The sequence below is a fragment of the Tetrao urogallus genome, assembly GCF_951394365.1.
Source record: "Tetrao urogallus genome assembly, chromosome: 1".
In the NCBI taxonomy this organism is placed as follows: domain Eukaryota; kingdom Metazoa; phylum Chordata; class Aves; order Galliformes; family Phasianidae; genus Tetrao; species Tetrao urogallus.
The window spans coordinates 151525304-151669482 of record NC_136813.1 but is presented as its reverse complement, the minus strand read 5'-3'; the positions used below and the strand labels follow the sequence as shown (position 1 = coordinate 151669482).

At 35.8% G+C, this 144179-nt stretch overlaps 4 protein-coding genes across 5 annotated transcripts in view; 2 read left to right on the top strand and 2 right to left on the bottom strand.

Moving 5' to 3' along the window:
• Positions 1 to 42617: 42617 nt before the first annotated feature.
• On the bottom strand, positions 42618 to 55072 carry LOC306949289 (uncharacterized protein C12orf50 homolog; the record flags this gene model as incomplete). Its single annotated transcript, XM_079539143.1, has 11 exons — positions 42618 to 42656; positions 43896 to 43987; positions 45906 to 46109; positions 46340 to 46447; positions 46845 to 46949; positions 48636 to 48755; positions 49048 to 49167; positions 49325 to 49402; positions 50722 to 50898; positions 52781 to 52904; positions 55025 to 55072. 11 exons carry the CDS (start codon positions 55070 to 55072, stop codon positions 42618 to 42620), a joined length of 1215 nt encoding a protein of 404 aa, XP_079395269.1.
• Positions 55073 to 56422: 1350 nt separating this feature from the next.
• On the top strand, positions 56423 to 61835 carry RLIG1 (RNA 5'-phosphate and 3'-OH ligase 1; the record flags this gene model as incomplete). Its single annotated transcript, XM_079540782.1, has 7 exons — positions 56423 to 56512; positions 57701 to 57818; positions 58355 to 58450; positions 58810 to 58926; positions 59297 to 59491; positions 60928 to 61097; positions 61647 to 61835. The coding sequence occupies 7 exons, from the start codon at positions 56423 to 56425 to the stop codon at positions 61833 to 61835; spliced, it is 975 nt and encodes a 324-aa protein (XP_079396908.1).
• Positions 61836 to 63167: 1332 nt separating this feature from the next.
• CEP290 (centrosomal protein 290) lies at positions 63168 to 112064 on the bottom strand (the record flags this gene model as incomplete). Its single annotated transcript, XM_079549308.1, has 53 exons — positions 63168 to 63356; positions 63616 to 63722; positions 64582 to 64685; positions 64821 to 64894; positions 66430 to 66571; positions 69944 to 70116; positions 70476 to 70598; positions 70916 to 71080; positions 72701 to 72787; positions 73043 to 73177; positions 74292 to 74936; positions 75451 to 75574; positions 76452 to 76607; positions 77526 to 77671; positions 79020 to 79136; positions 79699 to 79920; positions 80019 to 80156; positions 80362 to 80575; positions 81401 to 81600; positions 82138 to 82245; positions 83324 to 83590; positions 84139 to 84273; positions 84359 to 84466; positions 84696 to 84860; positions 85673 to 86128; positions 86870 to 86981; positions 87688 to 87839; positions 89774 to 89979; positions 91019 to 91130; positions 91787 to 91960; positions 92458 to 92688; positions 93648 to 93750; positions 95625 to 95740; positions 96489 to 96638; positions 97521 to 97685; positions 98188 to 98330; positions 99661 to 99745; positions 100854 to 100966; positions 101438 to 101525; positions 101610 to 101710; positions 102325 to 102487; positions 103617 to 103789; positions 104974 to 105097; positions 107646 to 107768; positions 107844 to 107933; positions 108280 to 108462; positions 108861 to 109013; positions 109891 to 109944; positions 110169 to 110312; positions 110692 to 110738; positions 110939 to 111008; positions 111744 to 111821; positions 111963 to 112064. 53 exons carry the CDS (start codon positions 112062 to 112064, stop codon positions 63168 to 63170), a joined length of 8055 nt encoding a protein of 2684 aa, XP_079405434.1.
• A 14646-nt stretch (positions 112065 to 126710) lies between these two features.
• TMTC3 (transmembrane O-mannosyltransferase targeting cadherins 3) overlaps positions 126711 to 144179 on the top strand; it is a gene marked incomplete at both ends in the record, with an annotated part of 24094 nt that continues 6625 nt past the window's right edge. The window contains 7 exons of one of the 2 annotated variants that reach the window (XM_079549625.1): positions 126711 to 126902; positions 128218 to 128436; positions 132412 to 132511; positions 133204 to 133319; positions 134926 to 135098; positions 136415 to 136667; positions 141373 to 141521. In XM_079549625.1, the coding sequence (XP_079405751.1) occupies positions 126714 to 126902; positions 128218 to 128436; positions 132412 to 132511; positions 133204 to 133319; positions 134926 to 135098; positions 136415 to 136667; positions 141373 to 141521 (1199 nt within the window). The remainder of the gene's footprint in view (positions 126903 to 128217; positions 128437 to 132411; positions 132512 to 133203; positions 133320 to 134925; positions 135099 to 136414; positions 136668 to 141372; positions 141522 to 144179) is intronic. The other variant, XM_079549624.1, reaches the window with a different exon arrangement.

Sequence of the window (144179 nt, the reverse complement as noted above, 5' to 3'; positions counted from 1 at the left end):
AACTGGTGCATCTCTTGAAACCTCTTCATTTTTCCTTCTTAAAGAATGGCACTTCCCATTTTGTTTACTTTTCCAAAACTTTTTCCAAGTTTAGTATTCCAGTCACTGCAGCTCTCTCAACCTCTAAATGTTAGAATGAATTGCAGAAAAAAGAAATTCACAAAACCCTGAAAACTAAGTTAATTTATATAAACTAATTTACATAATTCATAGGGGAAAATGTTCTTTATTAGCTTCTTTATTGAGAGAAGAAATGCCTCATTAATTTTAAACATCAATCTGAAAATGCTATCCTTGTCAGATAGAATAATGACTGACATTACAGAGAGTACAGCAAACTGCGCAGAAAATGGTCATTCATTATTCACTATCATGTGAATTTACATTCCTGTGTGTAAAAATACATGCTTATTGGTATTATTAAAGCTTTGAAAACCTTATATTAACCATTGTGTACATAAGGAGAGAAATGAGGGAGAACTGGGATTCAGAAACTCTTACAAGTATGCATAAAATACGGATTTTCATATATCTTTAAAGTAATTGGTACTGTCATGTCATTGCTCTCCTTTGGTCCACACACTCTAGTCATAGAGTACTAAGTCTCAACAATTGCTTTTAGAGTAGATATTACTAATCTAATGGCAAGACTCTAGACCCACTTATTTCCTCTTAAATACGGACACAGACTTCATAATATTATCTGATGTATGTTGTTCTGGTAGAATGGCAATTCATTCTTTTTTCATTATCATTTTGCCACGTTCTGATTACCCCATGAATATGATTAAATGTTTGCTCTTGCCCAATCAGCTTAACTCAAAACCAGTTCAGTGGTTTTAGTAAACTTGCAATGTAGGATTTTAGTAGATACACTAATCAATATTGAACAAGCAGTGATTTTTTTTTTCTATTTAACAGCAAGTTACTATCATTGGGCTAGTACCTACCCATAGGTACTAGCATATAGCCCATACCATTGGGCTAGGTAAAATCAAAGTCAATCAAAATATGAAGTTCTCACTGGCACCATTTATAACAATACAGGACTCTTTCCTATCAGCTAGCATTTATTTCAGAAATAAACCAGATCATTACTTTACAGAGAGCAATCTGGTTGGTCAGGTTTGATTTACCCTTGGGCAAGTGGGAATGATTTTAAACTGAAGGAAAAGAGATTCAGAGTAGATGTCAGGAAGAAGTTGTTCACTAAGAGGGTGGTGAAGTGCCAGAACAGGCTGCTCAGAGAGGACTCTTCATCCCTGGAGGTGTCCAATGCCAGGCTAGGTGGGGTCCCAGGCACCCTGATCTGATGCCTGATCCTGCAGCTGGAAACCCTGCCCAGTGAAGGGGGATTGGATCATGGTGACGCGTAAAGTCTCTGCTAACCCAAGATACTATGATTTTTGACATCTTTTTCTTGTCTGTGAAAATTACTCATATGTGACTGCAATGCTACTTGATATTACTTTTACCAACCTGTTATCTACCTTTCCCATGTAATTTCTAAAATCTGGTCACTTCAGTGGTACATACTTCCCCCAACATACACAGCATAGGAATATCAGGAAGATCCTGACTGCACTTCTGATAAACAGTTTAAATAGCTAACAGATTGAAGGGAAGGTGCGAAATCAAAAATATTTTCATAATATATACAGATGTCAGCTAGGCAAGCTGTTTTGCAGATATCATCTATGCAAATGGATATATTAAAAAAGAAAGAAAAAGAAAGGCTTTCACCATATCTGTAAAAGTACACCCCCACAACACCTTCTTGTAGTCCCTTTGGAGACTTGCTTAGCTTGTCTAACATTAGAAGTCACACCGTGTTACTTGATTTATTACAAGTTAAGTAGAAGGCAAAAAATATCAGAGGATTAAAAAAAACAATTGGAATCTTGTATATGTGAAAACAGTAATTCTCAGAGAACAAAAAAATAACAAAAAGTAAAATAAGGTTTAAGGGAAAAAAAAATGAAATAATGTTTTGAGAGTTATTTTGAAGCCTCTCCAATAGCCATGTTAAATTTACTATTCATACAGTATGACTCCTTTTTTTGTCTTGACTCAAAAGCTATTCATTTATAAATTTATACATAAAAATAATAAAGATGTCAGCCAACAATTCAATTTATATGAAGAAAGATCACACATGAAAAGATTTCTAACTACTGTTAACTTGTAAATTGTTAGCAGCTCAGTACTCCTTCTCTGTTGTTGTATCAAGGCTCATTATCACTTTTTGATAAATACAGCCTTTAATATCTAACAGCTAAAGTCTATTCAAATAAACTTTTACTCTTGCTACTGATCTCTCATGCAAGTAAAACCTGCTACCAGGCTACGTAACGTACATAAGTTTGAGGAAAAAAATAAAAAGAAATCTATCTGGACATACAATAAGAGAAGGGGAACAAAAAGGATTCAGAGGAAACTTTATATTTAAACATTCACATTCATCCATCTCATAATAGGCAGGAACATTCCTCAGTTCATCAGTATTTTCCCTGTATTGGAAGGCTCAAAACCAGGTGCATTATTCTATAAGTGTGACCCAACAACTCCAATTACATGCAATGGCATTTCCCATAATGAAGAAGAGTGTAGCATGTTTCATAGTATCACAGAAATTTTAGAAGTCAAGCAAACATCTGGTATTCAGAAACAAACCTCTTCTTTCTCACTCCTAAAGGACTCACAACTTATAAGAATGTATTCTATATTAATTATTTCTTTCAATATCACAATGCTGACACCACAAGCATTCCTCTAGTGCCCAAATTCACAACAACAGACAGCAATAGTTGTTGCAATAATTGTGTATGGAATACACATCAGCAACTCTAAATGGATATAAAGCACTGCATTTCACAATTCACAATTTAGTATGTACTTTGAACTCATTTCACAGGAATTGGAGCATCTCTTAAGTAATGAAATTAGTAGGTTACACAAATTCTGTTAAAATACGTTCACTACCCAGTAAACATAAGTGACAAAAGTGAAAGCAATTCTTGCTCAACTTTCTTTTCTCATGTTTCAACTTTCTCAGATACATTAAAGTAAAAATAACATATGGCATATTCTACAAATATCTTGATATTCAGCTTATGATGAAGCAAGTACAGAAATCTCCAAGCTGAAAAGAACTTTTTAAATAAGTGAAATGCTTTTTATCAAAACTAAAACTTACAAGAAAATGAACCTTGGCAACTATATTTAACTACTGGAGTCTAAACATGTTAAAGCAAATCATCCAAATTTCTGATGACATCAGCACTTAAAAAAAGATAAATAACCACAAATCAACTTTTCAATAACTTATGAGAAAGAAAATAGATCTCAGATCGAGATACGATATAGATCGAGATGTGGTTTAGTAATAGGAATGGGAGGGTGGTTGGACTAGATGATCTTGCAGGTTGTTTCCAACCTTGTGATTCTGTGATTCAACTACACTAAAGTAAAAAAAGTTAAAAACTTTGAAACTAAAAATTACCTCAGCTCTCCTTTGAAATCAAATCCCCCCAGGGAAGACTATATAAGTGATCGGCTCACATACAGAAGTTTATTGTGGAGAAAAAAAAAAATTTCCCAGATCAAATCTACTTCACATTAGTAGTGAACTACTTCACATAAATCTCTTGTTCAAATTTGATGAAATGTTTTAAGAAGCATTAGAAAAGAGAGAATAACAGAAAGAGATAAAAGAATGAAATGCAAGCAGAGAGGCAATGGAGAGTAAGGGAGGCAGCTTGAGAGACTGATGACGAAGAGACAGCTGAGAGAAAACTAGCTAAGCTGTGGTGATGGACACACATGGGTCATGGCTGGGACTGTATCCATGCATACACACTCATGTCCCATGTCCCCAGTTAATTATACATGCCAAGGGAATTGTTGAAAAACAGAAGCCTAGAGAAACTGCGCAATCTTTAAACTACACAACAAGAAAACTACTTCCTATTTGTGATAAACAATCATCCCTGCTAAAAGTAATGAGGCAGTTAATTAAGTTGGATTCAAACACTAGAATAAACTGATAGCAAATGATTTATTGGGCTTTTGTGTGGCAAAATAAATCTTCTACCAGAAAATACCAGAAAAAGGACTTAAGGGATGATCTCTGAGTGCAGCAGCCACCCTATGATAGATCAGAGCCAGCTCCAGCTCCTGCAAAGGGTTCTACCACTGTCAGAGCTGAGCCATGAGTGATGCTGGATATGCTCTGGGAGAGCAGATTTAAGAGAAGGAATAACTGCTGCACTTCAACAGCTGGGAGAGAGGAGGTAAAAAAACAAATGTGAGAGAAACAGCTCTGCAGCCACCAAGGTCAGTGCTGGAAGAGGGCAAGAAGCGCTCCAGGCACAGAGCAAGGGCTCCCTGAAGCCCAGGAGAGGCCCCTGGCGGAGCAGGATGTCCCCCTGCAGCCCATGGGCACCACACAGAGCAGATCTCCACGTGCAGCCATGGAGGAGACCATGATGCAGCAGTGGATTGAGACCTGAAAGAGCTGCAGCTGATTAAGAGCTCCCACAGGGGTACCCTGGGCCCAAACTGCAACTTGAGGGGAGGACACTGCAGTGGGGCAGGAGAGCAGTGGGAGCTGCTACCAATGGGCACTGGTGCAGAGCGCTGCCTGAAGGGTGGGCCCTTGTAAGAGATTATTCTTTTACATCATTGTCTCAAAGCTTGCTGGGAACACAGATGGACAAGTCCAAGCAAGTCCTGGGCAAGGGCTGCAAAATCGTTTGAGGGACACAGATGGACAAGGCCAGAGGCAATGAGGGAGAGAGAGAAGCTGCAGATTAATGGCTAGGAAGCAGTTTTTTGTGTGGGCTTATCTCAAGGAAGATGGCCAACTCAGGAGGTGCTGCACATGACTCTTACCCAAGCGCCCAGGAATCCCATGCTGGCAGAAGAAAGATAAAAAGGGGACCTACAATAACATCATGAGGTTAGGTTTTCTGGCAACAGATTCCTCATGAAGAAGAGGAAGTTTCTGGCATAAGAAGCCTCATGACCTGCCTCTCCCCCTCCTAGACTTGCTGTGCGCTCTACCAGCATACTGAAGAAGAACAAAGGTGTCCGCCATCAGATTCCTTACTATGGAATTCCTGCATACTGATGGATTCTCCTAGGTCTGCTACCTGAGTCCTGCTGCTTCCTCCCAGATTGGCTCTGTGACTTCTTCCTGCTACCTGTGTGTTGCCCAAGGCTGGCTACACTGCTGCTGCTCTCCCCCTCCTGCTTTTGCCTCAGACCTTCAAAACGGCACGCAACAGGAGCTCTGCTGGATCCTGGTGGTGACTGCTTTACGCAATTCTTGCTTATTTCCTATCTTTTCTATCGCCATCCTTCCCTTCCCCAGCACGCTAATTCATAATAGTAACCATCCTTTCCTTTCCCATCTCCCTTAAAAGGATTTATAATAAACTGGTCAGAGCAATTTGAACTGTTGTTTCTTAATCTCACACCGGGTATACAGATACTAAAAAGAACCTCCTCTCCCTCCTATAAATTGAAAACATCTGTGTGCTACAGACCTGTGATGGGGCTATGCATAGAGAGCTTCATCCTGTGGGAAGCCCACACAGGGGTCACTTCATGAAGGACAGCATCCCATGGGAGGGACCCCACACTGGGTAGAGAGTAACCATGAAGGAGCAGCAGAGGTGGACAGAGTTGGGGACTGACTGCAATCACCATTCCCTTGAACCACTCAGTGGATCTGGAAAAAGGTGACTGAAAGAAATGTGGTTTTAGTTTGCTTAATTTCTCACTGCTCTGCTTTATGAATAGGCAATAAATTATATTGATTGCCTTGTGCTGAGTCCATTTTGCCTATAAAGGTAATTAGTGGACATGGTTTTATAATTTTTGGTTGTTGGTATTCTACATCATAACATCATGTAGTGCACTGGGACTTAAAGTGTTAATGCTCAAGTTCCAGGTACCTGTCCGGAAGAGAACTAAATGCCCCAGGGGGCTTCACGGTCAGAGAGGAGATGTAACCCCTGGCAAAGTCACCTGATGCTTCCATCTCCCTGCTGCTCAACTGGACCGCACATCTCACCTTAGCATTATGGCGAGGCCTTTTCACCTATCCACCAGCCCGTAAACCATTGACAGGAGATCCCTCAGATCTCAATCCACATAACTCTCCTTTAGACTTGTATTTTCTCCCAGTACCTTTCTGAGACAGATGTGTGAGAGAGCTGCATGGTGATGCTGAGTTATCTCTCAGTGTTAATTCACCATACGTACAGTACGAGTGGCTTCTGAAACTGGCAATTTTCGCTTTCTATAATGCTCAAATGGATTAAGAGAGTCCAATTGGACACCCCTGCTTAGTGTCAGCACAAATACTCTCTAAGCTAGCAAAAGAAACAGTTAATTTGGTGAGCACTTCAGAGAAATAACATATACAGTGTCCAACAACGCATCCAATATTTAAGGACAAACAAAACTATCATAAATGCTCAGAAAACAAAGATTAGAGAATAATACAATGGTTTGGGTTGGAAGGAACCTTTAAGATCGCGTAGTTCTAGCCCTTGCTATAGGCAGGGATGCTTCCTTCTAGAATAGATTACTCAAAGCCCCATACAGCCTGACCTGAATTCTTCCAGGGAAGGAGCATTCACAAAGAAATCACAAATATATTCTTTGTAAAGGATATAAATCTTTTCAGGGTTTGGTTTCTAAAATATACTGTAGAAAGGTTATGCTTTCAGGTAGACAAAACTACTGTGCTTCTTAATCAAACTGTTAGCACAGCTGAGTATGAACTTTGCTAAATAAATATGACAAACTCCTTGCTAAAAAAGTATATATAATCTTAAAAAAAAAAAAAGTAATTAAGGCAGCATGAAGAGAGGCTTTTTCACATAGTCATACTTGTCTGTTGCTTAAAATACACTAATTTGTAGCTCCCTTAAAACGCAAGAACTAATTTGGTGAATTATGTTACTGCAAGTACTAGACAGAACAGATAATCACTCCATGGTGATGTGTTTGTTATGAGATAATTCTAATTCCTCTCTTGTGGAATATGATTAACCATGTTTCAAGTTCTCCCTGAAGACAGCAACCTAAGATATGTCCTCCGTTGCTGCAAACTTGAGCCAGGTCATTACTCACTAAATACCTTAAATAATACCAGTCATCCTCGAGGAGGAAACATACACCACTAACACAAATAAATACTTATAAATCTTGTGCAGGATTTGTTGTACCGTGCAAAGTAAGAATTGCCAGAATTTAAAAAGAAGTGCCAGCATAACGATTATATTAGCTACTGTTTGACATTCCTTCAGAATATCCTAGCAATTGTAAGGTTTAACAAAGATGGAGAATCAAAACATTTTCAGGAAAATCAGTTTATCACCAATTTTTTTACTGCTTCCCTTCCATCTGAGTGTTATCTCACTGTTACCTTGTAGACCCTATTTACAAGATTTTTCTTTCCAAAGATAGTTCCCTGCTTTTGAAGTCCAAAAATCAGTGTTGTCAAAACTCGCGATGGGACTTCTTCAGCTCCTCAAGTCTTTCTGTTTACGTAAGACATGTAATAGCTTTAGCCTAGTTAGGAGCCCCACAGAGTGGTCAAAGAGTTTCAAAATACTCCTAGCCGTTCTGAAGTCCAGAAGCAGAAAGCGCTGAGTAATCCCACCAAAACCGCTTCAGAGATTTCTCAGTTGGTCCACATTCCTTCCAGGCTATCTAATTAAGTTGATCCTGAGAGTTTCACCCTCCAGTCCAACTGGCTCCATAGCCAAGCTGATTTATAAGCTTTTATCTTGGACCTTTCAGGATGTTTTTGATCCAACATTACTTCTCCCCTGAAATGCTTAACTGCATGTCAGTAGCCATGTAATAAAGCCCAGAACTTTTTCCAGATGTTTTCAAACAAATTGGAAAAGAAATCCTTCATTAACCTTTACCTCCTCATTTTCAGAAAGTAGATTTCGATTTTGGATTTATTTTTCTCTCCCTTTCTAAATGGATGTTTATTTTCCAGATTGTTTGCCCTTACTCCACATCTACCATTAGTTTCCATAGCTTCTTCAGAAGCGACAGTTCCCAGAAAGTTTTACTTAAATCAGAAATGCTCTTTTATAGGTTATATTATAGGTTAAACTGCCTCTGAAGGAGCAATTACAAGATTAAATCTTACAAATATATAAAGATATAAACATAAAAATTAAATATTTCATGGACTTCCAAAGTAACTGTAAGAATTCAATCACCAAATCTGACATTTCATCCAAAAATTATAATATTACAAAGAGCACTGTTGAGAATTAAAAAACACAACTGTATAATAAAATTAGAAGTTACAATTTCTTTCATCAATTTTATAGGATTCACTGTTGACAGACATATTCTAAGGTTTCTAGTATATTTCCCTTACCAGCTCTCTTGTAGCTTCCATAAAAATCTATCTGGATATATATATAGATATATATAATTACATGCTTATGAAAGGCTTAGAAGCAATTACAAAGTTATCACATCAACAGATTTTTATATAGAAAAATCTCATATCGCAACACAGTGAACATGAAGTGAAAAAGTGAAAAGAAATACAGCATGCAAAGTATAGTACAGTAATAACAGATGTTAAAAAAGTTACAAAATGTAATCAAAGCTACGCAAGCAAATGTAACTCTAACCTGTGTCTACAACAATATATTTATGCAACTCATATTGAGCAAATGCATGTTTTCACAGTAACTTTGTAGACAGCTTGATTTTGGCACTGACTTGTAGAATTCTGAAATTTAGTAGTACTTCAGAAAAAAGATAAAATGATACCATCAGGCATAATTGGACCAGAAATAAACTTACCTACTCAGCTGGCAAAGTCATGAATAGCTGAGTTCAACAGCAATTTTTTTTGTTTTTTTTTTTAAATACTTATACTTCATTCTTGACTCCAGAGAGGATTCATTAAATCGAACATGAAGCAGTGTCTAACAGCTGGTTATAACTAATGGAAAGTGGAGGAAAAAGGAGGGAAATGGAATGAAGTTTTTAAAAAAGGGTTTCATTAGTTGTAAAGTACAGAACCTCACACATGGCTGAGTTGCAAATGAGCAACCAAGAAATGAGGGCTGACAAATTTTACAGTTCTGCCCACTTTTTGTTAGGAAAAATGTGGAGTTCTATTAATGGATCTTTAGGAGCTGAGAACTTGGTTTACTCTTTAAACTTGTCTTTGCATACAAGGGTTGGAGTTTGAGAAAGTACAGACAAGATAGTTGAACTCTTCCTTCTCCAACAGAAGTTTTCTTTCATTACCATCATAGATAACTTTTTTTTTTAACCTAGAAGTAATAGTTCAATCTTGCATTTGGATCACTGTTTTCATTATTAGACAGATTCAAAACCGAACAATAATAGTTATGCACAGAATAAGAAGCAATCTGTTAGCTGACTGAAGGTGCTTTAGGTGCTAATAAATATTTTCCTATGATAAAATGCAATGGTATATTGATTAAGAGATGTTCTGAATAAAATAGAAATATTTTTTAAGAAGTTAGGAAACTCAGGTAGTTTCCTGCAAGCCTGCTTTTTGCAAATATTTCTATCCCCCCTTCTGTGGTGGATTTCCACTTCTCATTTTCCAGAATCCTTTGGAACATTGTACAAATATCAGGACAAGGAGAGATTTATTAGCTACTAAAGCAATATGCCTGCCATACATTGAAAAGAAAAGAAAGCTATAACACACCATGTGTTTAGGCTTTATCATTGACTATCTCTTATGAACAACAGCATATCCCTAGATCAAGAAAACAACAAAGAGCCTTGCCACTTTTAAAAACTGAAATGTTTCTGCTCAGATATCAAAGTTGCATTTCTTTTTATTTCAGGTTCCAGCTCCACAGAAGCCAAAGTTATTTGCTTATCTTTACTTAATGCATGATCCAGTAAAACAGCCCTTGCATGGAATTCAAATCAGGCTGGCAGGAATACTCAGAAGTCAGACAAAAGTAATATAAAATACTAACAGAGTAAAACTCTAAAGTGAAACTAAGACCAGAGATAATCAAGGACCAGAATTGAAAACAGTGATTTCTTCTGTTCCCCTTACAGTACAGATATTACATCCTTAGGATGCTAAATGCTTGTTTTACTGTTGGATTGTTTTGGCACTGCTGACAAATTTGTTACATAATTTTCTCTGTTGGAAGGATTGTCTCAGGACAGCTACTGAGATCCGAAGGTGAGTTGTATGAAGGCAAGTGAACCAGCAAAAAGGCAGAGTCAGAAGAAGTAACTGTTTACAAGGTCTCATGATAGCCTGAGAAGTTGTAGTGGAAGGGCTGCATGAGCATTGTTCCCCTGAGCTGCCCTCACTCCACATTATAATTAAGCTGCAAGAGCTGCGGCAATACTACCATGTGCTGCTTATCCCTTCCTTTCTCATTTTCTCATTCTTAAAGATGCAAGATCTTATAGTAGAACAGTCCAGTACTAATTTGACGAAAATAGAGAAATTCACTTTGTAGATAAGTTGCCACTCTGTGCAACGAGAAAAAAAAAAAAAAAAAATTGTAAGGAAAGTTAGTCTTAGCTCTTCACAAATTACAGAATGTAGGGTAGAGAATGAAGAACAGCCTTATTGGAGACTGCAGTCAAGCTTTCAACATATATACAGTCTAAGGCAATATTTAGTAGAATATGCTTGGATGTAATCTGACTCCTATTTTTATCTCAGTCAGATCCATTACACAAGAAATCACATTCATGAATTCCCTGTTATGCTTCAAGAGGATCAGAGCAACAGGGAATACCAACTAAAAGGTAGCAGTGAAGTAATAATAAAGTAAAAGTCATACTTCAGCATCAGGAGGGAAATTAGCTCACTTGTATTCCCAAGATAAGATGCAGTTTCCTTTAAGGACTTAACATGCAGGTCAGTGGTCACCCAAAGAACAAAGTCTACAAAAAATGAAATGAGATGTAATAAAGGTTTTCACTTCTAAAATATTCGACTATAAGATATACTCAGGGAGATGGGTTATAGCCTGAAACCCAACGCACTCTTCAGGAGAAGACACTTGTCTAGAAAGAGTTCATGTAAGATAAGAAATTTTTCTCTCAAAATTTTCTATATTATATGGGGAAACAGAACAGATTTTAAACAAATAGTTTTAGCTGCTAACACTAGAATTTTGTCACATTTACCACATGCTGACATTTCCATAGAACAGAAACGTGCAGCCTGGGGGGCGCATGCAGCCCAGCTCAGTTTGCACTGCATCCCATGCCTCCTGCTGCTGTATCATCATGGGGAGGGAGACAACATGGGGCAGTGCTAACAAATAATATGGCACTGTGCCTAATTTTCAAGAAAATATGTCAGCTTCCAAAGATAACAATTTGAAAAGACATTATATGCAGAAATGTGCTGCCAAACTCAATGCCTTTCAAGGAATGCTTTGTAAAGGCAAAATAGCAGAACTGTAAAAAAATATTTTCTTGAGGTGAGATTTCTTGAGATTTTTTTCTTGAGTTTTTTTTAAAAGTTAAATCTCAAACTACTTATAAAAGCCAGTTATTTGATACCAAATCTGATTGCAAAAAAAAAAAATCATCATCATTTCCTGATGGTAAGTTTGTTAAGCAGTATATGGAAAGCAAACCAGATATAATGTGTTGCGATTTAAAATAAAACATTTTCCCAAAACCAGTTTGACTCAAATTACAGCCAGATGAACTGAAAAAATAGCAGAAGTGATCGGGGAAAAAAAAATAAAGAGGAGATTAATACTGCTGATTTCAAATTTTATGATGCCACAGATATGGCTCAACTTGCCACTTTCATTAGAAGTACTGATAATGAATGCTATATCACTGGTGCCCCTGAAAGACAAATTTCTTGAGTTGTATTAAGCAGTTAAAAAAAAAAAAACAACAAAAAAAACCACATCATATTATAAAACAAGTACTTACAATACAAAAATTGTTTTACATCACAAAAATACAAGCAATTTTCTTTAATGTTTGTCAGCAAATCTGGCGCAGCTACTGATGGTGCCCTGGTGGTGGTTGGTAAAAAAGAGGAACTTAAAATTAGCAGAAAATGATGCAATTACCACCAGTAACTTACATTTGACAAAATATTTCCACATCAGACATCAAGAAGTTTGTTGAATCAAGTTCAACAAGACTAAGTGCCAAAACCCTCACTTTAGTCACAACCACCCCAGGCAATGCTACAGGCTTGAGGCAGAGCGGCTGCAAGACCTACAAGTACTGATCGATGCTCGGCTGAATGTGAGCCAGCAGCGTATCCAGGTCAAGATATCTAGCACATCCTGGCTCGTATCGGAAATAGTACAGCCAGCAGGAGCAGGGAAGTGATCTTCCTCTGTACTCAGTCCTGGCGAGGCCACACCTCAAGTACTGTGTTTGGGTCCCTCACTACAAGGACACTCAAGCCCTGGAACATGTTCAAAGAAGGGCACCAAAGCTGGTGGGGGATCTGGAGCACAAGTCTTGCAAGGAGTGGCTGAGGGAACTGAGATTGTTGAATCTGGAGAAGAGGAAGTTCAGGGAAGGGAGATTGTGGTGAGGTGGGAGTCTGCTTCTTTTCCCATGTAAAAATGAAAATTTTCCCACTAAAAATGAAAAATTTGTGCCAGAATGTGAAGATTAAAAATGGCTCACAGACTTAGCATTTTTGGTCAATTTGACTGCTCATTTAAATGTATTAAACATGTGTATTCAAGGTGAAAATCACTTTATCTGTGCTTAATTTCAGACAGAAACAGTGTTTGAAATGAAACTTAAATGATGGCAAGTTAAAGCAAATAATTTCATGCATTTTGATACACTTGCTGAACACAGTCTGTGAAGAGTGAAAAACATGCAACCATGCTTTACATTTTGATACAGGAATTCAAGAATAATTCAACTCAAAAATTTGGCCATGTTTTTATATCAGACTTTCATACACCCTATCTTATCAGAGAAAAATATCCCTCACTTCACACCTTATACCTATTATCACTTTTAGGTGGTATATACACTTGTGAAAAATTGTGAAGGATGAAGCACATGAAGAGCACTGTTTCACCAAACAAATCTGACAAACACCTCAAGAACTCCCTAGGAACAGTAACTGCTGCCATCAAACCAGCCTGATGCATTTGTCTCACAAAAATAAGGCCAAATATCCAACTAGTTTTATGGCTTTCTTAAAAAAATTAATACAGGAAAAAACCTACATTAAAAATAAGTTATTTTACTTCTATTAAGTTTATTATATATTTTATATGGGGGCCTGAGGCAGTTCTCGTTCACTCAGTGAGGTCCAGGCAAGACAAAAGGCTGGACAACCACACCATAGCACAAAATATCATGATACACAATATCTACTAATGTAGATATTGGCACATGCAAGTTTGATGAGTATGTATGAGTGTGCCACTTAGTTTGTTACCCCTCACTGAAGTGGTTAAGTAATCTTATGGATATCGAATACTTTACAAGAAATGTTAATGCACCATTAAATAACAGAGTTGTTGATCTGTTATTTTTTCCTCATGATTATTCCAATTTTATTTTCCTCTCTCCTGGCCACAGGCAGACAGTGGAATGCATGATTGTAGAATAATCTTAAAGAACTTTATTAAGTTTTTAGTGCAAATATTTAGAAAGCTATGTTCCATGATTTTAATGATTTGTATTTTAAGCAAACGCAGTGGAAAAAATACAAGTACAGATGCAGGAGTCATTTTTTTCTTCTTATAAGGCTAGCTGCAGGATGGAGTGGGAGATTAAGTGTAAGCAATAAATACGTTTTAAAAGTCTCTTGTATTGGGGATTCTCATTCTACAAAGCTTCACACCAGTCTATCTGGAGGGGGTAATTTTAGAAGTCAGAGAAAGTAAACAAGCTATCTTTGCCCTTGAGATAAGAAAAACTCTTCTAGAGATTTCTCTGCATTGGGCCACAGTTGCGCTACAGTTGGATTAAGAATTTCAAGCCATGTTTGAGTGCACTCAGTCTACTTCCAAACAAAATGAAAAATTGAAATAGTAATACTTAGTTCATTCATTCTTTATAAATACCTAAGAGATGTGATTTTTGGACATGAATGTAAACAATTCACAAGAAGGTGAGAGGTCTTATCAATTTTCCTATCAAATTCTTCTGTTTCTTTCACAGCAGTAAAATATGTCAGAGAAACAACCCCAAACCACAAAATTGCATTATCATAGAATGGCTTGAGTTGGAAGGGACCTCAGGGATCATCAAGCTCCAACTCCCGTGCCCTAAGCAGGGCAACCAAACTCCAGATCTGGTACTAGATCAGGTTGCCCAGGGCTCCGTCCAAGCTGGCCTCAAACACCTCCAGGGACAGGACATCCAGGGCAGACTGTTCCAATACCACACTGCTGTTGGCAAAGAACTTCCCCATAGCTTCTAATCCATACCTTCCCTCATTGAGCTTAAAACCATTCCCCATTACAGGAAATATTACATGCAGCATTCACTATAATGATCATCTGTCTTTTCCAGTTATGCAATTGATTACTTTATTTTTCTCTCTAAGAATGGCTAATAACAGTTAGTTTGCATAAATGATTGAAACTCAGGTAATTATTTCTACTGCTCACTATTATTTTCTGAACTATCTGGCTGTTAAGTATTTTGCACAGTTCAGAAGGAAATGCAAAGTAAAAAAAAAAAGATATATTCTGCCTCTTCATTCCACATGCGTCAAGGCTACATACAGGTGTGACAAGGCATGCTTTGCATTTCCCCCTCCTGACATTTTCATTTCTCTCACACACTGTGAGTTAGAGGATAAAAGTCACTAAATTGATATATCAAGATCTCCTGCATTTCTGAATCTTTTCAGAAAGAAATAATTTCCTGAAAGATAATCTCTAAGCTGCCTGTCACAGTCCTAGCACAAAGCAAGTATTTTTTCCTTGAATGAAAATCTTTAAAACATCTTTTAAAAAAATGCACAGGCAGGTTCAGGAAAATTATATTAACTTTCACACTTAGTCCCAGATAAATTTATAGTCTACAAGAACAATATTCAAGCTAAACAACCATTATGTTCAGGTTTACTTCTCTATAGTTCTGTCCAATTTTCCAGTATTTATGGAAGGAGAAAAGCCATTGACCTTTAACAATATGGGCTAACAATGTTTCTTGAAGTAGGAAAAGAGCATTCCGTGTACCTGGAATTAATTATTTTTAATTTTCTTCTCTGTAATGCACCTTTTTTTTTTGTTTGTTTGTTTAAGGTAGAATAGAGGAAGAGGTGAAAAGTCAAAAGTAAGGTAAGTTTCAAACACAACTAGCAGTCTATTCTGCATCTGGAAATCTGATTGGTTTCACAGTGATTATGGGTACTAGCATTTACATACAATGACGTTTACCCCCAAATAAAATGTGCCCATTTCTTTCTCTCAAATTTCTCATCTTATGGTTCAGTAGGACTTCTTCATTCCCTTTCTAGCTCTAACTTACAAAAGTCATGTTATAACGTGGTATCAAGTATGGGTTATAACATAAATAAGGCTTCTTGGAAAGATTTCTGACTACCTATATATTTTTTTTTCTAAATTATTTGATTGTATTAGTCTTTTAAAAGTAAAATTCCTGTGGTTGCAGGGGCACCTAGTGGTGAGCTTCACTTACATGTAAAAAGTAACTGATCATTTGCCATCAGAAATTTGTGTTCTTTTACAGATAACTCTATTGATTCCATAGCAAACATTCAACTGTGTAAGATGAAAATTTTAACTAAACAACATAAAGAAACAGCAATTGAATACAGTAATTGAACATAATGCACTAGCAATTCCACTGCCACAGACCCACTCCAACTCAAACCTCACCTTTACAGGAGCTGAAAAGCAGACTCTGGCAGTGAAACTTTTTATCCTGTTTGCCCTGTCAGAGCCCAATACTCTCTCAACAAGTTGTAACTCAAAGCATTCTACATTTAGACCTTAGAAACAATTCCCTCACTTAAAAGTGTAAGCTTCTCTTGTCAACAGAGAATACTGCAGGTTTTATGGATTTCTTCTGTTCAAACTATATCTGCAGTTTTCCACTAAACCATCTTGCTGAAGTCTTACCTTCTGATCTTATTGCCCAGATCCTTCTGCCAATTTTCGCTTTCCTTATTTGTGCCTAGGGCACTTATAAAGAAATACATCCAGGTCTTCATCAAGAACGCAGTCTGGCTAAGCACTAGCTCTACTGAGCAAAATTCCAGAGAGGCAGCATATATGAGTTCTTTACTTGCTGTTCCCAGAGTGCCTAACGCTAATTTCTGCAGATTATCTGATGGAACACTGAGTTTCAAAAACACTCACACTCTGATTACCAATATTCTACCAACATCTCGACAGCTGATCAGACACTTCTTGATCCACTCACACCATCAGAGCGCTGCTTAATCAATCAATACCAGATTGACTAATTTTTGTGGGCTTTTGTTTAAGTGGTTTGTTTTGTTGGCTTATTTTTCCTGTTTTGTTGCTGTTTTTTTTGTTGTTGTTTTTCTTAGTTTACCTAAATACATCCAGCAGCAAGTAGTATGCCTATTCCAGCTCCACTGAGCCATACAGATCCTAAGTGCAGTCTTGAAGTCTGGTAGTATGCACATCAGTTGTTCTCTAAGGAACCAGAGAAATAAAAGAAACGCAGATTTCTCTATAGCAGTACAGCACAGTTTCATCATGTTTTGGACCATTAAAGACAAGATCAAGCTCAAAATTTAAATTCTGACAGATCCCAATCATTTGATGCTGCACTACCACCTCCTGGGTCCACTTGTAAAAGCCAGAGTCTTCCCCAGGATTCGGTAATTCACACCAAGCAGACGTGAAGCTCTGGAAAATCAACTTGCTCCTTATAGACAGGAAGAAACACCCAATAGGAGCACTCATCTGAGCAGACTAATTGTACTATCCTCAATTACTTCATGTGGCTCAGCACTAACATCACTTCGCCTAACTCTTATCAGCTGGATCTCATCAACAGCTATATAGAAAGTTCCCTGAATTCATTGCAGAAAACAGACAGGAATCCCTTGTTCATATGCATGAGAAACTCTGTTCAACTATGTTGTTCCTTCACAAATTTCTCTCCACATGAAATTGCATGTTGTCACGTCTTCCTTAAGCCTGTTTTTTCAAACAAATGTTTGCATCAAAGAGCTAGTACCTTTTATCTCTTAATGGGAATAGTTGACTCTTTTGTTCAAGTAATTCTATCCAAACTGCCTCTCACCATTTTAATGAAGCATTATGTAGTGGCTATAAAACAAGAACTGAACTGCCATTTGAATCTCTCACATTGAATTGCAGCTTCATCTAGGATCCTTGTGGAAAAACTAACTGCGTTCAAGACTACTTACAATCACTAAGTCTACATTAGGATCTCTTAATTGAATAAATTTATTAATGTAAAAACCGCAGGAAAATATTGGTCAATGGGACAACTTGATTTTTTCTGCTCATACAGCTCTAAGGTAATATTTCCCATGCATGGATGAAATAACTAAGATATGCTCAAGCAGAAAGCGATATCTATAAGTGTACATAATCAAATATTCATGTGAACAGTTTTGTTCCCTTTCTAATATAGACCTTTCACAACCTTATTTCTGGTAATTAAACATGTTTTATTGTATTGCTATTGTACTAGTGAAGAGATAAAATTTTTGTCAAAAGTGACCTGAAAAGTATTTACAATACAATTTATGCATTAGAATTACGTCTTCCATGGATTATTTGTATCAAAGGTGGTGTCTTTTCCCTCACAAAAGGATTATTTCTATCTACAATGGTGCAAGAAATGTGAACATTTGCATTTAACAGCTAGGCAATTTGTTGAGAAAGATACTGTGAGGAACAGTAACAAAAATCTTGTAAAAGCCTGGAAATACGTCCACCACATTCCCTTTGTTCACCAAGCAAGTTCACCATCAAAGAAGATCACAATTGCTAAAGTAGGACTTCTCCTTGATAAACCCGTACTGACTGGCACCAGAATAGGTTGCCCAAGGAAGCTGTGGATGCCTCATTTCTGGAGGCACTCAAGGTCAGGTTGGATTGGGCCCTGGACAAACTGCTCTAGTGGGTGGCAATCCTGTCCAACAGCAGGGGATTGGAACAAGATGACCTTAAGGACTCCTTCTAAACTAAGCCATTCTGATTTTATTATATGCTGACTAAGCAGTTGCCACTGTCTTTCATCATATTTAATGTTTTCACATCACGATTGTCATCTTACGCATCCTCTTTGTACCACCCTATTATAGCATTTCCATTATTACAGTGGAAGATACCTACACAAGACTTCTCCTGCACATCTCCCCACTCCCCCTTCCTGCCCTCCCCGTCATATTTTTAGATTGGTTTACTTAACACAATTTTCAAAATGTCATGATGTTAACCCCTCTTCCACCATACACCATACCCATGAGAAAGGTGGCATCCTGGCACCCCCGGCACCTTTGTTTACCATCCTTGCAGCAAGCCTATGAAATGTTTAATGTATCAAGGCTGTCATGAGAGGTGAGGGATTCAACCTCTTCCACCTTGTTTTTTATGCTTCTAGTTGGCCCAGCTGCGTATACTCACAAGTTTTGCTTTTGCTCCCTCACTTAGTATCAAGCAAGCCAGCCAACTGGTACCAGACAATCTAATTCACGTTCCTTATATACTTTAATTGCATTTTGTGAAAAACATATGGTTGTCTTCATTCTGCTAGTGGGCTTCTTCCTGCAGATTATATATATACTTTTTCTAGTTCTGAAAAAGTGCTTAGGATTGCCATTTTCTTGCCCAGATCTAATCTTATTAGCTTTCTGTCAATATGTGATAAATACCTAAAACAACAGGAATAGGCTGACCTGAGGTGTTACACACATTCACCAATATCCCAGTGCAGACTGTCTAGTTGCCTGCTAGTCATTAAATTACTGCCTTTATCCTCACCTGGGCATAGTGAGGCTTCATGTCTTTACAAGGGTATTGCTAGACCTATTCACTTCCCTTTCGTGCAGACTCAAGAGGCAGGCACAAAGCAACCCTTTAGCTGTTACCTTTATCAAGCTTCCCAACCACTCTTCCAAGTGCAGGACTGCTACAAAAAAAAAAAAAAAAAAAAAAAAATCAAAAACTTTCTCTATTCTCAGGATCAAAAACCTCCCTACACTTTCATGTGGTCCAAAATAAGATTTTCTTTCTGCCCTTTCTGAGCAGAATAGCTGTGCAGACTGCCCTATTAGCTATATTCTCACCATCATTCAGCTATTGCTTTTTACCATTGCCAGACCAAGCTTTGTGTTTCCCCTTAGAGGGTTGATTAACTCAGAGGCAGGGCGCCTAGTTCCAGCTATCAATCATCTTACCAAAACTTCTGCCAAAAAATCATCATGCTTTTGCCATTTAAATTAATTATAATTTAACTGTTAGCATAATTAACAGTGCAAGAAACCAATACATAGAAGGAATGACATTTCAGATTTCATACTTTCCCTTCTAGACTGTGGTAAACATTGCTCACAAATAGCCTAACCCATGAAAAAATTGATTTCAGACCAACATAGGCAACTCTTGAGGAGTGAACTATGGGATCTTAAATGTTGACAGTTTCCTCAGGATTCAGAGGCCAGCCTCCAGATTCTCGTTTCCCCTTTCCCACCAGCACATACCTTTTCTCTTAAGCAAATATGCAAAGTCCTTCAGCTTATAAATCTGTCTGCCTGTCTTCTTTCTGCAGTTTTCTTTCTGCTACTGTGCATGCATGGAAAAATAAATCTTGGATTTAAAATATAGAGAGCAGTTACGCAAAAATTGAAAATTATTTCAGAGAAGTAGGAAATGAGAACTAAGATGCCTCATTTAAGCATTTTCTGGTGGGATAGGAAGAAACATCACAGAAAACTGTACAGTCAACAGTATAGCATAGGTGGGGAAAATGAAAACTAAAAATAACACTGCTGCAAGCAAGTTTTTAGTGAAGGCAGACCAATAAAGAATCGTGAAACTGGCACTGGCCTGTTTTATTGAAAGAAAATTGGAAATACTGGGTTGTGCAAAAAGCATGCTCAGATTTAGCAGAACCTACAGTCAGTCATGAAAAGGGAATGTATGTATTTGACAGAAGTTGATGCTTCTAATTTCTTTTATTTCCTTTTTTTTTTTTCCCCTTACCTCTTTGTGTGAAACTTAGACTGCCAGAGGGATAGTTACTGGGTTGCAAATGAACACAACTGAACAGGAGTTGCCTAAAGAATATTAACAGTTTAAGACTCTTCCTTACTGAAGTTCCATTTGAAGACTGTTCGCTACTTCAGTATTGAGAAGTATGTCCTTAGAAAAGGTTTTTTAATTGGTCAATACAAAAGCACAAATGATTGAAAAGGTACGTTTTGTATCCTTTACTAATCAAGTTATCAGTCTGTTGCATATATTCTCAGTAGAGTGAACAGGGCTTCCCTAAAGATACACAGAAATGTTTGGATTTGTTGTCTTCTTAGGTAAAAACACTTGTGCTAGCAAAAGCTTTTTCAGAAGATAAGGTTAGATCACTAGCCATTTATTTTATTAAAGACTTTATGAATTATTTACAACACAAGCAGTTATCAGTTAAGATAATGGACCTTACTGCTGTCAGCCACTGCAAGGGATCTCAGCAGCATCAGTTTAGTATTTCTAGATATTTACAGGGCTAGCATGAGTCAGTTGAGCTGACCCACATAAATTCTGCGGAGTCTGAGCACAAAAACACAGTTGACTGAGGACAGAAATTTCACCACTCTAACTCCACTAAATAAGCAGTCATTCTTACAGTTACCAGTAGTTCTCAGGAGCTTTGATTTACAGGTGCCTAATATTTTTCAGTGGAGATGAAAGCATCAGGTTATCAAAGATGGCAAATTGAAACTAACAGGCAGTTGTCTTCCTTTATATGTTGCCTGTGATATGCTTTGAACCTAGTCTGTGACCTCAGTTAGTAAGCGCTCCTGGTACCTGAACAAAAAGCCATGGATTCTTTCTCAGTACAATAGTTTGTATAGCTAAGATATGCTAAATATCTTAATAGTAGATTGAATCTCTTAACTGGTGCGACTATAGCTAACATCTATAGGGAATAAACAAAGTTCTTCATTTGTTAGATGTAAAGATGAAATGGGGCAAGCACTCTTCAAAATAGTCAATATGACTGATGATTTTTTTTTCCCCCCAAGATTTATTGAAATAATACTTGGAGATTAAAAAAAGTCTTTTTGCTTCTGCATTCAGTCTTACAGCTGTTTTATAAGTAGTCATATATTCACACAAATTTTAAAGGGAAAAGGCAGAGGGAGCAGAGGCAGTTTGTTTTCTTATTTCAGTAGCATCTAGCAATTCACTGAGCTATTTTTTATGCACCGGACTACTCAGACCATGTCAAAAAAGACTGTAGACAACTCATTTTTTATTTAGAAAATGTACACTTAATGCCCTTAGCATCTGAAGTTTATGTCTGAATCAAATTTTCTATAGTGCCAGCTTCGGTTTCATTTCATTTTGAATCTGGCAGAAAAGAAGTCACAGAGGGGAAAACAACAGAACTCCACGTTCTTTGTTTATGTCCTTTCCCCTCACTGCAGTTGAAGCAGACTATGAATTAATTATGAGTCCATATGAAGCCGATACCTTGGTGACTGAGGTTTTTATATGTTTTGATGTTTTATTACAATATTATATTCAGTGATTGTATTTTCCTTGTTTCTGCTCACATTTAAAGTTACAAAGATCTATATGCATATGTTTTTCATTTTTTTCTAAGCAGATAAGTTATCTGAATGTAGTTAATTTTAGTGCTAAATATGTTCTTTTGGTACATATTCAAGTAGTTGCTCAGGGGAAAAAAAATAAAGATTTAATACCAAAGGGGAATACTGAATAGCTTATTTAGTTCTAAGAATCGCTATTCCCCTGCAGCTCCAAATGAGCTATGGGAATTAATATTTTCTTTATCTCTGGAAATAAATACAGACCTGTGACATTAATTATGGATGTGTCTTTATGGAAAGTATGGATCAAAAGGATTTATACACAAATAATTATACAGCAAATGTATTCAGCACTTGTCCCAGAAAGAGATGAAAATCACATTATAACCTCACAAAAAGCAGTAAATAATTAGAAGGTCATTCTTATGAAGGAACATGAATCATTGAATAAACGATCATGGTACCAAAACATTTGTTGCAACACAGTCAAATACCAGAGGACTTTGTCCAAGAAATATCCTAAGGATGTAACCTGTAAAAGTCTACTAAAAAAAAAAAAAAAAAGATGCCGAAAAGTTTTGACAGCCTCATAAGTAACTGTCTCACAATGTTCTCCAAAGCACCTTCTAGACTGGAGTCCTAAAAGACCTTTAAAAATGAATACTGAGTGTATGTGGGAAGTTGAGTCATGTTCCTGCAACAACACCAAGCAAGTGTTTGAATTGTCTATCATGTCTAATATAAGCAGTTCCTCATATGTGGACACTGATACTGCAACTCTGCACAACAGCTCAGCTGATACAGCACAGCTATTGCAGCTAAGCTGAAAGAAAGTCTGTAAGCTAAAACCACTCCAGATAATGAAAGGAAAAAACCTATTTTTTGAGATAGCGAGTGGCTCAAGGATTCAAGAGGAAAAATTCTGACATCAAAAGGCATAAAGCTCTTAAGCTGTGTATATCCTCTTTTCATTGTGCTTGGTAAAAGACCTCAAACAAAACTGACCTAGGGAGCTGGGTTATTGACAGCCTCCCACTGCATACAGTTCAGGACTTCAAGGCTTAAGAAGTCTTTGGACTTGATAAAAATTAAGTGCAAAATTTGATAGCCTGTCATAGTGAGGAGCTAAGACCACATGATTTAGTCTCCCCTTTTGAGCTTAGCTTCATGAATGTAAGGCTCTCTCAAGGAAAGCATGGCTCTGATTTTTAAAGAAAGGCACTATTATCAATAGAATGCCTTGATGAAAACAGCTGCATCTTGCCCAGGCTGGCAAGGACCTTGTAAACAGAGGGCCTGGAATAGCTTCATGAATAGCTGGCAAATCAGTACAGGACTGTGCTTCAGGTGTAAAAAAACACTACACTGCAGAGTGCCCTAAATGTCTGAAATGAGGGAGGTTTTTAAACCATACTTAAAGTATTCTTGCACATCATTTTACAAAAGCAGAAAGAGTGCGTCAGAAGATTTAGCTCAAATAAGACATAGACTAGCAAAAGTTTACGTGGCCTCCGTATGGTGGTAGATCAAAGAGGTCAAAATGCTTAATATTCTGTAAATAAATTAAAAAAAAAAAAACTTCCTCATTAAGGTACTTAATTTCTTCAAGAAGGAGCTCTGAAGGTACAAATAAGCCATCTATAAATCTCAAACTTGTTTGAATTCAAGAAGAGTCTTAGGAATAGGCTAGATAAACTCTCACATGAAAGCATTTACAGAACTGCCAATATTGTTGGGATTGAAGAGTAATGAGCACAGTGACTCAAGAGTAAAAATATTAATATGGAGGGGGAAAAAAAAAAGCAGAGATTAAGATAACACCGAAAAGAGTTAGTCTGATTAACCTGATTCCTCCTCACCTGATGGTGAGCTGCTGGAGAGGCAGACACTGCTCTCACTGGACCTGGCAGTTATATTAGTGCCTAGCCCCCAGCTCATTAGTCTTATATGTCTGCTGTGCACAGTCAACAATAAGCAATTGATGCATCCTACTAATTGTCCATTTCCTGCTTTCAGAGACTGCGAAATGTGAAAGATTCCAAGACAGCTGTAAATAGAACCACCAGAGCCCTACCCTCTTGACTGTAACTTATTTTCTCTCTCGAGTTAATCCTTAAATTATCTTAAAAGCAAATAGGAAATAGGAAATAATAGGAAGTGGCAAATACAGCTTTATTTCAACTGCAAGCTAAGATGAAGGCAGCATCATGTTGGTAATACTTTCTCCTTCTTCAGACATACTTCAAGTGATTAGCTCATATCTGTCTTTTTCAAGGCTATTGGAAAGAGTTAAGCCACCAGGATAAGATTCTGCTTTCTGAATTTCAAGCAGAAAGAGCAGAATATTTTGTCAGAAGTCAGTCTGACTTCAGCCCCAAAGCATCATGGAGGAAACACATTAGATGCTATACCTACTGTATTCCACTAGCTCTAGGTAGCTTCCAGATAAACTTGTTTTGATTAATTCTCTCAAGCTGTAGTTCTCCCAGTATACCAGAAAGAACTTAATCAACCTCTGTGATCTCTGGAGATAATCCCCCTAGAGTTTAGGATCTGTAGCAAGTAGAATTATGGACGCATGCAGGATTGGATCTAAGATATCTTCTGAGGTAGAACAACTGATTTGTTTTGCTAATTTCAAAACAAGCCATCAACTCCAGGAGAAATGTACACAGCATATTTTAAAAATCCATGTAAATTAAAAATATGTTGAGCCTAATTAAAAATCCTCTTGCTTCAAACTTCAAAACCATGAAAGCAAAATGAAAAAGTAGTCAAATTCTTTATTCCATGGAAATTTTAAATATTTATCGCAAATTGGTAGGGCTGAGTCACTTGGGAAGTCATTAATTAATTAGCAGAAATGCATGATCTCTTTTGAATATCAAAGGCTTTTAATAATTACAAATCCAGATCAGTACAAGTCATAAAGGCTTTAAACATTATGGGAGGTGAAAACAAGCTAAGAAGTTGAGAACTATAGATTTATAACAATTGAATCAGATGTATTTTGATCTAGTATTGCTTGATAAGGAGAGTAATACCATAAACATGATACCATCGATTATCTGGTGCTCTCTGCAGTTAACAGACCAGCTTTCACAGCTTTATTATCTATAACCAGGCCTACAGGATGGTTACACTATCAGTGGTATACACTTCAGATATTACTAATAGGACTTCAAAGCAAGTGAGCTAACAGATAGCATCAGAAAGTAAACTTACTTTTTAATTGTATACAAAAATATTAAGATTTCTGTAGTACTATTTTACACAAGTAAATGAATAAAAAACAAAGAACCAAGGACAAACGCTCAAGAAAACCCCTTTCTCTTCCTCCACAATGCTCTGATGGAAGAGAAAACACAAAGCTCTCATCATGTATTCATGAGAAAATCAAATTGTTTCAATGGGAATGTCAATGCTGCCTATTTATAAGGAATTTAAATTAGATTGTATTAATTAAACCCTAAGTCTGACTGTTGTCTGCAAGGACACACGAGAACAATCTTCAAAAAAAAACATTCTATGCAAAAAGCATTTCTGCTCTTAATTCATTAGGTCACTCCATAAATGTTGCAAAATCTTTGGTTGCAGTTTATGAAGCAGGTATTTCCATAAAGAAATGCAAAAAGAAAACATTGGAGTAGAAAATATTATCCAAGGTTCAATGATTTTATTACAGATAATCGAGCATAAGTTCTATTATTCTCCCATAGGTAGCAGACAGAACAAATTGCAAGTAACTAAAGCACTGTCAAGTATGGTAATTCTTAGACAATACAGCAATTATAAATATCCTGACAAGCTGTAAAGGCAGAAATCTATAATACATAATGATGTACACCAACAGAAGGCAAACGGATGGTGAAAAATGAAGAGAATTAGCTACTCAGAGGGTGCAAAGGATTCCTTGAATATACTAGTGACAAATCTAGCATTCCCTACTTCATTCCACACGTGCACTGCCAGTACAGTAACCACAATAAGAGTCAACATAGTTTAATTAAATCTTTATGCTGGATTTTGTTTTGTTTTAGCTAGGTGATTGCCAATTCATATTTAATGAAAGTTAAGTAATCCCAATATCCTTATGTTAATAGATTGCTCAAACATAGTCACATTCCTAGTATCAATAATGCAGATAACCGGTAGGAAAAAGAAAAAGCTGTTTATGAAGAGTAGAAGATACCCCCAACCCAGCTTCTTTTGCAGTCTTACTACAGAAACTTGAGTAGCACCAGACTGCAGAATCTAGGAGCTGTTAAGAACTGGTTGCATTATTTGTTCTAAGTATATGAAATCCATTCCTTTTAAGGTTGACCTGAAGAACTTTGAGATTAAGAGTATGCTACAAGTAGTCTAATTTGAAAACTGTATTTATCACTCTCAGCCCTCCATTCTCCCAGGTTAGGAAAAAGAGTCCCAGTTCTATGACTGCATATGGAAATCACACAGAAAGATCTCTTCTCTGGTTTGACCCTCCTTCCCCTTTCCCAAAATCCATCAGTCAAGGCATCATCCCACAGAAGACATCAAAATTCCATGTTCCATGGCTTTCCTTATGTTTTTGTATTACTTTTTCCCCCCCAAGACATCCCACAGCATGAGCTATCAGACCTCTGAAATGGTATATAATGCATGTAATAAAAATCAGTGTTTTTATCTTTAATCTGCATATTCAACAAACCTGATGCATCAGATATACTCAGTCTGCAGTAAAGACTCTCCAGAAAACTTTCTACTTGCTCCCCTATCCTGTAAGCACTGCAATCAATGCTACAGTCAGAGTGCCCAAGAAGAAAAGAAATAAATGGAAAACGAGAAAGGAAATGGTAGCAGTTGCCTAATATTGCAGTTAATTAAGGAAGTGCAGAAGTCTGGGTATTTATTCTAGCCTCAATAATTGAGTCTTTGTCATTTTACTCTGGTCCAAAAAACCTCTTCACTCAAAACATACCTTGCTACAAAGTTCTGCAACAGTACCTTATTTCTTCCCTTACAAGAGTGGCAAAAGCATTTATTTCCCTTGTTCCATTAGATGTTATACTACTTAGAGGTTATACTACTAGGAATTTATCTGTATTCTTTCAAGAAAGAAATTGCAAGGAGTTAATAAATAGATATGTTGTGCCTTACTCAACCCTGATTAGCTAGGAAGTGAATGCAATTAATTGCAAAGGGGCCGCTCCAAAAGTAGTGCCTGCTATTTTATTATATTTACTTATACCAGAAACAGGTGGTGGCAGTATGGAAGTAGAGGCAGAATTTCGTGGCCAACATTCAATTAAATTTTGTTGCCATGCAAAAGATAGCTGCAAAGGGGCAGTCTGAGAGGAAAAAGTCAGTCAAAACAGCAGCCCATGGAGTGGCAACACATGAATTCTCTACCAATTAAAAATTTCAGTACACAGTCCTCAGGAAGTAACAGGACATGCACTGTCTTTTAGGATAGGAAAGGGGTGATCCTCCTGGATTTCCCAGAACCCAGACAAGCCGTCAACTCTGACTGATGCACTACAACACTAACTAATTGACAGAACAGAGAAGATAACTTTTCCCTTGCAGCACGATAATGTCAGGCTCCATATTATTTTGAAGATCATGGAGCACACTGCCACAGTGCTAAAAAAATACCCACTATATAGTCCAGATATGGCACCTTGTGACTTCCATCTGTTTGGACTAATGAAAGACTGACTGCTTGAATGACATCTGCCTAGCAACAACACCATCATAGCAGTAGTTAAGCAGCTGTTGTAGTTTCCATGGAAATAAAGAGAGGGCATAACTTTCAGAGCAACCTACACAAACTAAGCCTATGCCAGATACCATGTATTTCTTAAGAAGAATAGAGAACTAAGCAAAAGCAGATGGTGGGGGAAAAAAGAGGAAAAAAAAAATAAATCAATCTTGGACATAGCTGCAAGCAGCTGACTTTGGTTCTTGAGGAGAATCACAGTCCATGCCCCATTGTAGAACATAATTTATAGAAACGAAGTAGAAAAGGCTTCCGGCAACAATGCATTTAACAGCATTTGTCAGCAATCTCATCTCCTTCACCGGCTTCTTTCTGAAGAGAAATTCACCCTGTTGCAATTAATTCCTGTCTCACAGGAATAGGTGGACAGTACCTACCAGGTGCAATGTGACTTAAATCCTAGTCTGTATCTGTCTGTATTGTACAAAAGCAGCTGTATTGTTTTGATTACCACTTCACTAACTAGTGCTTGTTTTCTCCACTCCAACAGATTTAGACTTCTATCAATCTGCATTTCACAAAGGCAGCTCAAAGAGCCATTTTTAATTTTTCTTCTTTCCCCATAATTCACAAGTGAACAATTCCCAGTGCTTTTTTTTTTTGCCCTCAGTGTATATTACGCAATGAAAACTGAACTAATAATCTTCTTAGACTCTGAAGTTTAATAATAACATTCTGCTCATGAGTGATTCATGCTGAGAAAAAAGCTTAAACACAAAATTAATATAATTATAAAGATTGCCTATGAGACCCCAGGAGGAAGAACCATTCAAGGCCAGAGAGTTTAACCTTATAAAAGATATAACAAAAGCACAGGAGAAAAAATTAAAAAAAAAAAAAAATCAGGCAAAACCAAGGCAGACCAGCCACAGGAGAAACATCTTGATTGCAGTTGAACAGTTTCATTTTGCCAAAGGAAAAAGGATTTGTTTCATTGTTTTTTTGGAAGTACTAACACAACAGTGACAGCAGCTATTATGAAGGGTTGAGCAAAGCAGAATAGTACTCTTTTCCTCTGCTTCTGTATAGACTACTAAATATAGTGAAAGGGGAGACTTTGATCACTACTTAATAACTCAAGTGCAGTAATGATAATAGCAGTGTTTACTTTAAGGCCCAGAAGTGTAAATAAAGCTACCTTATGTTCTATTTTACAGCTGTATCCTATGATTTGCTCTAGTTTATAATCTTCTTTATGGAAGAAACCAACTCCCAGAAGAAATCTCATACAAGCCTTGCATTTTCACTTCTATTGTGTGCAAAATAATGTTTTGGCTGCCAAGAAACTTGAAGAACAGAAGTAGAACAAGAGGGGGGGGAAAAAAAAAAAAAAAAAAAAAAAAAAAAAAAAAAAAAAAAAAAAAAAAAAAAAAAAGAAGAAGAAAAGAAGTTCCTATAAATCCTATAGAAAGAATTGGTTGCCAACTATAAGGTTTGATTGTACTTTTTTATTTCTCTCCCCTAACCCCAGTCTGAGGATGCATTTCCAGAATTTAAAAAAAAAAAAAAAAACTTGAGTTTTTCCTTCTGTTCTCATTCCACCTTTTCACTTTCCCACATATAAAAGCTACTTCTAGGATACAAGTTGCCACCATAAGCTTCTAGTTGAAGGGCTGAGGCCACAAAGTAACTTGTTTACATCAATTTCTCAACACTGTGGTTTTTTTTTAGTTCATGTCTTATTTTTCCTACAATTCTTTCACCGTTGATACTAATTCCATATACCCCAGGTATTTATCAATTTATTGTTTTTATGCTTTCCCACACTTTCATTTTCCTGATTTATCTCCATAAACCTCTAGATTCATAGCTCACTTTAGCTAAGAGAGAAGGAGTATTTCATACTTGGGTAAGTAATAGTGAACTGGGGTGAATGACCACCCCATTTGTAGCCTCCATTAGAACAAGAACCTGAAGCATGTTATGTGATAACACTGTACTAATGAGATCCCCCTCAGTTCTCTCCAGGCCAAACAGTTCCACGTCTCTCAGTCTTTACTCACAGAGGAGATATTTCAGGTCTCCAACCATCCCTGTGGTCCCAGTCTGCAGGAGATTACATTGATACCTCACTTCTTTCAGCTAGGGTGAACAACACTGCATCATACATCTATGCTCCTCCCCAGCCTGTACCTGGGAGAGCAGCTGTAAGTTACCCCAGCATTATATCCTGCCTAGAGCTTCCTTGTGTAATAACTGTACACAGTCCAGAGAAAACTCTCCAAACCAAAACAGCCATCATCTCCAACGACCTCTAAAAAGGTTTAGCACTTTTAGCACATCTGCTTAGAAATGAAAGCCTTCAGAAGGGAGAAACTAAATAGCAAAAAACACTGTCTTACTCATCTGCTGCTCCTATGAAGCAATATAACTGTTATCTGACAAGTGCTTTACAATACCAATGATCATGCATAAGAAAAAGTTGACTTACTCAGCTAGCGATGAAGCTCTCTAACTGTAAGATGCTCCTTCTCAGGGAATAGCCTTCATCCAGAAAACATTCCTTTTCTGGAAGCTAGCTCTTAAATGGTCCTAGAGAAGGTTGGACCCAGGATCAGCTGGGAAGCACAGGTAAATTATTTGCACATGTGCTTCCTGGGTCAGCGATCCCCTTCACCAGGTGCTCACTTATCAGTTCAGACTGTGATAACAGTTCCCCTACACCATCTATAACAGAACTGTGGCTTTGCAGGGGAGATTTACACTTAAAACTCTATTTAGCTGGATAAAAGAAAGAAAATGCAGTACTTTAACATTGCACATGTTATATCTTCCCTCCTGCATTCCCAGACAGTGGAGAGGCTGAGTACAATTCTATTGCTTCTTATGCTTCATTAACAAGGTAATTTGCTAAGCTATATCTCAGCGACCCTGATTGCGAGTCCTGTGTTTGCTAAGGTGCTGTTAATAAATTAATCAGAAGAGTGAAGTTTGCACAGGAGTCACAGAGAAGTTAATTTGATTCCTCCTCATATTTAGTATTGATCATTTCTTAGAAAAGAAAAATAAAACCAGAAATTTGATGTTCCTTCTGGAGGCCTAGCTGTGTTTTTAGTATTACTGTCTCAGAAGATCATTATTTAGTAGCTTGACCACTAATATTAGAGGATTATGCATAGGTAGCTCTCAGCTGTACATTAGCATCCCCTTCAGAGCAGCATTTAGCAGGGCGTACATTGCCTCTCCCTCAGGAGGAAACACTGCTTCTGACCCTGCCTTTAATCACACTGGCATGCTCTCTCCTGGATGGTACTCATCCAGGAAGTAGCTGAAGGACAAATGGGAAATACAGCTTTTGTTGCTATCAAGCTAAAAATATATGCAAAAGAGTCAGTCCCACTTTAATGCTCTAGTAGCTGACAATTTTTTTATGAATAAGTGCTGGCAAGACAGATCGAGTAGGGAACTCGACAGAAGACAGCTGCTTAATCTGCCAGAAAAAATGAATCTGGTTTAATCCATGTTGTGTGTTCTACAAGCAGCAAACAGCCATACTGCAGAACCTGAGGGGCTAAACTGATCTCTCAGCAATTGCCTTCTATAGAAAATATTAATACATTAAATAGAACCATAGAATTAAGGTTGGTAAAGATCTCTTAGATCACTGAGTCCAACCATCCACCTACCACCAGTGATGCCAATTAAACCATGTCCCTCAGTGCCACATCTAAATGTTTCTTGAACACCTCCAGGGATGGTTACTCCCTGGGCAGCCAATTTCAGTGCCTGACCACTCTTCTAGGAAAGGAATTTTTTCTAATATCTACATTGAGCCTCCCCTGCTGCAACTTAAGCCGATTCCCTCTCATCCTAAATCTAGGTTGTATATCCACGTAGAAATCTTTCTGTTCTGAGCACTCTAATATTAAACCCCTTTGTTTCACGATGCATTTGGATCTGAGAGACAGATGTCTCAGGAGCAGAAGCAAGCAACTACATGCTAGGGCAGCATGGATGTTTATACATTTTGTTTGACACATGCACACAGGCAGACACTTAGATAATCCTAGTAAGCAGCAAGCAGAAACTCCCTAAACAAGTGCAATATGAACCCTAGTAAGCTAAACCTGAAGCTCCCTTAAGCAAGCACAACATTACTTACCAACCCTTGGGAGATGGACAAAGCTCTGAGTAGAAGGAACACACCTTCGGATTCGGTAGGTAGTGCCAGCAGGGTGTCCCGTGCTTCGAAGTGCACTTTCCTCTCAAATCCACTACAGATTCCCTCCTACTTCTCTCCAGGATATGCAGGGGTGTTTCCACTTGCACACTGTGTCCGCATGGCCAGTATGTGATGCAGAGCCCAAGTGGAACACCTGCCTGCAAGCAAGCTCAACTATCTGCAAAACAAGATAACTGCCAAGGTCAACTCCCCACCAAAACAAGACAAACAGCTCTAGCTGCAAATACTGCTTTCGTTAAAACAGTCATGTGGCCCATGGTTCTAGTTACATAGCCATCCAATTATGTTCCCAGAATCCTTTGGTCAGAACTTTTATGTCCCTGACATATGTTTATTTTTTTTCCTTCTGTAGTAAAAAACTTTTAAAACCATTACTGCATCTTATAACGTTGGGTTTTTTTTTCCTCGCCCTTTGTGTGTGTGGGTTTTGTACTCGTGTTTAGAGTCAGCCTTTAGAAATGGAAGTTTTAAGTGAAGCTCATAGATGTGTTTATAGAAATGTAATTAGCAACTTAAATGAAGGAAGTTACCTTGCCAAGTCTCATCCTTAGCTGTACAGCTGACCAATTGCATACCAGAGAGAATTTCTTCATACGTTATACAGTCTGCAATAAAACCTCAGCTTCTGAGGCATTGGTCTTTGAGAAACAAAGGGCCTCCTCTCTTCTGCTTCCTTTCTGCTTCTCTGGTGACTCAGAACCAGACTCTAGCGTAATTACTAGAGACTCAGAGGGTCGCACTGCTGCTGAGGAAAGACATGGCTCTGTGGGGAAGGCATTATCTCTCCCTGATGGCTGCAGTGTGCTCACACAGTCCCAGACCAAATATCAAGCTGTGATCCTGTGGGGGAAGCCTGATTGAAGGACCACTGCCTGTCTGCCTGCCTTGCAGGGCTCAGAAAACAGAGATAATGATGGGCATTGGCAAGAATAATCTGACCTACTAATGGGAGTAGGTCTCCAAATTACCTGCCACCACAGAGGGAAAAAGGACCTGGATGCTTCTCTGAAAAAAATCAATAACAGCCTCTGCTCAAGGCACAGCATTGATCAAAAGAGCAAACAGAATGTTAGAATGCAAACGGGACGATGTTGAAAATGATATTGAAAGTGAACTCCATCATATCAATCAGAAAGCTTCCTCTGAACCACTGTTCTGTGCTGATCACTTCATCAAAAAAGAATGTATCACAGGGTTTACAGAGAGAAAGCAAAAAGGAAGAAATGCTTGGGAAAACATCGATTATGTGAGGAATGGAATCACTGTGACAGGTCAGCTTCAAGAGGTACTATTTAGGGTGCCATGAATAATACATTCAGTAAATTGAATTTAGGGTAGCAGGGAATTTTATAACCACCTGGTTTAGTAAAAAAAGTAAATTTGTCAAAACAGAAATATTCTGCAGATATGTACTATTTCAGAAAATGACTTCAAAGAAGTCACAGCCAAAGGCTTCTGCCTGTTAAGGACTTTTCTCCCATAGGAAACATGAGTGACTTTCTCCAAGCACACTAGGATAAAGATTTTCAGATCTGTGTCATGGATTTCAGAACAGAAAGCAAAAATTTAGTTCAAAATCCCAGAGCAAAGCCGTACTGGGGATGACCAAAAATTTGAAACCCAAGGCTCTGGGAGCTTTGGATCCAATAACACTGTACTATAAAGCTGGAAAAGCATGAGCAAAACTGGAATTTACATTGTACTGAATGACTGTCATGGGGACAATAATGTGTCCCCCATATGTGGGGCAGGTGAAAGCACACAAGTTCACATGGCCTACTGCCCTGATGGCAAAGGTCCGTGGGACAAATTTCCTTTGGGAATACTTGGGAATGTGTCTTCCCCAGAATGCTCCAATAAGTAGAATTGTGACAGCATGATTATAGCTTTCTACACCTTAATTTTAAGAACTCTCTATTTTAACCTTAAATCAAAGCAAATTTTCATTTCTTTGATAATAATCTGTGGAAAGTCCTAGAATTCAAGGAAATACAGGAAAAGTGGCATTACAAGATTCATAGGAACTGTGTTAGGAATAATAGTGTCACATACATGACAAGGGGACAAGAGGGGATGACATTACACTTTTATAAAATGAAATACTGGAACATAACCTTTTTGAAATGTCATAATTTTTAAAGGAGTAAAAATACCAATTATCTGTTTTCAGTGTAGTTACTTTTTTATAGAACATGAAAGAACTTGAAACCTGATTTTGAAATTCATTTAGTGTACAAAATAAAATGAAAAAGAAAAAAAGCTATAGAGCTCATTGTTTCAATCATACTAGGTGAGAGGAAGATATATCTAGAAAGAGCACAAAAATCAATCATTTCAAGCCATGAGATCACCACTAAATGAAGAAACTTTCCAATGCAATTACTCTTTATATCTTTGCTTTGGAAATGCCTACAGTTCCTCTAAAGCTACCTGTTCTTAACACTCGAGGAATCTGGTTATGGGGATATCTGGATTGTTAAGTTCCCTGAAGAAGGAATGTCTTCAGCCATCTTACCCTATGCATGTAGGGACTGGGAAAAATTGCAAACATTGTCACTTCCATGGAAAGGGAAGTACAGGTCACAAATTTACAGTACAAACAGCTCAATTAATCCAGTCACGTGGCATGTGGAAAAACAGTTCCTTTAGCAACAGCTAAACAACTTACATTTAATTTATATATATATGTATATGTATGAACACAAATGTACATGCAGTAGAATTTATTTTCAGGACATGAACTCTTTGTGATTGTTTGCCTGATATTTACACTAGAATGAAGAGGTTGGTTTTTTCTACAGCAGCTCTGATGAAAGTCTTATATCATAGAATCGTAGAATCACCAAGTTTGGAAATCACCTTTAAGGCCATCTAGCCCACATTTACATACCACCAGTATTTCCCCACTTAACTATGTCCCTTAGTACCACATCTAAACATTTCTTGAACATTTCCAGAGATGGTGACTCCAATACCTCTTTGGATACCTATTCCACCACCTTGCCAGTCTTTTAGAGGTTTCTCATATTATTGAACCTGAACCTCTTCTAGCACAACTTGAGGCTATTCGCAGTTATCCTATTGGTAGTTATGCAGAAGAGGCTAACTCTCACCTCATCACAACCTCTTTTTGTGTAGTTGCAGAGAGTATACTCTCCTTGAGTTACCTGTCACTTCTTCCATTGGAGGTACACATTCTTTTTCTCCTGGAGTATCAGCAAAAGTTGTCTGTTCATCCACATCAGTTTTCTTCCCCTTCTGCTCATCTTATAGCACAGGGGAACAACCCACTCCTGTGCCTTCAAGACTTCCTTCTTGAGGAATTACTAGCATTTCTGGATTATTTTATCCTTCAGGACAGAATCCCAAGGGACTCTCCTACCAGTGTCCTGAACAGTTCAAAATGTGCTCTCTGGCAGTCCAAGGTAGCAGTCTTGCTGATCCCCCTCCTGACTTCACCAAACATAGAGAACTATTCATGGTTCTATTCATGAAATTTCATGGTCACTCTGTCTAAGATGTCTCCCAACCTCTACATCTCCCACCAGTTCTTCTCTGTTTGTGAACAGAGGTCTAGCAGGGCACCTCCCCTGGTAGGATCTCTTCCCAGCTACATCAGGAAGTTGTCTTCCATCATTCTAGAAACCTAAAATCTTCAAGAGGTGAATGATATAATCTGATTTGTTAAAAACTATTTCCATTTTGCCTCCAACAGAAAGCGTTGCCAGTCTGTTAGAGTACACCTTATGCACTGCTGTTTCTTGGTTTTAAATAGTGCTAGTGTGTACTGTCCTGGGGATTATAAAATAATGGCCTTTACACCAGCTTTTTCCAAAACACCAAATGTTGGATCAGTCGTGCTTCAATCAGGGGATGAGAGTCTGCTGTGAGTCCCTGAAGTGTGTCTGTTCAAAGTAATGCAGTGCACTCAAGGGCAAATAAAACAATAGGAAATCAGAAGAGTTCAACTACTGTGGCTATTTATTCTGCAGCAACTTCAGTCCTAGCCATGGTGATAGTCTTCTAATGCTTTAAATCAAACAGCCGGTATCTGTGGCCTCGAGGTAAGAAATGTTCAACATCTGTCAGTTTCCAGACTTGAAACATTGCAGCAACCCTTCCTGTCAGTGCACCAGGAATCTCAGTGCTACTGTCATGTGCTGTTTTCACTAAGGAACACGACTGTCACTTCACAAAACACTGAACTGAGAGAAAATTTTAAGTAACTTGCAAAATAATGTGGTTATAGTATTTTAGAATTCCACAAAACAGCAGCTATAAACTTTCATTTTTTTAACAGTCTAAAACTACTCTTGACATCTGGCCATGGCATGAGAAGTTGTATCACAGTTTACTTCAGTAGGCCGCCTGTCCAAGCTGTATCTGCTTTGCGTGCCATTTGGCCAGTGAGAAAGAAATAACGATGCAAACGTAAGTGGGAATAAACTGAATATCAAACCACCCAAAGCATTTAATTTCTAAATGTTCATAGGCTGGCACTTTGGAGCACAAGCTATTCAGTGCTCCTCTCTTGTATTGCTAACCTGGTGCTCCCTGTGCCAAGAGAACAAAGTTTTTGGTTGAAAGTAGCCAAGTGAAATAGCTGGCACAAGGCACTTCTTATCTGTTTACCATTTTCATCTATTTACAAATGACTGTCACATCTCTATGATTGTTGTTGCTCCTTCAGTTCTGTATCTTATCTGTCCAGTTGGCAAATTTGATTTCAGAAAAGTCTTGCTGGATTTTACATCTTCATTCACTCCAGGGGGAATAACAGTTTGGAAGGTCACGGTGGATACTGTAATGAAAACCTTGGAAACCACTGAGTTCTCTGCTGTGCTTAGTCAAAACACACTTGAATTTTAAAATATGAATAATTTTGATGAAGTCAATGGAATTGCAGTCGGTCATGTCAGAGTATGCTTTGCCTGATGCATGCTCCTCTACAACATTCTCATCTTCAAAATCTGTTCTTCAGGATTCCCCTGCAGTGCAGGAGGAGCTGTGAAGATGAAAGAAGCACGTTCTTTCCTCACAGTGGAAATTCATTAATAAACCTTCACAATGGATGAACAGCAGCAATCTTTGAAGATACTGCTTTTGTCCAGGGGGAGCAAAATGTGTCAGAAAAAATAAATAAACAAAAAATAAAAAAGCATAGAATTATACATGTAATCTGAAAAGAAGAGTCAAAATTATTGGGAATTAACTTTCTAAATAACTGAAATATTCTGTTGCTCAGAAAATCTGCCCACTAGCAACTACAGGAGTGGAATAACCCTATGAGTCTTACCTGTGTGTATGCTCTTTGCTGATTGCTGCTACCACAGCCTGTGTCTTGATCCATTGCAAACTGACTGTGGCAGTACACTTCCATTTCAGGCTTGACATATTTCTTGATCTAATTTTTGTTTAGTGTGAGCTGAAACGTGCTCTGAGACAAGAAAACTGACTTTTTTAGTAGGAAGGAAGAGGAACTGTAGTCTTGGCCTCATTTTGGATAAAACTTGATTTGGAACCATTTGCAGCATTAATTTCACTTTGGAATGCAAATGAACACACAGGCATTCTTTTGTATGAAGTTATTTCGAGTTATATTTACCATCAGGTTATATGAACATCTATTTTATTTAATTTTTTATTGCTATTACTTTATCTTTGCCTGCACGACTGTCAGGAGAAGACGTAGGGCTAAAGAAAGCATCCATGTTTACAGGAACATTATCATCTCACAACATTTTGCAAATTCTGCTCTTTACTTTTGCCTAACTACCTTTTTCTTAAGAAACCGGAGATAGAAGAAGCAGTAGAACTTCTGTATTTTAAGCACAAGAGCTTTACACTCACTACCTCTACACCACAACAGTGTTCTTCTGTCATTATTTTCATCTCGAAAGAAAAACAGTATGTGAAAAGCAAAGGCATTTAATTTCTCCTTCTGAGATTCCTCAATTTCATATTCACTGAAGAGAGAATGAATGAATAGGTTTTGTTATCAGTTTTCCAGTCATCTGCAGCTTTACCAATCTCCATTTCTTGGAGGTGTTATAGATTAAGCTCCATTTTCCACATATTCCTTCACTGACCTCAAGGTGTGGTCCATATCACAGCTGTCTCAATACAAAAGTTAATACTACTCAGATGCAATTCTTTTCCTTCCAATGCTTTTCTCTTTTCTCTGTAGTAACAACAACAAAACTTTCTGGAGCAAGTCCAAGAGTTCAGGTTAAGATAAAGAAGCAGCACTATGAAAGTTCTGTGGCGCTGCTGTGAGATGCCAGCAGGCCATAAGGACTTCCAGGAGCACTGGCAGAAGGTGGAAGCCTGGGAAGAATCGGCAGAGGGTTTTAGATGATGAATCAGACTGAAAGTGGACACCCCAGAGTGTATAGTTCAGAAGTCTTTTGGACAGTTTTGAAGCAGCTGTTAACAATGAAACTTTCTGTCTCCTACTTTTCCTACATCCACGACTGCATTTTGTTCCTGTAGGCAAAACCTAGGCAAACTTTGCTACCCGCTCGAATTTATTTGAGCATAACTTGTCGATTAGGACAGCTCTGAGTAGTCACAGAGGGTTTGCTTATTGCTCTTTATGCCCTCAGCTGTCCCATAATAGGTGGGATAAATCTTTTAAAGACAAAAAATAAAAGTCCATATTAACAGTGGGAATCGATATTGAGCACAAAATATCTAAAAGGTTTCCAGACTAGAAAGGTTAAAGTAGATTCTCAATTTCAGAACAGAACTTTCTCCTTGGAAAGACTGTTTCCTTGAGATGGCTGTCCAGTCTGGGACGTAACAGAAATGCATCCTGGAAAGTGTGTAAGATAAGGCAACAGTACAGTAACATCATGTCACTTCAAGGTTGAAAAATATAGGTATTTAGTTGTTTTGAATATAGGCTGCTGTACCCTGAGTTGGCCACTGGGCCATAATGAACCTACAGGGCACATGAGTGGTAATTTAAAGCTGTTGCAGAACTCTGTAAAGAGACTGAGCTCTGGAAGGCTGGAATCAAACTCACTGTAATGAAGGTCCAGTCGTGTTCATAGTCTGAGCCTATTCCTGGGACTGTACTGACCCCTAGTGACTACAACTCTAATTAAACAATTTACAGAGCCTCTATATATAATTATTTTTACATAAAGTGCTGCTGTACAAAGCAGCTTTTGTTGAAAGGTGTCTCCATTAGGAAGAAATTATTAATTTTTTTCTTTTTAAGCAGTGTCTACAGGAAGGAAAATTTTACTCTGTTCTTATTTTACAATAACCCATTTTTATTCTCACGTGTGTGCTGACTTGAGACATATTTTGATATATTAATAAATGAACAGCTTATTTACTATTATCACTGCTGCTAAGATCCTGGGAGTCAGTGGTTTTAATTCATCTGCATAAGTTTATTCAGGAACGCAGACTCAGCCTAGAAACCTTGCAAACTTTTAATAAAATACAGATGGCATCGCTGTTAATCTGTTTACTGTCTAATATGCTTCACCTACACTACATATCTGATGTGCTTTTAGAAGTACCATCTGGAAAGACATTAGCATATTTTTACATGTATAAAGTGACAGCAACAGATCATTTCTTTTCCCTGAGCCTTTCAACTCAGCAGCAGATTAGGTTGAAACATGCATGGTATGGCAAGTTCAATTCTCCTTTAGTAGCCCTCTGTCTCTGATCTTTAGCGTGTTACAGAAGATCTTATTTTCAAGTATTATCAGTTTAAGTCAGTGTGGGGGTTTTGTCATGCGTGTGAAAACACAGAAATCTGCTATTGAGGCCTCACTGCATGAAGTGTTGAATGCCCTCAATTTCCTTTAAGCACAGACATGCGCCCACTCAGGTTTGCTGCACTGCAGATCACTCAATTCTCAATGAACAGGGATCTGCTGGTTACAGAGTAGGGGGTAGAAACTGAAGAGAGCAAGGTGTTTTATTGATTTCAGCTACACAGATCTCTGCAAATAACTTTAGATGTGAAAGATTAGTTCATAAAGGCACACCCTTACGCTTGTCAGCTCTCTGCAGTCAAACCTCAGTAGAATTTATTTTAATCTAATTAATTACAGTGCTGTTATTGGCAAAGTAAATATTATAGATAAAACTCCATACACAATTCATTTTTATTAGATGCATTTATTTCATACTTTATACAAACACTGTGTTTTAAACATACTATAGTAACAATGCTATATATTAAAGCACAGTCTCTGCTCCAGCTGGCTCACCATTAGACTCCTCTAACCTGTCTGTCTTTTGGTCACTGGTTGTTTCTACATCCAGTAAAAGAAAACGGGGTTAAGACTCATTTCCTTTTGTGTTATCTCAGAACGATAATAAACACACAGATGAACACTGCTCTATTGGTTTAAATACGATTAAGTGAGAGAATCAAGAGGAATATTTATGTTTCCAGATGTCATAATGATTTCTCAGATTTCACCATATATATTTGGATGGAAACACATACAGTAATAAACCAAGTTACTTCCCATTTACTGTTTGATAAATTTGGAGACTGGGAGCTCACTTTGTTATTGCTTCAAATCCAAATTATGTCAGCCATAATGATGTTTTTTCCACACCATTCAGTACTCCCAACACGTTAGTATGTAAGTAAGTATGAATTTACCAGGGAAGTCTAAATATTCTGCAATGTCTACTCTGTCATTACCTAACGCTGAAACACTGGGCAGAATAGAAATTCTATTCCCATCTGCTCTTTCTGGTAATTTTGGGTAAGTTTCTGGCAAACAGATTGTTACTAATTATAATAACACCTCAGAATTCCACTTTTTGTACATCAATAAGGAAGATCAATAGTCTTAACACCTGAACAAGCAAACAGTATTAACTGTACTAGAAAATAAAATTGTTAAGGTATAGTATGAACTTTGCTATTCTCAAAACCAAACAAAAAATAAAAATATTGCAAAAGAAATTGCAAAAGTTAAATATTGAAATCCTTTTTTACTAAATGAAAAAAAAAGAGAGAGAATAGACCAGAATAATAATTGAGCCCTGCTCAATTTATTGTCTTGTTAAATATAATACTGCAAACTACAGAGAGATTGAACAATCACTAAATGTAAGATTTACATTTAGATAGCAGAGAAAAAATGAGAACAAAAGTATTTTTCAAGGTTTTAAAAAATATCTGGGCAGAATAGCCCTCCAAATCAAGATTTTAAGATGCCTCAGGCAGACAACATACAAAACATTGCTGCAAGGCACTGTGTGTACAATTTGAAAATCCAGGATTTCATTAGAGAGAGGGAGACATTTTCAGTATGCTTAGTAATTGATTTTAAAAAGATGTTTCGTGTCTTTTACATTTTCAGCATCTCAACTAAAATAGGCAACTTATTTTCAGTTCAGGAAAGCAGTGCTCAACTACAATAATTAATTATTGCAGTTGCAATAATTGCAAAAAAAATATTGCAACTGCAATAATTACAGCATTTGTAACAGTCATATTATTAAAAATTACATTTCTAAAAGCTATAAAAGTTTTGCCACTACCCTGTTTTTGCAAGATATTTTCAATAAAGTATGATGACATTTCTCATATTACAATACAGTAATTTTAACTAGAAGGCACCCTAGAAGGCATCCGATATAATTTCAGTTGGTCAGTCAAAATGATGTTGCAAGGAAACAAAATGCTTTTATATTCCCAGCTGTGGCTGCCACTGGACCACAGCGCTCCCCAATAAAGTTTGAAGCAAAACATAGTTTTGCTCCCCAAAACTATGTTCTAAGAATGACCAAGGGTCATGTAAATGCAAAAAAAAAATTTAAAAAAGGAAAAATGTTTGAGACAAAGAAATAATTTCATATATTTGTAACTATTCAGTACTAGGCACATCCATTGGCTACTGACCAGTATTCTGTGTGTAACAGATAATTCCTTTCCTGGCCCCCTTTTTCTTAACTCTCTTTGAAACACATCTCTTCCTGTTACACGGCACACAGTTATGCAATTTTCAGTATTCAAAGGTATTTTGACTTTTTGAGTGCATTTGTCTTTATCTTCTAAAGATCTTCTTTTGGGCTCTACTTCCTGCTTACATTTGCCTTCTGGTGTGGCAGTCAATATATTTTCACACATTGCCCTTTAATGTTTGATATATTGAACTAAGTACAGAATGAAGGTGATCAAACCCCATTCCCTCCATTTACAGGTAAGAAACCAAATTGATACATTGTACAGAACAACAACAATGATCACTGAAATGAAGAAAAGATGTTATAACAAATTTATGTCCTCTAGGGAAATATCAGTAAGCTGCTGTTCATTACAAACATCTAGACAGTTTGGTTCTTCAGAAAGCAATATTAAAGTCTCTGTCCTTTTCAAATCTTTAATACATTTGTTTAAAATATGTGTAGAAACATACTTCAGTTAATTCTTGCAAAAATGGTGAAATATCAAGGTTGTTATCACAGCAACACAGACATATTCTAGAATGCATCAGTATTGCTGCTTACATTCAAAGCCCTATGAAACTGCCAAGTACAACTAATAAAATCTATTCATATTAATAATTATGCATTAAAGCATCTGTCTGACAAAACAGACCGGATCTTCTTAGGATCTTTCACTATCAGTCTTCCAGTATATAGCCAAAGTCTGTAAAAAACTCATTTCAACTGCCAAATTTTCAAAGCAGTTTAAATTTTGTGAGCAGGCTGAAGATCTTTCTAGGTGCACATATAGAACATACTTTTAATATACATTTTGAATGTTTTTGAATGTTAGAGTATATTTCCTGCATCTTATTTTATCATTTTTGTGTCCAGTTGTGACTTTCCTCTTAAACTTAAATTTTTTCTTCAAAGTTGAAGTACTGGCTTCATATCTTTCTGCTGCTAATGAATCATTCTCCTTTTTTCTTCATCTCCATTTCTGCTTGGTTCTGTGGTCAAAATAGATATACTGAGCATTTTGTGTATAATTTGAGTGAAACTGTATGCTCTGACAGAGAAATTTAAGAATTAAACTTTCAATAATCTTAGAAGCAGTAGAAAATATTTCATACTAATAAAATCCATCTGTTTTCAAACTGTTGCATTCTTTTTCCACCTAAACCTTTCAAAGCAGATGTTTGAGAACTATGTAGTACTTGCATGAAGTAACCAGACCTGGCAGCAAGCCTAGATGACATAGGTAGGTGGTTTCAAGTGCTTTGCTTCTATATGTTGCCTAAAGAGAATGCTGCATCTCTGACTGGAATCTAAACAGCGTTAACGCTGAACTCCCCTGAGTGAAGTCACCCAAATGCTAACAACCAGGCCACCTGGAGAGCTTTGAAAGACAAGATTGCAAAATTGCACTTTTGTGACCCACTTTAGACTAATCTCCTATAACTGGTTTGTAATCATTCCAAGGACCAAAGTGGTTGCTCAGAAAAAAAAATGTTAACGATCATCTTCTATAGAATACAGCAATGAAAGAATTTATCCAAGACAGGGCAGTGTTCAGCAGGTCTTCAACAACTTATTTCTTCTCATTTTCAGAGAAGTACTTTCTCATCAAACTACAAGGTAAAGCTTTCAAGAACTGAGAGGTTGCTTTGCTCTTCCACATTTTTTAACCATGCAGTTGCCGAGTGAAATCCCTATTAGACCACTGGAGAACAGATGGGAGATAACAAGGAAATGTCTTTCATGAATGAAGTACAGAATTATTTGGGAGAAAGGAAATACAAGTTCTAATCCCTGCGCTCAAGACAGATGTAAAATGTATTAAAGGTTCTTAGGGTATATTCTGAGTTTTTAGGTAGCTTGATTCCACTTACAGCTGTTACTGGTACTTAACGTGCACTCAAATAGGGAGAGAAATAGACTGTCCACATATACAGTCTCTCCTGCTTTCTCCAGCGCTAGTAGCCAAAACTCACTTCATGTATCTCCTCACTTAAAAAGCAGGTACATATTTTATTTTCATATCAGCAACATTATAGACAGTTAGAAATCATGAGCTAGACATAGACAAAATTATATGTTCACAAATGAAACTACTAACTATTCTTTCAGAATATTCAGTGCTGCTTACAATCTTTGGCTGGGGAAGTTTTAAAAGATTTTAAGAGATACATTTTCTCAATGAGGAGAACAAAAACACTGAATTACAAATACTCCTACAACAAATCTACCTGACTGGTTGTTTTAAACTTAGAGAATGTCTTCGCATGTGGATTTCTTTTCCGCCAAGTTGGTGCATTGTAAGATCCTGAAGAATATTTGTCTGCAGAAGAAAAAATAAAAAATGATCTCTTAATTTCAGCCACATTTTCAGGAAAGATTATCTCAGTCTGCTATGTGATTTAAAAGTAACATTTACTGAAGTATCAATTGATGGATCAGATGAATCATACATCACCCCTGAAATTCAAGCTATTATTAAATATAGACTTTACATTTGGTACATTACAACATTTGTAAGCTTTCACCATTTCCACGATGCTCACAGATTCTTCAGAATCAATGTTTCTGTATTGAAAATCCTTCAGAAGAGTCAATTGCTTTTAGAATAAAGAAATCCATAACCCAACATACTCTTTTATCTCTGCCTGTAAAAGCATTAGGTGCAATATGTTAATGAATAATCATTCTGTATAAAATTTGGTTAAAAACACTTTTTTACTGATACCCATACTTTCTTTTAACTCCAGGTTAATTTAATTAATTCCAACAAGTAAACACATAATAATTCTGTTTTCCAGTTTACATGCAGCATCTAAGTACCATAGTTTTCAGTTTGGGTACAAAATCTTTCATTTGTGTCAATCAGAATTTCTGGTTCCAAACCCAATGGCTCAAGTAGTCTTCAAAGAAAAGGTACTGAAAATCGTGATAGTTCTTTGTATGACAAAAACTCTGGACAAAATTTCTTTGAAATGCTCTATCCCTTTTCTAGACTGGGAATTTGGTAACATATATATTTTCCATTAAGAACATTCAGTCTGCTATTCTTATATAAACCTCTTCAGATTTGAACAAAACAAATGTTAAAACAAATAAACAAAAAAACCCACCAAACTGTTAGTCCCTAAGACTGAGCAATGATGTTGAGATTGATTTCATTTACATTTTGTCATCTAAAAACAATAATGTGTCAAGGGATGTTCCTTTTATTGGGAATAAAGACAGGAAGGCACCAAAAAAAGGAGATCCAACTTAAAGATAAGCAAAACTGGCAATGTATTATTTTGCTATTATTTAAATTATTTATCACTCTATTTGTCACTGAAGTGACATACAAAAAACCCCACAATTATCAAAATATTGATGAAGACTGGAAATAAAACCGAAATTATGTTACTATATTGTGTGAAGCTGAATCAGAAAGTTAAAAATAAGTGAAAGATATGAAATTAATTACATCTGAAAGAGCCAAAAAGTAAAATGTGAGATTCTAAACCCCACTCTAAGCTTCTTGTAAAATTCATGACATGGTAGGTATTATTAAGAAGACAGATGGCAAAAAGATGAAGGAGAACATTACTCTGAAAGAACAGCAGGGAGAATGAATTTGGTCCTCCAGTTCATATAGACCACATGAGAACATAATAATGTATATCACAAAAGTTCAGAGCAAACTTAAATTGGTAACAGATGTTTGAATAAGGTCCAAGACTTTGTTTATTCTGGAAGAAAAATAATCATAAATAATGAAAAATAATCATAAATCATACGTAAAATGAAATACTAGTTGCAAAGACAAAGACAAAAAAATAAAAGGTCATTCCTTCATACCGTGCCAGAAGTGGTACAAGAAATATTTCTTGAGAGGAAACTAAAATTCTACTGGAAAACAACTCCTACTACTATTATTATTGATATCTAGAGTAGGGCGATTATTAAAGTGGAATATTATGAGGTCTACTAAACATTATGTTTCAAAAGAAAGAAAGGAAAAATAAGTGAGAATCAGCACAGAGTTTAAGTGTGTTTGTATCTCTGCCTATGGATATTACCACAATTTAATTATGAAAATTATGCCGGATTAAATTTACTCTTGCCCACATTTAGTACCTAAATAGGTACTCTTATTTAGATATAAAAGCCTAAATATTCACCTGCAATGACAAACATGAAAGCAGCAGAATACAGTCAGGTATTTTAAGAGTCATTTTAAGAATTCTGTGTAAGCAGGAACTCACCTGTATATCCATTACACTTTGGTTCCTGTATGACTCTGGTATTACGGTAGAAAACATACGCTGACCTTCGAGGTTCTGCAGAATTGAAGTAAGTGTTTCTTTCAGTCTGTCTCACAGAATGAATAGAAGAAGCAGTTTCATCATCCCTCCTTTGATAATTTCGTTGGTAATTCGGTGTAACTTTTGAGTATGAAGTGGGAATTCCTAAAATTGGAAAAACAAATTTATACAGTAATGTTGTGATATTACTCAAAATTTGACATAGTAGAGAAAAGTGAAGGCTGGAAGACAAAATTAAAAAAATATTCTGTACAGATAATCCTCTCAAAATATAGGTTGTCCATGTGCAACACAAAGAATAGAACGAGGTAGTACTAAATTATCTAATAGTTTAGTTCATTGAAATGGATAAGCCAGCTGTTTTCTAAAAATACCTTTGCCTGTTCCTGTATTAGGTGAGTTTCTTTGCTCCTCAGAAATCCATTTCTTTTTCTTTACTCCCTTGAAGTGGTATTTCCTCACCTGGTCAGAGCTGTTTGTTGCTGAAGGATTTAAACAGCAAAGATTTACTTTTCAAAAAGCACACCTTTTCTTCCCAACAAATGCTATGATGTGTCGAAAACCTAATCTCACACTTCATACACGCGTCTCCATAGGTAAAGAACATTCTTTTACTCTTTAACTATTTTGCAAGAATAGTCACACAAAATAAAAACAAAAGTTGCTACATTTCCACAGTTGCCCAGTTCAAGGTCTCAAAATCCTGATAGGAAGCTCAAACTTCAACAATAACAAAGTCCAACAGTACTTTGAACGAGTACAATTACTTTGATTGATTCTGTCTCAGAATGTTTCCCATTAAGAATCAGAAAATCTTCAGTAATACTGTAAAAAATAGAATGTCGTGTAAAAATCAGAAAATATACAATAATTAAGTACCTTTTATATTTGAATATTTTGCAGTTGGTGTTTTTTCAAAAGGTTGTGCCTCCCTTCTTTGTCCATTAACATATTTATTTCTCCGTGCCGCAAAATAATCACCTCCTACAGAAAATGAAGAAAAGCTGAAGAAAATAATGCATACTAAAGAACATACAGAAAAATTAAATGTGAACAATTTTTATAATTACATTTTCACTGAAATTAATAAAAAAAAATGCACAAAATATAATAAAACCAAATAGACAATTCCTTAAGGCCCCCTCAAGCCCTCCCCCTTCCCCCTCAGCCGCCCCCCCCCCCAAAAAAAAGATAAACATTAAAAGTTTTAAATACACATGGGTATAATTTAATTACAGAATTGCTTCTCACTGGTAGCTTTTTACTAGTGACAGTAAAAATCACCTAAAAGAAAGACATGTACTACACATGACATAAGTCATAGTAAAAGAAATAGGTGGATGAGAAGCTGAACACCAGCCAGCAGTGTGAACTGGCAGCCTGGAAGGCCAACTATATCCTGAGCTGCATTAAAAAAGGGATGACCAGCAGAGAGAGAGAGAGAGAAAGAGGTGATTTTCCCCTCTCCTCAGCTCTCGTGAGGCCCCATCTGGAGCCTCCAGAACAAGAAAGATGCAGAGTGCTTGGAATGGGTCCAGAGGAGGGCAACTAAGATGATGAAGGGCTGAAGCAGGTTGAGGGAACTGGGTTTGTTTAGCTTGGAGAAGAGGCGGCTCTGGGGAGACCTCATTGTGGCCTTCCAATACCTGAAGGGAGCATATAAACAGGAGGGGGAATGGCTATTTATGAGGGTGGATAGTGATAGGACAAAGGAGAATGGTTTTAAACTGAGACAGGGGAGATTTAGGTTAGATATTAGGAGTTTATTAGGTTAGATATTAGGAAGTTTTAGATATTAGGAAGTTTATTAGGTTAGATATTAGGAAGTTTTAGATATTAGGAGTTTATTAGGTTAGATATTAGGAAGTTTTAGATATTAGGAGTTTATTAGGTTAGATATTAGGAAGTTTTTCACACAGAGGGTGTTGAAGCACTGGAACAGGTTGCCCAAGGAGGTTGTGGATGCCCCATCCCTGGAGGCGTTCACAGCCAGGCTGGATGTGGCTCTGGGCAGCCTGGTTTAGTGGTTAGTGACCCTGCACACAGCAGGGGGTTGAAACTGGATGATCATTGTGCTCCTTTTCAACCTAGGCCATTCTATGATTTTATGATAATATGTAAGATACATTTATACTGTTTCATACTTGTCTGAAGATAGAACATGCACACCCCTTTGCTCAAAGCTAGACCAAGCATCCCTACCATGATAATGAATTATTTTGCACTGACAAACTAAGAGGAGAAAAAGGAATAATACAGTAAACCAGTATTTAATATTTACGAAGAAAAAGGAGCAAATACTGGTAAGTAAGCATACACAGATTGCCCTGAAAGCAATGTCTCTTGTAGTCATTCCTACACTTACTTTGTTAACTTCACAAGCCACTTCTTTGTCCAAAATAAAAGGGAAAAAGTCAAATGTAATCAGCATGAAGGCTTTTTATATTTACTATAATCTTAAAACAAATGGAATCATAAATGGTATTTACAATCTTTACAATTAATGGTGTAATATTAGGAGGAGTGCACATAACATGAGTAATAACAAAAAAGCTATGTATTTCAATTATTATTTTATATTTAAGAAGTGAAGTTTATTGCAGGCATAATGATTTATGGCAGCTCTCTTTACCAGATTATGTTCAGTACCGAGAAGCCAATGTTAATTACCTTCATTTTCATAGGATTTATCATGTGTTCTGCTAATACACTGCACTGATACTTTCCTTCCTGAAGTCTCTCTCTCTCTTTCCACATTATTAAATTTTGTAGGAATTGTATTACTGTCACCTGGAAAGGCAAAGAAAGAACATTTTAGCTCCCTGTGCATAAGCATAATAAATGAAAATGTCATTCTCTTCCTTCCATCTTCTATTGCATCCATGAATTAGTAATTAGCTCAAAGCAATTTCCTTTAACTTCTTGCTTTATATTCTTCTTTCTCTTTTATTACGCATTTTGACAGTGCATGGTGCAATTAAGCTCTGATGTATATAACATGCGAGTTTCCTAAGGAAATGCTATGATACTCAGGTTAACCTGAGCCATGGTAAGTTTTGCCCACAAAGATAAAAATACCTACCTTTCCATAAATCATGCTCTATTGTTTGCTTTGGTAATTGTTCATTTTCCACAGATAGAGATGGAGATACCATTTCTGTTGACTGGTGTTCCTGAGGGTAATGAATCCTGTAATATTCTCCTAAATATCCCCAAAAGAGGAAAAAATCATATTATTACATTATATATAATATATATTATAAATTATATTATTAAATTATATTATTAGATTATTATATATTTTTGTTATTAGTTGTATATTTATTATATGTTCAAAAAAGGATCACTAATTTCATTACCAGATTTATAGCACATTTCCTTTATTGCTCTTTCCTCTTCAATGTCTTCAGCAGTCTTTTCCAACAAATCAGAAATATCTGTAGGCAGATTTTAGAAAGATTACTCGATATCTTCTCGTGCTGTACAAAGACCCTTCATGTTTCTTAATTATCTAATAACATAATGAATTTCATTTTTGTCATGATTATTCTAAAATGTTATGTTTTCCCAAGTGCAATGGAGCATCAGCTACAGCACCTATTAAAAGACAATTTTTGTTGACTTGAAGTGATTTAAAATCATTTTCAGTATTCATTTGCAAAACATTTGTTTACTCACAAGGAAATCCCAATGAACATGTCATCTGGGACTTCTGGTCACAAAGCTTTTGCCCAGTATTCTTAACCTGTAACATCTGCTGGCACAGCTGGTGAAGTGAGTGTTCCTTATCTTTCTCAGTTAAGATTAATAAGACTTATCTCTTAAGTGAGACACATCCAATTGCTTAAATTCAGGTGTGGAGTGTTTTTTATTTAATATATGTTCTTTGAAATATATATATGTGTGTGCAAACCAGTGAAGCATATTGCATGAACTCTCTTTACTAGATTTAATAACTTTTTTGTAATAAAGTGAGGCCGGCCACTGGATTTCAGCCAGTTTAATAAATCAAATTGAACAAATGACTTGAGCTGAAGGCACACAACTATCTTTTGTAAAGAAACCTTCACTGATGATTGTGTACAGCCCTAACTCCTGTTCAGAAATCTGTTTCTCATAAAAAGAAGTACCTCCTAAATATGCAATTTTTACAGCATAGGTAACCCATAACATGAGATAATCCCAAAGAAAGAAAATACTTGGAGCTGTACAGATCAAAAATATTTTGTTTACCATGAAAATAAATTGTTTCCTGACCTGCTACTGCAAAGCCCTACTGAACATTTCTCAGTACTAACTGGTGGCAGTGCTGGCTAACATTAAGCCACACAGCAAATGCTCAGTCAACACATACTACTAAATAATACGAATACTGGCGAGAAGAGGAAGGTATTATGCGTTTCTAAATGAGAAAATGCCAACTAATCAGACCACCCTCAAACTGAGAACTTGTATGTTACATTAGAGTATTGGGAAGACATCTGAATATTTTAAATTCTAATTGGTGAAAAATGGAATATATGAGTTATACCTGCATCAAAATACAAAACTAGATGCTTCACAGGAGTTAGAAAATACTGGTTTAGTCATGCCTCTGGTAACTAACATTTCTGTTGGAAAACAATTTCAAAAACTTGTCAACAACTTTCCTAAGAGCATTAATGGCTGTGAGAATAAATCAGTTATGAACTACGTTGCAAAAGGTGAAAAACATCCACTCTACTTCCTTGATAGAAGAAAAAGAAAACTTGTTTACTATTCTTGTTGTCTTCATCCTCCTCTTCATCCTCCTCTTTGTCGTCCTCATCATGGCTGAGGTCCACAATCACTGGAGGGTGAATTGGTCTTAAAAAAGCCTCCTGAATTTTGAGCGACTCTTGACTATGGGCTGAATTCAAAATTCCTTCTTGGCCTTCCTGTTGAAATACAGTATCTGCAGAAAAGAACGTGACACTGATTTTTTCAGGAGGGAATTGCAATATGAAATCCAGGTTCAGACCAACAGGTAAACTTTTGAAATAAATATCATATTTAAAGTATCTGCAAATAGATTAATTGTGCCTTTTAGCAAGTATCTTCTTCAGAGTCAGGCAAAAGAGCACCTTCCAAACACAGAAAGAATGAAAATGTATGCATGCTAGCTCCTCTGAAGGAAAAGATAGCATCCTGCTGACTAGTCTTTTGAAAAGAGAAGCATTTTAATCATTCTATGCTGTTTTAAAAAGCCTGTATATCTCTTCCTGCTTGTAGAGAGACAAATCTAAGTAACTTTCTTTCTTCCAGTCTCTTCATAGATAGTTTACAACATAGGGAAATATATGATTAGTAATATCTTGGTTGAAGTAAGTCAATGATTCTAGGACTCGTCTTATAGAAATATATTAAGCATGTTAAACAGCAGGCAGGTCTGTCTTGCTCCACAGGGCATCAATTTTGAAGAATTTAGCACCGTTAAGCACTAAGCCAAATCAAAGTTTAACAAGATTTTTAAGTCTTGAAACAAATATAGTTTTAGTACTTGCAGTGTTACTGTGAGCACCCAAATTGTGGAGTTACACACATTCCATAAAATAAAATAGGTCCATTTTCTAATTCTGATTTTGGGGCGTTACTCCTAGAAAGGGTGCCTTATGCACAGTGTCTTTGGGCATCCTGACTAGTTCATACCGTACCCAAAAGTGTACTTAAGTTTACAATAGCTCTAGCTGGCCGAGGCTGATGTTGTGGATGTGGAAACTGCACTAAAAGCAGTATGGAAACTCATACAAACATCACTACTGCTGCCCGTGGGGACCCATGTGGGGCACTGCCTGAAGGGTGGAACCTGGGGTATGGAGCCGTGTTGCAGCAGTGCTTGGAGAGCTGCAGCCTGTGGGAAGGCCATGTGGGATCAATTCAGGAAGGATGGCATCTCACTGGAGTGACCCCACGCTGGGCAAAGAGTGATCATAAGGGAGCAGCGGACACAAAGCATTAAGGATGGACTGCAATCCCCTACCCCCCATTCCCTTGTGCTGCTTCAGGGGAGGAGGTAGAAGAGAGTGGACAGAGGGGAAGGTGGTGTTAATTTGCTTTGCTTTTAGTTTCTCTTTTCTCTAATCTGTAGTAGTTGGAAATAAACTACATTAATCATTTCTTCAGATAAAATGGATAATTTCAGATGCTTTCTTAGAAAATTACTGGGTTTGTCTACATGTATGAACTTAATATATGAAAATGATAGTGCAGAAAGTGTACTGCACACAACTGCAATCCATTGGTGATATTCACCAATGACAGTTGAGTGTCAGCTATTACATTCTGGAGAAGGAAAATATTTTAATACTTTAGTCCCTGAATGATGCTCTACAGTGAGGTCCAAAAAGACCCTATCAATTCAGAAGCTAAAAGATTAATTATTTCTATAAAACAAAATCTTCAGACTAAATCTGAATTGCATTTTCTATTTACTGCAAAAAAGGATGACTTACCATTTACTACTCCAAAAATACAGCACAGATGAAAAGTTGGTGTAAAATTTGTACTCCAGAAATCTTAACAGTCTAAATTGCCATTTCCTAATTTATCTTTTATGTAATGAGTGGCTATGAAGATTTGTAACATTCCACTGCATAAATTAATATAGAAACCCATCCATATACCAGTACAATTCCTTCATTCACTTTGAACTTGATGGGATAGCCGGTCACGCCTGATTTATTTGCAGTGGTGCATATCTTGATGTTAACATGCACTATGTAAGTGGAAGTTTAAGGATATTTTCAAATATTTACTTATTTTACTAGACAAATTGTTGAGAAAATACTTTTACTTACTGCTACTAGGTGGTAGAAAAAGTCCATTTATAGTACGAGGTTTGCTATGATGGAAGATGCAACTGATCCTCACACAGCCTAATGGCTGCGTTTCCCAGAAACACAAGATGTTGTTGTAGTTTTGCTGTGAGACAAAACATTTTCAGACATTGTAAATGTAAGAATACACGTGGACTATACTGACTAACACACACTGTACTGCAAGGAATAGATAAGTAACATTTAGGAGGACCATACAGCGGTCTGCTAAAATGTTTAAAGTTATCTGTGCTTAAGCCAAATGATACAGAACTGTTGCCAGATAAGAATAGAGTAAATGTGTCTACGTACTCTCCTGCAACATACTCCACTGCAGGCATTTTATGAGATGTTGGGAAGAAAAAAAATATTTTTATTGTATACCATATTTATTTAATTTATGTGTGCCCGAGTTTCCTCTTCTACAGAATGGGATAATCAGACCTATCTCAAATGAAGTCTGCTGTATAAGTGCAAATCTCACTCATAGACTCTCTTAAAAGACATGGAGTTGTGGAAAAATAAGGACAACAAAACTCAAAAACATAAAGATGCCTTAAAAAATGGAAAATGTATTAATTTAAGAATTTTTAATCCTTGTACAGACTCATCAGACATGGATTACTAAACAAAGGAATAAAACTCTTTTGTTTAATTCCCTATTCAAAAACACTTTGGCACAAGAAAGCCACTTTTGACTTCAGACTAAAATCGTTCTTGAAGGAACTCACTCCCTTCTCTACCTTTGTGTAAACACCTCCCTTGTCTACATGATGTACACAAGGTATCACAGCTAAGAGGTTTTTCACAGTAACAGAATCTTCACTAGAAATCCTAATTAGGAGAAGGATTCTGAGGCTTAGACATACTAAATTCCTATATACGATGTATTAGTGGCTGTTTTAAGTGAGAGTCTCCTCCAATAAAACTTCTTTTCATTAATGGGAGAGACCATAGAGCAGCCAAGAATAAAAATACTATAATGAAATATATTTACAAGTTACCAAAAATGTTCAGGATTTGATGTTCTGAATCTATCATTACACTGCCTATGCCATCTGCCAGTTGTTTTTTCCTATGACACAAAGAAGCTTAATGGGAAAAAGAAATTATTGACATTGTTTCATTTAGTTATTTAATTATTGCTGCTTCACTTCTACATAATCACAACGCTGGGATTATACTGATTAAGATTTTTCCAGATTATGTCTGTGTACATAGTGCACAATTAGCACATTTCCAATGAAAGTCCCTTTCTTTAGTCAAAATTCTATTATCCGCTTTATTAAAGTTTTTTGATTCTAGCATTGTCTCTGATCATACAATTCACTTTTCCCTATAACCTGAGCTATCATTCTCCAGCACATCTCAAGGAAACTCATAATTACAAATAGGCATGTGCTCAAGAACAACACTCTGAAGATGGGAAAATCAAGTTTATATTTGGGATATGAACTATATGCCAGCTGAGAGTTGCAAACAGCAGACAACCAGCTATTTCTTAAAGAATTTGTCTATTTATTTTTTTTAAGGAAAACAAAGACTTTGAATTGCCTGAATTCTCTCCAAAATAAATTGGAATATTCCCATCTGCTTTGGGGAAATAAGTTTCACTCAGCTACAAACATTAGCAGCTGAAGGGGCAGAATCAAGGAGCAGCATCTCAACACCACATTGCTTTTGGAATTCCGTCAATATAGCTGGTTCATGCACTGAGACATGCTGGGATTTGGAGCCAAAGCCTGCCTCCAAAGCATTAATACCTAAAACACTAATGCTCAAATAGATACAATAACCAGGAACTCTGTATCTAGCCTGGATTTTTACCAGTTGGAAAGTAAATATTTCTTTAAAGGACAAAACTCATTATGAATGGCTTCAATTTCTATAACAGGCTTCAAAGAAATTCAGGTAGTCAGTGTAAGTGGAAACTATAAACATGGTCTATTCATTTAATATAACATTGACAGATAAAGAAAGATGAGTGATGAGTGATTTTTAAGAGGGATTTTAAACTTCTTCGCTTCCTGAGTATCTGAGCCCTAGTCACAGGAATAATTAGGACAACTCGCCCTTCTCACTTCTGAAAAATCAGACAATTGATTTACACTTACTGCCATGATAAAGACATAGCAACTTTTAACGTTAGGTAATAAATCTCCATCTAAATATGCATGTATCAAAGAATTCAAGGACGCTGACCACTCCAAAATCTATTGCATTTACCTGTGCGTATGGAGAATAAAAGTAGCAGTTATTCCCACCTTCAGCCATTTTCACTTCTTATGCATCTACTCTACTCGTTTTATTCAGGCAGATCATACATTAAAACATAAAAGCTATCCCTGTACAGGGAAATCTTAATTTTATCCTGAAAACAGTAGTTTTCTTTAAAAATTGAGTTTTCAGAAATTCAACTCTGCTTCTGTTTTGAAACAAAACTCCAACTGACAGTGTAGCTAAAACTAAGTACAGCAGAGCTAGGGAGCCAGGTTTGCTAACTGTCAAAGATGGTGGCTAGAATGTTACGTTTCCACGGTTTCCAATGCTCTTCTAGATCCTGTGACATCATCAGATAACATCAAGCGTTTCAGGCTTGGACATCTTCCCTATTTTCACTGAATTAAGCATGAAAAATTGAACCTTTTCCAAGAGTTTATTGTATACTCCTTTCAAAATTTCTTCTTGCAAAGCTTCTTCTTTCAAAAAGTTTGACGTAAAAAGGAACGGACCCATTTGGCATAGTTTAAATGATACCCAACTTCTCACTGCAGAAGCTGTGATCTTCAAAACAAATCTTTGATATACCAAATACAAATCTTATCCCTAAAATCCTTGTACACAATGTTTTTCTTACCGTATCTCTCTTTGGACTGAGACACTTGCTTCTTCCTGTCAGTACGCTCTAAGGTGCTGACTGCTGATGTTGTTTATGTTAATTGCTTTCTCTTGCTCCCATGATGTCCACTGCCACAGCTAAAGCAGAGAGAACAGCTTATACTTGTGTTACCAATTAACCCCTCCATTCCGGGTTGCGATGATTTTGCTCGAAAGTGCTGGCTAGGCTCAATGTGGGCAGCAAAAGCAAGAGCTTTAACAGAGGAAAGACATTTAAAGGGCTCTAGGAGTTAGGCACACTTTCCACCTGAACTCAGCACTCAGGAAAGTTAAGAAAATTAAGGAGAACAGATTAAGAGAATGAATAACGAACGATCAGTGGGCAGGAGCATGCACTGAAACAAACAGCTACCGCTGTCAGGAACTACCCTAACTCTGACAGCGCAGAGAACCCGGGCAACGAAAGGAGGCGGCCGTCCCTCCCCAGGCACAACCTGACACCGAGAAGCCTCCGCTCCTTGGGGACACCGCTTCCATGCCCGCGCAAAGGCGGAGTGAAGGCCGTCGAGCGAGATCAGCCGCTGAAGTAACAGCCAACGGCTTTCGCCTCAGCCCCAGCGCGTGCCCCGTCCCGGCGGGACACCCCCGCCCGCCGCGAGAGGCGACCTCGCTCTGCCATGGGACTCCTGCCGGGCGCAGCCGGACTACGTCTCCCATGGCTCAGCGCGGTGCGGGCGCGCTTCCGGCCGGGCGCGGGGCCGGCGGCGCGATCGGGTCGGCAGGGCCATGAGCCGCAGGGGCGCGGTGCAGCGCAAGGTGCCGTGCTTGTTCGTGACCGAGGTGAAGGAGGAGCCGTCGGCCAAGCGGGAGCGCCAGGTGACCGCGGCGCGGGTCGCGGGAGGCGCTGTGCTCGGTGGGCCGAGGCCGGGAGTCGGCGGCAGCGGAGGTGTCGCCTAAGTGGACCCGGCCCGGCTGCAGGGGAGCGCCCGGGGGGCGAGGGCGAAATGTCAGAGGCAGTAGCATCCGTCCGTGCGGCTGTAGGCTTCCACTTTCTGCTGTCCGGTTAGAGTGAAAAACCTGTGCGCTGCGTGGTGAGGTGGGATCCGTCTGTGTTTTTTTTTTTTTTTCTCCCTTTGCTGACTGATTAAGGAGTGGAAAAAAGAGAGTAATGCCAATGCATCAGTAACTGCGCCCTATAATGGTCGTGTTAGGGCCGTACCCTAAATTGCTGTTCCTTCATATGAAAAAGCAGATGGGATTAGGTGTGTGAGCAAGGATAGCACTGGGGCTGTGGCTGCTAGGAAAGAAAGGCATTGCTGGTAGGAAAACTGACTGATGTTTTCTTCGCTATCTGAAAATATTGTCTTTGTATGTTGTTTATGTTACGGTTACAGGTAGGATTAATGGAATATTTGAGGGAGAGCACATGGCAACCTGTCAGTATTGAAAGGAAGTGTATGGAAAAGGGGGGAGACCGACTTTTTTGCATGGTCTGATAGCGATAGGACATGGGGAACCACTTTAAAGTAAAGAGGGGAGACTTAGGTTAGATGATAGGGGGAACATCTTTAGTCAGGGATGGTGAGGTGCTGGAACAGGCTGCCCAGAAAGCTGTGGGTGCCCTGTCCCTGCAGGTGTTGATGGCCAAGCTGGAAGCGGCCCTGGGCAGCCTGATCCAGTGGGTGGTGTCACTGCCTGCCACAGGGGATTGGAACTACATGGTCTTTAAGGTCCCTTCTAACCCAATCTGTTGCATTAGACTGGAACCTGCATAGATAACATGCCCCATTTAAAGTGGGAGGCAAAGTAATCTCAAAATACTAATCAAGAATGGAAAGGAGGATCAGAGTTTACAAACCGTTTGCCTTTTTTTTTTTGGCCTTACAGCATTTATTTTTCAAACTTGTTTTGCAGAAACGACTATTCATTTTGATAGTATTAGAAATCAGCAATATAGCATATAGTATTGGATTTATAGAGGCCAGTGGTATGAAGCAAGAATGTATGAGAACAATGCAGCAATGTAGCAGTGATTAGGATTTAAAATACCTGTCTTCTTTTCAGCCGTTTAAAGTTTTGGCAACTGAAACCCTAAATGAAAAGGCATTAGAGGCAGATATATACAATGCAATTCCTACTGAAAAGGTGGATGGAACCTGCTGTTACGTAACTACCTATAAAGGTAATAAGGGAGATCAATATACAAGTTTTTCATGCTGACTAGTAGCCTGTTTTAGTTGTAATACTAAAGTAATAGTTACTATAAGTATATTAAAGTGTCCATAAAATTGTTGGAGATTTTACTCTCTGATACATATGAAGTATAGTTTAAGTTAACTTGCCTCATTTCAAAAATTATTAGTCGTAGATGTACTTTGCATGCTAGAGTTTATGTACAGGATGTTTGATTTCCTTGATTAGGGTCAAAATGGCGGAGTTTGGGAGAAAATTAGAAGATTGGTTTATTGCATCGCTGGGGTTCTTGTCCCGAAATTGCAAGAAAATTTTGTATTAAACTAGACAAAATTCTACAAGTAGATTTCCAGATTTGTATACAATAACTAATTTGTTAATTAAAACAGTCCTTTGGATGTAAAATTTTTGTAGTGACAAATAAGCAACAGTTTCATGCTTGAACTTTTATGCAGTTGATTTCTGTACTGAGCAGGGTATGACTACGTAAGTAAACCACTGTTTTTATAACTTTGGGATCTGTAGGGCAACCATACCTATGGGCCAGGCTGGACAGAAGACCCAACAAACAAGCTGAAAAAAGGTTCAAACGATTCTTATATTCAGTGGAAGATTGTAAAGGTCAGTAAAGATTTTTTTTCTGCAGGATACTTCACCTCTCATCTGATGCAGGAAGTGTCACTTATCCACCTCCATTTTTTTTCATGTCACTCATCTTTTCTTCTCTTGTCCTAGTTTAAATATATTATAGGCTATTCAGGTAGCTGTTTCTTAATCTTAACTACTTAAAGGCTAATATGTTTCTTTAAACTTCATAATTCTAGACTGAAAATCAAGCATTGGCGCTTTTACAAAGTAATGTGCACTACTGTCTTTCAAATAAGGTTTAGATCACAGTATTTTAATGCTCACATTGACAGAGGATTAAAATGTAATTCTAACAGTTTGCCAAATTCTAAATGCTGCATTTATATGTTTAGAATTTATTTGGAATGTTGAAGAGGATTTCAAGCCTGTTCCAGATACCTGGATCCCAGCCAAGGAAATAGAATTCTCTAATGGCAATCCTTTGCCTGACGAAAACGGACACATGCCAGGTACACATGGTAAAACAGTGAAAAAATACTGTTTTGAAGTGAATCAGAATTATTAAAAATAGTAGCTAGCACATATAGAAACCAATCCAAATATTATTTGTTCATTATCCAGAAAGGCTTTGTTCTGACATACTAAAAATAATTACAGTTTGTCTTCAGCTGAAGTTCTGTATGTTCATGCTAGAAAATTGCCATGTATGTATTCTTGTATTTCTTAGAGATCTAACTGTTTCTCTAGTTACTCTGTTTTTAGCAAAGGTAACTGTTGTGGCTTTTCATTGTTGTTTTGGTCTGGTTTTAATGCATATACAGTTTTAATTGGCATTTGATAAATTCAGATACTTTGGTAAAATTGAATGTTTTGTCATAGGTTGGGTGCCCGTGGAGAAAAACAGTAAGCAGTATTGCTGGCACTCGTCTGTTGTAAATTATGAGGCTGAAATGGCACTTGTATTGAAACACCATGCTGACCCTGGGCTTTTGGAAATTAGACCAGTATCACTGTCAGAACTTCTAGAGCAAACACTGGAGCTTATTGGGACAAATATTAATGCAAATCCATATGGTAAGTTTGTATGGATAAAATATTTTATTCAGTGATGTTTTGGCTGGAAAGGCATTAATTTTGTTTGTTGTTTTTTTTTTTTTTTTTTTTTTTCTCTCTTTAAATAGAAGAAAGGAAAAGGCATGTTTAAATATGTAACACTTATTAGGAAGGAAAGGAAGGGCTAGCTCAAAGAATACTCTAAGGTTGGTACCCAAAATGCACTCAGCTTAGAACGTAAAATTGCTACAAGTTTGTGTGTTAAACCTCTGTCTGCCTGCATGTTCTTCAGGAGCTAATATGAAAATGCTTTGCTGTAGCTTTTCAACAAAGAGCAGCAGTTTTTATTCATGCAAAGAACCATAAAAATTTCTGCATGAAGGTAACTGTGATTTTAAAAAATACATGCCTATTATATATATCTATTTATAGGAAAAAGTTTATGCCACACCTGAAACTGAGGTTTCTACTATACTGATGCAGAGCTCTGTGACATCTGAAAAATGGCTGTGCTTTCTCAGTAGTCAAGGCACAGGTTTTAACTAATCCTTACTGCAATTTTCAGACAGTTAATGAGTACATTTTTAATGAGAATTTCCCAGAAAAAAAAAATACACTAACTGGAAAAGTTGTTTTAAATGTCAGTTTAAAAAATATTTCAAGATTGTTTGAAGGTGCTTCTTTTCTTGATGCTGCTTAGTTTATTGAAATAGAAAATTTTATTCACCCTTAGATTTTTTTAGTCCCTAGAATTAGTCATGAGTTGCAGTTTTAAAATAGTTAAATATTATGAGTCTCTTCTTAAGGAAATGTAATTTTAAAGCTAAATTTTGACTGTTATTTCTCCCTTTCAAAGCTTGTTAACCGAAAACTCAATTGAGCATGAGCACAAATGAATTTTAACTTCCTTGCTTGGCTGCAAGGGTAATTGCCAAGGAAGGACAGGAAAAATGGTACATGGTCTGAGCATTATGTTAGAATTTAAACAAATGGCAACAACTTTTTTTTATAGTTTTGGTCTTAGTTTTCAGTGTAAATCTTCGGTCACTAAAGAGGCAATGTTTCTTTTCTTTTATTAAACAGCCTTGCCTAAGTGTTATTGCACATTCATTAGAAAATAAGCAGTTTCACAAACTAAGATATCTGTGATATGGATTGATCTGAAGCATGAAGAATTTAGTCGCTCTGTGGTTACTGAGGAGGTGAACATGAGCATGAAACTGAACACTGTAACATCTGAGGCATGTTAACTTATGTTCTGTAAATAAAAGTTGCATGAGGAAAAGATAGCTACACTTGCTATTTATGTGTAATTGGTCTTTTAAAGACAGTATATTGCTGCGGAGTCTAATAGAGATCTGCCTTTATAGAGCACTTTTTAGATGTCTATAATAAAAGTGAGGTAAAGTGAGGTTAAAACACATAACTGCAGAAAGATTTTTGTTCATTTAACATAGGATTGGGAAGCAAAAAGCATCCTGTACATCTTCTGGTACCACATGGAGCATTTGAAATAAAGAATCCACCTACTTTGAAACGAAGTGACATAGTGTCGTGGTTTGAAGGCTGCTGTGAGGGTAAAGTTGAAGGAATTGTTTGGCACTGCCGTGATGGATGTTTAATCAAGGTAAATAGATAGATAGATGTGTAGAAAGCACTATAATAATTTGTAGTAGCTGAGGCATTGTGGCTTATCATTCACTTTTTACCTTGCTTTTCAAATTCTTTATTACTTGGTTACAGTAGAATTAAGCAAGCCACTGCATTCAGTACAGCTGATGGTTTAATATATTTCTTTATTATCTACATTATGTTTATAGTAATTGAGAATATAAAATAATTTTCCTGTCTACGCAGGATTTGGTCAACATTTTAAAACTTTATTTAAAAAAGTTCACTTCTTGTAATGTTGACCTAGAGAATAAGGATTGTTGATGTAATCTTTTATTAATTAGCAAGTTAATTTTTATTTCTGATGCTTCAGAGGACACAGTGGTTCCTGTTTGCTTTTTGTGCTTCACTCAGTCATATTATTCTAACAGATAATTAATAAATGTTTATCAGAATTGATCTAGTACAGAGAATCCTAGAACTGAATCCTCCTTCCCCCTCAAATTGGGAACTCTCAGGCTGCTATATCAAAATCTCTAAATGGATCTATTTCTTCTTATTTTAGCTCCATCGCCATCACCTTGGTTTACGCTGGCCACTTGCAGAGACATACCTGAATTCTCAGCCTGTTGTTATTTCTTTCAATAGAAATGACTGTGACTGTGATTTTGGACCAAAGAGTTTGTTTCATCAGTTTTCAAAACTAGACGGTCAAAGATTTGACAGTCTCAAAGATATCAAGTTTGATGATTGAAGTTATTTTCTATTTTCAGTCAGTAGCTCTATGTCCTGCATTCCGCTTTCTTCTATCACAGAACTCCCTTCCAAAAAGGAATCTTCCTGCTCGAAGAGTAAGCTCTGTACTGTATAGTTTGAAGTTTTTCTTAAATGATTTATTGTAAGTAGTGACGTATGTGACATCCAGAACAGAATCTAGCTTCAAGCATGTTTATTTTTATTTTTGAAAAATCCTTAACTTGTTCACCCATTTCTGGATCTGCTAATGGTTAAACAGCACGTTGTCTAACTAACTGGCTGATCCTAGCAGCTTAATTAATGAATGCAATCAACTGTGAAATTTCCCTAGGATGCGCTTTTCTAAATATAATGACTGTGACACAACAACATGTAGAACTCAGATTCAGGATCTAGTTTTTTATCAATGAAGAATAGATTTCTGGTAGCACCAGAATTAGGTCTGAAGTGTGATGATATCTTAAAATGTTTGTATCTTTCTTGGGTGAAAATATTTTATGATATTATTCAACTGATAAGCTGCAGCATTATGCTGAAAAACTAATTAATCTACATCCTAAATCTACTTCCACTATTTTTGTGCGAAGATCAGAGGAAGTAAAAGGAAGCATACTTATTCTGTCTTGAAGATTCTTAGTGAGAGATTTGACTTCGTAGTACCCATTTTAAGACTGCATCTAAATTTATGAAGCACATATTAAGTATTTGAAAAAAGATGGCACAAATAATAAAGTAAGAATGCATAGTGGTTTGAGTGGCCTTTTATTTGTGCTACAAAAGTTTACATCTATATGTATAAAGTATACAGAATGAAAAAATTCACATGGTAACTGTACATTTATCTACAAAAATACTGCTAGTTTGGCTGATATACTGCAAGAATGTTTTCCATTCTTTATTCTTGAATTTTCTATAATTGAGGTAAAAATAATTAACGTTGTAAGAACAGAGATGACCACAACACTGTCTACTGTTGAGATGGAAGACAATAAATTACAGTATTGTTGATCTGGAATTTACCATATGTAAGGTGCTTTCAGAGTTTCTGAACTTCTGGTTAGAGTTGAGAACTCAGACTTCTCCTTAAAAACATGTATTACTGCAATTAGTTTTCTGAATAATATTGCAGAGTAGATGGGGGAGGTAAAACTGGTTTTTATTTTGACTGGTGTATGTAAATATTGACCACAATACATTGACTTAATCAATTGAGCAAGCTGTGAATTTCAGTATTTTTATTTTATTTTTTAACCTGGAATGACAGACAAATCAGTATGATGTAGCTGCCCTAGAATTTATTTTCCTTGTCAGTGCTGAGGAAACTAAATGCCTAATCAATGGAAGTATTGGCTGGGCTATCCACTTGCATGCCAAACTCTTCAGACAGCTTCTTTAATCTTTCTTCTAAAATAATATTTTTTTTTAATTCTTCATTATAGTTGTATTTCAGATCTTCAATTTCTTCAAAAAAGGAAGGATTGAAGTTTTCCAGTTCTTTTCTCAACTTTTTTGTTTCTTCCTATTGCAAAGAACAAAGGGATAACCAGAACTTAGGGAATACTTGTCATCAACAGCTTTTCTGCCTTTCTCTTCAGAGAACATATGTTCTACTACAGACAAATCTACTTGGGAAGAGAAAATTCACTAACAAAATCAGTTTCATAGGCGCAGTGGTGAGAAATTGACTTGTTTTAGTGTTATTTGGGATATTAAATAGGTTCTTCTAGCTGACTATAGTTGTGCTCATTATCTTGCCAAAGATCATCTTTGCAACTCACCTTTAGCTGCTCTTTCTCCAACTCAGAGGCTTTCAGCTGTGCCTGGAGGTCAGCTACTTCTGTCATTAAGTTATCATTTTTATCCTTCTTTGAAACTTCACTATTTCCTGCAAAAATTATTGACTTGATAGGAAATTTCAGGTAAGTATAATCAATTACATGAATAAATTTGTTACAATAATACTTCAGCTGTTTCAACTGTAAAGAGAAGCATTGTGTAAACTCAGTTGTGATCAATAGCCACCAAAATTTCAAATCATCTTGGCTATTCTTTGGTTCTTCCACAAGTTAGGTAATGGTGTGTAATTCTTGTTATTGAAGGCAGTATTCAAATGACCAGTCTATTAGCACGTTTCTGAAAAATACATGTGCTGTTTCTCTGATACAGAAAATTTGGAAAAGAGAATTTAAGGATCTTATTAATTATATTCACGATTCAAGAATGTGTTGGTTTTGTTTTGTTGTTTTTTTTTTTCTTTTTTTTCTTTTTTTTAATCTTTTGGCAGTATGCTGCTCTACAGCACTCCTTGCTTTTACTGTGGCTTTTTCTGACAGCTGCTAATCTTAAATCATCCACAGGGCTGGTATCCTGAAATAGACACTTGTTTTCTGGCAGCCTGGAACCCAAGGCCAGAGGAGTAAGCAGGAGGGTTTTAATGAATGACTGAAGTCTTACAAGCACTATTTGAGGTTTATAAAGCATGAAATTCACTTCTTAGAAAGGGAAATCTTGCAAAGATTCCAGCCTCTTCCTCAAAGTAACTTTTACTAATACTTCTTTATAACTATCTTAGGTAAATTCTCAAACATCAGGGACCTTAATTTGCTCCAGTTTATGGCACATTGGCATTAATAGAACTACAGAAATATTTGGATTATATTATCATCTTGCACACATATTAAGTAAAAATAGCTTTAGGCCCAGGCTACACAAAAATCTTTATTTCAGATATTGGAAATGATTACCAGCTGCAGGACCCTCACTGGTGTACACGTTTATCTGGTGCTTATAGTCTTCTATCTGGCGTACTAGTTCTGCTTTTTCTTCCTTTAATTCGCTATTAGTTAATCTGGAACATAAAAGAATTTTTAAATAATTTTAAAAATATTAACATGTTTTGAAATAAGTAACACATAATTAAAAACTGCAGTGGCTTTTTGTTGATCGTTCTCATTTCATATATGTTGGCTGAGGAATATAGTACCTTAAAAGCTGAAGCTCCCTGATGAGGCCTTGCTCTGTCCTTGCACCTTCAGGAAGGTGGCTGAGAAGCTCAATCTTGAAAGAAAAGTTAAACAAACAAGCAAAGTCAGTCTTGAGAGCAGTATCCACAGATAGTGTATTTCACATGGAGTTAGTGACTTCTCCTTGGCATAGTTTAATGAAATGAAAGAAAATGACAGTAATATACTAATGATTTAACCAAGTACTAGGTGATCACAAAGGGTGGAAGAAAAAAAAAGTAGTAACCTACAACCAGTTTCTTCAAAGTTTCTAATTACCTGCAGTCCTCTTAAAGCTAAGCTGCACTGCATATTTCATGAAGGTTGGAAAAAAAAGTTTTGAAAAGAATGCTAGGAACATAAATTGAGACATCAGAATAATGTATAGATATACTTATGAAAGTGATAATACACTAAAGGTAATGACATGTTTGCATACATAGGTGTCTCAAGTTTCTTTGTGTCATTTGAAATGCAAGTAACTGCAATTAAAACTCAAATTAATGTACACTTGTCATGGACACTGACTAGAAATGATCTGCAGTCATAAACTAGAAGCAGAGAGGGAGTTAGCCTGTAGATGTACCTTTCAGTAGAAGATACAAGAGCAAAAATTTAAAGTCTTTTAAATTAGATTTTTTTTTTAGAGTGATCATTTATGAACTCTCGTAAGGCTACTGTTAGGTATAGATTTTGGTTCTAACTCTTTGACAGTAGATCTCTGTTTCTTTGAAATGGAATGAACGTTGACCACATCCCTTCATTTGCATTTGAGACAAAACAAACCTGAAATTGTGTTGCCTCAGAGTAATGTCACATAATAAAATAATTTTCTCTTATAATTTTGCTATTGGTAAGCAGGATCCAGCAGTTCAGGAGAGGCTTGTTCATGTTAATAGTGCGGACTTTAAACCAGAAGGAGAAAAGCAAACATAAACAAAGCTTAATTATTTTGCAAAACTCCATTCCATGTCCTTTTTCTATTTATTGAACACATTTACTTGTTTAGATAATGTCTGACTTATGTGTATTCAGCACTTTACTCTGAGAACTGCCAGAGCGAGATGTTCAGGGAAGAAAACCATGCACTTCTTAATAAACAAGAAGATGGAAGCTAAGGTTAATCCAGGTACACAGACATAGGCCTACATCTCTGGCATACTTGAAAGTCAAAATCTGATCCATTTTTTTCAAGTGTTCCTTAGTCAAATTCAGCAACTCTTCCATTTGTGAAGTATATTTGTAAGAACTTATTGTAAAGGCTGTGTAGTACGATGCCATATTGGAAAGAAACACAAAAATCCTCTGTAGGATGGAAAAGTCAGTCTCCCAAAAACCTGAACAAGCTAGAATGATTTTAAGAAATATATGAAGAAATACTATTTCCTGTAAGAAGGAGAAGGCATCTATATGTATTGGTAAGTGGTAATCCTTATTCATCATCGAAAATATTTAAATGTACAATTATGGCAACTAAAACTGAAAATAATTAAAAACAGAGAGAAAAATAAACTGTCAGTATGGACATCAGAAGGAAATTAAAATTAATCAATGTATTCTTAGACTCATCTGGCTTAGATTTTTACTCACTTGTTCTTTTAGATCCTGTAAGTTTTTATCAGCATTGTGTTCACGTTCTGTTGCCTCCTGAAGCAGCCGTTTAAGGTCAATAATGCTTTGGGTTTTTTTAGCAATATCCATTTCCAATTCCTTCATCTTTGCTTCATGCATCCTGGTATTACGATTATTATGGTTATTAATATTTAAAGAGGAAAAGATAAGAGAAAATACAAAAAAATAAAAATCAGGATATTCTCAAAGCAGGTAAGGTGTTGTAAAAGACACCCTAAAATATGTTTGGAGCAGAGGCCTTCAAATAATCACTGATCTTATTTAATAAGTAAGTGAGCTGAATTAAGCATAATGAAACATTTTAGTATTTTTTTTAATTTTAGAATAAAGGTTCTTCCAAATGTTCTACCATTGCTGACCTTACACGTTTATACTCTAACAAGGAGTTACAGGAATCCTGTATGGTTCTGCATGTATACATTAGGCTATTTCTTGCTAAACCATGCATGTCTCTTGCTGCATTAAGTTGGATGATGCATTTCTCAGGTCTGTCTTCATTGTGATTTAACAATTAATGGAAAATAAATCAATGTAGTACAAAGAAAAAAAGAAAGCTTAATACAGATGCAGGAGATGCAGACTGAACAGAAAAAGTGTTCACAAAGTGTTCTGCGAGAAATGATGTTCTGTCTTGGAGTCTGAGGAGGAATCCATTTTGCTTTGAGCCTGCTATAAAAATATTTGTATAGAAATACGGAAATGTTGATTGCAAGACATCGCTAGAGATATCTATTCCAGTCTTCCTGCTGAAGAGGCTTTTCAGATGTGGATTCTAACCTCTTCCTACATGCCAAATGGTAAAATCCCAATGATCATGTAGGTGATGCCCAAGGACTTTTTATTACCATTTACCTCTGGAAAATATGTTGGTGAGGTGGACTGCATGATAAAGTGCTCCAGTGAGCTTTTCTAGGTTGGTACTATTTATTTACTTCAAAATGTTGTTGATCTTAAACCATGTTAAACCAAATAAAAAGTTTTTATTCACACCATTTGAAATGGTCAAGTATAATTAATCATGATGCTATATTTATATACATAGGTTTCTCTGAAAGTAATGCTTCCTGTTTATTTCTGTGGAAAGTAGAGAGCTTTCCAACAGTAATGCTATATGACAGGTGAGACTCTGCTCTACAAAACTATATTTCAACATAGTCACCAATATTAGCTGTGCATTTTTTCTGCCAGTGATGAACAAAAGCCTGCATGGTATGCTTGTACAAATCTGTACCAGCAGAGGTGACCCACTTCACTACTGCTAAAATGTACCACCCATTGCCTCACTATGCTCACATCCACTGTTTGGTCTCCAGAAATGTTCAGCAAGTGTCGATGAATGTGAATGGATGCAACTTTTTCCACGCAGAGGAATTCAGTTACATGCCTTTGCTTCATATGCACTCCCTATACCAGATGCTGTTCCTCTGCTGCCATCCGTCTCATGGCAACAAAATGGAACAGACTATGGGCCAGAAGGTTCAGTTTCTACTTCCATACCAACACTGTTTGCCACCGGTGTCTTGAGTCAACATAATGAAATAGGAGGCATTACTTTAGAGCAGCTCTCATGCATGTGTGTATACATACAGACATTACTGTACACAACTACGTACATCAACTAAAAAGAAGTTAGTACAAATGTTTTTCAAAAAGGTGAATAATTAAAAGAGAAACTTTATTCAAACATTAAGCTGGTAACGTAAGGCGTTAAGGGTCTACACCTTCAACACACATTCTTCTTCCTCCTGTGGCTGGCAGCCAGCGTTCCCCTCTTCCTCGCACTAAATATAACAGTCATCTGACCTTGCATGTAGACATTTTACCTCACTATGTAGTTAGGCAGAAGGAGAAAATAAAGGAACAGCTTTCTAAAGTCTCAGTGAAGTGAAATGGTTCAGCTATGTGTCAGAGAAGCTCTACAATTCTGCCAAGGGATCCTACAGGAATACAAGGCTAGAGAGACTGAAGTTCAACAACAAGCTGACCTTGTCTGAAATCAGACAGATGTCTCTCTTGTATGGTTAATTTTCTGCCCTTACAAGGTTGCTGCCAGAGCTAGAAAGTATCTGCAAAAAGTTTATCTATCTCTGTTTGTAAACACTGAAGGTATTTTTGCAGCCTGAACTTACTATGACATCATGTAGAAGCCCAGGGCTAAGTATTTTTCCACAAAAACCTGCTCTGTTCCCTGCCTCTGCAGGATAGATGCTGTTTCTTTCTCCCACTTGCATACACACTATTTCAATTTCTTATTCTTTGATGTGCCAAGTACAGGAGGTGATACCCAATTAAGAACTTTTCTCTCAAAGAGGGATAAAATTCATTCTCCATTTTCACATGTATCTTATATCAGTATTCTGTATCAATCTGTTCATCATTAAACATGCAAGTGAGACACGTGAATATTATCTTTGCATGCAGCTCATTCGTGAAAGCAGGTGTTAACAGTAATGTTTTTGGACTGGCAATGCTTTTGGGGGTGATTGCTCACTAACTGCTGTAAGCAAACAAAACAGTTCAAAGCAACTTGCTTCTATCAAAGAAATGAATGCCATTAAAAGTTGCTCTGTCTGCTGAGTTAAGATCTCCAGTCTGTATAAGTAGCTTGTCATAGAAAAAGCATCGGAACTATCTTCAGAAGGAGCAATAAAATAATAATGCATGTCTAACTTGCAGAGCAGAAATTGGTGTCATAAAACTGCTTTGTTTAGTGTGTGCCACACTGTGATGTAAGTAGTACCTCAGTTTCTGAACAATGGGTAGATAAGAGCGATTAGTAAAGAGTTGTAGATATTCACTATTATTACCAACAGTAATTTTTTATGATGATTTTCAAAGTTTGAATTTTATCTACAAAGCTAGGAAAGGGTGATTCCACACTTCTTTTTACATTGGAAAACATGATCCAGTTTTCCCTTCTACTACAAATAACAGGACTACCAGGCTGACTACATTTCAGGGCCTTCAGAACACCTACGTGTACTTGTCCCAAAGAACACAGAAATCCCAGTGGGCTTACAAACAACCTCTGCACAGCCACATGGTTAAATGTAGATATACAAATGCAACTAGGAAAATGAAGGTTCCGGGCCTCTATCTTCCCTCCCCCCCCCCCCACCACTCATATTGATATCCTTTTGCTAAGATACTAAAGTCTGTGTTTTTTATGTTCAGCAAAAATGCTGAATACACATTCAGTATGTTTAAGAAGCAAGGAACACAAAATTGTTCCTCTGTCAAAGCTATCCTGGAGTCTAAAGGTGATCTGAAGAAGGGAGAACACATCTTCTCTACAGAACCAGCTAACAAGGCCAGCGCTTAAGGATAGTAGATCTCTGGTGAATTTTTGTACTGATTCTACAGACTAATAGAGTCAGACAATAAGCACTGTCTGAGGAAAGAAAAATTATGAAAATATAAATATGTATTTTTTGATAATATTTGAGAACTGAAGAATAATTTTAATCCATACCTTGCTACAGCAACCGATTTCCAGATTTTCCTGTCAGTTTCATCAAGCTGAGAGCCTGTGTTTTCAGCCAAATTTAGCCTCTTAATGGCTTCCTTCAGCTGTACAGTTAATTTCTCATTTAATATCTCCAAATTGTTCTTTGCTATTCGTAGCTTCTCTCCACTGTCAGCTTCCTGTTGTTCAATAAAAAAAAAAAGTTGCATGATACTTAACCTTATATGTAGCACTGCATTACCTAAAAATGTGGTGAGACAGAGCTGACATGTATCATAGATACATGTATCAGACCACTAGCTTCCAAATTCTGTCTCAGCCTGTTTCTTAGATGTATCCCCTCCACATGAAATTAAAAGTTCTGTAATGGCAATAGCAATTCTTAGAAAAATATCCATCACATTGACCATTTTAAAAAGAAAAAAGATACATAGCACAACAAGTAGCTAATGGAAATAAATTATCATAAATCAGATCATATATAAATAAATATCATCATATATAATCATAATATAAATAATCACTGCAATGATCATACCTTTTTCAGCTCTTTACGTAGCCTCTCATTTTCAGTAATGACTTTTTCCATTCCTTTGGTTTTAGATTCGTAATGCATACTCAGCTGGCTCCCAAGATCAAGTTTCATTTTTTTCATTTCAGACTGAATAGTAAATAGTTTGTTAAAACATACTTGCATTACTTCAAATTTCCTTTTTTGAAGCACACTTACAGTCACTGAATATAACTGACAGTTACAGTACAGTACAGACTGCAGACTGAACATTTCATCACATATTTAAATTTATCTTAACATACAAATTATCTTTACATAAATCATGCAGTACTTATGCTAAAATGAAATTTTAGTTCTGGCCACTTTTGTACTAGTCAACATCAACAACAGGCTTGCTGTTCAATTTTCCTACTAATTTGTATATGAACTCCTATTTGAATATACTACTTAAGATAAATCAGTACCTTTAGCCTCTCATTTTCCTGTTCAAGACCAAGTAATTTCTCATTAGAAACCACAGCTGGAGCTTTTTTCAGATCTTCATTTTCTCTTTGGACTCTCTCTACCACCTTTTTCATCAAACCAATAGTTTTTTCCAATTCCGGGACTGTCTTTCCACTTCTGCCAGCCTGTGCAGAAGAAAAAGAAAAGATACAACACAACCTTCTAAGATACATCAATTCTTATTTTTATGGCATATTTTCCATTTTATCATATTCATTATAAAGTTGTTAAAGTTTAGCGTCATTTGTATCCTCAAGATTCTTGCATACTTAAATTTCCAAAAGATCATTCACCTCCACAGTCAAATTATCAGCTCCCTCAACTTGTTACCTAAAAAAGCTGCAGTTAAATCTCAAAATTTTATGTATTTTATAAAATAAAATGAAACATTATAAAGATAAATCAAAGTAGTAGGTTTTATTTTGCTGTTAGGTTTTTTTTGTTTAGTTGATTTTGATTTTTTATTTTTTTAATTGTTTTTCTTGTAGAGCGGTTTCCTGATCCAACTGACTGTGCAACTGCTTGAATACTAACACTATCTAAAGGGGAAATAAGAAGTAGTGCCTACCTGTGAGCTTAAAGGACTAAAAAAGGGCTTTATTTTTATTATTTTTTTTAAAGCAACCATACTTCTACAAATTAAAGTGGCAAAAGAAATACAGCTTAAAGCATATGTAAGATAAAAAAAAAAAAAAAAAAAAAAAAAAAAGGCGATCCACAACTATTTTCTCTATTTTTCTTCATTCTATTTATGAGGTCGAAAAGTACTAAAAGAGTGTTCAAATTCCTTAATTTATTTATATTCTTTGCAGCAATGGACTTCCTCAGCAATAATGATTTAAAAATGCTGCTGTTTCCAATTTTGGGGCCAGAAGTACCTCTTCTCCATAGAGGTAAGAAACCACAGTAGAGCAGAAAATGGGGACGATTTTAGGAGCCCTGTATAAACATACACAGCGAGGCAAGTTTTGGAAGTGAAAATTACTTCTTTCTTCTCAAAAAGCTCTGAAGAGATTAAAAACTTTGTGGCTGTACACAGCAGAACTAGAGAAAAACCCCTAACAGATCTTTGTGTCTGAAAAGGAAGTTTCAGAATTTGCTGCCTCCTCAGAATCTTTGAATGAAGCAGTTTTACAGACTGAACTGCCTTATCCAAAAGCTACAACCGCCTAAGATACAATTCTTTCCAGGTACCCCAAAGCAGAATTCATTCTCCTTGTATAATTCAAGGCACTTGCTTAATTCTGCTTCACACAAATAAATTTGAGAAGTCAGCAAAAGGAAAGGCACTCAGCATTACTGAAGCCTTTTTTCCTGTAACTTTTCAAACATTGCTCCATTAAAGCAGCTGACAATGGCTAACATAAAACTTGTGTAGTCTTGCATAGTAAAACACCTTCACTAACAAGTTACATTAACATCTGCATCAAATAAAAAAAGCTTTTATAAATGTAGTTTTTATTACAAAGGCTGTAACTCCTCTTTTTGGTACAAACATGATTCTGAAAACAGGTTTAATGCAAATGACAAAACAAAGCTTCAATACTGCAAATATTTAATATAGTAGCTCTATTCATTCTAATGGTCCTAATGACTGAATTTTATTAATTTGTTGTAACACTTCAACGGTAAAATAAACAAGAACATTCACTGTTTGCTTTCAATTCATTCAAAATAATTTACCTTAAATAAAATATTTTTTCATATAACGTAACTGTGATGAAAAATGTTGTTGCAGTACTCACCCCTCTAACACTGCTTAGTTTTCTTTCAACATCGACTTTCTCCTTTTTGAGAAGTTCACACATTTCTTTTAAGTCACTTACTTGGTCCTAATAAAACAAAGTAATAAGGAACTTATTTATTTAGATATAGGTCTGAGATTAAGAAACAAAGTTACAGTTGGTTTTATTAAAAAAAAATAAAAATTTCCCATTACAGTGAAATTTTTAATAATTTCTACCAAGCTTTCTTTTATCTTACATAAGAATATGAGGAACACAGAAAATATACAAACATCAGTTTCTTTGTACAAAATCCACTAACCTGTGCCAGGTTAAAGGGGACAAATGGCAAAGAGATCTTACCTTTAGTCTTGGCAAATCTCTGTTGGCTTGCTCTAGCTGGAATCTTAGCTCAACGTTTTCAGACGATAATCTTAGATTTTCCTTTAGAACCTCTTGTTCTCTTCGATATTGATCATCTGATCCTACTCCTGAGGTCTTCAGAAAACAGGAAAAAATAATTATTATTAAATCATAGGACACTATTCGCTGCACCAGTTGTAGCTGATAACAGCAACAGATGATTAGTAGTTTGCACAGAAAAAAAAATCAAAACAAAATGTTTACCATCTTTTTTGGAATTTTTTCATCACAGACATTTTGTGGCATATAACTGATCAGAGTTGTATCACCAACGACCAAGATCTAACCTATTTTGTCTTAGGGACATGGTTTAGTGGGGCATGGTGACAATGCACTGACATTTGGACTAGGTGATCTTACAGGTCCTTTCCAACCTTAATGATTATATGATTCTGAGATTCTAACTATTTTTCTTATATTTTCTAAACTTGATTAGCCTTTACAAAAAGCTTACAAACGAGCATAAACTCATAAAAAAACCCTGCCAAGCGACAATTAACTATCAAACTATTGGTTACAAATGAACTTTTGTCTTTTCTAAAAGACACAAAAGATGCTGAGTATAGTAAACTGCTGTGACACTACCTGGGAACAAAATCTAATTTTAAGAACATATTCTGATATGTTTATTAAATACTTCATATAGCATAAGAATTTAAATGAGGTCAAATAGATCACTGAACAAATAAGTTCCTGTATTTTAAGACTTTACCCACAAGGCTAAAACATAAAAAGTATTTTGCATGCCAATTGCAAGTGTAGGTATATGAAAAATTATTAGCTAATATTAGTGAAGATGAAATCCTTTTGATGATACAATAATCTGTAGGTTTTATTTATGTAATTATGGAATTAACCATGTGAACCATTAATGCACTGTTAAGATAATATGAAAAAAGTACTGTTTCAGTATAGGACATTTTTTCTAAAGGTATGTAATATCACACTATAAGTCTCTAAAGAATGATCATTGGGCTGCATGCATCATTATGATTATTTGTAAGCTTTTTGCATCAGAACTATAGAACTGACAACTTAGCTGTGAGCTGACATACAAATGAATTGTGAAAGTGTAAGATTTGTTTTTATGAACCATTTGGTAATGACTTTAATATCACTGCAGACCATTCAAAACTATTCTAAGTCACTTCTACAGAAAAAATGCAAGAGGATTGCTACAGTATCCAACCTCAGGCATTTCACAGGGTTTTGGGGTTGTTTCAACTCCCTCTGTATCACTTAGGTAAGTTTCACATTTATTCTCTGCGGTGTGTTGATTCATTTCTTTGATTTTTTGTCCTTCATCATCATTAACTTGATTAGAAGGTTCTCCCAAATAAAAGTGATTGCAGCTCCTTCTGTCAGGATAAAGCTCTTCTACACTTTCTTCTTCATCAGCATTTGATTGCTTGCATATTTCTTGCTTTCTGTCCTCCTCTTCAAATTCCTCATTAGTTTTTCTATTCTCAGGCTGGGCTACATCTTCTTCTTTATTACTGCAATTCTCTTCACCATCTTCAGCTGTACTGTTGCTTTTCAATCCTTCCCGAGAAATATCTGCGTTTTCGCACTTTTCATTATCTTCAGGACGCTGCTGCTCAGGACTGACTTCTGTGCCTGCATCCCTGGTAGCCTCATGGCTTTCATTATGCACAAAGGAACTTTGTATGCTTGCTTCCTCATCTATTTCATTGTTATCAGAAGTGCTAAGATTAGTCTCATGTTTGATTTCATCCCTTTTTGAAACAGATTTCTTTGGAAGGTAATTCAAATGCTTCTTTTTATTGACACTGACAGGAAGAGACTTGTTCAGTTCAGTTTGATAATATGCACTCTAATTCAAGTTGAGGACAGAATGAAGCATGCAAGAAAAGCAGAAGACAGTAAAACAAAAGAAGAAATAAAGAAACAGACTGTACTGTTGAATCTATGTCCTGAAGAATTAAGAAAATGTAGTAACTCAGTATTCACAATACAGTTAACTTTGTACAAATCAAAGCAGAACAAACCACATCCAATGTAACAAATGCAGCTAAAAATCTCCTCAAACTCTGCGCGCTGCATTTTTCAATCAACATGGTGAATAAAGTAGTCACTCAGTTGCAGACTCACATTTTTGACAATATATATCCCTTATTTCTCCATTATAGGAAATGGAGTATTTCAGCTTCTACCATTTTAGCAGAACTCAGAAACTAGTTCTTTTTTTCTATACAAGAAATTTCATATTCTGTTTTTGAACAATGATTATTTGAAATAAAATTTCCCAAATGATACAGAATAGTAACAGATAATAAATATTTTTGTTAAGTAGGTGCAGTGGTGATAGAGTCATATTATTAACTTACCGAGGGCCTAGAGTGTGTCTCTCTTGAACACTGTCTCTGCAATTCATGAAGCTTTTCCTGAAGGTATTGATTTTTTAAATGTAATTCTTCTACAACAGAATCCCGTGGAATTGCTTGCTGTGTTCTACATCCAAAAATGAATCAAGCCAAAATAAAAAATGGCTATTAATACAGAACAGCATACCTTCATGTAAAACAAATGTGAGCTTCTGGCTTCTGGACTACTGGACTGAAACTTCTAATTTTAATGGACTAGTCATACTAAATCAATGTTATCCATATACACTACTTCAGCCAATCTCCATGAATCAAAAGTACCTATTTTGGGAAAAGGAATCTGCTCTTTTAAGATGTGTTAACCTTCTATTACTGAGGTACACTATGCACTGCAATAATGGATATGATGATTAGGAACAGACTCCATAACTACAACATCTAAGTTCCAGAATCTTTCATCAACTTGAAATTATTACAACTTCACTTAAAAGGAGTCATATATTTTTAAACTGTTTCACTTTTAAAATAATGAAACAATGTTGTATAATCTCTGTACATGCACAATTGCTCCCTGGAAACTTTAAGTTTGTTCCTCACAGACTCATAGAACTCTTGCAACCTGGTCGGTTTTTTTGTGTTGTTTTGGTTTGTTTTTTCCTTTTCTTTTCCTTTTTTTTTTTTTTTTTTGCTATTTGTATCACAGAACTAATGGATCTTTACACAGATCTTTTCTCATTTTGATGAGAAAAACTTCTTTAAGAAAGTGTTGTTAAGCACTGCAATAGGCTCCCCGGGGAGGTGGTTGAGTCACCATCCCTGCATGTGTTTAAAATCCATTTGGATGTGGTGCTCAGGGACATGATTTAGCAGAGGGTTGTTAGAGGTAGGGTAGTATGGTTACACTGTGTTTAGACTCCATGATCTATGAGGTCTTTTCCAACCTGAGCAATTCTATGATACTATGATTTCATATTTTTTACAGATTTTCTTGAAATGCCTCTCACCTCATGTGAGCAACTTCATTTTCTAAATTTAAATTCCGTTTCCTTAGTTCATCCAGTTCTTTTTCAGACTCCGAAACTCTTACTCCAACAACACGGTCAACAGTAACACCAGTATTTTTCAGTTTCTTCTGAAGAGTACTTTTCTCTTTTTCAGTCCTGCAAGATGCAATAAAATAGAAGCTAAAACTTTATTTGCATTTGCTGACTTGCTTTCTTCGGGAGAAAATTTATTTCCTACCTGAAATCTTGTAATTTATTTTGTCACTGTACTGCACCACTCTTTTCTTTAGTTAAAGTTACCATACAAATAGTGACAGCTTTACATAAATAAATAAATAAATAAATCACAAATATTGGAAAAAATAGCAACTGTGAAGTTAACAGCACTCTAGTCACAAGCCATTTGTTGTTCTTGCCTGTGTTTTGTCTTAAATTCCTGAGAGATTTTCTCTAACCTCAGACAAATGCCATTTTGAAGCAATTCCAATCAACAATCTAACAGTTACAACTACCATCATCATTTGGAGGTCATCACCAACCATCATCACTGCAATCCTGCCATTACTGTACTGAAGTAAACTTAACTTTCATGGAAGCCATACAAATGTGGTTGGTTTTTTTGTTACATTTTGTTTAAAAAAAGTTCGTCTGATCATGCTAGAACCGTCAGTACTGCAGTAGCATAACACAACAGTGGCACACCACCCACTCTAATAGTCTGATTCAGTAACACTGAGGTAAGATTCAGTGCGTTTCGCTGAAACTTTTACTTGTTTCAGGGAAACAACAGAACACCACATACAAGAAGCATAATAAGGCACATAAATGAGTTTTATTCATAGACAGTTAATTCTATAGGTGTAGAAGAAAAGAAACTTTGTGTTTTTTTTCTGCAAGTGAAAGGATACTAAAGGAGTGGCCTGCTGCCTGGAAATTAAACAATTATTTTAATCTCAATAGCAATATCAAATGTAGGCATCCATCTTGTAATGAACTGGTATGATTATGTGGCAAAAATATTTGGATTTCTCCTATGCCATCACTTTGTAGAAGAATGTATGAAAAACAACTCACTTGGAATAAAGTTCCTTCAGTGTAGTTAACTGTTTAGCTAACGTATCGGTTTCCTTTTCCTTTTCTTTAAGTTTATTCCGCATCCCTTCCATTCTGATTTGCCATTTTTTACTTTCTTCCCATCTGATTATTTCCTCTTTCGAGGTCTGTGAAGCGCATACACAAATTATGTATTTCTTTTCAAACTGTTTTCTTAAAGGAAACAAACACATTGGAAAACCATGCACAGCATATTTTACATTTTAAAATTTGAAACATCAAACCATAATTAATAAAAATCAGTCCAAGCTGGATACTCTAAACTTGCTGCAGTAACTGGCATAAAAGGCTGATGCAATTTAATGTTATATTATCAAATTCATCTTCACATTTTAATGTTCACTTAAAAGAAAAATAAAGTGACAGATTAAAAAAAAAAATTAGACATGCTTGTGAAATATATCCTTTAAATTTAAATTACAGGTTTGTAAAGAAGTTTGTAAAATTAAAGAAAAAGAAGGGCTTTTCTATGCCAATTTTCAGGATAGCTATCCTTTTCCTTGCAGCTCACCAGGAGGTTTTACGCTCCTGCTGCAAAGCTGTCCATTTCTGTAATTTCTTACTATACTTTCTTACAGTTAAAATTAAGTGCTTATAAAACATACATCAATTAAGACCTGTATGAATGTGATCACAAATGACTACTGAAAAATCATTCTGTAAACAACTGTTTTATTGTGTTGCTGGATGTTTTCTTTCCTTCATTTCATCCCTGTACTTTCTGTCCTGTCTTCACGCTAAAGTTACAGTTATTAAAAGACAGAAAGTAAATTCTTGGGAAAAAGGAAAAAAAAAAGTTTGTGAAAAATGTCTTTAAACACTAAGCAGTAAGTATATAAAAAATCTCAAACTAACTGGAAGCATAACTTTAGTCTTGAAATCATACTTAATATCATAAAGAGTATGAATGATTACTGTGACAAGCCAGTATTTAGTTACTGAAATGGAAAAATAACAAGCAGAAAAACAAACAATTGTAAAATGAACACATCTCCAGAACATCATAACTTCCTGGAAGTGGAAACTGCTTTTGTGAGGAATAACCACTTACAGATACATAATCACTTCCCACTTTTTGCTCTTCAAGTACTTCACATTTTTATCACTGCACTGATTTTGTAAATGAGCATTTAACTTCACTTACTTAATCAATTTCACTGCTACCTATAAAATCTTAGTTTTCTACAACCTGTGGACTTTCAATTCTACAAAAAAAAGGGTAGGAAAGCATTAAAATACAAGCACCTTGTACTAAGCAACAAACAGTAACTGTTGTTACTTTTGTTACTGTTTGTATTCCGCGGGGAATACAAAAAAGTGACTGACATAAAACTGCTTTTGATTTGATCAATTTTGGCTGGTTCACGGTTGTTTTAGGAGGCAGAGGAAAAAGCTGAACTTCCTACCTTTAGGATGATATCTTTCAAAGCCACAGTATTTGTATTTATCACATACCTTGTCTTCTTTTATACTTTTTTTTTCTATTTCTTCACACTTCTTCTCAAGTTCATTTTCCAATTTCTTAACTTTCTTCTGAAGTTCATCAACCAGATTTTGCTCACCAGCTCTGTTCTGGAAAATTACAAACTCTCAACTTAAAGTTTAGTGACCACTACCTAAGTATTTTTCTCTCCACCAAAAATAAAGTTTTGAATTCCAATTGGTAGAAGTAGCTTACAACCTAAATGATACTTCAAAAATTATGTTTACTTCAACAATTAATTCAACAATTAATTCAACAAATGCATTCTAAACTTAATTCAGTAGTAAGTAGTTGATTTCAAAAACAAAGTTGAGACAGTTATACTTCCGAACAGAGAAGCAAGGGCAAACAGGAAGATCACAAAATTCAAGCTAGCCATCCGTAGCAGCTTTCAAAGTGGCAATTCATCTCTTCAGAGTCTTAAATTTGTTACAAAGAAAAAGTAATTTTTAGCCTGTTCGATGTATTTGAGACATACTTCCAGCAAGAAAAACTAACAGCTTATGTGTAACCCAGCTGATAGCAATCATACAGTTTTAAACTGAGTGTTGGTCTCAATGCCTGTCAAAGGTAGTTCATCCTCCATCAAGCCAGCCCATCTAGTATAAAAGTGTGACCAAGATGAAATACAGTTTTAAAAAAGTCTTCTACCTGAATACCACTGGTTAACCTCCTGGTCCGTTTCTTCAGTTCTTCATTTTCCATTTCGATTTCATTTTTTTCTCTCATCATTTTATTAAGTGCCTTTTGTTTCCTCTGAAGTTCTTGGTTCAGTTCATCCCTTTCATCTAACAAAGCACTCTCCCTGTTTTTACTTAGTTTAAGGTTATCTGTAAGTTTTGAAATCTGATTATTTAGTTCCTCTATCTGAGTCTAGAGGGAAAAAAAAAAAAAAAAAAAACCATAAAAAAACCCATCAAGATATACCAGATACATAATAATACAATACAAAGATATTACCTTGTACTCACCATGAGCCTCTTTGTTTCTCTGTCAACTATCTCCTGAACGTTCATATATGCCTCTTTTTGTGATGCTGCAGAAATTATCTGCTGTTCAGCATTAGCAGTCATTTCTGCTCGAAGTACCAAAAGTGCTTTACTCAAAGCCTGAAAATAAAAAATGCAAGTTCTAATACCAGAAGAAGCTGCTAATATTAACATCAGAAAATAACAAAATGCAACTGTATTTTATGTTAAATTATGCAATGATTTTTCATCTCTTGCTGTAGCATACATAAAATTCTTAAATATTAAGCCACTTCAAGCATTAATTTTTATTTAAGACCTAGATATGTAATTTTTGTTGACTGACTTTCTGCTGCTTCTCTTTTAGGGTTAACTGGTTCTTCAGCTGTTCCACTAGGCTCTTCATTATTGCTGTAGGTGCTCTCTTATTTGCTTCTTTTTGAGCCTCTAGTTCAGCTTTTACATTGGCTAATTCCTTCTCCATGTGAGATAACACTTTCTTCAATCCATTTGCTTCATCTTTCAGTAGTTCCACATCAACTGTGTGCTTTTCCTGAAGCCTAATGTAAAATAAGCATTAATAGGGCACACTGCTGAATTATTAGCTAGCAAACTCCAAATAAAACAACAATGTTGTATTTTGTGTTGTCAAAACAAATTATTGTACAAACACAGAATGGGCTGGGTTGAATGGCAGATCCAAGCTCATCTATTTCCAACCCACTTGTCATGGGTAGGGACACCTCTCACTGGGTCAGGTTGCTCAAGGCCCCAGCCAGTCTGGCTTTTCATGCATCTGGAGATGGACATCCACCCTCTGGGCAACCTGTTCCAGTGTCCTACCATCTCATGAGTAAAGAAATGGTTAAAAAAAAAAAAAATAAAAATAGGAAAAAGGCCATCTTAGCTAAGTGTCTCCACTTAATTATTCAAGAACAATTGACAGATCAATCTAGAACAATGTTCTAGCTTAATTCCTGTCCTTGACTGCTAAGAAAACCACCAACCTTTTTTCTTTTTAAGAAGTCTTAAATTTTCATGTATTTAAACTTGTCAGGCAGCAAGTTCAAATGAGTGGTAGAGAGTGCAAGGTAAGTATCACAATAGCTTAAAGACAACTCTCATATCAAGACTAATTAAATGCTTTGTTTTTGATTGGATGGCACAAAGTTTATAACTGAAATACATTTTCTCAAGCCACATTTTTCAATATCAGCCTTAATGAAGATTTTTAAAGCAAAAATAGTTTACATTTACCAACCATAACTCTTACATTTTTTTTTCAGCTAAACCCAAATATCAGCTAAAATACGCTCAATTCCACTTCAGTAACAGCAATGCATAGTGACCAACAGTGACTTAATGTTGACAGTCTAAAAACTTACTGGGTTCTGATAGTCTCAAACTCTTTGATTTTCATCATAGTAATCTGTTTTTGTTTCTCCAAATCAGATGATGTTTTCTTTAATTTACCAACAAGTGAAGCAAGAGAATTGTCCTGTTCTACTACAGTTTGCTCCATTTCAGCTAAACGGAGGAAATGTTTGTTGCTGTTAAGTGATAAAGAAGGATCTTCCATTAACTCCTGTAAAACAGAATAAATGTGTGTGATAAACATCTTACGCTTTAAATTAAAGGTTAGTGATGCATTTTAAATTCAGTTCTAACCAAACATTAGTATCTAGCATGTTTATCTACTGAGATACAATTCCTATGCTACTTTGAAAAGAACTTTGCAGGTAGAAAAATCTACAGAATAACCAATTACATATGGCTGTCACCTTATCATCAATTATCAAAGGAAAATCTACATTGAAATGGAATTAATGCAACTGACTGAAAAGAATAAAGAAAAAATAAGCCTCCCTTCTTCCCCTTTAAGTCTATAGATTAGAATAAGAACAATGATGTTATAGTCTAAAGCAGAAACTTTGTGTTTTACACTTGTCCTCTAATTCATCAATGTCAAATTCAAGAATTTCTGAAGTTCTTTCTGTATTGACCATCTATTTATTTTTCATCATCATTATTACTTAATTTTGACTATAAAACTGTTCTTTTGAGTAACCAGTTTCAAAATATAGGAACAACTTCACTAATCCCACAGATACACATAGCTCACCAAAGCAGTCTGTTTCAATTTATTAAGAGAATTCTCAGTACACAAATCTAACTTCTGGTGTAGAACTCTGATGTCTTCTTCGTGTTTCTTTGCCATTTCCTCTTGTTTCTGTTAGTTAAAAATAAAAATGTCATTCTACTGAAGCACATGGAACTGAAGTACCCTCCACATAGATTCTTCAGTTATTGCTCAGTATTGTACCTCAATTTTTCCTCCAGTTCTTCTGTTTTTCACAAGACTTCTCATCTTGTTAATGACCATACCTTTTTTTTCCCCCTCTTCTCAGCACTTATTACTAGAAAAAAATGGACTACTGCAGTTTTAAAATAAATTGTAAGTAGTGTACTGCAAAAGAACAGGAGCAAGAAAGCAAACACCAAAAGCTGTTTGTGCTCCTTGCCAACTGTGTCTCTCTATGTGTAGTGATATTCATACTATATAGTTTCCAGGGCTGCTTACTTTAGACAAACTTTAATGTGATCCTATAGGTTGAATGTCTACTAGCAGACAGAGCATAGTAGGTTCATTCTTAAGACTGCACCTTCTGTTTTATTTCCTATCCTAGCACTTGATCTTTCTCAGATAAAATAACTATATACGTTAACTAAGCAATGATGCTTCAGATATGTGCTTCTGATCCAAACACAATAAACAGATGTATCTTTAGTCTTGAAATATCTCCTAAACACAAGGTTTATTAATGTAAAATACTCTTTAAGAATCTGGAAGTTATAGGATTTGCTTTAAGAACACGATAATATGCTTTAACACAAGGTTTATACTTTACAAGTATATTTTAAATGCCAGCATATTTAAGAAGTATGTTTTCCATAAATGCTTTTCTTTCATATACCTTCCAAATTTACTACAAGATGCAGTCCACAGATCACTGTTGCAAATACTTGAAAAGCCTCTGGAATAAGAGTCCACTTCTCACAGCAAATTTTTATTATCTTCCTTTCATACTAATTTAATTCCTAGACATATACCATATGCATAAACCTCTTGACTAAGCAAACCTATTATTTAAAGAAGTTGATAAATTATACATGAAGTTTCTACAGAAAAAGAAAGAAACAAAACAAGTAACTGTATTCTCTTCTGAGACAAAAAAAGTTCTTTTTCCACTACTAGTGAGAACGAAAACCTTACAAATGGAAAAAAAGTTTATGCAAGACATAAATACCTCTCTTGCTTTCGCAAGCAGATCTTGGTATTTTTTTAACATTTCCTCCTTCTGATTTAATCGTACTTGCATATTTGCAATAGTTTGATGAGCAATTTTTATTGCATGATGGTACTCTGGATCATCTTCTTTTTTGCATAATTCAGCTATTATTTTCTCTTTTTCTGACATTGAAGGTAACCGAAGTCTAAGTTCATTTATAATTTTGTCCTTGGATAAAACATTTTGTTCAGCTTTCCACAGAGCAGCTTCCTTTTCTTTTAATTTCTACAACAGAAAGCAATTATTGCATTCACAGAACTCAAGTGCTGCAAAAAAAGAGCTTACATTTTAAAAAATCTAACAAGATTTGTCTAAATGGGTTTACAATCAAAAGGCTTTCTGTATTTAATTTTGGCTGTATGGAATTACTATTAGATCAAGAAAGTCCCAGGGTATTTTCTGCTTACATACTTATGCAACCATTTGTTGCATTATATTATTATTATTTGTATTATCAAAACTAATGTGGTGTTTTTGAGACTAGTAAACTGAATGTTGTACAAGAACATCCTACCCTAGTAAAGACATAATCTAAACTAATTAAAAATGTTCCCCAATAATCTGTCCCTACTGAAAGAACTATGTAACTACAAATAAATATATTATCTACATTTTTTCCGAGTTAAAATATTTCTAAGGGAATCAACACATTTGATGGACATTCATAAAAGGTATTTGTTAGAGAAATATAATACAGAAATACAGTACAATACAATACAATAACATAGAAATATAACCATTATCCTTTATATGGTATGTTATGGTTTAATTACCTCCTCTAGTGATTTGCAGGTTGCCCTTGTTTCCACAATTACTCCAACATGCTCCTGAATCTTCCTCAAAGCCAGCTCAAGTTGTTGTGGGAGGGGCAAACTAGGGTCTGGAACCGATCCTGCTGCCTCTTCACACTGTACAGAAAAATTTGTATTCATATTATACAACAGCTCTGAAAAGTGCTTTTTAGTTTGCTTGTAGTTAATTCAGTGCGTGTACCTTCAGAGCAGTACTAAGTATTTCATTCTGTTGCTGATCATATACGTCTAATTGGCGCTGCAATTCTAATTCCCTCTGGTCCCATGCCATTTGCCTTTCTTCATGAAACTGTAACAAATGTTTGATAAAAGCATTTTATTTATTAAAGGCAATGGAGAATTTATAACCAACTTAAACAGAAAAAAAAAGATAAAGTGCTATTCTAATAGCCCATTTGCTATTAAAAAGTATTACAGAACCATGATACAAACATCTGTTACAAATCTTACTACCAAGAATCACTTCAAAATAACTTAAAGAATATTCTGTTTTTCTAGTAGAATGCAGAAATGCATACCTTGTTCTGCTGCACAACTTCTTCTTCCAAATTATTGATTGTGCATTCATACTCTGAAATTATGTTTTGCAAATACTTCATCTCTTCCTTTTGCTTGACTAATTCTCGATTGAGTTTAAGTTCCTGCAGATGGAGTTCCTCCATCTTCATATGCCATTCTATTACCTAATAATGAAAGATAAACAGTATTATCATCTACCAAGCCTACAAGCCACCTAGATGCAGTTACACTCCAGCTTTGAGGAAAGGCAGCACTTATCTAAGCAAGGGAAATATTCTGCCTTTTTAAGTTTCTTCCTTTGAATGAGGCAGCATGATAAGATTATGAACTGCAAAAAGAATTATGAAAAGCACAGAAGACAATTGGATAGGCAAAATGTTTCACCCATGCTGACAAAGACCTCTCTCTAAATAATTTTCAAATGATCTAACCAACTACGCAGGGATTTGGAAGAGAAGTGAGAATGCCTTATTCAAATTGCAAAGCAGTATTTTTACAATAGCAAAATGTGGCTAAGTAGAATTATATGGGTATAATAACATTTCTGAGCATACTTCCCTTGGATCTATTTAGAAGCTGGGAATTTGTAGCAAAGATTTCAGTACAAGCTCAAGTAACAGAATTTCAGAATATTACTCTGTATTTAATTTAGTGCATAATTTAATTTAATTCATAATTTAATTGAATTTAATGCAATTTAATGCAACTGTAAGACCCTATTTCCTATGCCACTTCATTAGAAAAAGAAAATTAGTAACTCTGACTGCACTGACTTTTACACAGCAAATAACTAATCATATTGCTACTTTTTTAAAATAGGAAAAGCAATAATGACAGCTGTCTTATTCTGACACAGTACATTTTGAGATCTTGAAGCTCTACATTAAACAGAGGTTCAGGAAACACACTGAAATGAAATTTAGCATAATTGCTAAATTAGATTCGGATTACTATTCAAAGCTGTAAGAAGGCAAACCTTTTGAGCTCCTCTCGTATCCTTCAATGCAGTTAATAATTCTTCCAAACTTTTCAGCTTCAACTCCACTTCCAGTGCTCTGTTTTCTGCATTTCGACGGTCCTGCTGGGCATGCTGGACTTCTTCTAGGATTTTCAGTTTGTCACTCTGTAGCTGAATCATTGTCCTTGAGAATTTTTCTTGTTGTGCTAAAGGTAGAGCCCCACTAAACTGTCTCCGCAAAGACTGAACTGTCTGTTGTAGATGTTTTGCTCTATTCCTTCCTTCCAGTCGGGCAAAATATAAGGCATGCTCTCTGTCATCAAGTTTCTGCTCTAAATGTAGACTGTGGATTTCCACCTTCTTTAGTTTCAATTTTAGAGTCTCCAACTTGCCTATAGCAATGGATTCACTGTCTTGAAGGGCTATGATACGCTGATGCAGTTTTGCGATAACTGCTTTTTCATCAGACTGTGCCTAAGAACAAAATTATAGATCAAAATTATCTTCAAGTATGTTAATGCAGTGTATTACTGCAGCTATTACCTTTTGTATTTTATATATTGCGTGATTTTTATTCCACAGATACAAGTCTCTAAAAAGAACTTCTTATTTTTCCAAAATCTTATTAATACAGCTATATGTTTGAAGTAGACCTTTTCAGATACCAAGCTGAAAAACTGTTTCCTTCCAAAATACCAGGGAGTAGGGAAGAAAAGCAAACCCAACCATACCAAATATAATAACATAAAAGCCAGCAGAAGTGTTATATCCAGGGATTGAAACCATTCTAGAAGATGGAGACAATCCCAGAAAGTGTTTTAGCTAGTAACTGAACAAGATAACAAGCTTTATCTTCAGCTTCACAAGTCAAAGCCTGTCTCATAAAAATAAAAACATAAAAAAAAACCACTACCAACATTCTTGATTTTCTGTTTAAAAATTGACCCTTATTAATTATATAGGAATATATCTAAATAAATAGAAATAAGCTCAAGATCTTTTTTTTTTTTTAGCTGTACAACTAGAAATGGAAAAAAATATATACATAATTATGAAAGTAAGTACACAAAATTACTGAAAGGGTATGAACAAAGGATTGGTTTGGTAAGATCCTTCTGAAATACTTTTATAGGTTCCTCATTTACTGTAAATTTATTTCATTTCTTCCCTGCCCCGAGAAAAAAAAAATTATAATAAACATTAATATTGCTGTACCTGATAGTCTAAAACTTGCATTCTAAGAGATTCCACTTCCTTGTCTTTGCATTGCTGCCGTGCCTCTAGAGCTTCAACTTGCATTTTTGCAATATCAGACAGTTCTCTCAACCTTACAGGAAAAACAAGAGCATTGTGTTGCTTCAAACTACCTAATAACTTGTTAAGCTTTTCTACACTGAACATGCTAAGAAAATATACTTATTTTGTACCTTCATATCAAATATTTGAAGTTTTTTTTTTCTTTTCAGCACTCTTCTTTACTGCTCAGCAATTTTGTTAGAAAAATTCTTTTGTATTGCTTCTCACCTTTTATGATGGACTTTTCCTGTAAGTTTCCTACCAGTTATCTTCTCAAAGAAAACAAAGTCATGCTTTTTCCTTGAAGTACGTCTCTCCTTCTCTGTCTCTCCCAGTTCAAGATGTAAATGCGCAACAGGATTCATTTTCTATTCCATTCTCTGCTTCCCCAAGTCTAATGCCCCATTTTCAGCATCAGAATCACTGCACATATCCACAGACTTTGCTAATTTAGGGATATAGCAGGATTATGTTATTTGTTGTGGATGGTTGTGGCACAGAAACAGGAAAAAACCTTACTAATTTGTTTAAACATGCTAGCAATGAATATTTTAGGACACACTTACGATTATCTATCCAGGCCAGCATTTAATTCCTTGTTCAAATCACAATGAGTGAAAAAAAAAAATCAAACATTGAAAAGTGTTATATGCAAGTATTTGAGCCAGTACAGTTGTTTTGGTTTTTTTTGCACAAATCCAAACACTGCATTATGTATTTGTTACCTCAGCACTTACTTTGATACTTCAATCTTGAGCTCCATCTCACGCTTCTCTAGGTCCATGATTTGTCGTCTGTCTGCATCACTCACTGCCTTACTTACACTATTTGACAGTTCATCTCTTAATTCCTGTTCCACTTTCTGTGCCTCAAGATTGATTTTGGTGAGCTTAAAAAAAGAAGCAAAAAAAGAGAACGATATTGTAAGCGCACAACTGATCCCAAACCTCCAAAGAAAACAGAGTGCCCAAAGTAACTTTTTAAACTCATTACAAAACACTGTTCAGCCATTTTTAAGGAGTAGTTTATTTTCTCTCCGCTTAAACATATTTTTGTTCACAGCATTGCATGCATTTAGGGGGAGAGATACAGATCAGCATGGAACAGATTTCTAAATTAAACCCTATTTTAATTAGTGAATTTTCTTAAAATCGTTCCAGCAAAGATCTTGCTTTTAAAATAAAAGAAAAAAAGAAAAAAAAATAGTAAAACTATAAACTCTTTAGGAAATGAACTGTTTTACTTATATATTTAATTTACTGTCCAGCATGTTAGGATTGATAACAGAAATACTGGAATAACTGTCCAGTTTCCTAATACCATATTTGTTTTGTTCTTTTTTAAAAACACCTTTATCAAGCGACCTGATTGTTAAATATCAAGTAAACAGAGTATCACATTCAAAGAGCATTACTAAAAGATGGGACACATGAAAAGCATTACGGACACACAGAACCTTAGGAATTAATTTACCAAATACAGTTCTGGCAGATTAATTTGATACAAGTCATCAATAAAATAATAAGCACAAGTCTTACAAAGACTGGCTGATGGAACTGGGACTGTTCTGTCTGGAGAAGAGGAGGCTCAAGGAAGACCTTATCTTTCTTTATAGCTACCTGAAAGGAGGTTGTGGCAAGGTGGCAATCTGACACTTCTCCAGTGTAACTAGTGATAGGACTAGAGGGAATGGCCTCAAGTTGCACCAAGGGGAGGTTCAAGTTGGATATTACGAAAAATTTATCTCTGAAAGAGTGGTCAAGCACTAGAACAGGCTTCCCATGAAGGTAGTTGAATCACCATCACTGGAAGTGTTTAAGAAATGTTTAGATGTTGCACTGAGGGACATGGTTTAGTGGGAAAATATTGGTGGTAGGTGGACAGTTGGACTAGGTGATCTTGGAGGTCTCTTCCACCTTGGTGATTCTATGTTTAAGAAAATAATTAATTTCCTAAACAAACAAAACTGTTTGGTATATCTTATTATCTGGATTTCATATATTTGAGGCAGTACTCTGAAAAAATATCAAACTACTCAAATAGAGGTTCTTATGGGAACTGTGAAAAGGGTAAGAAAATAAGGTCACATTGAAAGAGATTTATGAGTTTAGAATGTGAAGATTTCCTATTCTCAAAGTGATTGCGCAGTTTTCATTAATTACCTGAGAAAATGCCTGAGCTATTAATGAAATAGAAGAAATTATTCCATCACAAGAGGCTCTAAGAATATCAGAAAAATTAGAATTTAAAGAACTGAATAAAGTCTTCTACTATTAAATACTGAATTTATAAAACAAGCTTCAAAAAGAAATACTGCGGACAAAGAAATCCAGCAAGATTAAAACTCATGTAACAAGTAATTGTAAGGATCATCAGCTTCAACAGCACTTTACTTCTATGCCCGTATTACAGAAAATTCTTGGTATGTCACATTAAAACAAAGTCTGCAAAAGAATCATGACATTCACTTACAAAGCTCTAACAGTTGAAATCATCAATAATAAGGGGAAAATTAGCAGAGAAGACTGTATGAATTAGACATAAGAAACAGGTGAAGAATAGGCTTCTTCCTGTGACTCTCCTGATAAACTAGAAAACTATGTCAAGTTGCTCATCATGTGTTTGATAGAGAACAAATGTTATTTGAAATAAACTGTCAGTATTTATTTTTTTAATAAAAAAATTTCAGTCATGCAAATTTGCAGCTCATAAAAGGCACCTGTATTTTGCATCATAAACTGGTCAATCAAAATGATACATAACTGAGTAATCCTTTTCAAAAAACTCAAGTATATGCTTCTAATACATGTCAAATTATGTTACCTCAGCAAACTTTGTTTCCAATTCGAAATTGCGTTCTTCTACTTGCTTTAAAGTATTTCTTAAATGTTCATACATATGTTGAGAATGTTCTGCTCTCTGTCTTTCATTTAGTTCCTTCATTTCCAACATGGCAATTTTCTTAGAAATTGATGAAATCTCACTGTTGGTTATTGCTTTCGTTGCCTTGTCCATGGCATTGTCATCCCCTATATTAAAAAATATTTACATTATAGAATACACAGGCTGATTCAACTATGAAAATTACTTACACCTTGAAGGAGTCTCCCTTCATCCTTGTTATATAAACTTTATCTAAACATACACTAGATTAGATGGCGGAAAAATGTTTTACTGAGAGAGTGGTGAGGTGCTGGAACAGGTTGCCTAGAGAGGTTTTGGATGTCCCATCCCTGGAGGTGTTTAAGATCAGGTTGGATGGGGTCCTGATACTGGGTACTGCTAGTACTGGTCTAGTACTACTGTAGCAGCTGGCAACACTGCCTGTGTTAGGTAGGTTGGAATCTGATGATCCTTGAGGTCCCTTCCAACCCAAGCCATTCTGTGATTCTATATTGTTTTTTAAACTGGAGGCTCACCTATTTAAAAAGTATTGCCTTATTACATTTTTAAAATATCCGATCAGGATAAAATATTATTATCCATTTTAAATGTGTATCTGCAACTGTGGTTAGAGAATTAACAACTGCTTTCAGTGTTTACTTTGTTTTTCTTCAGCTGGTAAATCTTCAAGAAATTTAATCAAAAATCTTTGAAAGAAAAATAACTGAATGAGTTCTTCTTGAATAATAACATATGTAAAATATAAATAAGAAGAAAAAACATTTTGTTTCAGAACATGAATCCAAGAAAAAGAGATCATTTTATGACCACCAATGAAGTACTTTGACTGACAACTGAGTTAGAGAAAAATAAAAAACTAAATTCAGTAGATATAGCTTTGCAAATTCTGGCTTTTAAACCCTTGACCCAGCAACCTAAAAGTCAATGCAAAATAGTTTCCAGAAGAAGAAAACAATCTTGGTTTTGGTAGAATAGGTAAGTAAAAAGAAAACAAACAAAAGGAAAAAAAAATCACACAGAAATTACTTGAAAAAATTAAGACTACTAATGCAAGACACAAAATAATTTTGACTTTTTTCTTAAAAGAGACACATGAATTTTAAAACATTGTAAAATACAACTTTTACACAGAACCATTTGTTTTTCATGTTGCTCCATACTTACCCAGCTTAGTCACTTGTTCCCAAGCCTGTTCTAGGGTATGAAGTTTCTCTTTTGTGATTTCCAGTTCTTTATTCAAGAAATTTATCTGTGCTTTTAAGGATTCATTTTCATGCTACATGACAGAAAATTTGCAACATAACAGCAAACTATTAAACTTTAGCAGACTAGATGTTTATTATCTACAAAGTCTTAACACATTTTACATAAGTACAACAAATTTATGTTTTGGAACAAGAATAGCTTAAGTTGCCTCATAAGCTTTTTCTGTTGAATTTTACTATCAAACTACTACTACCATGAATATTTAGCATCACAGTCACTTTGGTTCCTAGATTTCTTCGTCTAATTCTAGATTGTCCAAGTTTGTCATACTAAGCATATCATTTCCAGCAGGAAGAGGAGAACTACTTCTGGAGGATATTTCATTTTACACCTAAGTACAGGTTTGATTGATCAAAAACAATACCAGCAACAAATTAAAGAAGAAGCTTTTAAGCGTGGATTGAAAGCTGGGACTTCTCATATTTCTTAATACACTGACAAATTACCAGTAAACAAATTAAAATTTGATAGCAACAATTAGACTTGCTCCAACATCGCATAGTCATCATAGAAATGTTTGAACTTGTAGTTTTAGTGTTAGGACTTCCAATGCCACGGAAAACAAGTTCTGTCTTTCTATTAACCCAGCAGAAAAAAAAATGCAGAATGAAAGTACAGTGAGGTGTCGTTTTGAACCTTAAGGCTCACAGATAACACGGACTTTACCTCCATGTGTTCCATGTTTGTTGTCCGCTGGACGAGCAAATTATCTTTTTGTAACATATCTCTGTATTTAGCAGTTAATGCATTATACTGCTTATTAGCCAGTTCTAGTTCAGACAGTGGGACACTACCATCCAACACTTTTTGTAGAGCTGCAATCTTAAAGCTAGCCATTTCCTATGAAAATAATTAATATAACGGGTTAATGAGATTTACTAGATAAAAACTACTTCAAAGAAAAAGAGAATAATAGTTATTGTAATGTTAGAATATGATACTGTTTTAACTTACTACATTAATATACACCTTTATGCACTGTTTCCAACAAACACTGACAAAATTTTGCTGGTACTGAACTGTCCAGATGATTCTATCATTAGTTACCTCTACATCATAACACACTTGCAAAAACATCCTTTATAAAGATGAGTTAATGCAGGTGCTATCAACCTGAAGGGCCAAGAAGTGTGATATGATTTCATATGAGACTTTCAATATAAAGAACTTATTGAAGCAATTTCAGAAGAAGAAAACAGATCTCATATTATAAATACAAAGAATGCTTTGACAAAACAGCATTGAGCAAGCACTTATATAAAGCACTCAACAAACTAGTACTGCTCAAGTTTTTTAAAAAAGTATATTTACTGCCAAATTGTAACAGAAAAATATACCTTAAATCGTTGCAAATGTCCAATCTTCATTTCAACTGCAGTCTCCATATGTGTAATTTCACTCTTCAATTTCTCATTTTCTTTTCTAAGATGTCGTTCTATCTCAAGTAGAGTGGTATATTGCCTTGTTAATGACCTTTCATTAACGCGTAAAACAGTTATTTTTCTAGTATTTTCTGCAAGCCATTTTTTTGTTTCATCAGGATCCAGCTCAAGTGCACTGAGTAAATTCTGTAAAAATACATTTTTTTTAACAAGAATCCTGTACAGAAATATGGTAGAATTCAAATCCATTGATGTTGATGAGTTTCCTTTGTCAAAATACATTTTCTAGGCTAATTTTCATAATTCCATTAATCTGAAATAGTTTAGTTTTGTAATAAAATATACATGCAGACTAAATGCATGCATAAACATATAAGGAAAGAAAAAATCTAAATCTTCAAAGTCATTAATTTCTGAAGAATAGTTTCCAAACTTAGAATAAAAATAATTCTTTACATACTCATCAGTTTTTATTCTTTTACTAACCTTATATGTTTCTAATCATAACAAAATGTTTTTGAATCATCCTCTAGACTAAATAAAATTAGCATGGTACCTAACAAACACTAATAATGACCTGCTTTGAGACCCATATTTAAGAACTAAGATTTGTAAAGTAACCACATGATCTCTGCGCTCTCATAGGTACATTCACATGTGCACATGTTTGTATGCATACATAAATCCTGGAGGGGTTGTGGAAAGAAACAATAGTGACTCGGGTCACAGAAGACACTTGAGCATCAGCTTTACTGTTGTACACATCAGCCAAGAAGACTGACCCTAACGAAGAAGAGTAGTCCTTCTTGTGGCTCCTGGAGGCCTAAAGCAATTCAAAAATCTAGTTCCTTAACAACTAGCATACTTTCTGCTTTTTAGGCCTACAGTAAATTGCTGTAGGTGTCTTAACAGTAATAGTATAGTTTACTTTTTGTATTCTTGATATTGATTGTACAGTTCCCTGACAGATAATTACATTTCAATAATAAATAAATAATTTCCCTTCTGATTAGATTTGAATTGAGCAGATTTTCCCTGTGCAACATTTTGCTCTTCTAATAAATTATAGTACTGTTTTATAATCACTCTTTATTAGCTTCTACTTATTAATATGTTTTTAAAGAGGAAGCAACAAAAGTACTTACAGAGTATTCCTTTATTTTTGTAGCATCTTGTTCTTTTTGCTCCTCCAGCTTTTTCTTTTCCTCTTTCATTTCTTCCGATTCTTTCTGCCAGTTTTCCTTTTCTCTAAAACAGTAATTAAATACATTCATTCAGAATCATGAAGCACTTGGTGATTTTCAAAACTGTATCTAAGCCAGCAATACTGAAATACTGCAAACCAAGAATATTATCTTTTTAAAGCAATAATGTAATTTTTTAAAGGTGTTATAAATTACAGGTGGATAACTGAAAACTTATCTCCTCTGTTTGAGCTGCAGCAAGATTAACAATTTCCCTTAGGAAATAGGCAAAATTAAACTTGGACTCCTTATATCCAAGATCAGCATCAGAGGTCCAAATTATATATATAAAAAAAAAAAGGCAAGCAATGGCTGTAACATTAACTCAAATTTTCAACAGTCTTGCAAGTCTTTCCTTCCATAGCATTCATTTTGTTTCAGGTGCACAGACATCATCATTTCCCACTCCAGCTTTTCTATGTCAGTTAAAAAAATAAAAACATAAAATCATTAAGACTTGCGGTGGCCCAAATTACTCTCCTCTATTAAAGAATCTCCTCCCCTTACTTCATCCCGTAACACATTTAGAGAAGGAACCTTGAATTATCACAGAATCATAGAACTGTAGGGGCTGAAAGGGACCTCCAGAGATCATGTCATCTAGTCCAACCCCTCTGCCACAGATGTCTCCCTAGGTCAAGTTGCACAGCTAGGCGTCCAGGCAATTCTTGAATATCTCCAGAGAAGGGTCTCCACAACCTCTCTGGGCACCATCTTTACTGTGGCCCACCACACTTATTGTGAAGAAGTTCTTAGCACTTTAGTGTGGAAATTCCTATGCTTCAATTTCTGGCCATTTCCCCTTGTCCTGTCGCCACACATTGCTGGAGTCCGGCTTTGCTGCTTTGTCTCCCTCACCTTAGTATTTATAGACATTGATCAGATCTCCTCTCGATCTTCTTTTTTCAAGGCTGAACAGAGCCAGGTTCCTCAATCTTTTCTCATAACAGAGGAGCTCCCGGCCCTTTATCGTCTTCATGGCTGGACTCTTTCAAAGAAACCCCTGTCTTTTTTGTACCAGGGAGCCCAGAACCGGACACAATACTCCAGATGAGGACTCAGCAGAGGGTGCTTTTTAATGCACCCCCAGGACACACTTCTGGCTCATGGCCAACCTGCTGTCCAACAGACACCCAGGTCTTTCCCTGTAGGTCCCTCCCTGTGACTGAGGTATGTAATCAAGTTGATCAAGTAATATGAGACAATATATAATACGCCTTAATGCCTGAATGGTAACATTATCTGGGAAATCTTAACTAACTCAGTGAACAAACAGAAGCTCCTACAAGATGAAACACTATTTTTCCAAAAATCAACCAGTCACTGCTATTCCAATACAACACATACAACTAGAAATCTGTTAGCAACCCAAATCAGCAGATTGACCCTTAAGCTTTTAGCAAATTAGGGTCCTTTGACTTTAAGAAGAATTTTATAGAAATTAGATTCAACTAAACATATGAAAGAATTGATTGAAACAAGCATAAAGGACTGAAGATCTGAAATCCTGAAAGAGAAATGTCTGACTCTCTTTGGATAACCATTTTATGTATTTTTTTCTCCCTCGGAGAAACTGCTAGGACTATATGCAATGTGAAAGCCAGTAACACAAGATTCTAATAAATATCAGAAATCAGATGCAAAAAGTACAATGCAATTATCATTTTAGATTATGCAGAAAAAGATACGGTAGAAGAAGTTTTATGTAAGAGTTCTCTCAGTTTTTTCAGGACTAAAGAATATACAGGACGTCCAGCTACAAGATCAGCAGCATTTCTGACAGTAATCAAAGAACCACTCCAGTGTAGCTGTAAATTTTGACTCAAAATTATTAAACATGTACATATTTGAACTGAATAATTCAGAGAAGAACAATACCTTTGATATTCTTTATAAAGCAAGCCTTGTTGATGACGAATTACTGCAAATTTTCGTTTGTAGTCCTCTACTGCATCTTCTAATTGTTTAAGTAACTGTTCTTTATTTTCCAGTTCCTAAAGATTATTTTCCAAATAAAAGAAAAATTGAAGGCATTATTACAAACTTTAAACATAAAAACATAATTAGTCATAATTACAGTTTTTCCTTTCACTTTTTACGATAGATACTTCCAACATGAATTCTGTGAATTGCATATATGAAATGCCTTTCTGTAGAAGCAACAGGTGAAAAAGGAAGTCCAATAAATACTGTCATATGTATTACCAGGTACAAAACTGTTCTGTTGATGTTGTTAGTATTTCGCTCACAAAGAATACCAATTGAAAATATACATGGAAAGCCACGCTCTTCTCACACTCCTAAATAAATGTTTATTTTATCTTACACCGTTAAGAAATATTCTCGTAAGAACAGTAAAAAAACAAGTTATTTTTACTCTGTTCTTTGAAGAGTTACAGGGATTCCACGTTCAGATACAGCTGTGAAATCCAGAAAGCAGTGAGACAATTTCTCATACAATAAAACTGCTGAATTGTGAAGTAGATTTTTAGATCAAAATTCAGATTTTAAACACAAGAAATCCAAACTGTTGCCAAATACATAATTACAATCTTTTGTGTTTACAGCACAGCAAAACTTCTACAGCTTAAAAAAAACCCCAAAACCAGAACTGTCCAAAGAGCTTCCAGATGTCAAACTTCAAAACAATTTTGGAGACTTTTCTTATGTCTATGCATGACATAGTAGTAGATTGTGGAGGAATGAGCTATACGACTCAATATCAAGGGGTAAATACATTACCTGTATTAGATGTATTAAGTATTCATTCAAAGAATTAATCATATTAGCACTTGAAGGAACCATCCCTTCTGGAAGATTCACTGTTTTGAAGATAACACTGGCACATTCTGATTGACGTAATATGCAAATTTCATTATTCAGCTGTGCAATCTTAAGAAAAGAAAAAACAATAAAGTAACATTTTTTATTCCATTAAAAATATCCAACAAATGGAGAACATGTTGGCTTCCCAATATTTTTAAGTCAGTTGTTATTAACTATGTAATTCAGTTCCACTTACATTCTAAAGCATTCATAGAAAGCAAACTTAAAAATAATGTGATTCCATATATTATTAAATGCACAGCATCTTGAGCTAAATGGGTCAATGACTACAAAAATCAGGGCAGATTTTAACTTTTTAAAGGATAAAGCTTAGGATAGAATTATTGCAGTGGTTTTCTGATGTAAACAAATCTTTCTTCCTAAACAAGTCTTCGCTCTTTCATTTCTTAAAGGCTCTCCAGTTCTCTAGTCTAACAGTACACAAAACATTATTCTAGAACATTAGTTGCAGGGAAATCTTTTTGCATTACAAAAGCTATCCTCAACGGCAAACTTAAATTTGTCTTCTTCTAAGATATAATTCCTTTACTCCTTCCTGACCTGGAATTCAGAAGAATATAGTGTACAAAAAAATGACATAGAAGAATCATTTTAGAGCATTATTCACCATTTTTAGAATACTTAATCAGTTTTGGCTTTTTGAAGAAAGCAATCTGTAAGCATTTTTTGATACAGTTCTTTCCAAGAGAAAGCCAGCCACTCTTTGTGTTTCAAGATCATAGAGTTATTCCAAGGCCAAAACAACATTATGAACAGTAACATTTGAATTTAAAATGTTTTGAATTCATAAATTCAATCAATATTTATTTAATTACATTGCTTACATTACCTAATTTCAGCAACTTACACATTGTGTGCTTTTGTTCTAAATGATCACAACAGTCATTTATCGAGTACAAAATAAATCATTCAACATAAACTGTATACCTTTTCATTTGCTTTTGCCAGCTGATTAGAGTAATTTGTTGACTCCTTCTGAGTCTGTTTCAGTTCCTGTCTTAATTCTTCATTTCTTCCTGTAAGCTGATCAACTTGAGCTTTCAAGTGCACACTAGCATCAAAGATCCCCTCTGTATTCTTTAACTCAATAGCCTAGCATAGCAAACATTTAATTCACAACACAGAGAAGTAGAGAAAATAGAAAAACAGACATGTTAACTTTTTAAAATCCGCTCATCTTTTTGCTGATGATATATGTACCACATACTATGATACAAATGATCATATTTTCCTATAAAAATACTAATTTTTCAGTACGATGATTAAATAATGTTTCGACATTTCCTGTAGACCCTGCATAGATGTAATACATGCAAATTAACTTTTATCTTAAGCTTTATGTCTAGGACAGTAAACTCATCCAAGTCAGTTTCATGCTATCTGATCAACTTTATTTATTTATTTATTTACTTATTTATTGCTATCTCTTTTTGTTCTTTTTTTATTTATTTATTTTTACAGAGAAGTCACATTATGCAATCCCACTTTTACTTGTAAGGAAGTATACACCAGCCGCTATTTATTTATACAATAATCGAAGACAAACATACAGCCTAAAATCATATAAAGAGAAATAGTAAGAGAGTGAGCTTACATTAACTAAACGATCCAAACTAGGGATTATTAAGGCCGTTTCTCCTCCCTTTACACTAGGATCCTTTTGCATTTCCTTCACAGCTTGCAATATTTCTTTCATTCCTTGTTCAAGTTGTTTATTCTCTTCTGATAATTCTTTTACTGCAATAAATATTGTTAATGTGTCTAAAAGCACTATAACATGCTTTATTTACTAGAACATTTCATAATATCTCTTGATTTTATATATAACATTCATATTACATATACAGAAGACTAGCTCAGAAGATTTTTGCTGGAGAAATACCAATAAAACAGTAGAGAAAATCCTTCATGAGAAGACATCTGACTTTACTGAACTTTTCAGTATTCCATGTTTCCTGAAACTTTCTAAAGTTTTTGGTAGCCTGTCTGATCAATTCTCACAGATTCAGAAACATAGTTATCTTGGAAATATTTGTGAGTAACAATGATGAATAGAATTATTGCTTGAATTCTTGGTACAGACTGGTAAAACAGAACATTTAAATTCTTTGGGTATAATAAGGACTCTCAAATCACACAGTTTTCCTACCACTATTTGTCTCTCAAGTGCAATTCCAGAGTTTCTAGTATGGAAGAAGTTTAGAAATATTAAATAAATACACAGATATACAGATATACAGATAGATACACGGATAAACACAAAAAAATCTTGAGGAGATTCTCTGCATCTTGAAAACATGCCTGGCTGTCCACAAAATTGAGAAGTGAACTGCAAAATGTGAAACAGTTTGAGTAGTGTCACCAAGTCTATTTTGAAAAGCCAAAAAGAATTTTTAGAATTCAAACTCTCTAGGAAACATTAAGATCCTTGTACAGATAAATTAGCATTGTTTCTATTTCAGAGTCTGCACGCAACACACCTCAGCACACGTGTACACAAGTAGAAACTGGATTTAATTTCCCAAAGATTTCTTGGAGAAGGAATGCATAATTAAGCAAGAAAAATGCACACTCATTTTAAATAAGATCTCTCACAGTCTTAAAGATTTTCCTAGGTCCAGTTCTTAAGAAGAAGAGAATCTTGTTCAATGCATTTAATATGAATAAACTATGTTTCTTGCATTACCACTGGTTTAATTTAAAATCAGAAATATACATGCGCATTATTAACAGACAATGCATATATAAATATAATATATATAAATATAAACACAATTTTTTGTTTTAAAATTGCAATAAGGACAATCCAAAGAAATTCTAATTTGACAAATGCTATTTATGTTTGCAAACACTGTGCTAACATCTGGATCAATTCAGAAACCTAATTTCTGTAAAATGGTATCAAAATAATTGCATAAAAAAATTCTACATACGTTGCAAATTCAATCATTGTGAAAGATGCCAAACTAAACTGCATTTAAAAGAAACTGCAAAGGTGAATAAACAAACAAGTAACTGCAGGTATCTGATAACACTGTACTTTTAAAAATATATTGTTCCAACTTACATTTAGATTGAAATTTGACTATTACAGTCCTATTCTTTTCCAAATCTCTCTCTCTGTCTCTCAACTCATTTTCAAGATACTCATTCTAAAAAAACAAAAAAAGAATTAAAAACTGCAAATTAGGAATATTAGCAGTAAAATTCTAATTAAGACTCTCCAGTTACAAAATGCTAAGTGAGTATGAAACATTTGAAAATATTCTAATCCACTACATTCAACAGTGAAATTATATAGTATATGAACCAAAATGAAATGTTACATCATGGACAGCTATTAAAGAAATAGTCTGGCTATAATAAAACCATCAAGAAAAGCTACTTAAACTATAAATAAAATTTATATAAATATCCTTTCTCTGTTTTTTAATTTTAAAAAACCTACAATCTACTACTACCTCCTCTGCTTGGCTTCTGTATTATTCAAGCTGTAATTCTGCATAACCACTTAGCACATTCTTAACCAATAAATTTCTGGATAGCTGGTCATTCTAAAAGAACAGTCCAAGAAGTGGCCTTAAACAAAAATCTTCCTTGCTAGTTTGGTCTGAATTAGAAGTTACACACCCTTGTTTCTGTAATTTTGATTATTTACTTCTGAGGCCTGCCACATTCTATGATATGCAGAAAATAAACCTGTATAGTCTGATATTGAGTCTGTTGATATTTCTCTCATCTCTATATTACCTAATATCCCTGATATCAATGTAAACTGTAGTTCTGGTGATAGAAAAAGTTCTCTTATGCTAAGAGTTTCTGAATTACAACTGTCATTAATAACTTGCAACTTTGTCACATATTTTGAATTTTAAATGAAGCAAAGAAGTATTTTTAGTTTTTTTTCCCAAGTGATTTAAATTCCCAAGCATGCCAGAAGTTCTTCAAGGTAGATTTTCCACAGCCTCACTCTTTTCAGCTATATCTTTCACGTAGTTCAAAAGGCTAACTGATGCTATTCTATCTGCAAGCGTGTTTCTCATTCCCATGTTATACGTGTTGCTAGCCTATACTCACAGAAAATAAAAAATGTTAAGTAGTATTCAAAGAAAAGTTTTTAAAAAATAGTAATTTGGGATTTTTTAAAAGTAGTTAGTAAAAGATTTTAGAAAATATTTAAACAGATGTTTACAAACTAACACTATTGTTATACGAAACAGATACATAGTAAATGCTTATGAGCTTGCTTTATAAACCTACCTTTGCCTTTACTTCAGCAATATTATGGGTGTTCAAGAAATCAAATTCTCTCTTACTCATTTGCTTCTCATCAATGAAGTTGTCTGTTATCTGCACATCACCAGCCTCCAGTGCTAATTGCAAGTAAATGTATGAGAAATGAATATGATTTTTTTTTTTTTTTTTTTTTGGTCTTCAAACAAGTAAATATATTCCAGTTAGTAGATGAGAGTTCTATTTTTCTGTCTGCAGAGTAAGGAGCTGCAAGCCTTTCCATTCAAACGGATTATATTTGCTTAGACAGCAAAGAGTAGAAATTTTTAAGATTTCTGAAATGTATTCATTATGAAGATGTACTGGAAATCATGGTGAGATAATCTATACATAAGAAGTGCAAACCAGTGACAGTGATGCATTACTAGTCAACAAGTCGAAAATCTATTGGGCTGTAAGACCGCAGAAACATAAAACCACTCCCGTCATCTTACAGATTCAGAGAAAAGTATTTTACCTTGTAATTTAATCAACACTATAAATTGAACAGAGCTGCATTATTTCTATAGACAATGTTCCCACAAGACAGTTTGTAACAAAAAATGTCCTACCTGTCGTGGCAACTCTACTTCCTTTCTCCTGAGCCAATTTACGAACCTGCTTTTTCAGTTCAATTCTTTCCTCTTCTAGTCTTTCGATCTGTATATTATTAAAAATCAGTACTTTGTTCTGTTCACAGTATTATAATGCAGTAGTTACATAAAAATATGATTTATCACTTACCTCTTTCAAAAGAATCTGGTTTTCAGATCTATACTGCTGCTGTTTCAGTGTTTTGCTGTTTCTGAATTCATTTAAATCAATCATTGCCTTTGGCTCAAGACCTGAAACACAGTACACACATATAATGTGTAATCATTCATTAAGAAGGAACATTAATGTTAATGGTCATTAGTAGATGGCCCATTTAAATAATAATATAATCAGTCAGGGAGAATAAAAAAATAGTAAATTGATGGGTAAATATATACGTATTTCCACACATTATGCTCTGTGTAAAAATAACAGAAGAAATCACAATTTTGCTTCAATTGCTCAAAAAGCTGCCATAAAATACCACCCAAAATTCTCTGTACTTATGTTTTGATACCCCCATAAAAAAATAAGCCTGCCCAATTTTTTCCTGTTTTTCAATCTAGAATTACAATTTCAATATGTTTTGATTTCTAAATACTAAATTATGAAGCCAATAAATCATCTACAGTCAAGAAAGAATCAAAACTTAAAAGGCAATGCAAAAGTCTCCTCCTTTCTTCAGCCAAAGGAGTCTGTAACATAAATTTAGAAGGATACATTCATTCATTTTTTCCTAACTAAAGCTACTTGCAACTATTAGCAAAATCATGTAAGTATTTCCAAGTAATTACCTGGTATAGTAAAGAAAGTCCATGACATTCTTACACAATCAGTAATTGAAAATGTAATAAATACAACGTACCTAAGCGCTCTCTAAGCTCTTCATTTTCATCAAGAAAATCATTTATTTTAAGTTCAAGTTTATTGATTTCCTTAATTAACATTTCAATCTCGTGATCTCGTATTTTGATTTGCTTTTTTAAATCCTTTATTTCAGCAATAGCCTCTTCCAAACCATACACTCCCTGTAAAAATCCAAATGGGAATTATAAACAAAGTCTCCAACAGAGCTCAGAGAAAAATTACAAATCTGTTTCATTGTTACAAAGTTAATGGCCCTATTTGAAAATAAAACAAGAAAGAACTGCTGTGATTCAGAACTTATGCCAACAATCATAAGAGACCTGTGATAAGCAAAATAAAGACAATAGCCAAGTGAAGAAATCCTTCCAGAAGACTATAGGGATCACGTGAGTTCATCCTCTTGATGGCCTGATTCAGTGTCCACTAAAGTAAATGCTGACCATAGCATATGGCAAATTTCTAACTGCAATGCCTATTTCTTTCATGCAAACATTTTCAGGAAAACATGCCACTGTATCTGTGATTCTTCATCACTGCATTAAAGGATAGCAAGACTTTCAATTTTGAAATTTTCAAATATCTTTGAAATTAATTCCTCAGGCATATAAATTTGACCAAAAGTGCTAATTGTCAAAGTAATTTTTGAGGAACCTGATTTTTATGTACATATACATATTACTTACATCAAATATTAACTACTTAACAAGAAAATGTTTTTCAGTTATTATCACTCTTCTACACTGTGATTACTACAGTATGCTGTCAAATAAAAGCAAATCCTACAAATCTGTCCTATAATTACAGAGCAGCCTCTGCACATTTCGAAACTGAATCCACTTATCATAGGATTCTTTGGAGATTCCATCTTGACTGTGATCAAAAACAGCCAGCACAGCTTCACCAAGGGCAGATCATGCCTGAACAATCTGGCTATCTTCTATGATGGAGTGATGGTATCAGAGGACAAAGATCAAATGATGTCATCATTCTATGACCTAATAAAATTTCTAATAAAATTTTAATTTTATTAATTAAAATTAAAGTTCAATAGGTTTCACTCACAGTCAGCCTCTGTTCATATGTTAATATTGTCAATTTGAAAACGTTTTTATGCACAGTTAACAAACTGCATACAATTAATGAGCAGTAAGGTTATTATAAAAGGAAAAAAATAGCATTGGAAGACATTCATTTAATTTCTAATTTCAAACACAATCAATAAAATGCAAAGAGAAAATGATTTGCTAAAACTGTGATGAAATATTCTGTCCACTTGAACCAACTGTTTACCAGTTCGTAGTCTTTCATTCGTTTCAGAGCCTCAACAAGTTCTTTGTCCTTTTCTCTAGCATCTGCTTCTGCTAGTTCTGCTGATTTCTCAGCCTCCTTAGTTCTCTCTTCTAGCAGTTTTAATTTTTCTTGCATTTCTCCTAGGCGATTCTGCTGAGCAAGAGTTGAGAGACCTGGAAAGAAAAACAATTACCTTGTGACAATTCAGTTAGAAATTCTACCTAAGAAATACTTCAGATAATGTTATAAAGGAGATCTTCATTACCTGTTCTTTTAAGCAAGTAAAGCTACATATTAGAGCATTTTTTTTCCAATTGTTCCTTAAAACAGCCCTTATAAGAAGTATGCATATATGAGACATCAGAATTTATTTTGAATTGTATATAATTAATCATTTGCAGGTCTTTACAGAGGTGAGTTCTTGTATATTGCACTCTAGCCTATAAAGACTAATAGGTTTACTTTTATCAATAAATAAATAAAATAAAAATATTATTTATTTTTTGATGTTACCTCCAAAGCCCACTGAAGTTCTGTGAAGAAATTTAAACCACACTTGCATATATGATAAATGGAAATGAACAAAAAAACGAAGAGATAAATTTTACTTAAATATTTCAATTTTTTTTTTTTAATATTTCTAAAGAATACACCTCCCCTATGAAGACAGTCTGAGAGAGCTGGGGCTGCTCAGCCTGGAGAAGAGAAGGCTCCAAAGACACCTGATAGCTGCCTTTCATTATCTACAGGGAGACTGTAAGAAAGAAGAAAACAGACAAGAGTCTGTTGTGATAGACAAGGGGAAATGGTTTCAAACTGAGTAAGGGGAGATTCAGAGTGGATATAAGGAAAAGGATTTTTCCCAATAAGGGTGGTAAGGCACTGGGATGAATTGCCCAAAGAGATGGTGAATGCCCCATTCCTGAAGACATTCAAGGGCAGGATGGATGAGGTTCTGAGCAATCTGATCTAGCTGTAGCTGTCCCTGCTCACTGCAGGTGAATCGGACCAGATACCATTAAAGGACCCTTCTGACTCAAGAAATTCCATGATTGTATAATTTTAATTTAATTTGTTGGTATGTTTCTTCTGTGGTGCTTTGATTAGCAAAGCCAGACTTTTAACATGTTAAAATCTTCGGTGTTAGAGACCATAAGGAAAGTAGAATGAGTGCAGAGACTTTTAAAACTTTCTCCCAGAGGAAGTGATCTATCTATAGCTGTCTTTGTTCACTGCATGGGAATTGTAAAGATGACTTCTAAAGGTCCCTTCAAACTGAAATGATTCTATGATTCTATAACATTTATTCCTTCTTAATTTCCTTTTAATATATCTTAAAATAACACACTCAGCTTACCTTTATCTTTTTGGAGATCATTTTTTAATTCTTCAATAAGAAATGCATTTTGTTCCATTTCTTTGGTATACTGTTCGACTTGCTCTGTAAGCAGTCTTATCTGAGCATCTCGCTCTTGCACACCCTACAAAAAAAAACACACAAAAAAAAATTGAAGAAGTTCTTTACTGGCCATCTCACTCTTGCACACACTAAAAAAAAAAAAACAAAAAAAACAACAACAAAAAAAGAAAACAGAAAAAGAAAAGCTCTATTAAATAAATTCCTCTTCACTGACACAGAAACTACTTGTACAGAACACCACATTTCTTCAAAAGTACATGATAAATGAAAAGCAACTATGACAAAAAAAACATTACACAACAAGCACATATACTATACTTACAGCATAGAGTTCAGATATTAGCTAGAAGCAGCGTATTTAAAGGCAAAGCAAGGAGAACAAAAGAAAGAGTAAAAGTAAAGCATTTGAATAACACAAACACACAGAGGCACTATTTTATCAATTTTACACAGAACAGTTCTCTAAGAGTTAAGAAGCCAGTGCATGATAAAAAGTTTTAGACCAAACAGATTTCTTACTACCTCCTCATTAACAGGTGGTAGGAACTGAGAGTTATATATTCAAGATTGGGAAGACTAACAATCCATCATACGTAACACCTAATTTGCAGGCTAACTTTCAACCAATCATTGACAACTTTTAATACTTCAAACCAAATCTTGCTTAACATGCATATGTATATACATTGGTAGACATGGATTGTAAAACTGTCCATTACCATTATTTCTATGCTTTTACACGAACTTCAGAAATATCGCAGAAAGCTCAGTTTTATTTCTGGTGTCATTAAAGCAAAAAGGAAAAGGAAAAAAAAAAAAAAAAAACAACATAGAGACTTGGAAAAAAAATCACAGAAAATAATTATATAATATAAAAATTTCAAGAGTTGCTTACCTTACTTAACACCAAATTTATGAAAAACAAAATTTCAAGGTTTCTTAGAGGAAAAATATATCACATGTTAAGAAACTAAACATAACCCTTTAAAATGTGCATATACACTGAACTACAACAAGCTTACTCCATTTTGAGTTACAACACAATGTATTAACTTTAGTTTTTAAATACTTTCTTTAAAATATGTTTATTCCCACAAGCTATTCAAAATAGCATAGTGACTGTTGTCCAAAAATCAAATTCTACAGCCATCTGATCAGTTAGAAACAGACTGTTTGACTGCGTATCAAAGATTTCTTCAGCTGCTTTCACCTTCTGATTATCTGAGGATGAATTTTACAGGTTGAGAGGATGATGCTTTTTTTAATTTTCTACTGAGAAGCTATCAGTTCCCAGTCCTGTAAGACTGCATAATTATACCTCATCAAACTATTCAATCTACAAAGGCCCATAACATACATTCCAGAATTCCTAATGGGAAGTGAGATTATTTTGAATGCTTTAAAGTTTGTCAAGAACATTGAGAAATTCAAAATCATAATGAATTATCTAATTTTAGATTAATAAAAGAAATACTTAAATTCAGCTAGCTTTCACAAGCTGAACCACAGACTTCAACAACAAGGCACCAGAGAAAAACAACAGGAACAGAGAAGATAAAATCCCTAGGGAAGGTTTCTTCCTTGACAGATTTAGAAGATAAATTCAACTACAATTTATCAACAATAAATTCTGGATGCTCAGATGTTAAAACAATCTTTCTGCGAATAGTTAGAAAAGATAAATATAAAAGTAATAGAACTGACTATCAAAAGCCCAATCCATACAGAAAAAGACATTTCCTTTGTGCAGATTAAGCTAATTTTGTGGTGGAATAAATCAATCTGCCTCATAATTCTCAAACATGAATAGCACAATATTCTTGTACTTGCAAACTATGAAAGACTAAACTATTTGGTCAGTAGTTTACCTACTGAGTGGTCACACGTATCTGAACCTTTCTTTTTTCTTGGCTCAAGAAAAAAGCTTTCTGAGGCATTTTTTCTGATAAGACTGACTTATCTAGGAGGTGAGTGGTGGGTGTTGCTGTGTGGCAATCAACATCATCTCTTTGTGGACAATTTTACACTTGAAAGATCAGGAGAGTTTACTGGAGGAAGACCTGGCTTGTAAGCAAATAACTCCTGGTACAGGAGATTAGGGAATGATAACATTGTATCCTGTGAAAACATGATACACGGGAGCCTCCCTGGTCTCTCTTATCAGCTGATTTAAGTTTGCAAGGCCTGGAACAAAAGAGTTCCTGCTGAGATCCCAAAGCCAGAATCCGTCACCCCAAGAAGAACTGACTCGACCACAATGGACTTACAAATAAGTTTGTACCTTCAATGTTAGCAGTCTTCATCAAGTGAACAACACAATCCCTAACAACCCATCACTACTGAAAATCAACGTCTGAACTACGAGCAACTCGGGAATCCTGATGGTGACTCTCTATCTTGCTTTCTACAAAGACTCCTTGCTTTTATTTCCTATCTCTTTTCAATCATCTATCTTCCCTTCCCCATTTCCCTAAGGAACCAGGATTTGTAATAAACTGGTCAGGCTAACATTTGACCTGTTGTGTCATAATCTTGCCATTGGGTACACATATATTACTCCCTTCTATAATTGGAGCAAGACAGCATGCAATTTATCACATACACTATACCTGCTGAAGGGCCAGTATACTGTTTCTGTTTACATCAAGTCGGGCCATTTTCATTTCCTCTTTCATGTTAAACAACATTTGTTGATATTCTATAAGTTCATTGTCTTTCGAAGCTAAGATTTTCTGAAAAGGTAAATAAAATACCATCAGAATGCTTGAAGTAATCCTTAAAATAATAAAAAAGGGTATTAAAAATACCTTCCATTCTTCAACTTTTGCATTTATAGCTGCCATGAGAGGATCATCTTCCTCATTCTTTGCTTTCAGCTGGTCTGAAAGCTCCTGAACCTAAAAATGTAATTTGGATCAATTTGACATAAAAAAAAAAAAAGCTTTACTTAAAAAACACGTATGTACAAATACACAACACCAAACACATACAACTCAGTGGAGCAGCATTAAAGAAGAAAGTGGCTCTAAGAACACGGTTTGACTAAAACTGTATGAAAGTATTTTGCAATCTGCAATCAAGTTTAAATATTTGCATCAAATTTAAAGATCATATTATTTCCAGAAAGTGTTATTTCAGCAGAGCACATGTTTTTAACTGGATATACTGAATGTTTTTTAAATTAAGCTAAAATGTGACAGTGCAATATAAAACAAATTCAGTAATATAAACGTTAGTTCTTACTTGAAATTTGTACTGTTCATTCTCCTTTCTTAACTGATCCATAACAATATCAGATTGTTGCACAATTAGTTTCATTTTATTATATTCATCAGTCATCTTCTCCATTTCTTGCACTGATTCCTCAAGATTCTTCCTCATTTCTTGGTTCTGAATGTCTAACTTCTCATTAGTTTCAGTCAAATTCTGCAAAATTTAAGAATCCGCTGCTTTTAAGAAGTGTGTGTCTTAGATACCTGAATAATCAGAAACTGAAAGCTACCTTAAATGTAATACTTCAAAGTATAAATTACCCCACAATAGAGTATTTCACCTCTGGTTCCTCAAATTCAACAAATCCTATGGGCTAAGCACTAAACATCTCTCAGTGTCAGTAACTTTATTAAACTTCATTTCTTCAAACATTTACAGATAGAAAATGTATATACATCACAGAATGTATGATGTATTAAACTGCATTAAAAATTCCAACTGCATTAAAAATTCCCTTACTCCATGTGATTTGGCCTGTTATTCGGCATAGCTTTTGTGAAAAACATATTGTCAGTAACAGTCTAATAAATACTCAACAGCATCCATTTTACCTGAATTTCATCCAAATACTGGACAAGCTCAAAGTTCTTTTTAGACAACTGAGATCTGTAATCAGAATCATCTCCTCTTCGTGATAGAACTGTTTCTTTATGGGAATCTATTTGCCTCTGATAGTCAACTACGTCCTGACGCAATTGTTCATTCTGCAGAGAAAGCAATCCAAAAATGAATCTATCTTGAAGGGCTGAAAACAAAGTTGTTTTTCTAGCAAGCTAACACAAAGGGCTAAGACAGTCAAATCCATCTAAATTTCTACAGTCTGCTTTTGAAAATTTAAATGCCTCACCTTTCTCTTTATTTGTTTTTTCTTCTGATTAAAAAGAAGAGAACAAGAGCAAGAGAACAAAGCGTGAAAAATATTAGAAAGCACCTTTGCTTTATACAGACTAAGTAGGAATCAATGTAAAACAAAGTAGAATTCTCTATATACCCATGCATGTGTATATATACATACACACACATAGATAAAAAGGCCTAAGGAATGATTTTCAAGCTTGTACCAGAACATTAATTTTACATTAATTTTACCTATTGAAAGATTACAGATTTTAAAGGTATAAAAACAACTACAAAATTGTCTTAAAAGAATGATTCAAGAAGAAATTTAGTAGTAGTGAATGTTAACTCTTATTTTTCTGTAAACTACTGACTTTAAAAAAACAAATAAACAAACAAACAAAAAAACTATTTAGCAAAAGCAGCAAGCATACACTGAATCCTCACTGCTATCCATCTAAGACTTTTGTCAATAGCATTTAAGAAAAATACTAGAAAACACTAAAAACTCAAATAACCAAAGCCCAAATAAAATTAATTTTAGGACTGCAAATTCAAGCATAGATCCTGATCTCAAGTAGATCTATGATAAATATGTAAAAACTGATTAAAATCTCTTAACCTCTTCATATCAGTAACTAGAAAATGCTCTAGAATGTAATTAAATACCATATCATGTAAAAAAATTATATAGAAAACTAAAAATGTAAAACCTAAGTAAATTAGCAGTCATTCTTTACTAACCTCTCTCCTTAATTTGATGTTCTCGTTTTCTGCATCTTCATTTCGAAGAGCAAGCTAGAATAAGATAATAAAACCTTTATTGTGTATACAGTTACATATATATATATGCATACAAATATATAATTCTAACATCACAGACTATGAAAGCAAAATCCAGAAACAAAGCAGTGACTCTGTTCCATCACTGGTTTTTATTCCAGAAGCTCTTTTCAGAATGTCAAACTTTTAAACATTGTTTCTCAACTGCTTTAGAGATACCAAACTGAAGCCTTTCTTACCTGTTCATTCACTTTCTTCTCTTTTTCCAGTTCCTTCTCTATGTCTATTAATTGTCTCTCCTTCTGTTCTACTTGTTTCTCCAGTCGGCGGATCTCATCACGCAAAAAACGGGTATCACGACCACCAGCTGAACTTTGTGCCATCTTGAGAATATAGAAGTGACATAACAAACTGTTCCTCAAAATAGAAATGCATTGAAAAACAAAAAAAAAAAAGATGCTACAGCTACTATTCAGGAAATGCAACAGGAAGGCCTCACTAGCTTCCTTCAACAACAACAACAAAAAATAAAATAAATGGGGCTTACTAAAATACATTTCATTGTATATACAGTTCTTTGTAAAAATAAGGCTGGTGAATACTCAAAAGCCAATAAAAAAAGCATTAACTAAAATTTAAGGCTGTTACATCTCTTCAACTGGTTAAAATTGTAGTGTTTAAAAACAAAACAAAAGACATTATAAACCGCCCCCCCCCCCAGCATTCTATAAACTAAAACCATTTTAAAATGTTTAAAATTACCTGTAATTCACTTTCCAACTTCATAATCTTTGTTTTAAATAGATTTTCTGTTAAAATAGAACAGATACAGTGAATTACTCATGAGTGTACACAAAGCAACAATGATGAACTCAAGCCCTTAAATATCTGGCATTACTGAAGCAATTGACTACAGATAATTTCCTAAATTTAAAGAAACAACAAACAAACAAACCTAACAAATAAATTTAACAAATCCTTTATGAAGAGAATAATAAGATTTGCTTACCACATTTGGCTTGCTCTTCCCCAGCTTTTTCAACTTCTTCCAGTGCCAGCTCTACTTCTTGAGCTTTCATCTGGAAAAAAAATCACAGTAAGCAAAGGAAGAGGATTTACTACTAATGCAAACTAAGAGGGTGTCCCACAGATCTCAATTTTAGGATTATGAAAACATTTGCAAAATAACATCGTATTGTTCTTCCAAAAAAAAGAAACCTCTTCTATTTTTTTCCCTTTTCCCCTTTTTATTTTTTTCAATGTAGAACTTCAGACTGCTGAAATATTTTCTTTAGCGATTTATTACAATGAAGCTGTCTAAACATTCAAAAGCACACATCTGAAAATAAGAAATGGGGAAAAAAAGCTTCTCTAAAAACAACGTGCTGAGTTGTGCAGGTCTTATTTCTTGTTTTCAGTATGTTTATGAATGTGACACTGTGACAGATTTATAGGATCAGTTTTAGGGTAGTTTCTTCCATTCATCTAGACACTTTTGAAGCTACTCCAAAACATCAACCCACTACAGCAACTTTGCTTGAAGTTAAAACCATCATTAATAACTCACTACATGTAACTCATTTCTGAGATATTTGTTTGCATTTTCTGCATTTAAAACTAAGATTGCCTAACCACATAACAATGCTTGTCCTATTCACTTCACTTCCCTCTGATGAAATGATCTCAGGAGTAAGCAGTATGTTCAATGCACAAGAAAAAAGAAGAAGAAAAAAAAAAGAGTAATCATTCATAAATTTAAAATAGCAAATGTATCTAGAAATGTATTGGAGAAAGTGAGAATTACAAATACAAACCTTCATGAGTGACTGAGTAATTTTAAATAGATGCATCAATTGTTCAGGAGTTTCATTTTTCAAGTCTTTCCCATCAACCTGAAGAGATAATAGTGTTTTTATACAAATATCACTGAAATTCACAAAATAAATAATTTATGCATGAGAAAGAGCAAAAATATGTTAGGGAAGAACACACAGCAAAAGTTGTACTGTACGTTCCACTTTCCCCTTGAATACCTTGGACAGAGTCTCAAATAATGTGTCTGCTAGTTCTTCTTGACGAGGCAGAGCATCTGGATCTACTCTCATAAGCTTCTTCCAATCTAGAATGGGTGCCATATTGATTTTATATTATATTTCCTGAAATAAAAGATAGAAGTAACAATTGTCAGACATCGTTGCTGCCAATCAGTCAAATAATTTAAAGGAGGCTGGGCAGTGAAGCAAAAAATTATTTTAATAACTGCATGGATTTTCTAGTACTAATTAATTTTCTGTTCATATTTTAGCATATTGTAAACAAGATGACAGTAAAACTATTTCTTTGCACAAAATACTTACACACATTTGATCATACGCAATCAAAGAATTTAAAATTCAAACGTTGACTATCTGGACACAAGAGAAGCTTCAGTTTTCCCTTCCAAATTTCCTTTGGTTCTTCTTAAATTCTACTGCCCCTTGAAATAACCCTTGTAAGATAAAACCTCCATAAAATCACAAAATTCTTATTTATTATATTTAAACAATGAACGCTTTCACTTGATGCTATGTATTCACTTCTTTGTAGTCATCTGTAGGATACTAAACTCTTGTATTAAGCATCCTTTCCTGTTGACTAGAATAACTGAATTCATAAAGGACAGCAGGCCATCCAGTAACTGACAAAAACCTTATGTAAATTAATGCAAATCTTTGTTCTAAAGCTTACTTGCTGGTTGCTGTGGGTCACAATGACTTCTCACACACCCAGAAGACAATACAGTACCTGAAAAAGAAAAAAATGATTGAAAACTCTGGATTATTATGTTTTTTTGCTGAGAGTGGTGAGGTGCTAGAACAAGCTGCCAAGAGTGGTTGTGGATGTTCCATCCCTGGAGGGGTTAAAGGTCAGGTTGGATGGGGCCCTGGGGAATCTGATCAAGTACCTGATCTAGCGGTTTGCAACCTTGCCTGTGGCAAGGGGGTTGGAACTTGATGATCCTTGAGGCCACTCTATGATTCTATGATCCATAATGTTTTCTGGAGCTATCTATGGCCTATATTGTCAATACTTAAAAAATTAGATTCTACTAAATTTTTAAAAAACGTCATTAGATCTTATATATATCACATTACATTATTAAAATGACATAAATGGTTAAGAAAATTAAGAAAGAAATAATAATAAGCTGGACATTTAATTCAGTATTATCTGATAAACTAATGATATAATGGGGATATATATTATCTGGGAAAAAAAAAACAAGTTCAGTAAATATACGTAACAAAGATTTATTATAAAGCATATTTCAAGATCACTTCCCTCATTCAACAGTCATCATTTAAAGACTCAAAAACTAAAATTTCCTTCCTGGAAATTTCAGCCTGGAAAGGCTGAACAGGTATTACATTCCCATTGCCTGAGCGATGTGAAAGAACAGTTCTAAATCTTTGAAATCCAGCCTTATTCCTAACAGAGGACTAAAATCACCATTTTGTCATCTTCTTTAAATATGTGAAGTCCTTCAGAGCATTGGGCAGGTCTTCAACATTTGTTAAATATTTAAGGGAATGAGCACTCTATACAGTCCATGATCTGGTAATGATGAAATATCTACTTCTTTTGCTTTTCTGCTTCCTTGTAAATGACAATGGAAAACACAAGAAAATCACAAGCAGGCACATAAGTGATTTTGGCATTCTCACCACTTCAGTTAATCTGATGCTACTTGATTTCAAGATCCTCGTGTTTTTTTTTAACATTTTAAATTTTTTATAAAAAAATTCCATGTATAAAACATGGATGTAAAATGACTGTTAATCAGAACTATTCTGAGAGAAAATTCACAACTTTACTACTTTCCTACCTTCCTTCATTTCTCTTTTTCTCTTCCTGACTTATAGAATAACTTCTTTAAGAAAGTTTCACGCCTGAAATGATATCTATGGGGAGAGAGAGATGTATATAAATAAAATAGTCTTTATTACTGGGACATCACCTCCGCTAAGCCATAGGCGGCACAAACTAAGTATACAGTATGTTCTATTGTAGATATGTATTTAAAGTACAATAAAAGCTATATTTCTTCTTCATAAAATGTAGCTGATCTCTTCCCCTCAGCAGAATACATGCTTTTACTTGGCAGGTGATCCATGTAGTGATACAGATTTCATCACAGTGAAATCAAGCACCACTACCAACAGCAGTTCCTCTTCCATAAAGATGCGACTAATGGCTAACCGAGTCATATATGTACTCGAGTGCCACTAAATAGCAGGAAATAGCACAGGCACGTGGGAGATGTGCTTTGCTGCACTATCCCTACAGAACACTATGTGTGAATTACAAAACCACAACTAAAATAGGATCTTGGGCAGGGCTCCCTTTTCGTTCCGATTGATACACCCTGGTCTTGACACGGACATGACCGCAATCCTTCCAGGATGCTGTTGTAAGACAGCTCTGCCTCCATTTCACCGCTGTTAAATTGCAAATCGCCTTATTTCGCATCCACCTTCGTAAGGGGGCACAGCTGAAGCCTCAGTTGCAAGGAGGCAGCGGTGTGCGGCGTAACAATCCGAGGGCACTGCCCGGACGCTCCCGCCTGGCACCAGAGGCCCCCGCCCGCGTTGCGGCTCCCCCAGCCGCCCCCTGCGAGGACCGCTCTCCTCAGAGCAGCTCCGTCGCCGCTCGCCGCCCCCGACCTCACCGCTCCGCCGGAACGGTGATGGCGGCGGAGGCCGCTGCTAGGCGACGCCATCAAACTCTCCCGCCGGTTCCGTTCTGAGGAAGCCGGGTAGGCGTAGGGGAGGAGAAAACCGACGCTTCTGCAGTACTACGAACCGCGCAAGGCGCAGCGGATTTCCACGGGCACGGACCCGCACAGCAGGGAGCGGCGCAGGGAGCGGCGCAGATGACGGCCGCTCACCGCAGGCGCGGGTTAGAGCCACCGCCCCGCACTCCGGCGGCGGACTGCAAATCCCAGCATGCCGTGCGGCCTTCCAGGACCACAGCTCCCGGCGTGCCTTGGCGCCCGTGGCCTCGAGCGGGGCGTTCTCCCGGCAGCCTCCGCCAGCAGGAGAGGCGGTAGCGCTCAGGGGAGGGTCTGCGCATGCGTAGTGAGGTGGAGGCGCCGGCGCGAGCCCTGGGCAGCGACGAGAGCGCTCCCGCGGCGGGCTCAGGTAGGGCGGGCTGCGGTGGCGGCGAGTCGTAGGCCGGCACTCCGCTGACGGAATCTGGGGGCCGGGCTCGGCGGAGCCGCTACCGCGGCCGTGTTCCGCGGGGATGAGTTGTTTCTGTTGCTGAGGTGCGGCCTCGGTACTGGCCGCGCTTCCATGCCCCTGTTCGGCCCGCTCGCTTCCTCACAGCCCCCTCCCTTCCTCACCCTCCCGTCGCCCCCCGCTGCCCCAACCCGGCCCCGTGCCCCTGCGCTGCGGGCTGCGCGCTCCTTATCAGGAGTCCGCCTGGCTGCGCCTGCGGTACCGCTGGCACGTGTATGCGCTTACCTGTACGTCCTCTGTGTGTAAGTATCGGTAGTCGGCCCCAAGGGGCGGTTTGCAGGGCGGCACGAGAGGGGCTCGCGTCTGTCCTGCCCGCATCCGTCGGGTGCTGCTGGCAAGCGAGGAATCTGAGCATGGGTAGCCCAGAAAGTTTGGGAGCTTCGTCTAGGCATGAACATATCTTCCCAAGTTGGAAAAAAACCGGCTTCCACTTGATGTGTGTTATATCCTACATATTCATTCACTAGCTGTGTTAAGAGCTGCAACTGCTTTCTTTTACACTTTCTTAACCGAACGACAAGGGCAATAATCTTTTGCATTTGCTTTTTTTTTTTTTTCTTTGCTGCTTTATTCATGTTTGCTATCTCTTTATCAGTGTAGATATTTAATGAGGGCTGACAAGACGCAAGATGTTTGGCACGCCTGGTAGTTACATAACTCGTTGCAGCCATGTCATAAGTCTTAACTCTTGATTGAAGGTAAAGACTTTATCTCTCAGCTTGGGGTTGGTCAGTTACAGCTCTGTGTTGGGTAAAAGAATACCCTTTGTGGTTAGGAAAGGGAAGGAGAGGCTGGATTGTATTTCTAGGATGGAAACTTGCTGAAAAGTAAAGTTATTCATGATTGAATGTAAAAAATAGAAGAAAAAAAAAACTGTTCTTGGCAGGAGTTACTTTTTAGGTGGGGCAGGTGATATACAAGTATAAAGCTGCCTTGCTGTATGATGAGCTTCTGGGAAACAGATCTTTATCCTTGTGTCATTTAGAGAATAAAGTAGTCCATTGATGATGTTGGGGCAATCCCAAGCAAAATTACAGGCTGGGCCAGAATAAACTGAGAGCATCCATGAGGAGAACGGTTTTGGTGTATTTGCTGATGAAAAACTTGCTGTGAGCTGGCAATGTACACTTGGAGCCCAAAAAACCTATTATATCTTGAGTTAAATCAAAAGAAGGATGGCTAGCAAGATAAAGGGTGATGATTGTCCCCTTCTGAGGCCTCACCTGAAATACTGCGTCCAGGCCTGGAGCTCCTGGCACAAGAAGGACATGGAGCTGTTATGATTCCAGAGGAGGCCACAAGGGTGATCAGAGGACTGGAGCACCTCTACAAAGAGAGACAGAGAGAGAATGGGGTTATTCAGCTTAGAGAAAAGAAGGTTCCAGGGAAGCCTTACAGGAGTCTTCTGATATTTAAAGGAGGCCAGTGGGAAAACTAGAAACAAAATCTTTGTCCAGGAGTGTAGTGGTGTAGTGCTAGGACAAGGAGTAATGTCTTTGAACTAAAAGAAGGTTAATTTAAATTTAATGAAATAATTCCTTGCCGTGAAGGTGATGAGGCACTGGAACAGATCGCCTTATCCTTGGAGATATTCAAAGCTAGGCTGGATTGGGCTCGGAGCAACAGTCTAGCAGGAGGTGTCCCTGCCAACAGGGAAGCTAGAAATGGATGGTCTTTAAGGACCCTTCTAAACCAAACCATTCTATAATTCTATCATAGGATACTTCTAAATAGGAACACATAAAGATATATATTCATTTGTTTGTTAGTTTTTAATTCTCTTCATGTTAGCAATCTGGTAATGTACTTGACTTTTTGGAAGTTTTGTTGTGGTCTTCTGTTACAACACCAGAATACACAATGGTTGATTTTGTAACGACATCTGGATTTGTAATTATTTTGTGCAGCTGATGGAGAAGATTGATGTGGAACTAAAGCAGATTTTGAGGTAGACGTGATAACTGAAAATGAAATGAGTGGGGAAAAAGATGAAATATTAGTCATACAAAAAATGACAATGTTTAAAATACAGAATGTCTTGGAACAAGTGAAGTAATATTTCTTTTGTTCTGCCCCAACTTGTAAATGTGTGATGAAGTTTATATAAGCAATTTCCCTTTTGATGAGAACACACTCTTAAGGCTCTGGAGCCAGAAAATATTTTAGCTCCTTATTACACAGTTTGACCTATCCTGATGGAAGAGATCAGCATCCATATTAAGCCATGTTTCTGATATCAGTATGTTATTTTCAAAAGCCTTGTGCAGAAACTGCATTATGAAAATTCAAATGGAACATCGTTCCAGAATGAAAACAGATAGAAGTCATCGCAGACCAAGCATACTAAATAAGAATGTGCATAGCAGAGTCTTTTCAGCGTATGCCGCCCATGTAGCTTTTGTTCACGTGTTCTTTGGAGTTAATGAATATGCAGTTTCTTCTGTTTATATTTCTGGAACACAGGCTATTGACCATTTTGAGCTTTATTTTAGAGATGCTATTTTCCTATCACTATCCTATGAAAAACAAGTAATGTTTTTTAGCATAAATATGAAGTGTATTATTTTGTTATTGTTTGAATAAATAGCTTGGTAGCCCCTCCCCACCCCCAGAAAAAAGGAGTGGGGAGGGAGGGAAAAGAAAGATAAGTCTTACTGGAGTCTTTGTTCCTAGTATTTTATTATTTTAAGTTATATATTATTCTACTTAAGTATTTCAGTTATTTGTATTTCATCTGACTGTTGAAACAAACTGAAAATAAACCACAAGCTAAGACTGTATCTCTTATCCGTGTTTAAATTGCTTTATACTTTGATCCTCATTTGTATCAGAATAACCTAAAGTGTCCAATCATTGATTTAACTAATTGGTTGCCAACAAGCTCCTCACTCTGCCCTCTGGGAAATCTTTCCTCTGGCATTGAGCACGTGTCAGAACTGTAATTTCTCATCTCCTCATCTAGTTGATACTTCATAGTTTTGCTGAGAGAAGGCTGGGGGCACTTTTCTTCCTAGGGAATGAAAAGTACTTCAGATTAGACGTATTCCTCTTAATGTTGTACTGTTTGCAGGAGGTTACTACATTGAAACATCTCTTGCATTTGTTCTGCTCTTGGGCTTTATCAAGAGGAAAGGGACTGTAGGTGTGTTTTGAATTTGTCCTGAGTTTCTAATACTGTTTGTCTTCTCCTGTACATGATCCAAGCCCAGTCATGAAAACCTCGATTGTCTAAGTTGGTTAAAACGAGCTCTACTTTGGAGGGATATTTTTAAGATAAGATGAATTTCGGAAGGAAACAGTGGAAAAGAAATCGTGATATCTTTCCATTATTAAACATGGATATCAAGTTAGAAAAAAAATCTTAGATTTAGTCAAATAAAAATACTGAAAGTGAAGGTAAGTAGGTAAGACAAGCGAGGGCAGTATTGGAACCTCAGGTACTAAATTAAGTTTTAAAGCAGCAAAACTACTTGCTTTAGATAGTAACTTTGCAGTTGTGACAGCTGTTTGAGATGATTTTAATGAATGTACTTATTCCTGGCAGTTTCATAGGAAATAGTGAGGAGGGTTAGGTGGTTTGTATAGGCTTTTTCATATATGGAAGTACCACAGCTTTAAAATTTTCTTTTTGTTCCTTCCAAAAGAAAAAAAGATGACTTAGTGTTTCTTTGTAGTAGACATAATGAAAAAAGACATAGTTATTAATACACTTCAGGGGATAAAACAAGTAAATACCATTACCCAATAGAAGTGAAGTTTTGAATGTATGTTTAAGTTCTTAAAATTAGGCATAGGATTTATATGATAAGCATAAGTATATTGGCTTCTGAAATTCCTGTTGATGTAATGTGTCAAATAAAATATTACTTAGCTGATAGGTAATGATGGAGCAGTAAACAGCCGCTGCATATCTAGGGACTGCAGTGGCACTCTTGCCTAAATACGTCTTAGTTCATAGGCTTAGAAGGTAGTTTCTTCACTTTCAAATTTCCAAAGTGAGGATACAAAGCGTCTCAGTTTGGTTTTCTTGTGCATTGTATGAACACATTGATATTTTGCAGTGTGCTCTCCTCATCCGTCTGTAGCGTCATGGATTTTGTACTGACTGGGGAGAAACATCTTCTTGTTCTCCTACTTCTCTAAAAGTATTCTGGCTTTTGTGTAATATCTTACTATAGTTTGTAATTCTTGAAAAGGACTGAATAAGCTCGTAAAGGATTCTCAGCAAATTGGAGGAATGTTGCATGCCTTATAAGCCAAGCCTGCTAGAGAGCTCTGGTTCTTGTTTGTACTTTTCGCTTTACATCTCTGTACATGCATGAAAATAAGCACAGTAGAAGACACATTTTTCTATGCCATACAGCTTGAGAAAATTAGACTAATAAGCAGGTATTGTGCACAGCTTTGGCATTTATTTTTCCATAATTATCTCTCATGATCATGAAGTATAAGTTGCTGCTTATTGTTTGCATCCGTATATTTTTCCTGACATGTTTGGATATTACTGCAAATTAAAACATTCAGCAGAAATCTTTGAAATTAGGCATTTGTCAGTCCTCATTTCGTCCAGTCAAGTGGGGACTGTGTGGCTGTTCTTAGATCATGAATTGATAGTCATACAGCGCAAAGGCTGATTGGGGTATCAGGTGTACAGCTGTGGAAGTAAAAGATGGGTGAGGTTAAAAACAGCCCCTGAAGGGACAGTCAGTCTGTTCACATACATTGGACCAGTCAGTAGTGTGGTTTTTCTGTTATGGTTTAACCTGGCAGGCAGCTCAGCACAGAATCACACAGTCAAAAAATGGCTCAGGTTGGAAGCGACCTCAAGCATCACGAGTCTCCAACCCCCCTGCTACAGGCAGGGCCACCAACCTTTCCATTTAATACTAGACCAGGCTGCCCAGGACCCCATCAGCCTGGCCATGAGTACCTCTAGAGACATCCACAACCTCTCTGCACGGCCTGTTCCAGCACCTCACCACTCTCATAGTAAAGAAAGCATCACACAGCTCACTCCTCTCACTCATCCCATAAAAGGGAATCTGAGCTGATACAAAGACTATAGGATGGAAAAGGAAGGAAAAAATAGTAATAATGATAAAAGTAGTAATAAAAAAATAGTAATAATTATATATATGTATATAAAGTGGTGATGTATGATGCAGTCAGTCACCACCTGCTGACCCAGACACATCAAACCCATGGCACAGATAGCACTGTGGTCTGGCACAGCCCTTAAAGCACACTCGTTGTTCGGCAGCAGCTGAACATCAGTGTGCTGTTAACACTGCCTGAGCTGAAACCAGGGCACAGGGAGGCAAGTGCGGTGCTAACTCAAGTTATGGCAAATAATTGTGTGCATTTTGATTCACTGGCTAAACAGAGTCAAGTGAACATGATGCCTTGCTTTCCATTTTGTTCAAACGGAACAAAATGAGTTGCACTAATGTTTCAGATGTTCAACTGAAAAATCTGACCATATCTCTTCACTTTTATGGGCCCCATCTTAGCAGAGAAAAACATTCCTTGCTTCGCAGTTGTGCCTTATTCATGTAATCAATTTTTGGTGGTGCATACCAGATAGTGAATAACTGTTTTTCAAGGATGAAATATAGGAACAAAAAAATGTCATGAAAAATCTGACGAACTCACTGAGAATTACAGCTACCAGCCTGATATGCTATTTTCACAAAAACAAAGCCAGATATTCCACTAGTTCTGTATTTTTGTTGCTTTTTTCTGTTTCAATAAAAAATGTTGAAGATTAAGTTTAATTTTAAAGCATGGTGTCAGAGGTGGATGTTAGTGGTATGTCAGTAGAGGTTGAATAATCACACCAATATTCCATTACATTTTCTTGCCATATAACGAATGGCAGCAGGGGGGCACTGACAAAATGGTGTCTGATGTGAAAGTGTGTAAGAAGTAAAAGCATGCCACTGAATTCCTCTGTGCAGAAAAAAGGGCACCCATTGGCATTCATTGATGTTTGCTGAAAGTTTGTGGAGCCCAAGCAGTGAATGTGAGCGTGGTGAGGTTGCGGATGGTGCGTTTCAGTAATGGCAACAGTGAAGGCAAGTAACGTCAAACATTCATGCGGCTTTTTACAAGTGTAACATGCAGATTCTTATTCATTGCTGCTGAAAATCCATAGCTAGTGTTGGTGACTATGTTGAAAAATAGTTTTTTGTAGCTAGAGTTTGCTTTATCAAATACTGCTACTGTGCTCTTTGTAGCTGTTGTAGTTTCTATGGAAACAAATAGGAGGTATTACTTTTGGAGCAACCTATGTGCATTATAATAGTAGTAAAAGTTAGAAAGTAGGTGTGAATCAAGAAGAAATGGAGAATTCATTATTTTTATTTGATTGTAATTTTGATTTTTTTCTGAATATAATTTATTTTCTGTCTTTGTGTAGATGTGAATAGTAAACCTTAGCCACTCTCTTGTCTTCTAGAAACTCATTAAGGTAGTAAAGGAATACATAAGAAAAGTAAAATATACTTTATTCTATTGCTTAATGAATAAATCAAATTTGCTTGTTGAAATAAGTGTCACATTTCAAGAAAGAGAAAAAATATTTCAAATACTTGATGATGTCACTGCAGCAACAGTGTGTCTCCTCCATTGGTGCAGATTTTTGAGTGCAGCATGCTGGCTCTTGTTTGTAGCTGGGAAAAGTGAATAGTTAATGGTGATGACTATGTTGGAAAATAGTCTTTGCTAAATGAGATCTTTATCAAGTAGCGTTGTCATACTCTTTATATCTGTTATAGTTTACATAGAAATGAATAGGAGGCATCACTTTTGGAGCAACCTTTGTGTATGCTGTCCAAGATAATTTCTGTTTGCTCAATGTGTCCCAGGCAAGCCAAAAGGTTGGACTCTCATGTCAGCTGACTGATGTCCAGCTAGTTTCAAGCAGTAGCAGCTCCTTCCTGAGCCAGCTTCCCTGGTTTTATTTTTCAGCGTGGCAGGATATGGTATGGGACATCCCTTTGGCCAGTTAGGGTCAGTTGTCCTGTTTCTTTTCCCTTCCAGCTCCTTGAGTCCCCCCCTTAACTCTCCCCGTCTGCTCTCAGCTGGCAGGGCAGCACAATAAGCTGAAACGTCCTTGACTTAGTGTAAGCACTGCTCAACAGAGACTAAAATGTCAGTATGCTAGTGCTCCCAATGTTATTCTCATCCTGAACCCAAAGCACAGCACCACACCAGCTACAAGGAAGAAAATTAATTCTATCCCAACTGAAAGCCAGGGTATTCTCCCTCACAGCAAGCCTTTATTAACAAACAAGTTGCTGAACAGCATGTTTTACAGATATTTATCAATACTCCATCACTGAAAATGGTAAAATACTAACACTTGCAAGACCATGCTTGGGTTTCTTCCAAATTTAAACATGCCTGTTGAGTGAGAAAGGGAAAGTATCTTACTCACCATGACTCACTTTAGCAGCCCAGTCATATCAAGGCTTCAGCAACCTCATGCACATCTGCTATCCATGAGTTTCTTTGTCATGTGTACTCCTTATATGGCTTCTTACTTTCTAATGTAACAACAGATTAATTGGTATGGAGAATGTTGGCTGCCAGATAGTAATTACTATTTTCTTCTGAGATTAACGGCAGATTTGCTTTTGTCTCACTTACAAGTACAGTTGAACTCTCATAAGCCTCACTCAGTTTTAGTCTTACATTTTCAACTCATTGCGTATTCAGAGTTTGGTGATGGGCCCAGTTGTAGATTAGATAAAAGTAGCATTTCTGATGTGAAGTCCTTTCTTTCCTTGTCATGCTTAACTAAAGAACCACAGAAACATCTTTTCCATAGTTACACTTTAATTCAGCAGGAACATTACACTACCCTATAGACAGACCAGATGTAAAAAGTAATTTCCCTGATTTGTTTTCTAGCACAGATCCCAAGAAAATAAGACCCTGGAATGTCAGAGTGCAAGTGAGCAGATATTAAGAATCTGTGCTGCATTTTTTTTCCATTTTTTCATCATCTTTTCCCATTTTTCTCTCACCTTCCCTATAAGATGGAAAATGGGGGATTCTTCCAGATTTGTTATGTGTTCTTCACTGCCAAGGGTGCTTCTGCACACTGCAAAAGTTTGAGGCTACCAGGCTAGCAGCAGCTCAAGCACTGCTTTGTGTGACTATCTGGAGCATAGGAAGTTCCGCACAAATGTGCACAAGAACTTCTTTACAGTGAGGTGACAGAGCACTGGAACAGGCTGCTCAGGGAGGTCGTGGAGTCTCCTTCTCTGGAGATATTCAAGACTCACCTCGACGCCTACATTTGTGACCTGGTTTAGGGAACCTGCTTTGGCAGGGGGGTTGGTCTCAATGATCTCTAGAGGTCCCTTCCAGCCCCTACAATTCTGTGATTCTGTGACTTGTTGCTAAAATGTATTTTGTGGTGTTTACTTCTTACGGTGAATTTAGTAAGTTAAGAATTGTCTGTGGATCAAATAGTTGTTTTGAAGGAACAAACTTAGCACATAGTTGCATTGGTGACATTTGAAACGTGCAGATGTAGGGAAGGACAAGTGACATATAAGAAAATTCTGATTTTAAAATTATTTGTAGACTTATCTTTCTGGTGATGGGAAAGTCACTTGAGGCTTGGGATGCAGCTAAAATCTTAAGCTCTCTGTGCCTAAGATTTCTCTTACATCCAGATGAAAACAGCATTATTTTCTCTATAGTTTGCATGCAGGTCAATGTAGCAGTCAGGAATAGTGTGATCAGTAGTGGTGTAAAATTAGAGTGAGTTCTTGCTGGAAGAAATAATAGAAGTTCAGAACAAAAATGAAAGATTTTAAAAGCACCAGAATTGCCTAAGATTAAGGCATGAGTAAAATAGTTGTGTTAACATATTCTGTGTACAGAAAAGTAAAAGCCTTCAAAAAGTAGTTGAGTTCACAGTTGACTGGATGAACTCATTCCTTTGGACAGAGGTTGCTTAAGAATTGATCTCATTTTCTTTCCAGTTCAGTAGCATTATGTATTTCTGAACTAAGAATGTTTAAGAATTACCTGTTTGACTCTTTGAGATTCAAATTAGTATCTACAAAGGCTTGCTGCTCCAACCAGACGGTAGACTTATACTGCTAATAAACAAAGAAGTTTCAGATCACTAAAAACAGCTCACCTAGAGATGCATTTTCTTAATGTTGAATTTAAATAATTCTTAATGTTGGTTCTGCATGGCAGTATTACTTTGTCCCTTAATTTTTGAAACATCATATTTCATAAACGTAGGCCTATATGTATACTTCCATTCACAATTACTCTCTGGGCCCTCCATCCAGCCAGTTTTTTTATCCAGCGAAGAGTACACCTGCTCCAGACATGAGCTACAGGTTTCATCAGGAGAATACCATGGCAGAGTTATTTGGCTTTGCTGAAGTCTAGATAGACTACATCCACAGCCTTTCTCTCATCCACCAGGCGAGTCAATCAATCATAGAGGGAGATCGGGTTGATCGAGCAGGACCTGCCTTTCATGAATCCATGCTGGGTAGGTGTGATCCCCTGATTGTTTTTCATGTGCTGTGTGATCACATTCAAGATGATCTGTTCCATAGCCTTCTCTGATACCATGGTCAAGCTGTCAAGCCTGTAGTGCCCAGATCCTCTCCTTCCAATCCTTATGGGCAATGTGAATGGGCATCATGTTGGCAAATCTCCAGTCATCTGGGATCTCCCTGTTTCACCAGAACTGCTGATGGATGACATAAAGTGGCTTAGCAGTCACTTTTGCCAGCTCCACCAGTACCCTCAAATGAATCTCATCTGCCCTTATGGACTTGTGACTCTGAGTGGAGTAGCAATCACTAACAGTTTCCTCCTAAATTGTAGAGATTTTATTCTGCTCCCTAACTCTGTCTTCCAGCTCAGGGAGCTAAGTACCCCAAAGATAACTGTTCTTACTGTTGAAGTTAGAAACAAAGAAGGCATAGAGTACCTCACCTTTTCTTCTTTGTGGCAGTGTTCCCTACTGCAGCCAGTAAAGGGTGGAGATTCTCCTTGGCTCTCCTTAATGTATTTGTAACAACACTTTTGCTTACCTATTACAATGGTGACAAGATTAAGTTCTAGTTGGACTCTTGCTATTCTAATTTTCCCCTCTGCATATTCTCGCAACATCCTTCCATCCTTCTATTCTTCTTGAGCTGTTCATCCTTCTATTCTTCTTGAGCATCCTTCTAAAGGTGGTAAACTCTTTTTTTTTTTTTTTTTTTTTTTTTTTTTTTTTTTTTTTTCCCTGGAGTCTCAGCAAAAGCTTGCTGTTTGGGCAGGCAGTCTTTTTTCATGCTGTCTTGTCTTACAGGATACAGGGGCAGCCTGCTCCTGCATCTTTAAGATTTCCTTCTTGAGGGATGTCCAACCTTTTGGAGCCCTTTGCCCTACAGGACTGTCTCCTAAGGGATTCTCCCACCAAATGTCTGTCCTCTGGAACTCCAAGATAGCAATTTTGCTGACCCCCTCTTCTGTCTTCACCAAGAACAGAGATCTGTCATTTTGTGGTTGCTATGGCCAAGAATATTATTTTCAAACAACCCGATAAATGATGCTTTCAACTTTTGACCTGACCACCTATGTATTATGTACGAAATAGTCATAATATTACTATTAATAATATTACTATTTAATAATTTCAAGGGATTAGGAAGTTTATGCAAGATGAGATAAGATTCACTTCTAATGTTTTTTTTTTACGTGCTATTTTTCTTTAAGACAGAACACTCATGAACATTCATTGAAATCTGAGAAGTTGGTACAGTTGAGGAAAAAATGACTTTTTCATGAGCTTCTACAGAATATGCAAAAGAGCTAAGTGAGATCTTCAATGGTAAGTTTAACTTCTGTTATTATTACAGTTACTCTGTACCAGTTCTTGAATGCCTTTATTTATTACTCTCTACAGGTTTCCCGTCCTTCAGAGTGTTTGCAGTATGTTATTTTAATTGCATTTGAAACTTTTTATTAGAAACAACTTTTAAACTAAAAAATGCAAATGATTAATGCATTGTCTGCCCTTCTGATAATGTAAGCCATCAGCATGTTAATTTATTCAGGGTTCTAGAGTGCCTAATTTTCAGTTCTCCAGTTTGCAACATTCACTTCAGTTGCACAGCTTTTTGCTGTAAATTACGTCCCAAGTCATCTCCAGTTTTAGGTCTTAGTAGTAGAACGTGAAATGCAATAGTATCAATGTGAAATACAAGTATCCAGTTTGTGTGAGGGCTTTTTAGGTTGGTGGGTTAGCTCTTTAATGAAAATATTTATTTTAAACACTGAATTAGATAAAATGAATAAGACTTGAGGAAAAAAAAATCTGTTAGTGATTTTTAGGTGAATAACATCGTTAACTTATAAAATATGGAAAGTATTAATTTGATTTTATTTATCAAGTATAGTGTTTATTCAGTGAAATTGCCCATTTATCTGTCTGAATATTGCAGCTTTTGTCCATGAAAGATCTTAGAGAAGATGGCTGAAATAAGCCTGAAGGAAGTGGCTCTAATAGTTGGTGTGGTGGCAGCCTGCTACTGGAACAGTCTCTTTTGTGGCTTTGTTTTTGATGATGTTTCAGCAATTTTGGACAACAAAGATTTGCACCCTTCTACTCCATTAAAAAATCTGTTTCAGAATGACTTCTGGGGGACTCCAATGTCTGAGGTAAACTGTCTGTGGAACTTTTAGAGGAAATAGGGGGGAAAAAAAATACAGACAATTTTTACACTTTTTTCCCTAATGTGGTTTTAACCACACTAAAACAGTTGGATGGAATTTGATGATGTTTATATTTTGAACTATCGGATTAGGAGTAGATGTCTCTTGTAATTTTTCCTTTCAGTAAAAGAGCTCATAAGAAAATATTTCAGGTTTCTGTGCTACCTAATTTTAGTACAGAAATTAGACAAATTTGACAATTTTCCCTTCTCCCACATATACATTGACTTAGAATAGTATTTATTTCTAGTGTCTGTCTGGAAGGAAAGATAACACTGAAACAACAAATCTAGGATTTGGAGAATAGGGATTTAATCTATTATGTTCATTTGAGTAAGGATATTGATATGGATTGAGAGTTTTTGGTTAGTAGTCTATGTTGAGTCACTACATTTTTATTTGAAAAGCTGCACTGGCATTAAAGTTGTCAATAAATATCATTAAGCAGCAGTACCAGAAGGGTTTACATAAAATTTGGAAAGTCACACATGCTACCATTGATGGACACATGAGGAAAAGAAAAAAAAAAGACTGTCATACATGTTCTGCCTAAAAGAATTTCCACCTTGTAATCTTCACCTTTTCATGTCTGTAATATGCATCAATTTTATTATGAAATAATAATTGCTAGATCTACAAATAGGCTTTGATATGTAATTTTTGTATAAGGAAAGCTTCCAGACTTTTTCAGACACCCAATCCTGTAGTCATTCAGAGTACATGGGCTCCTAAATTCCAGATCTGATTTTGCACTTAGAAAGCAAACAAAGGTCTGATGAAACTTAGCAAAACTCAGATTAATTTGAATGTTTGTGACTTTTAAATTACGTTTCACATCTTGTGCAGTTTCGGTGTTTTTCATATTTATGTGCAATTTCACATTTCATATGTGCACATTGGCTGGTACACATATTAAGAATATGTAGGTAATACATTTATCTGAGTGCACCAGAATTTTTATTTTCTAAAATATGAAATGTGAGATTGATCAAAGCACCTGAATAATACATTGGAACTGTGGGGAAGATGGAAAAAATAATTAGAGTTAACTTCTCTGTTTCGACAGCTGTATTTTCAATTTAGTTTTCATTTCATTCACTGTACTTCATTGTTAGTATTACTAATTTTAATGTCTTTATTTTTAAGGTAGATGTCAGAATAGTGGGGGGAAATCCTGAGAGCACAGATTTTTAAAAAGATATTTTGGAATAAATGTACTGTTATAAAATGGTTGTGACTCATTTTTTTTATTTCCTTTCAGGAGCGGAGTCATAAATCTTACCGACCCCTCACAGTTCTCACATTTCGCTTTAACTACTTGTTCAGCGAGTTAAATGCAGTTTCTTATCACTTCCTAAATCTCATCTTTCACGGGGTGGTTTGTGTAGTCTTCCTCAAGGTCTGTAAGCTTTTCTTGGACAACCAGAGCAGCATAGTTGCATCCCTGCTCTTTGCAGTGCACCCAATACATACTGAAGCGGTAGGTAAACCTGCTATGTGCTTGATTTGTTCAAACTGCAATTTTTAAGCTTAGATGTTGCATTTTGTGTAAATGGTTATATACAGTAAATCCAAAAGGTGTGTGTTTTTTTTTCTTTCTATATACTGTTTACTCAGCTATTTGTGAATTGTTATAGAGATGACCAACTTTAATGCTCTGATTTGTTTGATGTTCATGCAGCTAATGAGAAATAAGAAACATTCATTTAGCTATAAAATAATTTGAGACTCTTCTGTGACCATTTCACTTTTATTATGATGACTGCTTTAGCTCGCATAATATTTGTGTTTTGTGATGTAGTGTTTTACAAGTACTATCAGTACCTCTCAATTCATTTTCATGAGTTCAGTTCATTTGCTAAGCTACTTATAGCTAATCACAGAGCCTGTTCTACTTTTTTTTAATGCCAGTATATCCTGCTAGTAAGACTCTTGCTAGTATTGTTACTGCTATACTACATTTAACTTAGTTTAGCTTTGTTTGAATGAACATCAGAACGAAGAAATACATATGCCTCTTATTTACCTTTCCATTGATTCTATGGGAGTATTTCTCTGCAGTGGAAAGCAGTATTTATACAAACTGCCTGATTCTATGCTATTTGATGTTTAACCAGTCTTCTAGCAATATTTTGAAGTAAATCTTCATGTGATTAATCAAGTTTCCAGGAGAAACCGTGATAAAGCAGATACATAGAATTTTCTGTTGTTCCTTCCGTATCATGTAGGTTGGCTCACCTAGATTTCACTTCACGTTTGTTGCAAAGCCTATTCAAAAACTCTTTTTTCTCTTATGTTGTCACATAGTTTTCAGAAAATTGTAAATATTAGAAGCACAGAATCATTAAGGTTGGAAATGACCTCTAAGATCATCGAGTCCAACTGTTCACCCATCACCACCGTACCCATCACCATTCACAGGTGCAGATACCATTTTGGGTTCCAGATTGGACAGCCTGTAATTCTTGAATGAATTTCTCTAGAGCACAGGGAAGGAAATTTGTCCTTTGTGGCTTTCCTTCTTGTTGAGGAGTGAATATCTCATAAAGATAATAATCCTGTAACTTTTATATCATAGAAGTAATGTAGAGACCTTTTCTTGGCCCTGTTGGACACAGCTTGCCGTTTTTGAACACGGGTTCCTACTTCTGGACATATCCATCCAGAGTTCTAATCTTTCTTTCTTGTTAAGTCAGAAATCTCTTTCCGTAGAAATTCAGAAAACTACATCTATGTATTTCAAGCAAATTTTTATAGAAAATAAGTTCAGAGTGTTTATAATTGGCTGCTATCTGAGCTATTGTTATGTCCTCTCTGTAAGAAAATGAATGCATGTTTAAAATTACAGAAGTTAAATTTCTAAAAAAATACATTATTGGGGAAAGCAAGGGTTAGATAATGTGTTAGTTCTGCTTGCTTTTCTGTTTCTTTGAAAAAAACATGCTTAAGTTTCAAAGTTTGGCTTTGCTTATTTATAGTAAATGTGATAGCATCTTTATAGGAGCATTAGCAAGTTGCTAGTGACTTAGGTTACTGATTTGTGTTTGTGTAATTCTTTTTTCACTTCTTTCATTGTATGATTCTATGAATCCATTAGTTTGTTTTGCTTGAATTGTCAGATTCTTTTTGAGATAACAGTAACACAGTTAACTGCTCTTAATACCTCGCAATAGAATTACCAAAGAGTTGCGTAAGGCCTGTGAAACCACACAAGCTTATTCTTTAATGCAATGTATTATGAAGCCATAAAGTACAGTTGAAGCAAAATAATGTAGTAATGTGTGCAGTATTTGATGTTAGCCACATGAGGGCACTTTAAGACTGCACAATTACTAGAACTTTGTCCTGTACTTAAAACCTTTGTATACTCTTGAGATTCCGCTGCTGTTGTGTATGTAGGTACTCAACAGAAAAATAATTTATTTCTCCCCACATTTAAATTTAAGCTTTCTGATTTTGAGACATACTGTATTTTATTCTTTCTAGTGTTTGCATGGAGAATGCCATGTAACGTACAACTAAGAAAAGATTCTTGTATTTGAAAGTTGTAGTTTGTGCATAAGGAAATGAGGTAATAACTGACTGTATTTTAGAATCTTAGACTTGGGTGTCAAGTGACTTACTCAGACTTTAATAAGAACTCTAGAAAGGTTGCAGTCCTAGTTTTCATATCATTCGATAGTACTTCTTGTTTCAAATATCTTGTTGGATATTTGAAATGTATCTGAAATTAATTCCTTCAATTTAGTCTTATTGTTTTACAAAAGAGTTTGAAATAGGAGATATAATACATGCAATATCAAACCTTTACCTGTTTGTTGACAAAGGGATTTGTCTTGGAAAATCTAATGGAACAGCATAAATAGAGAGGAAAAAAAATTCTGCTTGACTTGAGAGAGAAAATGGGCTGTTGAGAAAGTAATATATCATTTTTGAGGAAAAATGATTGAAAAATGCTGTCCATCTCACTTGTACTTGTCTCTGAGTTCCAGTTCAGACATTCTACCTAGCTTGTGTCCGTTCAGGCCAGAAGCATTTTGACCACCCACTGAGCTCAAGGGATGTCAAGTAACCTTGTAAATGCTGGAGTCTTCTCTTCATAAGTCAGCTTTGTATCCAGAAATAGTCTCTCTTTTTGTTGGGATTGTGGAGGCACACCAGCAAACTTGCTTTACCTATGATCTCCTTCAACAGATCTAAATTCTACTTCATGCTGGACAATTTTGTGGTGCAGACCAAGAGTCTTTGAAACATCTGAGACCAAACAGTTTTGAAACAAGTATCTTTGTACTACCCAAAATGTTAACACAGTTACTGATGCCATACCAGTTTTGAAATATGCTTTGTGACTGTGCATGTTTCAGTGAGTCCTTTGGTAAATTTAAACTTGGTGAACTGTACTGCCAATGGAAGCAACAGAGAATGATTTCAAAGTCAGTTCTGAATGTTTGTTTTTTTAACACCATGACCTTGGATATTGAATTACTTTCTCTTTAATGCTGTGCTGGATCAATCGTGCTTGACCAGGAATGTACCTAGCTATAAAAATTTCTAGCACAATCTGGATGGCCAAGAGTCACATTTGAACATCATTGTAATTACATGGTGAGCTATGAGGTTTTTGTAGCCAAATTTGACTGTCAACCTTGGTATAGTACGCTGCTTTCAACTTGTTTGCTCAAAAAGAACCCAAGAGTAATCAGACACATTACAGGCAGTCGTAAATGATACTATAGTTAGAACAGTGGCTACTACAGTAGATACTAATGTAGTGCTTCTCCACATCTTCGTAGAATCCTTTTCTCTGTGTCCAACTACTGAGAGAGGGCAGTACCTGTAATGTTAATATTGCCAGCAAAATTATCATTCAAAAAATTGTCAAACCTGTAGTAAAGCCTGAGCCGTTCTTTACCTTCACTACTCAGTTTGACATCAGTGTACAGATAACTTTGTAGCATCACTTAGGTGAGTGCTTCTTTCAGATTCAGCTCCAGTTATTCAGCTTAAAAAGGCATGGATAAAAATAACAATTGTAGTTTCTGTATGTCACTGTTTGCAGGGTGTGTATGTAAGTGAATGTGACAAGATCTTTCTTCCAATTTTTGTTGATGAAAGCCAGTTTATTTGAAGTATTACTTCAAATAAAGTCATTATTCTACTCAAATTCTGCCTCAAGTGCTATTTGTGGCTGGTATTATTGAAGATAAGACAATATAGCATTTCTCAATTATCTCATTTATGGTGGTACTTATAAGCGGTGGTATATCAGGTATCTGAAGGGATGTCTATATCGTAGTGTTTATTTTTCAGCTGTGATTGAACTGAAAGGAGTCTTGATCTTATTAAACTTCTAGTTTACAGATTGTGTTTATTCATATCCCAATAATATTGGCATGCACTAGTCTAATACTAGAAGCCAACTAGAATTTGTTTTTTTTTCTTCTTTCTCTTTTAGGTAACTGGAGTTGTGGGCAGAGCAGAGCTTTTATCATCTATCTTTTTTCTAGCTGCATTTTTATCATACACTAAATCTAAAGGACCAGATAATACCATAGGTAAATGACCTCCAAATATGTGTATCTTAATTTCTGTATTAGTGATAAAGAGCTCTTAAAATGGCAATGCTCATATGCTGGTTATTAAGCAAATATCAAAGAATTTCCCAAAAGCCATCAACCCCATAATATCCCTGTAGCAGTACTTCCAGTCACAAATTGCGTTTTATTTTCTTCAAGACTAAAGCATTTTTTAAAATGTTTTGTTAAACCTTGAGTTCTCTAATGACAGAGATTCTTGTACTAACTCCATTGAATGCAGGTGGAAGTATTCTTAGATCCTTCAGTTGGTCCCAAGTAAGCTGCAGTTTCAGTAGAGGTGTAGGAGGCTTATCACTTTTCCAGAGTCAGTTTGACCTTGTGAAAATTTATGACTGCCTTTAAAACATACATTTGAAAAGTTATCCTGGTGAGTTAGGAAAGATTGTTTTTTTTCTTTCTTATCAAGAGATCCAACCTTTGCCTTTTAATTAGTTCTTTCAGTTTAAGGGAGGCAGTTTTAAAACTGGTAACTTGTAAATAATTTTCTGTAGGATAAGACTGGGAATGTTGCCTTGAATAACAACTGACATGTTGGGTAAATTTATAGAGCACGTTCAAACATAAAGAATCAGTCTTCATCTCTCAGGTTAACTTACTAAGTTTTTTGTTGTAATATGAAACATTTTCAATTGTGTCTTCTTGATTTGCAGTGTGGACTCCCATTGCATTGACTGTGTTTCTAGTAGCTGTTGCAACACTGTGTAAAGAACAAGGAATTACAGTGGTGGGGATATGCTGTGTCTATGAAGTATTTATTGCTCAAGGGGTAAGATGCAGTTGAAATTCAGATTCTTTTCAAGAATTCTGTAAAAAGACATTGAAGACTTAGAAGCATAATATTTCATCACTGATTTTGTCAGCTCAAGCTAATTCTGTAGTTACATTAAAATCTTCAGATGTTCTTTTTGACTTAATTGATGTTTAAAATACATTCATCATGGACAGGGATTCATATGCCTTCTAAGTTGTCTTTTACATAGGAAACATATATTACTGAATTACTTGAGGAAGGAATCCCATATCTGTATGAAAACCTCATGTTTTAGTTTATTAAGGCTTGCAAAGACTTGTATAAGTCTTGATTAAAGTATTGAGGTGCATACAGATAGAGATTTGGTTTTTAAATCCTTTAAATAAAGGATTTAAAGTAGAGAACATACATTCTGAAGATGCACTTCATGAGTTTCTTATGAATAACTAGATGTTTTGGAGTATGTTGTTTGAATCAGTATTACTTTAATGAAATTTGTTGCTTTAAGAATTACTTCAGTTTCTAATCTAAAGGCTTCATGCTGAGCATTGCTAAGTCCATACATGAACTTTTCTTTAGAGAAACATTTTTCCTTTAGTGAAAGATTTACTGACTTTTTAATAGTCAACTCATAGGCAGTTAAAAATATATATAAATAATGCAAGAAAATATTTTGAATGTACTATTCCTTAATTATTTAAATTATGAATTGTTATTTTGTAAAAGGTGAAAGATTGTCTACCTTAGCATGCTCAAGGCTAAAATTACACATACTTGTAATTGAAGAAATCTGTTTGCAACTATTTGGCTTTATGTGTCAAGTGAATAAGCATGTCATTTTCAAACTGGATTTCTAAAGGAATGATCTGTATGTGTCCATACTTTTCACGCCTCTACTTTTCAAAGTAACTTTTTATCTAAATCTAATTTTTTAAAATTTTTTAACAAGTTTGTGCAAGTCAGTTGAGTAGAATAGATAAAATGTAAACAAAGTCTTCTGCTGAGAGTGTAAGTGTAGCATGAACCTACCAATGTCTGTACTTCGATTAGCCAGTGTATGTGAAGCCATAAGTTGTCCCTAGTGCAAGAAATGAAGGCACAGGCAACGAAGTTGGTGCACTGGGAAGAAATCAGGTTACATAATGTTCAAGATTGTAACACTCGAGTCAGGGACAAGTAGGTTAGTGCAGTAGAGGAGTAAAATTGAAAGCCATGGCTGATCAGAAATAAGGTATTTCTACAGTACCTGGATATTTTGTTCATTGGACAAATTTTCAAAGGGGCTAATAATTAAAAAAAAAAAAAAAAAGTAAAATTTATTTCATGGTCATACTTTGTTTTATGAATTCTGTGCTTGAGGATGGAACACTTTTTCATCTGTCAGTACAAAATACAGTATTAAAGGAATGCGAGTTCTGCGGTGATAGTGCTAGTAATAATACTTAGGTAGAATTGTTTTTATTAGAATGGTGCACTTGGGAGTGGGGCATGTGGAAAACAGAAACATGGATTAAGTATTTGAAGCATGCTTTTACAGAAAAACAAGTCAAAAAAAGATGAAATACCTTTTATTTACCTAAGTTAATGAATACACTGATTAACAACACCTTTTCCTTTGCAGTATACCTTGCCAGTTCTGTGGGATACAGCTGTTCAGATTCTTCGAGGAAAGGGCAGTGTTCCTTTCTCCATGCTCCAAACACTGTTGAAGCTCATAGTCCTAATGTTTAGTACACTGCTTCTTGTTGTTGTCAGAGTCCAGGTTATCCAGTCTCAACTTCCAGTGTTTACAAGGTAATGGAAAGTGTCTTGCTTACGGGTACTGATACATAAGATGATTTAATGATATTTGAATAAAATGTTCAAAGATGCATTACCTAAGGTGTCTAAAAAGATGCTGTTAAAAAAAAAAAAAAACCTTTTGGTTGCTAATTAGCTCTTATGATGTAGAAATTAAGTTTCATTATGGATTTTTTTCTTTTTTGACTTCGTGTCTGAAACTTGTCTGAGTACTTCAGAACTTTTAACAAGTATTTCCTTGTCTACATATGATTAATTGTTTTTTTTGTTTTCTATGGAGAACACGTGTATCTTCAGGTACAGAATCTAAGATAAATATATATGAATACTGTTAGAACAGAAAAACTGTAATTTACTGTGAAAATGTGAAATAATATAAAAGTGTAATGTTTTTCCTTGATAGAACTTTCAAAAACTTTTAAAATGATAAATGGAGCAACTCTCAGGAAGAGGGCTGTAAATCATTGTTTGTTGAAACAATCAATCAACAAACATTTGTTTCCTTAAGAAATCATTCAGTTTGTTAAAACAGAATGGTTACATTCCTAAACATTCCCAATTCTTAAAGTGTTTCAGAGAAGGCTCTGTCCTGCGATGCTAAGATGCAATGTCATGCATGAGTCACCAGGGTACACACTTTACAAATGCAGGAAGATTAGTGCAAGAGCTATTGTGCAAAGGCTGCTCTGTAACTAATACCTTCTACTTTATTATGTTGGCTCACAATATCAGAAGCAGATGTTAGTAGTATGGCAGTAGACGCTGAATCTTCCCGCCAATATTTTGCTACATTTTGTTGCCATGTGACAGATGGCAGCAGAGGGGGAGTGTGATAAAATGGCATCTGACGTGGAAGTGCATAAATGCAAAGGTGTCATTGAATTCCTCCATGCAGGAAAAAATGGTACCCATTGGCACTTGCTGAATTTTTATGGAGATAGACAGTAGATATGAGCACAGTGAAGCAGTGGTGACAACAGTGTGAAAGACGAGCCACTTCCAGATGTCAATGCACAACTGTCACACCACAAAACAAAGAGTGTCTTGATCAGCTCATAGTAGTGATGATTTTGAAAAACTGTTCTGTGGCTGAGAATTGTCTCTGTCAAACAGTGTTATTGTGCTATTTGTATCTGTTGTAGTTTCCACGGAAATAAATAGGAGACATTACTTTCAGAGTGACCTAAGTATGAAGCTGTAATTTGCAGTTCTAGCTGTGATCTAGAGTTGCTTGCTTCCGGTCTTAAAATCAATGAAGATCATTATTTGCTTTCATTAAAAGCTCATTTTTCTCCTTTATTTTTCTTTAGGTTTGATAACCCAGCTGCTGTAAGTCCATCTCCAGCAAGGCAGCTGACTTTCAACTACCTCCTCCCTGTAAATGCTTGGCTTCTTCTCAACCCCTCAGAATTATGCTGTGACTGGACAATGGGAACTATCCCACTTGTGGAGTCTTTGTTAGACATCAGAAATGTTGCCACCCTTACATTCTTTTGCTTTCTGGGATCTTTGACTGTCTTCAGTCTCCGATATCCTGGGGATTCCTCCAAGACTGTACTGATGGTATGATTGATACATTCATATTTTTTTTATCCTTCTTCTCCCTGAATGTAACTGGCTTAGGATGTTTCATCACCTACCTAATCTTTGGTAACACTATGATGTATCTTCTTCTGGACTAGAGTGAACATGTGAGAGAAGAGAAAAATTGTTATAGCAGTTAAGCCTTTGAATTGTAATTAAGTATGTGTCAGGGATGAGATGGGGTAAAATAAACAAGAATGAATATGGCTATTTTTTATTTGCCAACTGTATTATGGCTGTTTTGAAATATTCAGAAGTTGGCTAGAAAACTGGAGTTTTCAGCATTAATAAAAACACTCCTCTTTAGTCTTTTCTGTTTTCTAAATGAAAACTAGATTTGTCACCCTAAAAAATCACTTCCTTTTTTTTTTTTTTTTTTTTTTTTTGCTAATATATGATCTTGGAATTGAAATGGATTCTCAGGAAAGAGTATTTTGTAGGAAATGGAGCAAATGAAAAATATTTTTCATCTAAGAAGTAAAGGTTTTGGTTGCTGCTACTGCAGAATCTCATAAGATGAATGATTAGCTGATAGCATGTTCTTTATTTATGTTCTAAGTCAGTGATGCAATTATGCTTGCAACAGATCTGCACACATAATCTAAGCTTGCCTTAGTAGAAATGTGCTTTTTTTTTAATATGTAACTAGCCAACAGAAGTTTCAAATGGGTGGGAATATTTATGCACAATTAAACAGTAAGAATTTCTCTGCTAATCAGCAGACTTCAGACAGACTTCAATTCATGTTATGACCTAACACAGTTCTAATATAATAATAAGGTCTTCTGAGATTGTTAAGTAAAGCCTGTGAACTACAGTGAGGCTTAAGATAGTATAATCTCTATTTAACAAAAGTTCTTTTCATATATATGTGTGTTGTGTATATAATCTTCTGTGTGATGTTGATTTTCTCTGGAATATCTAAGTGCCTTAAAGCTAATTTCTTAGGAATTGAGATATAAAATATTAAAAATTCGTTTTTATAAAATATTAAAAATTATTTTTTATAACTTTGAACAACACTGAGGTGAGGTAAGGTGAAAGCCATGTTGTCTTACAATTAACCGTTAATATCCTGATGTATACAGGATATTCTGTTACAAGGCTTCTTCACTGTGGCTTCTCTGTTTTACATATTAGAGTTGTAATACCATCTTTAAAATGAAGAAATTGACTCTTTCACAGTTTATAGCAGTTTTCCAGATAGCTATGTTGGAATACAGGTTGGTTTTTTTTTGTTTTTTTGTTTCTTTGTTTGTTTGTTTTGCTTTTCTTAGGGTTTGTTTTTCAGGTTTTTGTTTGTTTTTAGAAAGCATTTTTCCACACTCAGTTCTTAGTACTTCCAATACAAGCTTGACTTTGACTGCTAGCCAAAATAAATTATTGCCCTGACAGGTGTAAGTTCTGTGTGTTGTCTGCATGGATTCCTCCTAACATAAAGGTGCTTTCAGCACATCACAATTGAAAGAGTGACTGTTCATACTGTTTATTTTGAACTCTTAATGAGTCTGACTCCAATGGAGTTATAAAGGGCTTTGTAAAGAACTTTACCAGTCTCTAGCACATTTTGGCTCTTCCATTAGCCCCCTGTAACCCTCAGGTCTGATACTGAAGCCTAAGGTAGATTCGCAAGTGACTTTCTTTTATGAGATTGAAAACAGTACAACTTCAAGCCTCCTGGAAAAATAGACATGTTTATTTTTACTTTGCGTATAATCAATGAATATATAGATATTATAATTTAGAAATGTATAAGAAAGTTAAGCTAAACAGGTTACCATGCTAAAGAAGAATGGATGGAAAGCTTATCCTGGTCCTTGGCTTGCTGAGAAGACTCCAACAGGAGCAATTTCTAGAAGAGATCCTTCCCCAGTGGTAGTCAGTTCTCAAATGGGGTCTAGGAGAGGTGGAGCCAGGCTCCAGCCCTTTCCATAGCACAGGTGAATTGCCTTAACCTGTGCTCCTAGGGCTGACTCATTGCTCACCTCAGGTTGTCACTCAGAGGTTCGGGCTGTGATTCAGCAGTTCCCATACACTGCAAATAAAATGCAAAGGAGACAGAACCAAAATATGAGAGAGATCCAAAATACAAGACAGAAGGGAGACTTCAAGCATGTCTCAGTATGTCTTTCTGCATTTGCTGGGTATGGATGTGGGTGTTGTACTTCTTGTGAGACAAGAAGACAAGAGACAGAAGAATGGATTCCTCCTCCTACTTCTGCAAGTGACAGTGGACATCCCACAGTTCCTTACAAGTATTCTCACAGGATGAACTAAGAAGAAATGTGGAAGTTGAAGGACCCATTTTCAGCCATAATCTATTTAAAACCAGTTATGTCTATGAAGAATAACTTTGGTAAGTTGATGGCATTCTATTTTACTTTGTCATATTTTTATTTTTGCAATAAGTCCTAAAATTGCCTTTTCAAAATAACAGAACTGCAACAGTTCTAAACAGATAAATTGGTTCTTTGAAGTAGCTAATTTATTTTTTCAACTGATAACATTAAACTAACAAAAAAAATGGAATTGTGTATAGCAAATCAGAACTCATGCTTTGGCATGTTAATGACATTATGCTGCTTGAAATAATTGATTATTTTGACATTAATGAAGGACGTAAATAGAAACAAAATTCTCTTAAGCAACTGAAGTATTTTATACTCACTGTTTGCTCAGTCCTTGTGAACAGTCAGATAACTTACTGTCAGAGTTAGTGACCTTTCAAAATAAGTTGCAGTATAAATATTGAAAATATTTAGTACTAAAAATAGCACAGATCTAGAATTACTTTGGTGTCTTCTCACTAGGTTCCAGAATCAAGCTGTGATGGCTTTTATTTTTGATGTGAAGTATTTTGGGTATACACTTGCCTTTGTTAGCTACCAAAATTTTAATAAAGTTTATCTCTTGATAAATGCTTAGTGTTCCTAATAAAGATGCTTTATTATTATCCTTCTTCATGTCTCTCTTATGTTTAGATCTGTACTCAATCTAAAAACTTCTTGGCTTTTTACTGTGCAAATGTCAAGAGCAGAGAGAGTATCTTTAGGCTTCTCAGAGAAAGTCTTTAGAACTTTTAAGTGACGTAACAGCCAAGACATCAGTACTTCTAAATTCTTTGATACTTGATTCTGTGCTTACATTTAAGTCTTTGAAATATTTCCTTGTGAACAGTAATCTGGCGGTTCACTTATTCATCATAGTTTATGGTCATATTTCAGAGTTTGTCATGTGCTTTGTGCTTTCTGCACACTCTAGATGTTTCTTTCTCTTCTAGGTTTTTCAGTTGCCTTGACTGGGACTTTTTTTTTTTTTTTTTCAACTGAACCTCTGCACCTGCTGAAAGACTGATAAAGAGAGTGAATGAAAAGAAGACATTTTTATCTACTGGAGCTTTGAGCCTGTCACTTACGAAATTGTATTTGAAGGACAGTATACTAAGGAGAGACAAAGGGACTGAAAGAGAATTTCAGTAAAACATTGTGTAACATGTTGCCATCAGAAAAATTTAAAAAGAACAGACCATGCAAAAACCTTGTTACTTAGAGATGATTCTTTTTATTATGTGTCTAGATTGTAAGCACTCAGTGCTACCAGGCACTTGCTGTGTGAGCTGAGGAATCCTTCCCACTGGAAAACAGTGGATTTCACTGTTCTGCTGTATACTTGTTAACCTTGGGGCTTTGAGATCAATGTCCTTACTGTATTAAAAAAAAAAATTTAAAAAATAGCAATAACGGAAAAACTACCTTCTTAAAATCTTCAGAGATGACTTCTTCAAATCAGTGTTTTAAAATGAGTTAATTTGTTTAAAAAAAAATGTACGAGTCTTATAGATTGTACAGTGTACTGCATTGTGAATGGCTTTTATTTAAAAAGTCTGCAAAACAGCAGCACTTTTTTTTTGCTTCCAAGTATGCTTGGAAGATGCTTTCTGTTGATTTTCTTTTGTACAAGTTTGCAAATTACAAATTTCTAGAAAATTCAAGATTTTATTAAAAGTAGTACTCAGTTTATGCAGGGGTTTGGATTTTTTGTTTTTGTTATTTGTAACTTGGATGCCATGTATATAGAAATAACTACTTAAACCTTCTGATGATATCAGATATTGTAAAGCTCTTAGTCACTCAGAACTTAAAGCAAAAGATTGTATCCTTTGAAACAGATGGTTTTCTATCTGTACTCAATCTAAGAGCTACAGTTAAGGAAGTTGATGAGTTCATTATCATTTTAGATATTTTTGTGTGCCTGTAGTGTGGTGTCTTAACATAGATGTTAATTCAATGGTTGATTCTGGTTTTTATTATTCATATTTTTAAGAGAAGCTAAAAATTGATTTCATTGTAAAAATAAGTGCTTTTTTACACTGTAAGTTGGTATAAAATTTTTATTGTTATGGAAGATAATGTCCAAGATTGTAGGACTGCCATGTTTTTGTATGTGTAACTTATTAAAATCCTGTTTTGTGCTTGATCATTTCATGTTAGTGTTTTGTCATACAGCTGCTTTTTTCTGTAGTATGGAAAACCAAATACGTTTGTTGATTGTTAAATAAGGAGTGTCATTTGCAAGTTCTAAGTTTCCATTTTCAGAATGGTCTCAATGTAAAACAGATCTGGTTATCAGTACAGTCTGTCACAACCCAATCTTGCTTACTAATTCATTTGTATTTCCTTTCTAGGCACTCTGCTTAATAGTGCTGCCATTCATTCCTGCATCAAATCTGTTTTTTCCTGTTGGATTTGTAGTAGCAGAACGAGTGTTGTATGTTCCTAGCATGGGATTCTGCATTTTAGTAGCGCATGGATGGAAGAAATTATCAAATAACAGGTATGGTAGGTATATCCATAACTGGTTTAACTCATCTCTCTTTGTTTAATAAAGGATAAACCTATTTATGACTGCTAGCTCTCCCTGTAGATCTTTTAGTGGTGTTATTACATTACAACTCTTGTACTGTGTCCAGCTTTTATTATTGAATGTGGAGTAGTGACAGCTTGGCTGTCATGTGAACAGATGACAAGAAGGAACTTAGGAGACCAGTGGATATTTTCATTTATAAGCACATATGCATCATCATCAACATTGCTTTCAGAACAGTAGATTAGCTGTTTTCCCTGTAGAAGAGTTTAGTGCTTTAAAGGATAGCCGTTTGCTAGACAGTTTATTAGGAAAAACGCTTCTACATCAGCAGGTACCTTTGATTAAATTTGTCCACGTGCATGTTGGACGTGCAGTCAGAAGCTTGACATCTTAAGTTACTCATCCAGTTAAGTACTTAAAATTAAGTATTTAAAAATTAACTGTTGTTGAGCTTAGTGCTACAAAGAAGGTACACTAGAAGTTACTTTTTGCTGTCCAATTTGAATTCCATAGTATCGTAACTGGTAACTTCATGATCTTTTCAGTCGGTGCTACATTCTTATTTGTGAAGTAAAAGTGATGTACAGCTTGTAAGATGAAAGGATAATGTATTTAATTCAGTTATTCAACTTAGTTTTTAGATTTTTAGGTCAAAATCTTAAAATCTTTGCTGAAGATCAGAACTTCTGATAGAAGTATGCGGCCTACAGGAAATTTTCATGACTTGATTATGCAGACATTATCATGACATCATGGCCTTTAATCTTTTTTTTAGTATGTTTTTAGTTTAATGGATAGCAGCTTGCCATGGTTGGTCAGACCATTTTGCCAAATAGAGATTTTTGTAATTATTTGGAAGTATTAAGTTTAAAATTTGTTAGAGGTTGGATTTGGAGAGTGATTCAGATTTTAAGAAAAGTTTTCAGAAAATGAGATTTTTTTGTATTTTTATTTTAGTAGATAAACCAAATTAATAGAAGTACAGGATGAGTTTAAGGATCTTAGAAAGTGCACCTTAGTGCACTGATCCTTTACCTTTTAAAAAGAATACTAAATGCTGATACTAAATGCTGAGATTCCTCTCCAGCATGAGGCATTGTTGTTACTTTTCTGAGGGCTGTAGAAGGTTAATTTGAAAGAAAATACATGTTTTAAATACTTCTGGCACCAAACATTTTAGAACGCAAGCTACACATTGCTGTGAAATGGATTGCCTAGTTATCTCATCTCTTTTATGTGAAGAAACATGATACTCTTTTTGAAATCATTTTTAAGGATTAAGCAAAAGCATTCTAGACTAAATTCAATTTATACCTCAATTAAAGGTGTTTACTGACTAAAGTTTAGGTACTGCATGTGTGTATCAGTCTGCAGCACATGAAATTATCTTATTTACTGATAAAACATTCAGAGTTCAAGTTCTAAGAATGAATATCAGAGCTGTTCAGTATTTGTTTAACTAAAGAATGTTTTAGATAAGAATTTCGCACTTGGAAATTCTGCTCAAAAGCATATTTTGAATGTATCTTCAGTTTTCTGCTGCCTTCTACATTGATCTGTGAATGCTTCTTCCTGACATGAATGCTTTAACCTTGTTACCCCAGTGCTTGCTTGGAGAACTGGAAGGCAGCAGTCTATGTTGTCTGCTGTCTTTAGATGTGAGACCTTGCAGGATAACTTGTGTTAATTGGCACTGCCAAAGCTGACAGCTGGATAAGGAAAAATCCATGATTCCCTGTGGGAGTGAGGAGAAAGTATTACCACAATCCCAGTATGATGCGAAAAAAATAAAGTGATGTGACAGAAAACAAGGATCCAGGAGAGGACAGGCAGAGAGGAAAATTAGGCAGCAGTGTGGCTTACTACAAAAATACAGGCAGTCAGTGCTCTAAAAAGTCTCCCGATGTGGAAAAGGCTCCTTACTTCAGAAACAAGATTGGGGAAAATAGCTTTCTTATGAGCCTGGTGAAGATATGGAGTAGTGCATGCATCAGTTCTTGCTAATTGCTTTGCTTAAATGTTGAAATACCTCTCATAATTCTGCTGTTCTACATATTAATTCATTTAAAAAACAAAATAGCAGTACAACCAAGCACTGTCCTGATCAAATGTATGGCTTTTTGTATGTGAGGGGAAGTCTTGTGTTTTTTATCAAGCCTCTGTGAAATACATAGGTCTGTGAACAACTTTTGCAAAAACCAAGAAATAGTTGGAAAGGCTGAATAACAGTAATGTCTGCTTGAGAGTGAGGTTTTTAATGATTGTTAATAAAGTGATGTTCTTAATTGGAGGAAGGCTGGGTAGGTATCTAGTATGTGTTTTCACAATTAGATCCATCTGATCCGTCTGTTAAAATTTAGTTCATGTTAAACCAAATGATGTTTAAACTTCAGAAAATAAACAAAAACTAGATCTAGATGATAGTTGTTGATAGTCTAGTCAGAGTGGGATTTCTTCTCCTAGTAATTCAATAAATGTTTAGATGTTGTATTAAGGGACATGGTTTAGTAGGGAAATACTGGTGGTAGGTAGACAGTTGGACTGCATGGACTGGTCTTTTCCAACATTGACTCTATGACACTAACTATGATTCTGATTTGCAGTTTTCATAATAAAAAATAAGTT